Source organism: Oryza glaberrima, chromosome 1 (assembly GCF_000147395.1).
Source record: "Oryza glaberrima chromosome 1, OglaRS2, whole genome shotgun sequence".
NCBI classification, from domain to species: domain Eukaryota; kingdom Viridiplantae; phylum Streptophyta; class Magnoliopsida; order Poales; family Poaceae; genus Oryza; species Oryza glaberrima.
The window spans coordinates 36,997,226-37,139,831 of record NC_068326.1 but is presented as its reverse complement, the minus strand read 5'-3'; the positions used below and the strand labels follow the sequence as shown (position 1 = coordinate 37,139,831).

At 40.6% G+C, this 142,606-nt stretch overlaps 12 protein-coding genes and 1 long non-coding RNA gene across 16 annotated transcripts; 4 read left to right on the top strand and 9 right to left on the bottom strand.

Annotated features, from left to right (window-relative positions):
- The first annotated feature begins 8,385 nt into the window (after window positions 1-8,385).
- Window positions 8,386-13,101, top strand: LOC127760711 (uncharacterized WD repeat-containing protein C17D11.16-like). The gene is made up of 16 exons (XM_052285010.1): window positions 8,386-8,611; window positions 8,686-8,894; window positions 9,022-9,101; window positions 9,215-9,313; window positions 9,558-9,681; window positions 9,808-9,866; window positions 9,967-10,038; window positions 10,675-10,742; window positions 10,828-10,924; window positions 11,004-11,078; window positions 11,533-11,631; window positions 12,092-12,232; window positions 12,328-12,357; window positions 12,433-12,495; window positions 12,590-12,667; window positions 12,759-13,101. The coding sequence occupies exons 1-16, from the start codon at window positions 8,493-8,495 to the stop codon at window positions 12,807-12,809; spliced, it is 1,464 nt and encodes a 487-aa protein (XP_052140970.1). The 5' UTR covers window positions 8,386-8,492; the 3' UTR covers window positions 12,810-13,101.
- Window positions 13,102-14,966: 1,865 nt separating this feature from the next.
- LOC127766927 (uncharacterized) lies at window positions 14,967-16,127 on the bottom strand. The gene has a single exon (XM_052292105.1). It carries the CDS (start codon window positions 15,936-15,938, stop codon window positions 15,369-15,371), a length of 570 nt encoding a protein of 189 aa, XP_052148065.1. The 5' UTR covers window positions 15,939-16,127; the 3' UTR covers window positions 14,967-15,368.
- A 4,511-nt stretch (window positions 16,128-20,638) lies between these two features.
- LOC127759811 (50S ribosomal protein L27, chloroplastic) lies at window positions 20,639-22,279 on the bottom strand. The gene is made up of 3 exons (XM_052284036.1): window positions 21,908-22,279; window positions 21,009-21,110; window positions 20,639-20,923 (listed from the first exon to the last, which is right to left on the bottom strand). The coding sequence occupies exons 1-3, from the start codon at window positions 22,214-22,216 to the stop codon at window positions 20,747-20,749; spliced, it is 588 nt and encodes a 195-aa protein (XP_052139996.1). The 5' UTR covers window positions 22,217-22,279; the 3' UTR covers window positions 20,639-20,746.
- Window positions 22,280-29,573: 7,294 nt separating this feature from the next.
- Window positions 29,574-33,145, top strand: LOC127759985 (F-box only protein 6). Its single transcript, XM_052284193.1, has 2 exons — window positions 29,574-29,892; window positions 31,449-33,145. The coding sequence occupies exons 1-2, from the start codon at window positions 29,804-29,806 to the stop codon at window positions 32,689-32,691; spliced, it is 1,332 nt and encodes a 443-aa protein (XP_052140153.1). The 5' UTR covers window positions 29,574-29,803; the 3' UTR covers window positions 32,692-33,145.
- Window positions 33,146-33,786: 641 nt separating this feature from the next.
- LOC127757038 (uncharacterized) lies at window positions 33,787-37,735 on the bottom strand. Of its 2 annotated transcripts, none has more exons than XM_052282457.1 (2): window positions 37,631-37,735; window positions 33,787-36,277 (listed from the first exon to the last, which is right to left on the bottom strand). In XM_052282457.1, exon 2 carries the CDS (start codon window positions 36,273-36,275, stop codon window positions 34,041-34,043), a length of 2,235 nt encoding a protein of 744 aa, XP_052138417.1. In that variant the 5' UTR covers window positions 36,276-36,277; window positions 37,631-37,735; the 3' UTR covers window positions 33,787-34,040. The 2 variants fall into 2 exon arrangements, with proteins under 2 accessions (XP_052138417.1, XP_052138425.1); XM_052282465.1 differs by having other exon boundaries at window positions 37,638-37,735.
- Window positions 37,736-65,981: 28,246 nt separating this feature from the next.
- On the top strand, window positions 65,982-71,745 carry LOC127754800 (probable histidine kinase 3). The gene is made up of 11 exons (XM_052280391.1): window positions 65,982-66,796; window positions 66,868-67,158; window positions 67,501-67,667; window positions 67,757-67,963; window positions 68,085-68,271; window positions 68,365-68,416; window positions 68,678-68,907; window positions 69,018-69,116; window positions 69,205-70,313; window positions 70,417-70,772; window positions 71,307-71,745. Exons 1-10 carry the CDS (start codon window positions 66,326-66,328, stop codon window positions 70,673-70,675), a joined length of 3,072 nt encoding a protein of 1,023 aa, XP_052136351.1. The 5' UTR covers window positions 65,982-66,325; the 3' UTR covers window positions 70,676-70,772; window positions 71,307-71,745.
- Window positions 71,746-72,426: 681 nt separating this feature from the next.
- Window positions 72,427-78,300, bottom strand: LOC127754807 (calmodulin-binding transcription activator 4-like). Of its 2 annotated transcripts, none has more exons than XM_052280411.1 (11): window positions 78,068-78,300; window positions 77,374-77,499; window positions 77,152-77,267; window positions 76,764-76,852; window positions 76,054-76,099; window positions 75,242-75,710; window positions 75,006-75,133; window positions 74,073-74,776; window positions 73,413-73,953; window positions 73,006-73,305; window positions 72,427-72,838 (listed from the first exon to the last, which is right to left on the bottom strand). In XM_052280411.1, the coding sequence occupies exons 1-11, from the start codon at window positions 78,081-78,083 to the stop codon at window positions 72,821-72,823; spliced, it is 2,553 nt and encodes an 850-aa protein (XP_052136371.1). In that variant the 5' UTR covers window positions 78,084-78,300; the 3' UTR covers window positions 72,427-72,820. The 2 variants fall into 2 exon arrangements, with proteins under 2 accessions (XP_052136371.1, XP_052136363.1); XM_052280403.1 differs by having other exon boundaries at window positions 72,427-72,789.
- A 4,539-nt stretch (window positions 78,301-82,839) lies between these two features.
- LOC127759998 (CBS domain-containing protein CBSCBSPB1-like) lies at window positions 82,840-86,740 on the bottom strand. Its single transcript, XM_052284205.1, has 14 exons — window positions 86,381-86,740; window positions 85,746-85,914; window positions 85,524-85,656; window positions 85,271-85,441; window positions 85,009-85,087; window positions 84,792-84,905; window positions 84,652-84,718; window positions 84,458-84,563; window positions 84,315-84,373; window positions 84,015-84,124; window positions 83,794-83,927; window positions 83,580-83,665; window positions 83,363-83,452; window positions 82,840-83,278 (listed from the first exon to the last, which is right to left on the bottom strand). Exons 1-14 carry the CDS (start codon window positions 86,539-86,541, stop codon window positions 83,099-83,101), a joined length of 1,659 nt encoding a protein of 552 aa, XP_052140165.1. The 5' UTR covers window positions 86,542-86,740; the 3' UTR covers window positions 82,840-83,098.
- Window positions 86,741-91,666: 4,926 nt separating this feature from the next.
- On the bottom strand, window positions 91,667-92,774 carry LOC127767265 (uncharacterized). Its single transcript, XM_052292547.1, has one exon. The coding sequence runs from the start codon at window positions 92,332-92,334 to the stop codon at window positions 92,107-92,109; it is 228 nt and encodes a 75-aa protein (XP_052148507.1). The 5' UTR covers window positions 92,335-92,774; the 3' UTR covers window positions 91,667-92,106.
- A 3,619-nt stretch (window positions 92,775-96,393) lies between these two features.
- LOC127755470 (uncharacterized) lies at window positions 96,394-97,112 on the bottom strand. Its single transcript, XM_052281151.1, has one exon. It carries the CDS (start codon window positions 97,014-97,016, stop codon window positions 96,612-96,614), a length of 405 nt encoding a protein of 134 aa, XP_052137111.1. The 5' UTR covers window positions 97,017-97,112; the 3' UTR covers window positions 96,394-96,611.
- Window positions 97,113-106,904: 9,792 nt separating this feature from the next.
- LOC127772305 (uncharacterized) lies at window positions 106,905-121,439 on the top strand. The gene is made up of 4 exons (XR_008017352.1): window positions 106,905-107,130; window positions 107,497-107,605; window positions 107,726-107,888; window positions 120,051-121,439. It is a non-coding gene; the product is annotated as an uncharacterized LOC127772305 (long non-coding RNA).
- On the bottom strand, window positions 108,239-127,103 carry LOC127772290 (MADS-box transcription factor 51). 2 transcript variants are annotated; one of them, XM_052298321.1, is made up of 7 exons: window positions 126,807-127,103; window positions 110,276-110,366; window positions 109,817-109,863; window positions 109,633-109,729; window positions 109,101-109,172; window positions 108,947-108,997; window positions 108,239-108,725 (listed from the first exon to the last, which is right to left on the bottom strand). In XM_052298321.1, the coding sequence occupies exons 1-7, from the start codon at window positions 126,989-126,991 to the stop codon at window positions 108,642-108,644; spliced, it is 627 nt and encodes a 208-aa protein (XP_052154281.1). In that variant the 5' UTR covers window positions 126,992-127,103; the 3' UTR covers window positions 108,239-108,641. The 2 variants fall into 2 exon arrangements, with proteins under 2 accessions (XP_052154281.1, XP_052154288.1); XM_052298328.1 differs by lacking the exon at window positions 109,101-109,172 and having other exon boundaries at window positions 126,807-127,101.
- Window positions 127,104-135,672: 8,569 nt separating this feature from the next.
- LOC127752597 (squamosa promoter-binding-like protein 2) lies at window positions 135,673-140,508 on the bottom strand. Its single transcript, XM_052278009.1, has 3 exons — window positions 138,960-140,508; window positions 137,644-137,774; window positions 135,673-136,821 (listed from the first exon to the last, which is right to left on the bottom strand). The coding sequence occupies exons 1-3, from the start codon at window positions 139,373-139,375 to the stop codon at window positions 136,136-136,138; spliced, it is 1,233 nt and encodes a 410-aa protein (XP_052133969.1). The 5' UTR covers window positions 139,376-140,508; the 3' UTR covers window positions 135,673-136,135.
- Window positions 140,509-142,606: the final 2,098 nt, after the last annotated feature.

Below are 142,606 nucleotides of genomic sequence, written 5' to 3'. Positions count from 1 at the left end.
CACCAACGGAGGAGAGAGGGGTATTTTCTTACGTCCACTTGGGATGGGCACACAAAACTATTTTTATTTTTAAATTTAAACTAGTATACGTCATGTGATCTTATCATGAATGTACATGATTGAAAAACACCAACTTGTTTTCAGCCTTGGTTCGTAGTAGCATTTCAGATGCTAGTGAACAAGCCTGTGAGCACTCACTTTTTTTAGTTAAAACCGACGTATGTTTATAGACAACTTTGCGGAAATTTCGCATAAGAAAATCACTCGACATGTGTTTACCAAAACAAGAAAAAGAAAATACTCCGCGACCCATTCGGCGATATAAAATACCGCTGGGGGTGCATGGTGAAGGGTGGACATAGCACATATGCATGGGAAATTGTCCCTCATATTGGGGGATGAGGACTGTGTGTAATTTTTCATGTCGTTCTTGACTTTGTGTGTGCGGCTGTCTGCCGGCCGAACTGCCCTGCCGCGTACTATTCACTCCGTCTCATTTTAAGAATAATTGTAGCTTTTTGTATCTATATTTATCTTACAAAAAATTATGATTAATATTTTTGTTGTTACCAGATGATAAAATATGAATAATAATTTATGCATCACTATTTTTAACCTTTTTTATTTTTTTAAAAAATAAAATAGACGAACAAACACGTTGGACACGTACCCGCAATTGTGAGAAGGGAGTAACTTCTACTGTAGCACCTCCCTGCCTCAATTCAAACACAAACAGCTTTGGATCAGAATTGCTGCCGGTACTACGAACTTGCACTCGCAGATGCAACCAGGCATCCAATGCTTATTATTGCTCTAATAAAAATATCATGAAAATAATGAAAGATAGTGTAAGTAATATGGTTATGATCGGTTGAGTTACGACTCATAAGCTGTAGAAAATAAATAAATAAAGACAAAAGAGATATTTGTGCTAAAAACACTGGCAAATAAATCGCAATGAGAAAACCTCGTAATCAACTCTAAACTTTAATTTTAAAATTCAAATTTTGGTCGTTGTTGTCGTAGACAATAAGAGACTAACAATTTGAATTCCTCAGAAAATTTATGTTTTGATTGTTGCGTTGCTTTAAACATTTTCTCCATGGCTGAACAAAGCATTACAATGGAGACATTACTTTCTCTAAAATCAACATACCGCAATTGCGGTCTGCTATTCCGATGATCCGATCATCAGATGGTTAGATAAAAGCTCGTATTTTGCTATGCCTTCGTTTGCTAAAAAGAACAAATGTACACCATTCAAAAACACACCACGGAGACAAACTGTCCCTATAGCACTGTAGCACCAACAGCAGTACGCATTCACTTCATCGATCAGAAAAAAGGAGAGAAGAGAAAAAAGAGAGAGGAGAAAAACATTTCGCATTCACTTGATATATTCCAAGATGCTCTGTCTCGTGGGTAAGTACCAGCAGTACAGTTAGAGATTCTCCTCTCTCTCTCTTCTCTCTCCACTAATTGGCTGCGAAATTCTGGCTCGATTTCTCTCTTTTTTTCTGTATTTCCTCTGTCTCATTTTAAATACAGTTGTGAATTTTCGTATATAACATTTGACAATCCGTATTTTATAAAAGACTTAAAAAATAAATCACACATAAAATATTATTCATAATTTATCGTTTAATAACAATAAAAATACTAACTATAAAAAAATAATATGAACAATCAACTCGTGGATACTAAAATTTATAGCTGCACTTAAAATGAAAAATGGGATGGGGGAGTATCTCTTTCATCTTGAGGTGAGTGAGAGGAGAGGGAATAATTTGCAAGCGTACACAAGTTGGGCAGGTTGAGGTCAAACAGGGACGAACACGATGTCTCTCTCTCTCTCTAACAGGAATTAAGATAAGGAGGAGATTAAGATATCCCGGGCGCCTAACCTGGCCTGTCTATTCCTCACCCGACAGCCAATTTGGCATCTCGTTTACTGTTTTATCTATCACCTGTTCGTTTTAATCAGCTTGTGTCACCTGCTTATCCATTTTTTCTGAACCTTTATTTGTACTCCAGTACGGATAGAGATGATGGGCACAGTGATCTGGGAGAGATTTGTCAAAATTGTAAACATGCGATTCAGACTTGAGCGAGTTTGTCTGAAACCTGGACTAATTTGTCAAACTATTTGGCAGGTTTGGTTGGATTATTCCAAACATTTTTTTCCAGATTTTCTTGTACAGATGGCTAGAGCCTATAGAGACCCAGGTTGTGAATTCGCAGACAGCAGCATGATATTCGGCCACATCTTTTCACTTATACTTATACTTATTAACCAAAATTAAATTTTCAACCCTAAATTTAGAGTTAATTTGGGAGTTTTTATATCGTAGTTTATTTTTCAGCCGTTGCTTTTCGATCATTGAGAACATATATATAAAAGTTTTATTCTTAAATTATTTTTCGTTTGTAAATATGCCGTTTGGCTTATTCATCGATGGGGTTGTAAGTTAAGCATAGCTCTCGGAAATGATTAAGCTCGATTATATCAAGGGCCTCATCTTCTTGCTTGTGCTTTTTCTTATCAGCTAAAATTTAAATTCTCAACTTTAAATTTAGAGCTGATTTTAAGGTATTTTCGTTAAAGTTTATTTTTAAGCATTTGCTTTTAGATCGTTAAGAACACGTATATAAAAATTTTACTCATAAATTTTTTTCGTTTGTAAATATACCGTTTTGCTTATTTGGCTCCGCAAGTTAGTATAGTTGAACACAGATTGGATCATCGTTAATTGAGTGGATAATCTGGATGAGAAGACATGCAGTTGCAGGCACGCCTGATCGGTGGAGTAGCCGACAGAGACAAAGTGATGACGCGCGATCGATCGAACACCGCATCCGCATCTAAAACGAAAACCGCACGATCACATCACACGCGGACGCGGCATCTCCTTCCTTCCTTGTCAGTCTGTTTTTTCCCCCCAAGGACCGATCGGTGTAGCGGCAACATCTTCAGCAGTTATAGCTTATCTTTTGCAGCGGATAGAGATTAGAGAGGAGAAATAATTGGTTCTCCATGGTACAAATAAAATATTTTATCTACAAAATATAGAAAAGTGGTTAAAAAATTATACTGTATTAATTAATTTTCAAGTTTAAAATAATAAATACTTAATTAATAATACACTAATAGCGCATGATTAATTAGGTATAAGAAAAAACTTGAAAATAAATTATTGTGCTTTTCTACAACAACTTTTTACTAGTTTTTTTTTTTCAAAACACACACCATTTAGTAATTCAGAATGTGTGCATGTGAAAAACGAAGGAGTAGTAGTTAGGAAAATGTAGAAAGAACACAACCTAAAAATGCTTATATTTCAATACAAATTTAAAATGCCTCAAGCTGCTTGTACGTTGCTAGGATGAGAAATTTTACGGTACTTAAAAAATTACCTCGAGATACCTAAATTTTACACTAAAATTTATTTACCTCAAAGTATCTAATAATACTAAATTTTGTACTAAAAATATGGTAACTGTCAGAATTTTCTGAAGTATGATAAAATTGTCCTATTAGGATAGAGGGAGTACATAATATTGTTTCATGGTAGGAACAAGATCATGCATCATGAAGTATCATGACTCAACTCAGATTAGTTTTTCTGTGTTTATAATGAAGTATCCTGAATTGACCATGCTGATTAGACAGTCGAATTCCATAACACCGAACGGATGAAAACCAGGTGTCAAGTGAGTATTGGCAGCGCCGGCAGCTAGCTGCCATGGTTGCTCACTTGCTCACCATGACCAAACCCGGTTCACATCAACTCATCATAATTACACTACTTCCTTCGTTTTATATTATAAGGCTTTTTAACATTACTCATATTTATATATATGTTAATGAATCTAGATATATATATATATATATATAACATTGATATAAATATAGACAGTGTTAGAAAGTCTTATAATATGAAACGAAGAAAATACCATTATAAACATTAATATATATGACAATAAGAGAGTGTAACTCATATACCAGTAATTACAGTGGTAGCATGTTATTCTGGCATTTCAGCCGAGTATAATGTAACTGGGACAGTGGAAGAGATGGAATCGAATCGAATGGCAGCAGCAATAGGACTATAGGAGAAAAGAGGCGATCATAACAACCACAAAAGAAAGCAAAAGCATTCGCGAATTAGGGCATTTCAGCCCCAGTTCGTTCGTCGATGGAGACAAGGGGATTGCTGCCTGCACTACTGACCCTCCACATCATCAACTCGATCAAACTGCTTCCAAGTCTGCACTGGAGCATCATCATACATGCATCCCCCTTTTAAGTTTAATGTTTACTCTTGCCTTTCTAGTTAAACTTTCAACGTGTCTACTTCTCCTTACATGTGTGCGTGGCACCAATCAATTATCACGCATCTGATGCCAAGCGGCATATTTGCAAACAAAGAATAATTTGTGATAAAATTATACGTGTTCTTAGCGATTTAAAAACAAAGACTGGAAAATATATTACGATGAAAAAAAAACCCAAAATCAACTTCAAATTTGTAAGGTTGAAAATTTAAATTTTAACTTATAAGCATAAGCATAAGTGAAAATATGAAACTGATATCATGTAATCTCTCGAGAGCTGAGACTATGTTCTTTTTAACTCGCATTCATCGGATTATTGAATAGATTATTTGTTCTATGTTTTGAATAATATACGGATTGTTGAGTATTTGTTTTTCTATACATATTTACTCCTTATCATTATAATCAATTCAATAATACATTCAACAACTATCTCAAACGGAGCCTCAGGGCATATATGGTTTGTTGAAGAGAAAATAGTCAAACTTTGCAATAACCAAATTTTGATTTCTAAACCATGAAATTTTAGTGACTCCCAAAACTTCCCGGTATCCTCGGCTGATGAGATCAGTGTGTCCATCCATACTATACTCAGCACAGACGGAATATCTACCGGTGTATATAAACACTGTGAGGCTGTGACTGATTCCCCAAGTATCAAGCATAATGGAGTAGTAGTAGTGGTGCTAAAAATACGTAGCAATAATGTAATATTATATTATGTTATTATTGATGGAGAAACATGATGGAGACATGCAAATCCGAGCTCATCCACAATGAACAAGGTGACAAGGACACCCTCACTAATATAAACCCATGGGATTCACATGACTCACAGCAACCACTAGTATCACGATGACGAATATTTGTCTAAAGAAAAAGAAATAAAATAGTGGGAATACCGTAATATATATGCTTATCTTGCATTTTCTGTTTTCCATTCCATTTCTTATAAAGAAAAACACATCGAAATGCGGCTAAGATATCTTTTGGGGTATTTTCTTGGTGATTTGGTGACCCAATAGAAACCGACTGGATGAGTGCATCCAACAAACTGTGATGGCATAGCATTTGTAGCTATGTGATATACTTCCATCCATGTTTTTTTTTCTTGAAAGATATTCTCAGTTAGGAATTAGACAACATTGTAGCTATGACAGCATGATAATTTACCAAGAGCAAAGTTCAAAATACCTCATGTTTATTGTTAAAGTTGCATAAAACCACAGATATTATGATATGTGACACCTAACCTTTGGTATTATGATTTTAAAGTTTCAAAGAATTCCACTTTTATTTATTTTGAGCAAAAACATATAGTGCATATAAAATTTTTAATTATTAAGTTCTTGACTAAGGTTGATAGTTTAATTCTTTACTACTTTCAAAAATTTATTAAAAATATGCTGAAATTTATCAAGATTGAAATAAAGATGGGGTTTTATGAAACAATGAGACCATAAACATGTAGTTATATGCCACACGTTATAATACATATGGTTGTCCGTAACATTGATTTTATGAAACTTACTCTTTTTATTAATTTTGTTCGTGAGAGAGAATCTAAGACTAAAAGTTGAGTTTTTTTTTGGTAGAAGAAAACGATATTGGAATGAATAAAAGGAAATGTATATATAGGGGATTATAGTAGAATGCAGAGGCAGGTGGCCACACCAAGGTCGCTAGCAAGGTCCAACACATGACATGGAACTAACTAAAAATTGGCCGCTGAAGAAGAACCCCATCGGTTTGGGTCTTTTTTGGACGTTTTTTTTTTCCATTCCCCGTGCCCTTCCTTATCCCCGTAGCTGCTTCTAGCTGCTACTACTTGTTAGGAGAATTATTATACAAACAGCAACTTGATGCTTGCTTTGCCTCAACTATTTTTTTTTTAACCCTCATGCTGCTGCTAGCTGGTGCGTGCGTGCCCACAAGTTGTTTCAGGATCGATCTTATTTCATCTGTCCAAATTCAGGCGATCGACAACGACTGGAACTTGCATGTTAGGCTCACAGTATCATTTACTCCGGATATATCTATTTCCTCTGTTCCATTTTAAATGTAGTCGTAAGTTAGAAAATATTTTAAATATAGCCGTGAGTTTTTATTCTAAAGTTAAACTATTTTTGGTGGATTAAACACATCTAGTGCTACGTACTTGTACATACATCTATTTATATTCGTAGTACAATAGTATATGTTATAATCTGTTGAAAGCTGCTATAGTTTAAGACAAAGGGAGTTTTTTTTTATAAATTCTATAACTAAAACATCTAAAAATTCGAACGAAAATCTGAATTGTTTATGAGAAGCTTATGATTGTTAGAGATACTACTGCTGCTACCAAGACGAGGACGGGTGTGCACTGGAAGCGGTCGGTCACGGTTGGAGGATGGGGAGATGGGCGTGTGGAATTTGCAGTGCAAGGTTCTTATGGCCCTGATGATGCGATGTGACCTGACCTGACGTGACCGGGGATTAATTTCAGATCAGGGCCGACTTTTTCTTCCAAATTTCAACTTTTCTATCACATCAAAACTTTCCTACACATATAAACTTTTAACTTTTCCGTCACATCGTTCCAATTTCAACCAAACTTCTAATTTTAACGTGAATTAAACACACCCATACAAACATCCAACTTTTTCGTCTCGCGGATTAATTAGGCTTAATAAACGTCTCGCGGTTTTCAGGAAGTTATGAAATTAGTTTTTTTATTCGTGTCCGAAAATCCCTTCCGATATCCGATCAGACAGCAAAATTTTTTTTTTTCCCGAACTAAACACGATTAGTCGTAGTTAAGCGTAGATTGTTTTTTGTCGCAACGCAAGCACGGCGTACGTGGCTACTACGTGCAGGGACTTTTTGTTGGCTTGTGTTGCACCGTACTGTGGCGACACGAGACTGTCCGGGCCGGCGAGCGGTGGCGGGTCCCCCCGCCGCTCGCCGATTGGCCTCCCTCGCCGGAGGTGGACACGAACCGCTTCCCCCCGATCCGATCGGGGTGGCCCCCACCGCCCTTCTTCCTTTGCTTTTTGGTCGACGCCGTTAGCCACTGCGCCGGCCGTATCTCGTTTCCTCTTCGGTCTGTGTTCGAGAAGCTTATGGAAAAATCGGGTTGGTTTGGTTTGAGAACTATATTGGCCTTACCAATATTTGGCAATTTCAATAGTGTTTATTGTCTATTTGGTTTGGAGCCAAATTCTGGCATGCCTAAGAAAATATGCCATTTCAACAGTTAATTTAGGCTATTTTGGCTTCAATCCAAACACAATTTTACCTTTGCTAAAATTAGCCATGCCAAAAGTTGCCAAAATTTGACATTGACAAAAATTGATAAGGCCAATTTAGGCCACAAACCAAACCAACCCAATCATTTCTCACTGCTACAACTCTCTTCGTCTCAAAATAAATATTAGATTTACACCTTAATATGTCCGATGTTTGACTGTTCGTTTTATTTGAAAGCCTTTTATGATTAGTACTTTTATTGTTATTAGATGATAAAACATGAATAGTATTTTACGTGCGACTATTTTTTAATCTTTTTTTTCAAATAAGACGTACGGTCAAACGTTGGACACGGATATCCACGATTGCATTTATTTTGAGACGGGTGTAGTATTATATTTTCTGAATTCTATAACTACTACAACTTTTCACTGTCTGAATAAAAAGTTGAACTGTTTAAATGGACTTCTCATTCTAATTTTGAGAGAAATTACAAATATATTTTCTGGATCAAAAGCTAGTAAACAGACTATTAAGAAGCTGGGTCAAAAGCTCCCCTAAACAAACTTAATCTACAGCTTCATTTTCTGGATTCTCTAATTATATTTTTTTCAGAATTTAGATGAAAAATTAGACCGTTTGAGAAACTTCTGATTATAGAAAAGTTGCAGCTGCGAGAAAATTCTCTTCACCTCGCCTACCGCCGCACGCAACAATCTCGCGGTGGCGCGGCCCAGTTAATCCGCACGGCTCGGCCCAGCCCACTACAAGCCCAATTCAATTGCATTCGCCGCGAACCAACTAAACCCTAGCCCCTCCCCTCTTCTCCTCTTCACAACCTCCTCCCCCTCGCGCCACCGCCCAACCATCTCCCCTCTCGCCGGAGTACTCGCCGCCGCCTTGCTCCAACCACCGAAGCTCCGAGGATGATCTCCGCGATATCGTGGGTGCCCAGGGGCGCCGCCAAGCTCGTCCCCGTCGAGGCGGAGCCGCCCACGCAGGAGGAGATCGACGAGGCCATCAAGGCCATCGCCCAGCACACGGAGTACGCATCCCCTCCCCTCCCTTCCTCGTCCACCGCTGCTGCGCTGGCTCACGGTCACGATCTCCAACGTGCAGAGGTGGGAGCGACGCCGACGAGGACGCCGACGACGGCGAGGAGAATGGCAACATGGAGGTCGATGCCGCCGCCGATGAGGAGGAGGAGGAGGTAGACGAGGTCGCGCAGGCAAAGGCCGCGGCCAAGGCGCTCGCTAAGGGCGCTGTCGATGACGTCGCCGACGAGCTCAAGGAGCTCAACATGGACAACTACGACGAGGAGGAGGAAGGTAGCTACGAATCCGAATCCTCTTTGCACTTTTGCTGTCAGTTTCGATTTGGTCAGTAGTAGCCATTGATGATGATTAAGCTGCAGTAGCTAATCGTAAATGGCAACTTGATATGTATTCACATCAGGTCTCGAGATTTTCAGCTCCGGCCAAGGGGACTTGTACTATGCTAGCAACGACCTGGACCCCTATCTCAAGAACAATGATGTGAGTTATCTCTTACTGTGAAGGGGACTTTGTGTTCATTTCCTTTTCCTTTAAAATGTACTACCACCGGATTGGAGTTCACTGAATCCGTCCCCTCATGTGACGCATATTAGGAGGATGACGATGATGAAGAGATTGAAGACATGACTATCAAACCTACTGATTTGATGGTAGTTTGTGCATATAATGAGGATGATGTCAATTCGCTGCAGGCAAGATTCCATTAGCGCCTTCGTATTTATTTATTTTTTGCTAAATATGATTGCTGTAGTTCAGCTTTGTCTGATTTTGACGAGTTATTTTATAAGATCAATCTAAAGAGGAATATTTATGCAGAGTTACTCTAATACTCATTGGCATATTTTAAAATTGATCTGTGGTCACTGATGTTTCATTGTGCTGAATGCTATTAGTTCATATAATATGAACTCAATCTGTGAATTTCTATCTATGCAGGTAAATTTACTTGAAGAAACAGAAGACGGTGATCTAAATATGTTTGTGCACCATGAGGTGCCTCTAGCTGATTTTCCGTTGTGCACAGCATGGATGGATTTTAACCTTAAGGGTGGCGACAAAGGTAAAAATTTTGGTGCTGTTTGTGTTTTACTAGATAAGCAACTGAGTGCCAATCTATTCCGAGTTCAATGTTTTACTTGCTCATACATCCTATTTTGTGATCCTTTCTTCATTGTTTTTACCTCAGGGAATTTCGTAGCTGTTGGCACCATGGATCCTGCAATTGAAATTTGGGACCTGGATATAGTAATGTTTCTAGAAACATACAACACCGTCTTTCTATACAGCCATCAACTGCTTGACTGCAAAGCAATTAATGATTCTGGAATTTGGTGTTATGTAACAGGTCGATGAAGTTCAACCTCACATGGTGCTAGGAGGACATTCAAAAAAGAAGAAAAAAGTAAAGGGCAAAAAGGTTCTCTCCTGAGTCCTTATTTTTCAATGTTGAGCTAGTTTGAAGATATCGTTGCTTTGCATGGGATATGTTACTGATTGGTCATGCTCAGCTCATCTTGTCTTACTCTTCCTGTTGAGCGTTTGTCGACTCTCCTGGCATTCTGTCAATTCAATGTTGAACATTCTGTTTTAGATGCGCTGATAACACATTTTAGCATTGTAATGATTACCATTGTTCCTTTCCTGTTTATTTGCATTCAGCCTTAGTCTAGATCACCATGTGGGAAACCTGCCATCAGATCCCTTAGCAGCTATGCTCTATGTTTGAATTTAATGAAAAAATGCTGACCTGAAATTGCGCCAGCATTTTTTTTTTTGCCACCGGATGTTGTGAAAGAACTGTTTGAGATTCAGATCCACCCTAATCTTTATTTAAACTGAATTCACATGAACTGATATCACATTTATCCGATTAACTGGTACTGGTAGTACCTGAAGGGTAGATTAAGCAGACTTCTGCATAGGCTCATTGGCACTGCCTTTATTTACTTTATACATATGTATGATTCACATATGCCCATCTTCAGGTGTTTGTTTACTTCTCGTCCCTCATTAGCTGCACTAATGTTCATGCTACATGCCTTCTCATGCACAGGCAAAAAAGTACAAGAAGGGAAGTCATAGAAGTTCTGTGCTTGGTCTTGCATGGAACAAGGAGGTGAGGTGCGTTTAGTTCTCTACTCAAGTGATAATACATCTTCTCTTAATGGCCCCATCATGAACGACTTGCTGTTCTTATGAGCCACAGGAATGTTCTAGCTAGTGCAAGTGCAGACAAAACTGTTAAGATTTGGGATGTATCTGTTGGCAAATGTGCAGTCACATTGGAACATCATGATGACAAGGTAATGGTTTACTACTTTTTGTTTACTTACTGCATTTTTGTTTCTGAGACATTTGATTTTTCCTTACATTGGCATGTAGGTTCAATCTGTTGCTTGGAGCCGACAGTCGCCTGAAGTTCTTCTAAGCGGATCGTTCGATAAATCAGTTGCCATGGTAATGGATCTACTAATCATAATGAGTTCTATTGTTGATTTGTTTCCTGAAATTTGTTCTGCTGCTGTTGTACTTCTTAATTTTAGATGCTATTTAGAAAATTATCTTACATTATTTGTATCATATTGTTTCTGACCAGACTATAAGCAGTGTGATAATTAAAAGGATGTGTAATTAATAATCTTGTTTTGTTCTGTACTTGGATAGAGGCATTTTAGATGATAACTGATAAATCGAGAACTGAATATGCTTGTGCCATGCTAATTGTACAATATATATTTTTTTGGTTCAGAGAAATTTTCTTGTAAGCCCTTATTTTCTTTCTCTCATGGTATATAAAGGACCAAGTTATAGTTTCATTTCGATTATCCTGTTGAAGGCTGTCACATTATTGTGATAACTTATGTATACTTACATCAACTGAAAACTCACAATGGCTACTGCTGTATTACAGAATGACATGAAAGATGGTGGACAGAGTTGTAATAAATGGTCTGTTGAAGCAGATGTAGAAAGCTTAGCTTGGGATCCGCATAATGAGCACTCCTTCATGGTGAGTAAATTGAACTTTCATTCCTTTTCTTTTAAAACATGCTAAAAACCTAAGACTCATACATGTCATATATCAACATGTAAGAAATTGCTGACAAACAATGGTGCCTTCTGCTAACCTTTTCGTCAAGTTTCCTCTGGAGAACAGTTGTCGTAATTTAGATGAACGGAGTTAGTGTATCCCGGATATGACAACATATTTGAGTAGAAAGGTAGATATTTTAGCAGTGGAGGGTGGCAGGGGCAGCCATGGGATGCAAAATTCACTATGTTTGGTCCCTTATGGAAATAGCCTAGTCTTTGAAGGCTAAGTTGAAATTGCTGTTTGTGCCCACAGTTTTGATTTCCTATTTGGTGACCCTTTTCTCCCTGATGCTATGACACTCTGCTTTGATCCACTTTTTTTTGGCTGTTCTGTGTGGTCCTTGTTAAGGTAGTCATTAATCTGTTAACTCTTGCAGGTTAGTCTTGAAAATGGGATGGTTCAAGCATTTGATAAGCGGACAGCCTCATCAAATTCAAATTCTGGTCGTCCCACGTTTACTCTGCACGCACACGAGAAGGCTGTATCTTCCATCTCCTTCAGTCCATCTACCCCAAATGTATGATATGTTCTTTGAGAATCTACGTATGCATTCTGCATGTACCAAAAGATAGATTAATAGAGAGTTACTGAGACTAGCTTTTTCTCTTGCAGTTTCTTGCGACAGGCTCGACTGACAAAATGGTGCGAACTTACCTGAGTTTGATAAACCTTAGATACCAATTCTGCTGATTAATAACACCTTTTTTTTAAACACAGGTGAAGCTATGGGATTTATCAAACAACCAGCCATCGTGCATCGCCTCTCTGAATCCAAAACTCGTACGAACTGAAATGAAACCAGTCTTTTATCTCTGGAAGGAATCACTTTCAAGTTATAATTCTATGTTTCTTATATGCTTCAATGTTGTTCCAGGGAGCTATTTTCTCGGTATCATTTTCGAATGACAGTCCCTTCTTGTTGGCCAGCGGAGGATCAAAAGGGAAATTAAAAGTAAGCAATCATGGCCATGCCTAGAGGCTATTGAAGATTCGTTGCCATGTTTGACTGCCTTCATTGACATTATTTTCTGCATCTTTGACAGGTCTGGAACACACTAACGGAACCGGCTGTAGCTAATAAATTCGGGAAATAGATCTGTAGGAAATTCGACAAGCTTTCCGAGGACCGATACAAGTGATGCTGGAAACATAATAGCAGTCAACATTGCTGGCTCAAGCGGTTTCTGGCTATACATTGCTACACACATGAGGATAGATTTCTAGTTGTGATGTAAGCTTTTCGTTTTGTCCATGTTATCAAGTCCAATTTTGTTGAACGAGTGGAATGCAAACAATCGATTCATGTACCTTTTGGCGCTTGTGCAACAGAAAGTGATGAAAGGGTTTTGCAGTGGATATCTCTTATCGGAAATTTTACTGTGTTAATTTTGTGCGAGATAATGCCATGTTTACAACTATATGCATTTTGTATTACAGTACCTGTTCGTTTTAGGGGAGTGGAAGGCCGTCATGTTTCTGAACTCTTAGATGGTGTGATTTTTACAAAAACTTCCAATATATGAATTTCTTATAATACTGTTTTAAAATCCATTGTTTAACTTTATAATAATAGTTAATTAATCCGTCTGTATCTTAAATAATTATCATAAATCATTCGTCTAATCATCATTCCATCCGCACAAAATAACACTCAACGCATTATCAGCATTAACCTGATTAGGAACTTCATGTAATTATTAATATGCGCGTCTTAATCTCATTTGCTGCGCTGCAGTGTCAAGGCGTCAGGAAGATATTTATTAATGCTTTTTTTTACTAGGATCATCTGCTTTCCACGTTCCAAAGAAGTCCACTTGTAATTATTCTGCGCCACTAAACCTGATCATCATCTCATCGTGATCGTGGACACGATGCATAGGTTGCATGCATATTCATGCATCAACCTTTTTTTCCAGCATAATTTGCCTTTTGCCCCTCTCTAATATAGTACTCCCTCCAATGTATGACGTTGTTGACTTTTCAACTAACATTTGACTATTCGTTTTATTCAAAATTTTTGTGCAAATATGAAAATATTTATTTCATGCTTAAAGAACATTTGATTATGAATCAAATTACAATAAAATAAATGATAATTATATAAATTTTTTGAATAAGACGAATAGTCAAACGTTGGACAAAAAGTTAACGGCGTCATACATTAAACGGTGGTATTTATTTTGGTAGCATGGATTGGTCCCTTTTCTATGTCATATCGTGCAGCTGCGTGTTTAAGATAAAAGGAAAAGGAGAAAAAAAAATAATAATACGTGATCTCATCGCCACTGACGCTGATCTGAATCAGCATCCAAAAAAGGGACGGCCAGAAACATGTGGCTCCGATCACCCCGTGATAATCCAAACGGTTAATGTTATCAAATCCCTTTTTTTGCTTAAACAGGGTGAGACATTGCATATGCAATTATGCACAGATGCAGGCAGAGGACATAGATTATTGTGCCTGAACATTCAGCATTGCGTGTCACTGTGTCATGGATCTTTTTAAACTTTTATCTGGATCAAAAGCATATGGGCCATCTTCATGTGTCCTCTTTGTTTTTGTAGCTGTATGTTTTTTTTCTCTTTTTTATACGTGTACTTGTACGTGCTCTCGTGTTCTGACATATGCGTATTTTGCGTGTATTTTTATATATGATACACCATCCGTTTCAGATTATAAGATGTTTTCACTTTAGTCAAAGTCAAACTGCTTTTAGTTTGACTAATTTTATAGACAAATATAGTGATATTTACATTACCAAATTAGTTTTATTAAATTAATAATTAAATATATTTTTATAATAAATTTATCTTGGGTCGAAAATATTACTATTTTATTCTATAAACTTAGTCAAACTTAAAATAGTTTTATTTTGACCAAAGTCAAAACATCTTATAGCCTGAAACGGAAGCATACTGCATAGATATGAGAGGTTTTATTAAATCTAAGGTTCCTTGAAATAAATTGCAGATCTCAATATTTTGCATTAGGAACGATCCAAAATCTGATGTTTTTTTTAAAAAAAACTATTTGCAATTAATATAAGTTGCAGGAATTTGGAAATCGAATTACTATCAAATTTTGCTAGCTGCCTTCCAAAAAGGAAAAGAAAACTGAGTTGACCGGGCACATATTTATGTGCCAGCTGCTTAAGAAAACGTTTCAGAAAAATCACAAAAATGCTAAGCTTTTGCCTTGCGCTGTTTGTGTTGAGCAACTTTGTTATCCCGACAACTGAGAGGTGATCAGGTTGAGTGTACTTGGCCTCATTGTTCCTCAGGATAAGTGATGTAATAATTGCGACATTACATATGCAATTAGGCTCAAAGCAAAGATCGATAAGAGAAAGACACATGCATCACTTTTCTTTTTCTGCTTTTTCAAAAGATCACACACACATTCCTTGTCTCTCTTTTTTTCTCTGCCTAATTCTTGTGCATGGCTAAACCGGATCAGATCATCAGACACACTCTAATCAAAAGGGTGCATGCATAATCTCCTACAGTGCAGTGAGCCAGTGAAGTGAACTCTTCTTCTTCTTAACTCTGGCCCTAAGATGATAGATGAAAAACTAAAGCATCACAAGAATCCTTAATTTGGATGCAATAATCCCTTCTTTGAATCTTCCAAATCCAAGGTAAAACTCATCAGGTCATCGATCAGTGTCAAACATGCTCTTGTCCTCCATTCTCCTCTGCTTCTTGACCCTTGCAATGAAGTCCTCTACTCTCTGGTGCAGCTCTTCTTCCTCCCCCTCTTCTTCTTCCTCTTCCTCCTCTTCTTCTTCTTCCTCTTCTTCCCCCAATTCTCCAACATGAGCATTCTGATCAATGGCCACAACCGCGGTCACCGCCTTTGCGCTTATCGCGGCGTTCCTCTTAACATGTTCGTCATGTATCTCATTCACCGACGACGATGCCGGCTCCCCCCTCGGGGCGAGCCTAGACTCGCCGACGAGGAAGGCGACGATGAGGTTGCCGACGACGAAGAGGCACTTGGGGCTGAGGAGGAAGGCCATGGCAAGGTCAGGGAGGGTGGTGAGGAAGAAGAAGGCCATGAGTGAGCACAGCCTTGGGACCCAGACAGGGCTGGTCACCAGCAGGAGAAGAACAAAGGTGGCAACCATGGAGAATGCCAGGGCAGGGAGGATCATCTGATGCTGCCTCTTGCAGTTGCTGCACTTGCTCATGGCCCTGATCTTCTCTATGCTGATTGGATCCATTTGGAACACCAGCTGATCAACCAATCAATCAATCAAACTCTTGCAATGGGAAGTTGCAAGAGCTGATGAGACTGTGATATAACTCTAAAAATCTATACAAAATGTGTATATACAAGAGAGGCCTTAGGAGGAGGCTCAGCTCAAGAAGAAGAAGAAGAAAGAAGGCACAATGAGACTGAGATATGAAGAGGAATGGTGAGAGGGTTTTTATATGTGGCTAAGGGTGAACAGTAGGCAGACACAGATCTCCCATTGGTGGCAGAGATGCAAAGCATTGGCAACACACATGCTGCTGCCTTTTGCATTTTGGGATTTTATAATAAACTCTTGTGTTTTGTGTTTGTGTTTGTGTTGTGTGGGTGGGGGCACCCTCTTTGTCAGAAAAGACATGGTGGCTGCCATCTTTTTTCACACACTTTCTTTTCTCCACATCTTCTTTCACTCTCTCCTGCTTTGGCATGGCACCTCTGCTCTTGATCAGGATCATGATCCTTGATTTGATGGTTGCAATTCATTTTGGAATTTGAATTGCCCCCCAAAAGACCATCGATTCCATTGGAGGGTGGCACAGACACATAGTATCCAGTGTTTGGTCGGTAGTCACAACTTATTTATCGCATCTGCGGGATTTTTCTTTTCCGTAATGGTTTTTCGCTAGAAAGTTGAAGGTTTCAAAAAAAAAAAAACAAAAAGTCACCTCTAGTCATGTGGTTGTAGGCTTGTAGCTGGTCTGGAGAAATTAAGAGAGATTCACACCTACAAACCATGCCAAAGCATATATCACTGGGAAATGACCAGTGTTCACCTATCCGATTGAGTATTAGGATTCCGACCCTGAATGTCATGACATTTTTGGGCAAAATTTCGATCAGATTTCAGCCAAATTTTACTTTTCAAATTTGAATTCTCGAAAGCCATTCAAAATTTCACCCAGATCTACTTTTGACCCGCGTCAAAACCTCGAAATTTCGTAGTTCTCGATCGGTTTCTATCGAAAACGTAAACCCTGGAAATGACCTAGCAAACTAATGAGGCTGTTCCTAGTTTTTCTTCTTTTAAGCCCAAGAAAAACTTGTTAGTATTCATCTTTGCAGTATAGAGTATAGACACCTCATGCAATTGTAACCTCTGACAAATAAGGACTTATGGTGGACAGGTGGAGTATCCACCTTCAGAATCCAATTCCGGTAAGACTGTTGACAGTTGCAGATCATGTGATGTGCATTAGTTCTAGTGGCACAGTTGGTGAAAGTGCACCTGAAGTTGGTCTGGATTTTGTTGATTAGGTCTTTTGACCCTGTGTCAGAAGCTGAAGTAGCCATGATCTGCTCACTTCAACAGTACAAAATGATTACTCTCTCCTTATTTTGATGCTATCTCAATTCTCAATCTGGAACTTCAATCCAGCAGGTTGGTGATTACCTTGGGAAATTACAACATAAGATAAGCAGCAGCTGGAACAAAGTTGTAAAGGGTCCAATAAAAGGGTGGTGCCTTTGAATTAAGTAGTAACAGAGAACCTAAGATCAGATAGTTGAGATGCAAGATTAAAACATAATACCACACTAAAGTTTTTCTCATAGAATGTCAGCATTAGGAGCATCAGAATTGTAGGCTTTCAGTTGCAATGTTCCAATTTTCTCCTCTAATAAACTAGTGCAGTATACAAAATAAAGTTGGACTAGATATCTCAGGCTGCTATATCATCTCAAAAAGACAATGGAGAGGTGAGGACCATATATTCTCCGAATTTTGAACAAAGAAATTCTTTGGACTATGAATATATGCACCAGCAAACTGCTCCAACATTCAACACAAGAAAATAACCTCATATCACACCAAAATCTGGCCTAAGCGAATAACTAATGCTACATCAAATCTATCCAATTGCATCTGCAGGATATATCCTCACCGTCCGCTACTTCGCTGTTCATTGAACAAGCCTATATCCTTGAAACTTAAGGACTAAGGAAACAAGAGGTTAAACTGGAACCAGTCCAATCCAACAAACACTAGTGCAGTAGTGTCCATTATCCCCTCACAAGGACCCAGTATCTCTCTTTAGCAAGGCTACTGAAGTGCCTGGCAATCGAGTGCAACGTTAAAATCTGTCCATCTTGAACAAGGCAATACAAAGGTGTTTGGTTGTTCCAGCAATCTACCTGTCATGACAATGTGACATGCATTGCAAGACAAGAAGGGTTATGAATTATGGCTACCACAACGGCGGAATATGCTTTAGGCAAATAATTGAGCAGAAAAAGGAGGACAATTCTTGATAAAAAGGGTTTCATTAGCAGTTGGTGGACAAAACCTTTACTATTATGTAGTGTGGTCTGTGGAGTCTGCATGCAAAGGAAGAATTCGAGATAAGCATGGCTGCATCGGTGAAAGTTGGATGGTTCCATTGGTCCTCTCCTGGTCTGGAACACAATTCTTACTGCTCATTTTTTGGGTGAAGGATGGAAATACTTTTCAGGGTATTAGCTTTGCCCATTCTATTTGAATGAATGAAGCTCTTTTTTCCAACGCAAAGGAATTCCATCAGAAGAGATTCTCTTGTTAGAATATCCTTGTAATCTTTTACAAGCTTCTAACATATGGCTGAAATAAACTCTTTAAAACTTGCATCTAAAAAGGCTAAGACACAGCGACTTCTACAGCATGAAAAGGTGGTCCATTTCATGAGAGCATGTTTCTTTCACAACCATATTTAAAAAGTAGATATTTCATGAGATCTTAGTAATATTCTACCAAACTAAGGCGGTTAACATAAATAAAGCAAAGGGGAACTGATGGCTGTGAATTCCTGCAAAAATTCAGATGCATCATGAAAACAACAATGGGAAGGTTCCTAGAAATGCTGCAAGGGAATATAGATCAGAAACAGCACTCAGTGAATCTGTGATACAACTATTTCAGAGATTGTGAAAAATGCACATGCTTAACCATAAATCTATCATTCCTGTAAAGTTATAGAACTAATGTATGTCCTGAAACCATAATGTTGCTTTACTTTACATAAGGAGGTTAACAGTGCAGTATTTTATCCTGCAAGTTGCACTGTCATCATTGGGACATATAATTGGAGAAATAAACCTCTTCAGAAGGTAGAAAGCAGTGCCTCAAGCAGCCCCAAGTATTACCAATAAACTATTGTCGGTATGATAAATTTTCCAATGTCAAAAATAAACCACTGCACATGATTTTGCTTTTACAGTAGTATAAATGCTAATGCTGATTTTTCCAAGATTCCACGTGCAAGGAGAAAAGATTCTGCTATGGGAACATTGAAAGAGAAAAAGTTATAGTAATTAGCATACTTTGTGCCCTTCTTCATTATTCCACTTGCACAAAGCTTGTGGAAAAACAAGGTGGGCTCTCAATAATGTTTGCCTTGGCACTATCACTCACTAGTGCTGCTAGCTCCCGTGTTATAGGATGAGGTATGGACAGAGAGGAAACAAGGATTATGCTTCTTGATTCCATTTCTTTTTCCTTTTTTTTCTTTGTATTGTGTTTCTTGATGAAGACTTGACACCTTAGAAGTGAGGGGCCAAGAACATGTCCCACCTACCCTATGGCAGGCCACCTTTATTGGACAAAAATCCCACCTGAGGCTCATGCCCCTCTCTGCTTTGTTCCAGCGAAAGCAACACAGCAGATAGACTAGACTATGAAAGAGAAGAGGGGCCAAAAACCACAGTAACACTCCTTTATAATTATTTGATGAACAGATGACGATCAATACCTAATCCACAAGCTTCCTTAAAGAAAGAAAAAGTCTAAACTTTCTCTAATAATCTAAGGATATGGCATATGTTGGTTGTTCCCCTCGTTTGAGTGGAACTAATTACCACCATCTTTTCTTTTGTTCTTGAGTGATAACCGCAGAATATCACGGTACTATTTTTTTTTCTTTGATGAAGTGGTTATCTATCGTCTTCAAGTGCTGACAATCCGATTGATCTTCAACATATTGTGCTGTTTCTACAATACTAGCAGTGCCCAACTGCCCATGACAGCGATGAAATTGATTTTCATAATAGTGAACCTAAATGCATCCTATTTTTCCTGGTAAAAGATGTTCCTTTGAGATGTATGTCAAAGTTGTGAGGGAAAATTGGAGGAAGGATGCAGGCGTAGAACTTACCATCCCAATCACTAACTCACGTACTTTACGTTGTAGAGAGTAGAGATAGTAGGTCCCTCAAGAAGGAATCAAGGAAATGCAGATGACTCATTGCAGTCTTGCGGCAACCAAATCAATTAAGAGGCTGAAACCCCACTACAGCCCTACATGCCAAAAGAAACTACTTTTGCAAGAACCTCTTGTAAAGTAGTTTCAAATACGGCCTGAACCATATATCATATCCCCAGTGATGATGTTGATCCATTGCAAATTGCAATTCCACATGAATACCACTACTTTCAAGCATCAGATCAGCCCACCACAACACCCATAACACAATTACGTGGAACTTGAGGTACCGGAATACTGGAATAGACCCATCCTAGTCCCTAAAGCCTAGCTGCCTGGAAAGGTACATGCATACAACAAGTCGAACAGGACTAACCAATGAGTTGAACATGGGCCTTGTATTCATCTCACTGTTGATGATTCAGTTGGAATAGACCCGCCCTAGTTCCTAAAGCCTAGCTGCCAGAAAAGATACAGCAAGCCGAACATGGCTAAACAAGGAGTTGAAGATGGGCCTTGTATTCATCTCATAGTTGATGATTTACATTCCAAACATTGTTATCAAACATGGATTGCGAAAATGGACAAAAACGGGGCAGAGAACTTATCAGCAGTCTGCATTGACCTCAGGACTTTCATCTGCAGCTGCCAACTCCAATTGCACCTCAACAATTCCCTCTGCTCTTGCCTTTTTGCGTTCACGCTGCATGCGGAAGTACTCTCTCTTTCTTGCTCTGTAACTGTTTGGGTTCTCAGGTTGTTTCTCGTATGGGTAAACACTTACCTGTAAAAGAAAAGGCAACAGAAAACCACTTAGATACAATTATAAGTAGATGCTGACAAGTTATAGCTAGGATGCAGACTTTCACCTTTTTCTTGTCTGGTCCATATTTCTCGAACTTTACGAGGCCATCGATCAAAGAAAAGAGGGTGTGATCCTTGCCCATTCCAACATTATTTCCAGGATAGACCTAAAATGACCAATGAAAATGTATAAGAAAAAGCAAGAATATGTCCGTAAAATGTGAAATTACCGTATGAAACGCAACTGCTCATAACATGTAGAAACATATACTATTGCAGAGGGTGTGTGTGGTGGTTCATGGATAAACTTCAAAGAAGTTGCATATGCATTACTGAAACAGCGGGACAAATGCCAGAACTTGGAAAGTACATCGAAAGGATGCATGCATGCCTTGCAATACGATACAATACATAAGAGGAAGTAGTTTAGCAGCACATGCAACTGTTTTTACAGGATACACACATTTATGTAGCACATTCTTGTGCTATGTTAGTTCATGGATGTGAAGAAAGTAACTATCAGTTGAGTCTTTAGTGCAGAAACAGCACGTCCTAATATCAAAGTGTACTTCCTCCTTTCTCTCTGCATTGCATTAGAGTGCCTGAAACATCTAGTTCCCCTGAAGTCTGAAGAGTGTGTAATTCTTGGCCACATCCCACGATATTGGTAAGAATGTACCACATGCGGCCACGTCTTAGCAAACGGGTGGCGTTGCATAGAATAACAGACTTTCTCTAGGACCAACTTTGGAACACGATCATTGTCATGCCTTTTTGTTAAAGAATATTCAAACCATTCCTGAACTCTGAATTGTGCAGATGTTAGTTAACACAACAACCTCACCTAAATTCACAAATTGTTCAGAGCTGGACGAAGCTATACTATCAGTCAAAATTTTAGGAGAAAAATCGAACAAATGAAACATCCAAGAACCAGTAAGTAAAGGAAGAGGATAGTGATGACCCTGGTGCCGCGCTGGCGGATGATGATGGCGCCGGGCTTGGCGACCTGGTCGCCGTAAATCTTGACGCCGAGGCGCTGCCCGGGGGAGTCCCTCCCGTTCTTGGTGCTCCCGGCCCCCTTCTTGTGCGCCATCTGGATCGTCAGCCGCCGCACCGGCATCGTCATCGGCACCCCCATCCCGACCCCGCCGCCGACGGAGAGCGAGACACGGTCAGCGAGGAGGAAGGAGGCGGAGGAGGAGGAATGGCACGGGGAGGAGAGGGACATCCCCTTGAATGCTCCCACCAGTGTGAACGCCATGGACGCCATTGCGCTCTCGAGCAGCGGCGGAGTCGCGAGGAGAAGAGAAAGAGAAGATAGAGTGTGGGAGCACAGCGGCAAGGTGATAACGTGGGAGTGGAGAGGAAGACGTGGGCTCTTTTTTTTTTTGGGTCGGGATCACCCATTTACGGCCCATCACGCGGTTGGGAATCCCTTTCCGGCCCACGTACTTTGGCCCAGCACACGTAAGCGGGAGGGAATGACGCGCCGGCCCAGCACGTGGGTGGGAATCACGTGCCGGCCTACCGCAAAGCCTTTGTGGTCCCGATGTTGTGGGCTTCGTGGAAACGCGAGGAAAAGGGCCGGCCCATACATCTCTTCTTTTTCTTTTTGCTGGACAAAATTAGATGGAATTACTTTTTTTTTTTCGGTTACATGGCAGACGCACCCACACACACTATTACACAAGCAACACCACACTCATAGCCCTGTGAATGTGTCCCTTAACATGCGCTCTAAGAGAGAGAAACTAGCGGAATATTACTAATTAATCTCACTAAAATCTTGTTGAAAGTCCACTTGCATATGCATAATATTCGTGGGTGCTAGGATTTAAACCATGGAGGATAAAATCATATACCCACAACTCCACCACCACATCACTTGCGCTTCCCAAATTAGATGGAATTATAGTATCGAATTAAACATTACGGAGAAAAAAAAGAGAAATATATTAGCAGAAGGTAACAGGGAGAAAAAAATAGAGAAATATATTAGCAGAAGGTAACAGAAAAGACCAAAAATGAATCATGAATTTCAGAGAGAGAGAGAGAGAGAGAGAGAGAGAGAGAGAGAGAGAGCATAAGTTGTGATTCTTGTGGCGAAAACAACAAATCAACAATATTTCCTGGAGATTGAAGTCACTTTGCGAGAGGGAGGAGAGGAGTGGAGTTAGGGCCACCAGAATTCCAGAAAGCATATGAGATGGAAGCTAGAAGAAGAGGAGTAGGAGGTGTGGATGAAATCTGAATTGAGTGTGTGGATGAAGTGAATCGAAGAGCCCCAATTGTGAGCAGGAATGATGGCGGGCTTGACTGCAAAGGCAAAGTAGGCTGGCTGGGGATTGATTCCTTGTTGTTGTTGTATGGACACACCACCCCCACCGGCCATGCCCATGCATGATTCATCCTTGACAAAGTGTGCCTCGCTATGGAGTGTGGATCTGTGGATCCAATTATAGCTAGCCCTCCTTAACCCCACCATCCGTTTTCCACTGTTCATCTTCAATTCATGATTAAGCCCCCCCCCCCCCCCCCATTTTGATTTAGATTATTACCACAGATTATCTACTTAATTATAGGAATAAATTGTATACTATCTTCATTTTTTAATATATGACGCGTTGACTTTTTCTCACACATTTAACCATTTGTATTATTAAAAAAGAATTACTTAATTATAATTTATTTTGTTGTAAGTTGTTTTATCACTCAAAGTACTTTAAACATGATTTATATCTTATACATTTTCATAATTTTTTTAATAAGACGAATGGTAAACATGTATTTAAAAGTCAAAAGCGAACTTATAGATAGTACTCCCTTCGTCCCAAAATATAAGCATTCATGTCTATGAATCTGGACAACTGTAGCCAAAAGTTATTATATTCTGGGATGGAGGTAGTAGCTTAAAATTGACTGTAACTTCATCGAATATATAATCCTTCATGGTTAATCTGAGAATCATAATTAATGAAATATCTGTTTTTCTCAAAAGAAACGATAATAGCTTAAAAAAAGTGGTCCAAACAAATATAATAAAATAAATGTTTTTTAGAAAACCTATTTTTCGGAACATGGAGCAATAATCAGTCCCAATAATCCAGCAACTTATCTGGAAAGAACATGGCGGAATCTATTTTAGAGGTAGCTGCAGCAGTGCACTGAAGTTCACTGTTCACTATTCATTTGTTACTGATCACTGTTCATGTTCACCATGTTCCGTATCGTTTTTACTGATCACTGTTCATGTTCAGCTCACTGCAGCAGCTAGCTCAGCTAAGCTAAGATTAGCTGTAGCCACAACAGTGCAGCAGCTTGCAATCAATCAGTCAGTCAGCCAGTCGATCAATCCATCGGCGGTCTGACCGTTGGATCCACCGTGCAGGACCTGATGATCTCCATCAACTTTTATCATTAGATGATCTGACCATGACCACGACTGAAAATCAGGACCAACTTCACAACACCGGCTGATCTTTGCCTGCCGACAGCTAGCTACCAGCACGAGCTAAATTCAGTGAGGTTAGTAAATTCTTCAGATCATTGTCACTCATGCAATTAACTGCAACGCAAGTTTTCTTCAGTTTTTTAGGTAGGAATTAATCTGTTACTTAGTATGACAAAAAAGGATCTTTCATTCAATTATGATTCATCATTTTCAGCAACGATCCTCGACAAAATCAAATGATGTGTTGAGGAGAAAATTAGAGACAGTGTCGGCCTGAGTCTTAACGAATATGATGGGCAATGGGAATCAAACCACGGCTGTAAAAAGATGGGTAAACAAAAACACTTGATGTCTCCACCAACCTTTATTTGGCTCCTCTTTCTCTCTTCTTTGGTAGCTTAACTTTGATCATAAGCCATAATGATCAGTCTATGTGAACAGTTCCATCTCACTATACCTAGCTAGTAATTAATTACTTCCAGATCCATTTTTGTAATCACATGTTAATTACTCCTAAAAAGAAATCAGATTCTCTATGGGTAGGTGATTTGTTCTCATTAATGAAATGCTAGTCTCTGTTCAGAATCCAAAAAACAAAAAACATTTCTGCAGCAGCTGCAGTTAGAGAATCGTCTCTGTCCTTTTATGATTCTGCTGCTCACATGTGGAAACCCAAATACCTGAAAATAGTAGCTGCAGTTGGTTGCAGAGGATCTCATCTTGGATTATGTTTCTTGTTTCTTTCTACTAGATGCTGTGTGCAACACAGTGCTATAATTAATTAAGCAAAGCAATTAAAATAAGGAGGAGATGGCAACCAACACCAAATCCACATGACCTACTTATTTACCAAATACCAACCGAGACCACACCTTTGGATCCAGAGTAGTAGTATTGGTTAGAGAAGAGCAGTGCTTTTGTTGCACATCATGATCTGTGGCTTACTAGTTGGAGAATTCTATTTAGAGGCAACCTGTCTGTTAGGAATAACTTCTTTTTGTGTGTGATCCAAAATGTTTACCTAGATGATTAGCTCAAATTTATTTTTGTTATTTTCCCAATTCTTTTTTGTTATTTTCCCGAGAGATACGAGGTGGTACGGCGGTCCCACCAGCTAGGAATTGAGGGGCTGTTCAGATTGTAGTCAAAATAAACCTTATCAAATTTTGGCAATACTAAAATTTTGGAAAGTTGTCAATATTGTCAAATTTTTTGCAGGATTTCTTATGTATTTATCAAATTGACAGCAAACTAAACTTTGCCAAAAAAAGGTATGGTTAAAAATGACATCAATCTGAACAGCCCCTGAACCCTGATGGATAAAAGGTTGTACAGTTCTGTGAAATGGTTAGGTACTGAATTTTACATGCATAAAATTGTAATTGTCAGTGAAATATTTGCCTAAAACCTTCTAGAATTCAAGATAAGAATGCTACTACCACAAGATATCTCCTTAAATTGGGAAAAGCATTGAGTGTTGGGATTAATAATTAATCTAGAAGAGTGTTGCTGTCTGTCTTTTCCATTAGTCATGAAGAGCTATCTACCTTAGTGGTAAAAGAATCATTCTTGCTAATTACTCTAATTATCACCATTCACCACCAGGGGGGGCAAACCTTCAAAGATGCAATGATCCAGGGCATCCAATTAAAGAAGAGATGGCAGAGATCAGAGGGGAGGGGAAAAAAAGATGACATTTACAGGAAATACAGGAGAGAATGATGGCTAGCCATGGTAGGAAGATTCAACACTGCAATGATCCCTTCCATCCAAAGCTGTTAGACCCAGCTTGCAGAGAGGAGGGGAAAAAAAGGAAAAGTCTCTAGGAAAGTAATCTTTGGATCATGCAACCCTCTGTCCCTCTGGTAATTTAACCCATGGTTAAGTAGGCAGAGTTTAGTCAATGTTAAACCATGGTGTGTTTGTGTGATGTGTGTGTGTATACAGTACAGTGTGTGAGAAGAACACACAAAAGCAACGGGAAAAGTGAAGCGTGTGTACTGCTCACAGCTAGCTTCCACACGTGCGAGGCTCATATCATCGCACGAATATATTTATCACTTTTGCTTTATTCCGTGCTTCTTTGCACGATTGCACATCTGCACGCCCTCATCAAATAATCCAGCTGCAAAAAGAAAGTGTCAAATTTTAATTAACCAGCTTGGAGCTTACAATTTCGATATCCAGAAATTAATTTTCCAGGAAACATCAAATATAATTCTTGCTTCGATATGTACTGAATTGTTTAGCGCCTCATCGTTTGCCCTATGGCTTATAAGCCAAAGCCAAATTTTAAATTTTAAAACTTGATTTTGAATTTGATTTTGATTCTTTTTCAACATAGTTTTTTTTTCAACTTTGGTTTTTCAATCACTAAGAACATATATACAAAAGTTTTACTCACATATCATTTTTTTAATCACTAATAAGCCATTTTGGCTTATAATAAGACTAGACCAACCGATGGGGACCTTAGACATTCCAACAAATATCCTTTTTTTTAAAAGAAATAAAAGAAGCTTTATTAAACTTAGCCAATTCATCAAGGTGATCATACTGAGAACACTCTCAGCCTATACAACTAAGATTATTAAATACTCCATCCGTTTCAGCTTATAAGACATTTTGATTTTAATCAAAGTCATACTGTTTTAAGTTTGACTAAATTTGTAAACAAATATAGTAATATTTATAATACTAAATTAGTTTCACCAAACCAATAATTGAATATATTTTCGTAATAAATTTGTCTTAGGTTGAAAATGTTACTACTTTTTTCTACAAACTTGGTCAAACTTAAAGCAGTTTGACTTTGATCAAAATTAAAATGTTTTATAACCTGAAACGGAGAGAGAGTATATATTCTACCAGTTGATTATGAAATATAGGCCTACTGCCTACAGTGCAAGGTTGTTATATTAATTGTGTTTGGCTATGCATGACACGATAGTTCTTCTGAATAAATGGGCCTGATCATGATCGACCTCAACGATCATCATAGCCATAGCTGCAGATATACGTATTCGCGATCGCATCATCATTGCTACGTACAATTATACCTCGTTGCTGCAACTTGCAGGTATAAAAATACATATTCATATTTGATTTTGGTTGCGTTCTGTCTACTCTGAAGCTAACTCTGAAACCCAACCGGTTGTTCGTCGTCGTCGTCGTCGTCGATCGATCGATTGCTCCGATCGATGGTGGCTTTGTCGAGGAAGGAAGTTACCATGGCTGCTTCTTTGATCGATCCGCCATTGATGGCGAATAAATCGATCCATCGAGCGAAGCTACAGCTTTACCTGCACACCGCTTTCATCATCATGCAAAGCTCCCTTGGAAGCCATCAGAAAATTCAGAAGTTGCAACCACCAGCTGTCTATGCATCTATCCATACACCATTATTGTTGTTACTGCTATGAATCTATTTCCCACCAGAAACTGAAATTGACATCCTGTTTCTGTTAATCATCCATTGATCAGGATTTAGTTAGTAGTAGTCGAACTGAAACATGCCTGAATTTTTCTGAGATTTCTTTTGGGGGCAAAAGGAAGTTGGTTGATTCAGTGATGTGAGAGACCACACTGCAGGATATATCGATGGATACATCCAGCCAGTGGTTGCGTCGCATGAAATGTGGTTGCAGGAGGCACTAATCTTTGAGCGAAATTAGGCGAAGAATCCACCTCGATGGAGACATGTTGCCACTCGAATCTAATCGATGCTCATTAAAAGCATTCAAAGCTACGCAACCAAAAATTATAGAGGCTAGAGGCCATTTTTCATAATTGTGTCTATCCATTCCAGCCAAATTAAACAACCTCGACTGCTTATTCAAATGCAAGCTCTTTGTTTTTCAGAAGATTTTTTTTTTGCTTTTAGGGAAGAGCCAATCATTCTGTGCGAAACCAACACATTGACTATAGAAATGTATATGCTGGCCTAAAATATAGAGGCAGCAACATGGATTGTAAATGCTTTTAAGTTTAGTAGTACCGAGTGAAACTACTCTTTTTATGTTGTTTAGGTTCCCATTAATTTATATTGATGTAATCTTAAATCTAATATACTACCTCTGTCTTTAAAGAGAGCGTTTTTTCTAACAAGATAATTTTTTAGAGACGGGTGCAATAGTACTATATGTAAATGTATTGAATTCGGGCCTTATCTTTTCGTTTGTGTTTATGCTTATCAGCCAAATTTTGAATTTTCAATATTAAATTTGAAGTTGATTTTGACGTTTTTTCATCGAAGTTTATTTTCCAGTATTTGCTTTTAAATCGCTAAGAACACATATATAAATTTTCTATTCACAAATTACTTGTCATTTGTAAATATAATGTTTGGCTTATTCCATGAATAAGCTAAATAATGGGGTCGGAAATCGTCTAGATGCATGACTGTCTCCATTCGTGTCAACTGACATGTAAGATAGGTGCTCCTAGGATTAGATGCCTTGAGTTTTGAGGACTTTCTCCAAATAGCATCATGCAATTTGCGTGGGAAAATCAAGCCAAATTCTTCTACGTCAGCTCATAAAATTAAATAATCTTTAACCGCATGTATTTTAAATGTTATAAAATGGGGTTAGTATTGGAAAATTAAGCCAAATTCTTCTACGCCAGCTCATAAAATTAAATAATCTTTAACCGCATGTATTTTAAATGTTATAAAATGGGGTTAGTATTTTTTTTCGAGGAAAGTTATTTAAGGACCCGCCCTTTTCTTATTTAGATTCAAATTTTACCTCGGTTTTATGTTAGCATGTTCTTTGAACCGCTAAACGGTCCATTTCGTGTGAAAACTTTCTAAATAGAATTTATTTAAAATATCATATAAATTCATCTTTTAAGTGCACTAATAGATTTATTGTTTTACTGTTTAATTTTTTTTATCTTAGTGAACTTATTAAACGGGTATTAGTAGTTAAATAAATGCAACCATCTAGTATATAGTGGTGATGATGATGGTGGTACCAAAGAGTTGATTGGTGTAAGTAATAAACCTATTAGCCGCACAAGTGTAGTGTAGTGTAGTGTAGTGGAGTATGTATCTAATAACGCCCCTCAACCCAACCCCAACCGCTGAACTGCAAACGCACGAAACAAACAAACAGCAGCCAAATTCACCCAAAAAAACAATTATGCTTACTTAAACCGCACCACACCCATCCATCCATCCATCCACGCACGCGTCGTCGCGTACCATATATCGCACGCAGCCGCAGCACGCAGCAGCAGCAAACCCACCACTTCTCGCGAGACGCTGCAGCAGCAGCAGCAGCAGAAGAAGAAGAGAAGAAAAGAAAAGAAAAGAAAATATTTTTTGTTGTTGTTCTGGGGGAAGAGGAGGAGGAGGAGGAGGAGGAGAGGGGCGCCGCTGCGGCGGCGGCGGGAGGAGGGAGGATGGGGGAGGTGGCGGCGCTGCGGCAGCTGGTCGGCGAGGTGCAGGAGCTCTGGGACCTCTACGGCGCCAACTCCCACCCCCTCCCAAGGCAAGCAACTCTTCTCCCTCTATCACTTCTTGCTCCTCCAATCGATTCCTCCGCCCGGATCTGTGCCTGCGATTCTCCCCCCGATTCGATTCGATTCGCCTCTCTCTGGGGTTCTTCTTCATCATCTGGCGTCCCCTATGTGTAAAGAAATTTTTTTTTTAGATCTTTCACTAACACGCTCATGCGATTTTGGCTCCCCTTCTTGATTGGTTATTATTATTACTGTATTTCCGTTGCAAAAAATCTTTTATTTTTTTTGGCTTCCTTGTGCTGGTGGATTTGGTAGGGTAGGAAGGATCAATTCGAGGAAACGGTGGCGTGCGTGACAGAAATGGGAGAATTTCGTGCCTATGCTTGTTGTTGTTTGTTAATTAAATTGATTATAATTACCCGTCTCCAAGTTTCAAGCCTTGACATTGCCCGAAGCGATAGGACAAGATTCTTTACGTATATCCATGGTATTAAGCGCAACAAAGTCCACCACTTGGGGGTTGTTTTTGCACCATGCGAGGCTCTCTGCTCATCTTAAGATATCCTAATTAAGTTGACTTCGGGTGTTGCACTGTTTCTACTGCTATGTAAGCAAGGGATCAAGACAAAAATGAAAACACCGATTATTTTGACGCCGGTTTCGATGAAAAGAAATATACTAGTTGCAACGTTTTTTTAACTCGAAATCCAAAGGAAATACACGATTACTCGATTACCAAGGCTAAAGTGTGGTTGCCATACAAAACTAATGTAATTTGTTGAGCAACTGCAATCTATCTTATGTATATGAACGACAGAGTGGTGTTTGTTTCGGTGCATTATCAGGCACTCCGCACACGATGATTATAATATTGATGCTATACTTTTAGTTGGACATTTTAGAAAACAAAGTATACAGTTTTCTGTTGATTTGCGCATATCTTCTGTGATAAAATAATGCAATTCTATTGGCTACAGTTGGTCTCATAATCTCAGCAGTATCGGATCGCTTAATCTGCTTGCAATCCGTTTTGGGCATATTAGGAATTTGCACGCCATTGGAAGCTGAGGGGCATAACTACATACCTCAAACAGCATGATGTTATTAGTGCAGTGCTCTCCTGTTCAGTTATATCGGTCAGAGAGATAGAGCATGTGTTTATGGTGGATACACTTGCACTCAAGGGTTATGTATGAGTAATCTAGTTTCGAAATGTGAAAACCTGCAGCGCACGTGTTTTCCATCTTTGTCATCAAACTTTCCATCCACACATGGAGTGATAGTCCCTAGACTCCATTTGACGCTACTATTGCGTGAAAAGGTCATTTGCGTGACTGATACCCCCCCTCCCCCCCATAAGTCAGGTGCTCTAGTTCATCAACACTTTTGGAGACTTTGAGTAGACTAGTTCATCATATTGATCATTCCAGCGTCTGTAGATAGAATCATGCATTTCCTGCTGTACAAAGCTGTGGATCATCTTATCTCTCTTCACTTTAAAAGTTCTTGTGCAGTTGTGCCTACTCTCCAGAACTTCTTTGCTAGTAAATAAGATGGACTAATTGGTTTTAGTGATATCTTGCAGGTGGTATTTACTGGACTTTGAGCATGGTTCAATCAAAGATGATCATTGTAGAGCAAGGACTGGATACAACTCAGAATTACTAAAGATCATGGAAGCTAACCAATCTCCTCCTCGCAAGCGCTCACGGAGGGACAAAAACCGTGAGAAAGCACCCAACTCAAACTCAACTGAAGAAATGCAACAGGAGATTTGGAGTGAGTTCCCTGGAGACCTTTTTGAAACCGTTGTTGCAAGACTTCCAGTTGCTGCAATTTTCCGATTTCGCACTGTTTGCCGGAATTGGTATTCTATGTTGGGCTCAGAAAGTTTCTCTCAGCAGTACTCAGAAGTTCCACAGAGGCTGCCATGGTTCTATACAATCACCCATGAGAATGCCAGCAACAATGTAGCGATGTATGACCCTTCGCTGAAAAAATGGCACCACCCATCAGTTCCCCTGGCTCCTGCAAAGATAATAATTCCAGTGGCATCTGCAGGTGGCCTTGTCTGTTTATTGGATCTTAGCCACAGGAACTTCTACATATGCAATCCGCTAACACAATCACTCAAGGAAATTCCGCGCAGGTCAGTCCAGGCATGGTCAAGAGTGGCAGTAGGGATGGTGATGAACGGAGGAACCTCTAATGAAGGTTACAAAGTAATGTGGTTAGGAAATGATGGGAATTATGAAGTCTATGATTCTATGAAGAATATGTGGTCTTGTCCAGGCACTTTTCCTCCAAGCTTCAAACTTCCGCTTGCTCTAAATTTTAGGTCACAGCCTGTGGCGGTTGGCAGCATGCTATACTTCATGTGTGCAGAACCAGAGGGTGTTTTGTCGTATGATGTAAGCACTGGGATATGGAGACAATTCGTCATCCCACTGCCACTTCATCTGACTGACCACACACTTGCCGAGTTCCAGGGAAGGGTTATGCTGGTGGGTCTGCTCTGCAAAAATGCAGCGACATGTGTCTGCATTTGGGAGTTGCAGAAGATGACTCTCCTCTGGAAGGAGGTGGACAGAATGCCAAATATCTGGTGCTTAGAATTCTACGGTAAGCACATGAAGATGACATGCCTGGGCAACAGTGGTTTGCTCATGCTCTCCTTGAAGGCGAAGCGGATGAACCGCCTCGTGACATACAACCTTTTGAACAAGGAGTGGCAGAAGGTTCCTGATTGCATGCTCCCATGCAGCCGCAAAAAGCAGTGGATAGCATGTGGCACAGCATTTGGTCCATGCCCCTCTGCCTTGGCCTGACAGTTTTTTTCACTTTCTTCACCAAAGGTGGTTGAGATTTCACACATTCCGGATCATTGGCCTATCCTTAGATATTTCCGTCTTACCGTGAGAAGGTTATCTGTCATGTACAAAATCATGTAACCTGTGGTTGTTTTTGTATCTCGCTGAAGCAATCGATATCGTTTGGTCTATCATCTAGAGGAATTTGGGGTCGGCACTACACCAACTGGTTTAAGTCTTCTTAGAGATATTAAGGTCCTTGCCAGAAGGCTGGACAGAAGACATCTGTTTAGTCTTGGTTTTTTGCTTGTTTTCATTATCATGATATCGTCTCGTCTTCAGTGTGTATTACTTATTTCTGAATCTGCAGTCATCTGCCCAAAAACTATGTACTCTCTATAGTAATAACTGGGGCTGAACTGATGCTCCTGGGTCTTGATGATACTTCTTTATCAAGCACTAGTTGCTTCAATTGTTCTCGGCAGATATGTTAATTCCTGTTGCTAGCAACCATGAAATGATGGCATGTGCCAGGTTGCCTGATACTGAAACTACCAGATATCATTTAGTATGACTTCATGTAGGTTCAAGTTAGGACTTCTGAATCTAGTAGCAGCTCCCATGCCAAGTGGAGCTGTATTCCTCCAAACTGCAATGGAAATTCAGGAGCATTTCTGTATGACCTATTTACATGTGCCTGAACTCCGAAAAGCACACCCATTTTATGCATTTTCACAAATGAAAATACTGCTGGCTGCTGATTATCTACAAAAGGAAATTTTATCCCTAGACATTAAACATAGCAGAAACTAATTCAAGGTGCAACAAGAATTTCGCATTAAAAGTGCCAAAAATTCATGGCTTCCAGACGGTCAGACTCAGACAAGCTCCAGAACTGATATACTTCCATTTCATGAAAAGATTAATCTATTAAGAAAGCAATGCATTTTGTGAACGAGATATACTTCCACATCTCACCCTTTTTTCCTGAACGAGATATTTGACCTCCAAATAGTTAAATATCTCGGCCAACTGTGACGACCATCACCAACTCCATGCACAACAACAGGTCAGCAATATTCTAAAGTTTCTACTGCTCTTGATGAGAAACATCAAGAAATAATAATATGGCTAACTGGCCAGAAATATCTAGGAACTTACACATAGCCATGTTTACTAATACATCAAAACAACATGGGGAGCTTACAGGTCAAAACATACACAGCATTGGGTATGTATTGTAGTATTGTACAGTACTAAAGAAACCGGTATTACCCCAATGATTCCAGGATATAAAAAAGCGAAAAAATAGTTCAGCCACTAAGTACAAGCTAGAGCTAGCATCAGCATCAGCTACGGGACTTATTTTATACGCCGTCAGATTGTGGAACAACTTGAAGAAGTTCCTTCGGAGTAGAACCAGGATCCAATTCATAGCATCCCTTGGGAGAATTCTTAGCTTCTTCTCCAGTAAGGACATGGAATGGCACCTGGTGAGAAAATCGCAGCATCTCCTCCTTCGGAATTGTCCTGCTTTTCGTTGGGTCAAGAAGGGGCGTAAACACTGAAACGAACCCCGGAACCTTCACTATAGGCATGACAGAAATGCCTGCACTTGGGTTGTAGCTATCAAGAACCTGGACCAAGTCATACTTGTATATGGTATCATCAGGTGTACATGTATTCCATTCAGGAGACCAGTTCTGATATAGGGCCCAGATATCACCTTTCCTGGGAAAAATTCTGATGATACCACCTGGGCCTTTCTCCCATGTGACAACATGAGAAAATGTATTCAGTTGGTCAGTATTTTTTGGCGTACCAACTATGAAATCACCACAGGTCTTGGAGTAACCATATGAGATCCAATTTGAAGTTACAAATTCACTGCAGTCCTTTGCTTTGAGGAAAGCCAGTCTAACTTTAAAAGGATGTCTCGAGAGCACCTTCTGAATCAAAGCATAGTAGCGTGGCATACCATCTTCTTCATCATATGCAGCCCATATTTGGCCATTTTGAAAAGAAGTTTCAGGATGATCACCAAAAGTGTAGAAATCTGCTTCGGGGACCGGCATTACACAAGATCCTTCATCAGAAGATGGCACTTGATCCAAGCAACTATATTTGCCATCCAAATGCTTGTGAGAAGAACCAGCACCAATGGCATCCACTCCAGGCTCTTTCCTGTGTTCCTTACGGTTTCTCCTTGTGTATACAAAGAGCGTTGCAGGTTTCTTCCACTTCCATGTCTTCTTTTTTTCTAAACTCACATGCACGTTTCCTTTATTTTCTACGTTGGCCCTTCTACTTTTGAATTCTTCTAGTTTGTCCCGAATTTGAAGTTTCATCTTCTCCATTTTTAAGCCTGGGATCTCTGTCTCCAACTGCAGGAACACTTTTCCAAAGCTAGTCCTAGCATTACCAGAATTATGATCAGAAGGCATTTTGCGCCTCTTTGTTCCTGATGTTCCAATGGAAGAAGCAGATTTTCTTTTTGCTGGATGCATCTGTGGACCTGAATCACCATCAGCGGCAGAACTTGTTGACTTCCCAACAACTTTATTTGTGTTGTTCTTTTGACCAGAAACTTTACTTTTGTTGTTGATGCATCTCCTCTTTTCAGCTTCCATTTCCTTTGTCACTGCTTTTCTTCTGTGGATGACTTTTGCAGCTGAACTTGATGATCCAAGGGAAGAACTTGCTTGTTCATGTTTCCTTTTAGTTGCCTCTTCTCTTCTTGCTACATTAACTTCAGCTACCTCCTCCTTTCTAGCAGGCTTGCATGTCTGTTGAACTGGATATCTAGAGGCATGTGCACCGCCTACAGAACCGAAAACTGGCTGCAGCACAGGATCAAAAATCTTGTTGCTGCTATAAGGTACTCCTGTTCCTTGTGGGTCATCCATATTACTGCTAGTGTCCATTAAATTGGTCACATTATAGTAAACTGGAGCAGTTGGGGGTGGAGTTTCAACAGCAACAAATTCTGTTTGGCAGAAACTACATGCCAGATTTCGGTTGACGTATTCCCTGGAGTACTGAAAACTCATTTGACAAGAATCACAGTATGTCCAAAATGTGTCTGTTGCATAAGAAGGGTGCCTACCAGAATTTTGCCAGAAGAAACCATTCATACTTGACATAGTGGAACCAGGAGTGGCATTAGCATTTTCCGCAAAGCCATTCTGATATACTCTTGAGGAACCACCAAACCTCTTCTGATCATATGATCTCTTCTTGTCCTTATCAGACAGAACATCCCAAGCATCTTGGATGAGCTTGAAGGCACTTTCAGCACCAGAAAATTTATTCTTGTCAGGATGAGTTTGTAAGGCCAACTTCCTGTACTGCTTCTTGATCTTTTCATCGTCATCAGAGGCCGATATATCTAATATTCCATACAAATCATTCTCCCCTTCAATCTTCGTCTGTGCCCTTATGTGGATATCCAAGGCAGAAATCATATTATCAATACCTTCAAGCGAGTCGAAAAGAGTCTTTGCTTTCAAGGCAAACCTCTTCGCACCAGCGATATCATTCTCATTGAACTTCCTTTCAGCAATCTCCTTTGATCGAATTGCATCATCTCTGTTGCACTCCATATCTGTAGAAAAATATATTAGTCTCATTTCATAAAGAAATCATAACTTATAACTCAAAAGAAAACACTCAGCTATGACATTTTCAAACACTTTGTTGATACAGTACACAAAATGTTCGGCACACTTTGTGTGCACTTGTCTCTATGATGCCACATTTAATATTCTTAGTGAAACTACATTTCAGGAATATACTAGAAGTCTTTCGACTACAATTACAAGCTAATACACTTCTATGGAAAACAATGAAATATTATGGTTATTGATCCCACGCATGAGATATTATTGATAGCGCCAAATCCTCTATTCACACAAAACTCATTTAATAATATCAAATGAAAGTTATGAAAACATGAACAAACACGATAGTCTCCAATTACCATCCATGAGGTTATTTTTGAAACATTATGCTTCGCAAGGAAAACAGCCAAACACTATGCCCATTTATGGATTGTATGAAACATTTGGTAGCACAATCTTCTCTATAGCGCAAATTTTAATACTCAACACATTTACTCCGTGTTTATGGCTACCACACTTTCCACCAAAATGCTCAACACACATTCCGAAAGAAGTAGCTATCGCACCAAAGGTGGCAATGAGTTTGTTTAGTGATTGTGTACTCTTTGTGGGGCTAACACATAATCCGAACATATAAATGCACCCCCTAGTACTCATTTTCATTTTCATACATAAATGGCCCCTAGTACCACTATGTCACAATCCATAAGTAGACAGTAATAACATCCAACTACTAGGAAACATGAAAGAACACCCTAGATTACAGTTATCATTAGTAATAATATCCAACCCCTACGAAACATGAAAGAACACCCTAGATTAATTACAATTACCATCCATGAGGCTGTTTGTATCTACCTAAACCCCCCACAGACTACAGTAGTTGATCAAAAATGCCCCCCACCCAACATCAAAATCAAGTATATGCGCGGGCTGGTTAAATGGATCACACAAATGGAACAAGAAAAACTGTAATCCGTGTGTGTATCACACACGGCAGCTCACATCCCCCACACTCCTGACGCAGGTAATTACATGCATATAAGAAAAAAAATATTAGTGACCGCATTTAGATTGAACAACTCGATTGATCCCCTCCTAAACCTGCATATACCAACATTATTTCTCCACTGATCAACGAACGAAACCCCCATCCACCCACCCCCATCTACACACAACCGCCGCCGGCGGCGAAACCTCCGCCGCCGCCCCAAAACGCGAGAGCACCCCCCGGTTTAGCGCGCGCGAAAGAGAGAGCGAGATCGACCTCTTCTCCGGTTTAGCCCCCCGGAATTTGGCGAAATTAGGAAGAGGGGGGGGGGGGGGGGGGAGCTCACCCTTCACCTTGGTGGATTCTCTCCTCCCCCCCCTCCCCCTAGGCCGTAGGGTAGGGTAGGGGTAGGACTAGTAGAGTAGTAGGCTTCCTTCCCCTTCTCTGTGCGGCTGCGCTGTAGGGTCCCCCCGCCCCCGGGCTTCGTTGCCGCCGTGGATTTTGTTGCGGATTTCGCGAAAATGCCGAGCCGAGGAAGGAGACGAGACGAGAGAAGAGAAGAGAAGGTGTCCTGATTATATATAAATCTGATTTTTAGGTGAGTCCCGGATAAATACGCCGCGAGTTTGTGATAGCCCTAGATGGATTCATCTCCTCCCCTTTTTTTTAACCAACGGTTGAAAAAAGAAAAATCATTTTTTGGAATCTTACTCTAGGACCGGTTCACATTGTCAGTGTTCTCTTGCAAGATCGTTTTTCTTTCATGTTTTAGTAGACGTTGGGTCCCACGAAAATTAAAGGGGTTAATTAGATCTATACCATGATAAATATGTCGAATGACAATAATGTTATTACTATTCGATATTGGTTCGGTACTATTAGAAATTTCTATTGGAACCATACTATCATCGTCACGTTTTCTGTCAAGACCCTTTTCTTTTCTTCTCCTCCTTGTTAGCAGGCTCCTAGGAGGCTGGCTCCGGCGCAGATGAGAGGGGGTCGAAGATGATGATGGCGGCGGTTGCTCCTGGGACATTCCGGCCCTAGCCTGCTCGAGCTCGCCGCTGGCCCAAGAAGGAAGGAGGGAGCCGACGCCGCCACCTACTCGAGGTTGCTGCTCTACCACCACCTGCACCACCACTATCTTGATCTCCTCCTCCTCCTCCTTCAGACCTCGAGCTTTTCGGTCCCATCGCCGATGGAAGGCACCGGAGTACTGCGACGACGAGGTTTCTTCGGTCTACATCGCAGGTGTGTAGTCCTTCTCCTTGCTCGCGGTAGCATTCCCATCCTCGGTGCCATGGCTCAGCTTTGCAGCCGCTCTGCTCGACCACCACCTCGACAACGACAAGTTGACCTCCTTCTTCACCCCAAATCACGCCTTCCACATCAATCCCCTCCTCAGTTCCATAGTCCCCAAATCCCTTTGAAATTTGGCTGATTATGCCTTTGGTGAACTACCACCGCTTGAACCCTTCTTCTTCCAACCCGGCCATTGTTGGCAACCCGTCTCGGGTCTTTGCCATGGCTGCCCAGCCACGTGTAGTAGCTGCTTCCCCCCTGCATCGCCAACATACATAGAATTGCGGGCACTGAGCCAAGCCTCCTCAACCTCACCGCTATCAGCCTCTAACCGTCTATGCTACTTTAGCGAGAGAGAGAGAGAGACCGAGGTGAAGACGAAGAAAGAAACAAAAAGGAGAGAATAGACAAAAAAGATGTAACTGACATGTGTGCCTGAGTGAAAAGATATTTTGGCCAATATGATGATAGAAAATGTCAAGACGATGATATATCCTACCCTCGAAAATTTATTAGGAAGGCACAACTACTCCAGCTTTTATCAATTATTACTAGTAAATGCTACTCCCCCCGTTTCACAATGTAAGTTATTCTAGATGTGAGAAATGCTAGAATGATTTACATTATGAAACGGAGGGAGTAGTTGATTTCGTTGCGTACAGTTATTGATGGTGTTGCGGGCACATTCAATAAGGATTATCCTTCTCGTTTTAATACTCTCTTTTCTAATAGAACAGAGGTTTACACTAGCTTTTGATGTCAAATTGAGTTGTGTTTACTTCCATGATTATCAAAAACACTTATATTCCACTCCACCTTGGGTGATTTTTTTTCTAAGGGCACCATTCGATGATTTGTGCAACTCAGTAGGAAAAAAATTGGATCATCTGTTGCCTTAAAAATTGCATAAAAAAAGATTGTGAATTTGGGATCCTATCTGAAAACTCATAGGGGCATAAGAGTAAAACGGTTATTTCTCAAGGACTCATTCAATAAAAACATCTTGAGCCCAACACAGTAGCAGTAGTTAACTGGACGCTCATACTAAACCAGCCCATTTAATTTACCGGCGATGCAAAAACAGACCACAAATGGATCGAATTGATGGGCTTTGATGGAGTCCAGCCCAATAACCTACTTTGCGTCCAGCAAGGCAAGAAAAAAAAAAGCGAAACGGTTCCAGAGTCTCTCGGCCCTCGCTTGGATTGGCCGAAAATTTGGCCCATATACAAGTATGGGCTTACACACGTGGATGGACCGCGATTGAGGCCCATTCAAACGAATCCTGACGCGTCAGCCCATGAAGCATATTATCGTTCATTTACATTTTTCGAAGTAAACTTATAGACCAGTTTTTCTAGTGGAATTTATAGCCTTATTTGAAACTAATCACTTACTCCCTCCGGTTTCATTTTAATTGACGCTTTAGACAATAACACGCTCTACAAAATATACCTTTGACCTTATTTTTCTATTATAATATATATAATAAATAAATGCATGTTTACTTTTATTATAGTGTTTTGAAAGACAAATCTATATATGTTTTTCTAGTTTCTTTAAATTAAATTAAATATTTTTCAAGTTATCGATGATCAAAGTTATAAAATTTTAACCTCAACTTTATCTAAAACGTCAATTAATATAGAACCAGAGGGGTATCTTTTTCATTAAGAGAATTCGTGTGGTACTATGGTATCGTTCATTCACAGCTGACTGTCTGTTATCGCTTCGTTTTTTGCTCCCTTCCATTCTTTTTTTCTCAACGACTCAAGTGCGTAGTGGAAGGGCTAAAAATCATAAAAGCTTAGGACTTAAAGTCTTAAATATGTCTCGGGTAACGGATATTCATTTTCTCACAAAGTTAAATGGTGGTTTAGGGAGAATTTAAAGCATGATTATGAAGGCAAGTCAAGCCCAAGCAGTTTTCGGCTTTACTTCCGCCCTCCGCCCTGCTCAAGTGTGTGCTAGTAAAAAATAACATCACCAATCACACAACCACACCTGCTTCCTCTATGCCAATATATAATTGCTTTCACGCATAAATTTGTTTAAAGTATAGCTACTTCTTAATCTATTTTTTTATTTTAGCTGATCATAACTTCAAAAATGATCATATCATAGCGCGGAGGAAGTTTTCATATGGTTAATTATTAGTGCCATGCATCCACCAACCTTTAATTTTGATACTCGATTCGATCATTCGAGTACTGGTCCCTCATTATCTTTTTTCGCAACACAGATGTTATTTTATGAACCGGACGAGGATCGCGCGCGGGAAAGACAGAGAATTAAAACACGTACTACTAGAGAAGAAGAATTTTAATTTCAAAAAAAAAAAGAAGAAGAAGAAGAAAGAAAGCCGACAGTTCTGCTGCTGGCTGATTCGTGGACATATGCGTACATTAATACGATGCACGTGCATATGCATGCATGTGTACGTATACTAGCGATAAGTGGGCCCAGCTACAGCGGCACACGGACACGGAACGCGCGCGTTATCATTCTCCGTATTTATGACGTATTTTAAGTACGTGTGGCTTACCTGCACGCGTATAGAAATACGGTACACAATATATATATATATACGCGGATCGATTGCTTTTCTTTTTTCTGCTGGTTAGGGTCTCTCTCCTCACGTTGTTGTTCATTTCCCCTTCTTCCCTCCGTCCCTAAAAAACTAATCTAGAACTGGATGTGATATATTTTAATACGATAAATCTGTATATATATATATATATATATATATATATATATATATATATATATTCATAGTATTAGGATGCGTCACATCCGGTACTAGGTTGGTTTTTTTATGGAACGGAGGGAGTAGATACATAGTACAAAAAATTGTGGATGCAGCGTACAATTATACTCGCACATGGCCGGTATGTACATACTCTACTCACCACATTTTTTATATATTATATACGATATTATTGACTTTTAAGTTGAGCATTCGATCATTCGACTTATTCCAAAATTTAGGTCATTCTTAAAGAACTTTTAATGTTAAAATAAATTACAACGTACAAAACAAATGATATTTATCTATTTTTTTAATAAGACGAATGATTAAACGTCATAATCAAAAGTAAATAGTATTACGTAGTAGTAAAGAATTTTATAAATCATAGCGAGCATAAGACTTTTTCTAGTCAAAACCTTTTAAATTTGATCAAGTTTATAGAAAAATGTAGTAACATTATCAACACAAACAAACATACTATAAAAATATATTCAATATTACATTTAACAAAACTTATTTAGTATGATAGATATTGCTAACTTTTTTATAAATTTAGTCATACTTAAAAGAAATTTAAATAGAAAATAAATCAAAATGACTTATAATCTTCTATAGTGAAAGCGGCAAACTTTCTTGCACAAGGATGCGCCACATCATAAAAAAAATATCAATCGTCGAATAAAGAGTTCGGATAAACAATGGCTAAACATATGAAAGTTCCCGGAGCCTTCTGGTCTCCTCCTAGACACATGGTACAAAGAGACTGGAAACAAGGAGAATAAAGAAGAGGCTTCCTATTATAAACATACAGTACAATTTAGTTATATTTATAATTGGTTATATCTAGAGTAATCGATACTTTGTAAACAAATTAACTTATGCCAAAATCTTCTTAAAAGCTAAGCTAAACTAATAAACCATATAGAGAGTTCTTAAATAGGATTAAAAGTCACGCAAAGCGTGACTGTGTGGCTAGTAAGAAACGAAAGAAGTACGTAGTGTCACGCTACCAACAGCCAGCCAGACTGATCCTGAGAGAAGAGGTAGAGAATCGATCGATGGAAGAGGAAGATTCAGATCGAGCTAGCTGCTAGATCAACGGTCAGTACGCCATTGATTCTGATCAGAACTGTTACACACCTGCAAGCTGCAACAGTGCAGAGCTGGCTAGCCGCTGCAGACTGACCGATCGATCAGATATAGATAGACGATGCAATGCAGCTGACCAGGCAGACATGTGCACTTGTATGTTTATATAGGAGTATATATTACTTATCTACGTCTTCAAATGTACTATGATGTTGTCAAATTTTACATATAAGGTTTAATCATTCGTCAACTCATTAAAAAATTAGTATAAATATAAGTTAAGATTGTAGTTTTTTTTATGATAAAACAAGTCAAAATAAATAATATTTATATATTTTTAATAAGACGAAAAATTAACGGCATGTCATATATATAATTTAGGACAGAGAGAGTATTTAGGACAAATAATCATTGATTTTGCTTGGTATACGTTGGGCCATTTTGAATTGATGCCAAAATGTGGTCTACCAATTGTTTGGCTATTTAAATAGTAGTTTGATTAGTTTGGATTAGAGCCAAAGCATTGTCAATTTGGTAGCACTCTAGAACTTTCTTTACTATAAAAAGCATATTGGTAGCAAATTGTAGCAAGCCAAACACATATTATATGAACTCTATCTACCCAAAAAAATTGACAGGGTAGAGAACCAGATAGGCCCGTTATCTCTGCTAGAGAAGTGGCCGGCACATATATATATATATATATATATAATGCATGCATGTATTATATATAGTAAAAAAATATTAGTATTGATGAACATGAATCTCTATGCATGGATCGATCGAGTGATTGCGGCATATACATCGATTGCCTGGAGGGTGCAGAGCCTTGCTGCTGCCGGCCGGCCTGCATGGATAATCCATCCATCCATGCATATATCGATCCAATTCAAGTGTGGTCCGTAGTAAGTATACTTTACTCCAGTGTTCAGACTTGAAGTCAGTACGTACGTACGTCTGCTTATTTTGTGCCACACATACTACTTGGTGTATGTATACAAAATCGCTCAAGAATTACTACTAGTAACTTCAAAAATCAATGAATATATACATGGAGAAATATAATGCTATGTATATTAAGTAGGTATACTGAACTTAATTTATACGTACTGATCCCGTCGTTGCCTGCTTGCAAATTAAATTAAACCCTAGCTACGGTACCACTGCATGCATGTACACGTACTTGAGTACTTAGGATCGAATTCACGTACGTATACGTACACCCGTAGCCGTAATGTACGTATAGATCGACGAGGCAATATTGCAGCGGGTACGATCGAATTGAACTTGAAGCATGTGTACGTACTCTGACCTACGCAGCCTGCCTATAACGTTGGGCCGACAGCGTGTATGGACGCGACATGCATGCGTCGCTGACAGCGTATTTAAGCTAGGTTTTGTTATCATGCATGTTATTAATTAATTAATTAGTACTACGACCTTAATTAGTGTATATATAAAATAATATATAAGTCTTATATATATGTTCATCTGCATGCATGCATATATGTATGGCTAGCTGCACGTACGATCGATCGTCGACAATGAATGAATGAGCGAGAGCATATATATATAAATACGTAAATCCATGCACTTACAAACAAACTCTCTGCAGTGATTATAATGTACATCCATCATCGATCATCACCACGTGACATGTGTCTCATGTCTAGTGTTAATTACACTAGCTAGCGATCAACTTAATTATTATATATATGCAAGAAGATTAGAAGAATACGTACATTATCGTCGACATCATCATATCGATCATCAGCTCCATATATACATACTCCCTCCCCCGTCTAACATATTATAGTGCTATAAATCTACACGCGCGCGCATATATATATATATAATTCGTATAGTATTAGAATGTATCATATTCGGTACTAGGTAAATTTTTTTTATGGATGGTCACTACTCTCATCCATCTGGACCGGCCTAGGCTGATCTCTCTCTCTATATATAACCAATCACCGTACAATTAAACTACGTGGTATCTATATATGGTATACTTGAGTAGTAATTGCTCTCTCTCTCTCTCTTCCATTTGTTCTATATATAGTACGGGCGTGCGTACGTAGCCTACATATCTATATATGCGCAGCCGCAGCTCATCGATCTGTTCATATACCGGCACAATCAAGATTTTTAGTTTTAATCAAAATGCATTCTCTCTATATATATAGATGCATGAATGCACGTACGTACGTAGCTTGTGCTGCTAGCTGAAGATAATCAAATTATGTAAGCCTCAAGAATGTCAACTTCCTCCCCCGCAAAAAAAAAAAAAAGAATGTCAACTTCCTCCGTTTAAAAATAAGTTTATTTTTCGCTTATCCCACACATGCTAATACAAGATCAAAAAGATTATATTATCCTCACTTTATCAAATCTTAATATAATTATTTCTCTCTTTATCTATATTCATGATATATTTGTCCACTATTTTCACAAATTGCAATGCAAGATTACTCAAAAATAAACTTATTTTAAATAAATGAAAGAGATAATCTGTTATTAAGGGATGGATTAAGTTTGCCTTAATCACCTTTTATATATTTACTGCAGTAGCTAGCAGCAGAAGTAGTTAATTACCGCTCTACTACATCTATGCTCTGTACTAGCGCTGTGTTTAGTTTCTGAAATTGGGGAGAAGTTTGAGGAAAGTTGGTAGTTTGGAAAAAAAGTTAGGAGTTTATATGAGTAGAAAAGTTTTGGATGTGAAGTGGTGTGATGAAATGTTAGGAATTTAGAAAAAGTTTGGTGTGGACTAAACAGATCGTAGTAGTGGCTCTTGCAGGGTCGATAGGCTTCTTGCAGAGATCTGCAGACTGCCTCTCATCTTCTTCAAGGCTTCAACCAACATGCATGGATCGAGCATATACTCCAGCCATGGAAAGTACGGTGCACAGTAAATACAGTAGTAATGAATTAATTATTCAAGGTCCTGATCAGGAGCTTAATTTCATTTGGATCCATTGTCCTGCAGCAGCTAGTTTTGGCTGCACGCCCTGCAGCCAATAATAATTATATGCACATTATATTGTTTCCTGTGTCCCGTGGTTAATATGAGTAGCTATCGAGAAACACTTAAGGTCTTATCTCTTCTAATTATTTAATACTAAGTTCTTTCATAATATTTATGTCTTTTTTATATGAGTAGCTATCTGTGCTGGGCCGGATTGGCTTGAAAAGAAAAAAAGAAAAAGAAAATCCGAGTATCAGAGGACTGCAGCCACAAATTCGTAGTATTGTACTAGTTACATGACCTTAATTACATTCCATTCTCTCTGCAGCTGTCGCTTTTTGCAGTGTATTTACCTGCTCTGATTCCCTTTAATTACTGCACCACTCTACTGTTAGCCGTATACTTCTACTCTACTGCTCTGCTAGTCTCAGTAGTCTGCTACTACTGCAAAGACAGGCGCACACTGACACGGAGAGAGAAGCTGCTGGAAAAAAAATCCCGGTCGTTCATTTGCCTCTGCAGGGCCACGATCGATCGATGACGTACTGATCTGATTAACGTGGACCGAGAGACCCGGCCCATCACTAGCTTCACGGCTGGGTGGATCATGATCCATCACGGCCCATCTAGCCAGCCTCTCCGCAAGCATGGGCCCAAAGTAGAAAAAGGCTGGCCGGCCTATTTATCAATTCGCCCTCATCTCCATGCTCAGCTAGCTCCGGCTGCCTTATGTATATATACGCGCGTGAAATACGTGACAGTACGTATTCCCTCCGTATCACAATGTAAGGTTTTCTACCATTACTCACATACATATAGATGTTAATAAATTTAAACACATACATATGTCTAGATTCATTAACATCTAAATAAATGTGGGTAATGCTACAAAGTCTTACAATATGAAACGGAGAAAGTACATTAGGTTGCATAGTTTCTACTGTAATCTTCGGCTCTCTATATATTCCAAAGTCTTATCTAGATTACCCCCAAATTAAAATATTCTACAAGCTAGCTAGGACACTTACCTAGCCTTTTCAGTTTCTCTCCAATTGTTTCTTAAAATCTCGAACTCCTTAGACACGACCATAGATCCGTTGAGTCGTCTGAGATCTCAATGCTGGCAGGCCAGACTGGGGGTACACGTATGTATGTACTGACAGCAACTAGTAAAGGTATCTGCTATAGCATACGTCATATTTCTCCATCCGTCCAAAAATATAAAAATTAAAAATTGGTTGAGACATTTTCTAATACTATAAATCTAGATAGGTTATACCTCATCCGATACTAAATTCTTATATATTGGGACAGAGCGAATATATTATACTAGCATTATATTGGTAAGCATTGGACGCATATGCAGCCGGCAGTGCAGCCAGGAGTGCAACAAATGTGCAGGCCCCGGCTGCTGACTAACTTACTAGCTCCATCCATGATCCATCCATCTCTGCACGAATTCGACAGGTTGTATACACCACTAGCTGTGCCTGTATGTAGTGAGACCCAGCCCATATGTATATATAATATATTTAAACATTCGCATGAACAGTTGCTCGCAGTGCAATGGTACACACCCGGTTTAATTTCCAGCTAATTATATATGTACATACACGTTCCTAAAATATCAACACTAGTACTAGTTTATATGTGCATGTACGCGCATACGATTGATCCATCATATCAGTACATATATGTAATAATCGAAAAAAAAATAATCAAACACATGTTGGATGCATATATAAGCAGATCGGTTGTTTAGTTTGGACCGTTAGATACACTTATGTTGAATTTCCAACAATTAAATTTCCTAAAATTTACGCACACACACTAACCCTATTCTTAATTATGAGCACCTCCGATAGACTATATCAGTATATCTTGAGATTGACGAAGTACAGACATCTCGCTATCGACGAGTACATCGTCTACCACTTAAAAATAATTAGTCGTAAATACGAACATTTAAGTTTGAGACTTTAAATTCAGATGAACTGATTCTACCACAAATTATGAACATGCACTTAATTACGTACTCGCGATCCACATTAAATATTTCACGCAGCCTCACGTTTGCAGCTCGATCGATGGATCGATGCGTACACGCATGGATCCATCTGCACATGAATGCAACAGTAGATGGCTGGAGATGTACGTAGCAGTGGCAGCTTAATTAACTGTAGCTGCTGCTGCTTGCTTAATTAATCAACTGTTGCCCTCCTCTCCAATTCCTTCATTCATGGCGATCCATCGATCCCATCGATCGTTGGTTTGAAACCACAAATGATCGATCAACGTTCTTCCTTCAATCAATTCGATCTGGGCTCGACATTCTGCAGGTTAGCTAGCTAGCTAGCTCTCGCTTTAGTATTCAATTCCAGTACTCTCTCAAATACGATAGTAGTTGAGAAAATAATAATGTGCATGTACCGCTTCAAAGCTTTTGCCTTCTAAAAAAAATCTCTCCGTTTCATATTACAAGTTATTTGATTTTCTTTTTGTTAGTCAAAGTTATTTAAGTTTGGTTAGATTTATAGAAAAAAAATAGTAACATTTACGACTCAAAATTAGTTTCATTAAATTTAACATTGAATATATTTTGATACGATGTTTTTTTATTGAAAACTAGAGAGAATGCCCGTGCGTTGCAACGGGTGAATGCTATTTTAATTTTATTATTTTTATATGGTTTAGTTAAAGTGAAATTCACTATGAGAATTTGCTTGGATATATTTTTTTTTCTAGAAAATTATGAGCTGCAATTAGGAGTCTGATCATCTCAAGTTAACATGTAAGTTTTTTTAAAAAAATATTTCTTATACGACTGCTCCTGTATTTTTAAAAGCGAACAAACTTAAAACCCGACTCAAATACAGATTTGTATTTCCAAAAGCGAACGAACTTGAAAACCGACTCATACATGGATGATGTACCAAAATACCGGCAAAAACATCTTCAATTTTTATAATAGTAGAGATATTAATATATTTTGCTAAAAACTTAATCAAACTTAAAGAAGCTTTACTAAGAAAAAAAATCAAACGACTATATCCGCTAGCGAAAAATACCGTATTATCACCAGCCTTTGGTCTCTCAAGGTGCCGCTAACTGTTTATGAAAACTTATTTTGGCCACCATAAAAAATCGTTTTTATATCATGTACTCCCTCCATCTACTTTTGATAGTCATATTTCATCTTGGCATACAGATCAAGGATAAGTAATTCTACTTATCATTCATTTAAACATGCTACTAGTCATTCCTCGTACAAACGATTCATTAATATTTACATTTCTCGATGTCCATATAGCCAATCTTGTGTGAAAGAATGGAGAGTCACGCATTAAATCTGAGAAAGACATTAAGATAATAGGTTGTTGGATTGAAATATGCCTATCAAAAATAAATTTTTTAGATTTGTAAATATGACTATCAAAAATAGACGGAGAGAGTACTATACTATACAATTGTTATAACTAGTACTCATGTATAGTTCGTAATTAACCGTGTAGTACAATAGTAGTTGAGAGAATGTTCACGTAGTCCTGAAATACTCTTGCCTCGCGTGCTCGTACGAAATAACGGTAATTAATGATCGCTAGTCCAAAGCTGGAGTATAGCTGCCTAGCTTAGCTGCTGGTTTTGTCTCGGATATGGAGGGACCAGAGTTGAGAATTCGACAACAGCAAGGGGCTCCACCGTAAAAAAAATCTCATACTCGTATTTACGTACTACCAATATTTACTGTTTAGGCTGGCCCTGTGTGTGTTGAATGGATTAACCGGCTTCTAAACAGTTCAATTTTGAAAAAAAAAACCCTCCATATGACTTTTAAAAATATTGTTTAAAATCTATCTTTCAGAATTATAATAGTGAATTCCTTCATTTAATTTATATCCTCGAATAATTAATTATCATAAATCATGCCTATTATTCGGAAATTCATCACAAAGGACACACGCCCTTAGCAGTTAGCAACCCAACTTTTATCTAGGATTATTACAGATTCACACGCAGTAATTATATTAATCCTGTTGATTATCTCTCTGAAATAATCTGCAGCTCGAGCGTGGATGGATGCAGCCTGATGCTCGCATGTGCATCTGCATTCTGCAGCGTCCACCAACACATAGTACATACGAAGCCAAGCCGGTTACAATGGGAGAAATCGTACAGTGATTACCATCTCCAGCTCTCTTTTTACTGCTTAATCATTCCTCCAACACAAATTAATTACTCTCGATCTATCCTCAATTTCTTGCAGCAAGCAACATGCAGTGTGTGTGTGTGTGCGCTGGAACACACCTGCAGCTTCTCTGCTTTCTGTCAGGGCAACACGCAGCTGGTCGTTGGTTCGTTTGCGATTCAGAGGTTGCTAGCTAAGCTAAGCTGCAATCAAGCACCAATTGGAACTTGACACAGCTAGAAGATGAAGATAAGATTGTATTCGAGCAGTGATCTATTTGTGATTAGCAAAGAGATCATTAGTAGTAGTATATGTGTAAGCTTGGGCTGTTCCCAATTGTCAGACAAGCTAGCTAGGCTAGGCTAGCATTCTTGTCAGTGGACTCGAGACAGATGCTTATTCAGTTTGATCATGGTTTCTGATTTCCTGATGCTGTTGGATACATGCATGATTGGCTAGTTTATATTGTTTGGTACGAAAACTGCAGATGATAGACGTGGATAAGGAATATTATTCAATCTATCCGGACGCCTGAATTAGGGGAGGCATGAAATTGACCATGCATAATATATCTATCTGTCTAGCTATTATATATATGATCTATCTCTCTCTCGAGCAAACCAAAACCAAACATGTATTTGCTGCTTGTTCTTAATAGATTTATGGTTGACAGCCTACTTAATTAGTAGTAGTAGTAGTAGTAGTAGTTATCTGATCCAAGGAGAGTTCTTTAGCCCAAAGTAACTGAACCAGTCACCAGGAGGGGTGCATATGCATGCATGTCACCATATGACAGTTGCCAAACTCTATGCCTAATCACCATCATAACCTAACCAACCAACCTAGCTGTCCCTGCTGACATTTTTGTCTTGTGTAACATCTGAAAATTCAATAACCTACTCACTTGATCAAAATGGTGGACATATGTGTCATGCATATGCAGAGAGACTGCAGGCAGATGGAAAAGGTCTCCTTCTCTAACCAGTGCTAATTATGAGGTGCACTGCATATGGTTGGAACTGCAGAAATAAAAATGCAGGTCAAGCAGCAACCATTGCTAGCTCCCTCCTTTTAGGTCCAAACCAGCAAGAGTTGCATATGCAAACTGATGCATCTGCTTGAGTAGGTGCACTACACTGCTGCTGCTGCCTAAATATCAGCTTGAGGAGGCCCCCATGGGTAGCTAGTGCCATTTGCCACACATTTCATTTGCAAGGTTGAAGAGGATAGAAAGTGAGAGAGAGAGAGAGAGGGGGTGAGTTGATCCAAGGCTAAACAGAAGCATGTAGGCCAATCAAGGGGAAAGGCAGTAGTGAGATATCTTTGGAGTAGGGTTGAGCTTGTTTGGTCCTTTCCTATCATTGCAACCTTTGGAGTCCAGTGCTGAGACACTAGTGCAGACATATATCTATATGCACATATACACACACATTTGTGCATATGATTAATTTTTTTTCTCTTTGTTCTTGTGTACTATTAGCTACTAGATGTTTATCTTTTGTATCACTCTCTGGCTTTTTGTATCACTCTCTGGGAAGAGAGAGAGAGAGAGAGAGAGAGAGAGAGAGAGGATAGCTGGTGAAAATTCAGAAATGCTGAATGCTTCCTGACCTAAATGGTCCAACCATCCTCCCTCATCTTTAGGTGGCTTGTCTCTGTTCACCACACATGCATGATAAAAAGGCCAATTGCAAGGGTGAGCTAGCAATGCAATGCAATGAGGTGGGTGGAGGGCCCCCTCATCTCATCCCTCATCTCTCTCCAGCTGCTATAACCAAACTTTTCTCTGTCTCCATCTCCATCTCTGCATCTCCATCTCTTTCTTATTATTGTTATCACCACTGCATGACCCTGTGCATGCTTGACTTCAGTTCAGACTTCTCTTGGATTTCATCCATTTTAGGAGCAGGGGAGCAATGAGAGGTGGATAGAGTATAATATCATATTTATTTTACTCTGGAACTAATTAGCTACTCCTTGTGCACTATGCTAATTGACTTCAGTAACTGTAGCCACCACCGGATTAAATTCAGGTGGGGATAGATTTAAACTCTATGATCTTAATTATGCATGCCAATAAGAGATGCTTTGCTTGCTTTTGATTAGACAGCTTTCAGCTAAAAAGGTCCAAGTACATATGTCCATTAATTGATTCACCAATCAGAGATCCATTAATTTTGTTCATGGGGAAATTATGTTTCTGTGTGGCAAAATTTAGCAAGTGTAAACAGGATATGACTCCTGTAATAAGTAAACGTAGCAGCAAAAGTACAGGTCATTACATAAATATTATATACACAAGTTGTGCAACTAATTCCACAGACCCCGGCTACTTTGCTTTGTTAGATGCCATGACCATCACTTTTCCTCTCTGTCCTAATAGTGCTCGATGTTGTCACTCTAATTGCGTCTCTAATTTCATCTTTATTTTATATGTGTTCCTCGAGGATTAGGATTAGCACCAGGTTGAGTTCATGAGTTGAGTTGTGTGGAGTACTACGTACTTCCTCTAATCTTATCCAGCTATATATATATATATGAAAAGTAGAAATGATATGATTTGTCAGTTACGAATTGGACGAGGAAGCTTGCTAGGGAGAGGATTAATTGAAACTAGACTTCTTCCTTGCCTTTTAGTGTCGCCTCATGTTACTTTCACAACTATATAATTATATCATTTCGACATCACATCAAGCATGCCATGAAAGTAATTACAATTAGCCTAACTTGGGGGGCGAAAAAAAACAAGAATTCTTTGCACTAGCAAAGCTATATACTAGTAGTTTATTTGCAAGTTAGGTACTCGAGGGAACATTCTTAATTGTAATTTGCAGTGGAAGAGCAATGCAAATTATGATTAAGCAGCACACGTGTCATATCTGGTGAGGAGTGGCCTGCTTAAAAGTAATGCTCCCACATCGCTATCACTTGGACATTAAGACACGTACTTAACCCAACCTCTCTCTTGACGTCTTGTTAATGCTGGCAATCGAATGGATTCCATCAACGCGACCAATATGAGCATGTTTTTAAATCAGATTGAACACCATCAAGACAAAAGCAAATGCTACCTAGCTGCAAACTAGTACTAGTATATTAATACATGTGTGTATATATATGATCAGTACATTTAGGTTAAATATTTTTTTTTCAAACAATTGCTTTGTGAGCATTGCTAGCTACTCCATGTAGGAGGAGGTTGCATCTATCCAGCTAGATACAGTAGATTTTCAGAGTAAAAACCACAACTAGCTTGGAGCAATTAATTGTACAATACACTCCCTGCAATCAAAGATAATTAAAGTACTCCAGTATTATGTGGTTCTTAGTACAAGGTATAAGATGGGATGGTTTTCAAAAGATGGTAAATTGGGAACAAAAATTTACAGCAGAACCTCATATTGGGCAAAGACATAAACTAGTTAAGCCAAGCCATGCATTGAATTTGTTTCTTCCTCCTCAAACCTTGGTTCCAACATATATGCATGCACCCAACAAATATGGGCCCTACAGAAAGAAAAGGGGCCCAAAACATCTCCACTATGTAATTAAATTAAAAGAAATGACCAGAGAGATCAATGCGTGCTGTTGGGGATACATTAATTAATTCAGTTAGTCTAGTTTAGAGGGGAATAAAGTTCAAAACATTAAAAGAGGCATATATACTCCAAACTATAAGACCACTGTGTAGTCAATAAGTACTCTCATATTATAAGTTGCTGTAGAATTTAGAGGATTTTTTATACTACTCTCCCTCCATTTCATATAAAGCTAGCTAGCTAGCTCTTTACTCTTTCACAATTAATATTCACATAATATTTATAATATACACATGCAAAAAAAAAAGAATTAATGATACTTTCCTCTATGCCTAGAAACACACGTTAACTATATTCTCTTTCTCATTAATGAGACCTTGATATATATATATATATATATATATATATATATATATATATAAACAAATGGTCATTCAAATTTCCACATATACTAATGGAAATATGAGATACGTGTCCGGATATAAATATATATACCACCTTTATATAGTTTAATTTATTTATGGTTCTCTTTTTTTTCATATAATATCTTCACTGGTTAGCTAGCTAGCTAGCTACAACCAAAAGTTCAATGTATTTACTAACCATCATCTAGAAGCAATCAATACATAGCTTAAAGTAAATGATGCTAATGCCTCACACAATGGACATCACTATCAGTGGTAAAGAGGCAAAAAAAAATTAAAGCTAATCAGTGCACAACAGAAGGAAATGAAATTATCCTCTCGCATCACAAGGCACAACAACATCAGCATGCATAGATGCAATTTGGGGGGATTCTTTCAGCATGTGGAACAATTAACGTCATTGGCCTTTCATAATCAAATCCCTTGCAAGGAACTCAATCATCACAACAATTGGCCAGAATGAAATAAATAAAGAAAGAAGAATTAAAGCAAGCAGGGCAACCATGGATGGATGGATGGATATATTGGATGCTGAGCGCATTAAGGCCGGCCATGAGCTAGGGTTCTTTTCTTTCTCTTGTTCTGCTCTCCCCCAATGAAATGCCATCCATATTATTATCCATTCATAGGCTCAGTTAAGAATATATCGATATTCTGAGAAGCAGCTGAAGAGTAATCAACTGGTGAGAATGTGAAAAAACTAAAAGAAAACAACTTCTAATTTCTATGATTTATTTTCTAGATTTTATAACAATAACTGCTTAGAATCCGTGTGAGAATCTGTGATGTTTAGAAAAAAAAAAGGTAGAGATTCTGAAAGAAACTGTAGCCGCTAGAAGCGCTCTTATGGTCTATTTGAGGGAGCTTAAAATTCTGAAAAGCAGTTGATTGGTAGTCAGCTTCTGAGAATCTGGAAAAGCTGGGTTGTCCAATTTCTGGCTTATAGTTCATTTTCTAGATTTTACAACCGTAGCTTCTCAGAATCTGAATCAAAAGCTGGACTGTTTGGAAGAGCTTTTGATTCTGAAAGAAGCTGTAGCAGCTAGAAACTACCAAAGAAGCCCTTAGATAGAGTCGTTGTTTGATTCACATTCCAAGGAACAAAACATAATCGAAACCAAAGTACATATCCCAATTCACTAAGCATCCACCGCTTGGGTCACCAGATAAGCACAGCAAATGCCCCTGTCCTTGTCCATCTCAAAAGGCCACAAGGAGGATCACACGGCTTGGTGACGCAATAGGATCGGTGGATAACTTTGGATCATGCATCCACCTTGCTAGGAGGCGCCACATGTGTCGCTTGACAATGCCTCACATGTGCATACAGACACAAAACGCACACACACATTTCTACCTACACGTGTCATGATCACCTACACCGCCCATATATTCACCCTATTTTATCTTAATAATTTTAAAATAAATATACCATCACTCTCTCACTCTCTCTCTCTCGACTTGTAATCTATAGAATCTGTTTCAAAATATAACTTCTCTAATAATATTCTTTTCACAACTAATTATAACTATCCACCACTCAACTTCTTTATCCACCTTCACTTCTCATCCAATTACAACATTCTCCATTTAATTATATCTACTTTGTTAGTAATAGTGTCTAACCATAAAAATCTTTATATTCTAGATGATGGCAGTGTGCTACTTAATTATTTCATCCTAAAATATAGTAATCTAGTACAGAATTTGATATAATTTAATACTATGAATATGTATAAATGGTTTGTTTAGATTCATAATAATAGATTATATTAAATCCGGTGCTATGTTGTTATATTTAAAACCGAAGGTAGTACAGTGGATGGTATTTTTTATATGTTTATTTATTCACATAAAATTCTTAAGGAAAAAATAATCCAATGAATTAAAAAAATTTAACCGTGTCGTATATTAAAAAAATATTACATCGGTCGCGTTGGTCCGTGATAACCACGTGATATATTGTGATTTTAAAAAATCGAGAAAGTTACCGCATATAATAACCGTGATAACCATACGATAACCACGCGGTATTGTAAACGCCGGTCGTTGTCCGGAGGAAACAATATACAGGTAAGTTGGGAGGTTGAGAGCAAGAAGGAAGATGGGGAGAGCGGTTGGTGATGAGCTAATCATGAAGGAGCTAGGCCCATGAGCTCCAAACATTTATATCAAACCTAAAAAGAGAGGCTTTTTTGGGGGAAAGGGGGGCAGAATTATGCATACAAAGAGGTAGCAAAGGTTGACAGTGATGATCCATCATGTTCCTGCGTTTGCGAGGAACACGTGTGATGATTTCCACGTAGTCTTCTCCCCCTAAATTAAGCAACAGTACTACTAGTACCAGCATCTCTTTTTCTTGGAGACCACATCAATGTTCATGTGCTAGCTCTGGTTTTTCCAATTAGATGGGATCAAATTAATAGACAGGAATAGACAAATTTACTCTTCTTCTCCTCTCTGAAACTCGTGTATGTATCTCTTAGCTCATGCATTGTTTGAAACGAAGACATACGGTACTTAATTAATCCGTCTTAATTAAAATATAGTTGAGGAATGCTCTCTTCTATTCTTAAAACAAATGTTATCATTGATTTGTTTTATACATTTAGCTATTTATCTTATTTAAATTAATACGTAATAATTATTATAAGTTGTGACTTGGTTTACTGTACAACTTACTCTTTTTTTATTTTATTTTTTAAATAAAATGAGTGATTGAATGTACGTCGAAAAATCAACGATCCTACTCTTTTTTTTATTTTGAAACATAACGACTACATCATTTATGTCAAAAATTGCATGAAAAATGTGACATGCCTTTGATCTCGGGGCAAAAACGGCTCCGTTTGGAAAACCAAGAGTTATTACTTGTCCTAGTTATTACGTACCCGATGAAGAATAGGATTCGTGTGTCGAAATTAAATAGGGCCTGGAATCCTTAAAGATTGGTGCATCACCTATCATATTACTCCCTCCATTCTAAATTGATCTACATATTTCATATGTACACCAAGACCAAAAAAAACTAATAACTCTCTCATACTATATTTACTCTAGCAACAAACTAGATGCATGCACCATCCCCACTATCTCCTAGCCAATAGCAAATCAAGATATTGCATGTGGGTTATAAATACTTGTGTGCATGGATGCATGCATCAATATCTATTTACTCCAATGCACAAATAACGAATAGACCTAATGAATGAACACAAATATGTAGATCATTTAATAATAATCTTAAAAAAAATCAATTTGAAACGGAGGGAGTACTACTTCACCGAACAAGCTAAGCTCATCATTTATTCTCATCCACACGGTACGGACCCCAAACGAGAATCCAACCGTGTGCATCGTACATATCCCGATGCTCTGTGCGTGTGCGTGCGCGTACGAATCCATCCATCCATCATCGCCTTTGCACGCGTCGCATCACACGCGTCGCATCAACTTTTAACCTTCGTAATTTATATTAAAAATAAATCAACTTCTATCTTTCAAGGTACCATCGGTAAGCAAAATTCAATTCTATTCATTATTTTATACTGATGTCCTATAACTTGTATTTATGTAAAAAATAGCCGTAAATTCTCCCTTATTACGTGGTATTCTTTAAAACTATAAATTAAAATCTTTCACTAGGAATGACCTACCTGCCGTCTCTGTGAGTCAGGTGGAGCCCTCCAAAAGCTAGCTTACGTACTCCATCCATCCCAGAATATAAAAAATTTTAGGGCTGGACACGGTTATTAAGAAAATAGGTATAAGTGAGTGGTGAAAGGTTGTGATTGATGCGTAGTGGAGGTAGATGGAAAAAGTGAATAGTGCAGGGTTGTGATTGGTTGTGAAGAGAATGTTAGTGCGAAAGTTATTATATTTTAGGACAAATCCTGAAGACTAAAAACTACTACCTACTTCCCTAAATATTTGACGCCGTTGACTTTTTTAAACATGTTTGACCATTGGTCTTATTCAAAAACTTTTATGAAATATGTAAAACTATATGTATACATAAAAGTATATTTAACCATGAATTAAATGGTAGAAAAAGAATTAATAATTGCTTAAATTTTTTGAATAAGACGAACGGACAAATATATTTTAAAAAGTTAATGGTGTCAAATATTTAGGGATGGAGGGAGTATTATATTTTAGGACCAATGGAGTATATATCATCCTGCTGCTGCTGGACTCGTCTAGAAAAATACTCCTAACCAAGAACAGTTGCACGCATGAGCATTGAGCAGTACTACAATGTACGATTGCCTCAGCTCTGCCTTTCTCTGTATCCCACCAAGAACAGTTGCTGACTACTACTACTGTGCTTGCATCACAGTGACTACTCTTATTCGTATGCACACAAATTTATACAATTCGTAGGTTTATCTAAAACGACACAACAACAACTGTGGTACTGTACCTCAACTTCTTTTTTTCAAATCATAGTACAGACGACGTCGCTCTGTGCACCTGTGCACTCATCCCATATAAAAAAAATGTGCCAACTACATATGCAGTGAAAATCTAGAAATTATATTGGAAAAAAAATACCTAAGATTTGTTTGCGTCACCGAGACTTTTAAACTATTCTTAGATTTATCATTGTATAAGTAATTTTTTTTTACTTTTGGTGACGAGGATAAATTTCAGTCGTCCATTTTTTTATCTAACGACTGAAGTTTTCTGTTTCTGCTACATATATGGTTTGCACTATATATTCTTGCCATATAAAAACATGTAAACATCTTATCTCTAAGGACCGTGCTGGTATATTTTAAAGTTGACGAAATCACTACAAACATATGAATTGAATTCGGGTGAGCACCACAATAGTTCGCTAATATCTCAATTTTATACCTGAATGACTTAGAACATTTCTACGAGCATGTTATAAAGCCGAAGAAAAAAAATACGTCATCCATTTTCTCAGTGGGGGTATACACAAGTTATTCTCTCTGTTTTTAATATATATGGCACCATTAATTTTTAGGCAGATGGTTTAATCGTTTATCTTTTAAAAAAATTAGTAAAAATATTGTAAGTCATGTTTAAAGTATAGTACTCCTATTTATCAATAAAACAATTCAAAGAAAAAACAAAATGATAATTGAATTCTTTTCAATAATACAGACGAACGGTTAAACGTTAGTTAAAAATCAATAAAACATTATATATGTTGAGTCAGAATTAATTGAAAAGACGATAAACAGAAAGAGTACCATGTGTTACCTGAGCTGATCGATGTCCAAGTCCAGCTGACTGTGTCCATCTCGCTGGAGCTATCGATCTAATGTGCGGTGACGTGGACGTACGTTGACTTTGAATTTTTCACATTACTCAACTCCAAAGTGATGATACTCCTATCTATCTATCCATGTACAAGTTCATCACCTCACCACGCCATAAAACTCTTCCGATTGGGACCTTTCAATTCTACCTCAACTCCTCAATGGTTTGTTCAACACAACACAACATGTCAAAATTAGATAAGGTGACAGTGATTTTTCATCCGATTAATAATCATACCCTCCTGCTTAATCAATTAAATATATATCCTCCGTTTTTTTTAATCTCGGAGAGGATAGAAATAATTGTACTCTAGTAGTAGTAATGTAGTAGCTCCAAGCCGATGATTAAAAAAAATTGATAGCAGCTAACTTAATTAAGTGTCTGTCTTATGTACTACATGCATGTAATTAAACTATACGCAGTCCGTACGACTGGAAGAATTTGACTTGATTGGTTACAATGGTATTGAACGAACGGTGTCTCGGGTATCCTAAATGTTAAACCAAAATGACGCTGGCGGCCGGCCGGCTTCATACTGTTTGTTTATTTGTTTGCTTATTCACTCCAAAATTTCTTAAATTCAATGTGCCCATCACCGAACTTATACTCCCCCATTAAGAAAAAACTCAATCCAGAATAGTACGTGATCTACTCCCTTCATCCCTAAAATACCAATCTAGTATTGGATGAGACTTCTTGGTTTGTCCAGATTCGTTATATTAGAAAACATCCCATTATTAGATTGATATTTTTGAGATGGGATGTATTTTAAAGGATGAATCTGGACAACCTTGTGTCCTAGGATGTTGGGTTTCTTCTAGAGCTGTTTGATGGGTCCTTCGTGATTTGACATGAGTTAGAAGAAGCAAGAGAAACTACTCCCTCCGTCCCCTAATATAAGAGATTTTGACATTTTGCTTGCAATATTTGACCATTCATCTTATTCAAAAAATTTTGGAATTATTATTTATTTTATTTGTGACTTACTTTATTATCCAAAGTACTTTAGGCACAACTTCTCATTTTTTATATTTGCACAAATTTTTTGAATAAGACGAATGGTCAAATTGTACAAGCAAAATATCAAAATCCCTTGTATTAGGGGACGGAGGGAGTAATTAACTAGTACTACTTTGTACTATTAACTATTTTTTCCGTCCCATAATATAAGAGATTTTGAGTAGATGTGACACATACTAGGACAATGAATTTGGACAGACGGTTTGTCCAGATTCATTATACTAGGATATGTCACATCATTCCCAAATCCCTTATACTATGGGATGGAGGGAGTACTACTATCACCATTCTAAAATATATAGCAATTTATAACTACTCCCTATGTCTCATAAAAATCTAACTTAGTATTCGATAAGACATAATCTAATACAACGAATCTGGACATACTTCCGTCCAGGATTCATTATACTAGATTATATTCCCATTCAATATAAGGTTGGGTCTTTTGGACAGAGAGAGTATATATTTGGACATATTACTCCAACTCTGCATTAATGTCTTTTTTAAACATGCGATAATTAGTTTCTACAGATAAAACTATTTCTTGAAAAAAAAATCGTTACAAGAAACACTCTACACGTGTGCCCAACAAACTTGATTTCAACCGGACATGGGAGTTTATAATTTTATAAAGGGAACACAACGGCATGTGTGGGGATTTTTGTTAAAAAAAATTTATGAGCACAGGCCAGACAATTGGGCTCAAGGCTTCAAATACATACGCGCATGTTTGGTATTTAATTTTGTAGCATGAATGTCCTACATTGAGGTAGTACTACTCTACTATACACGCTAAACAGATCCAGATTTGAGTTAAATTACACAGATTCAATGAAAAGTCAGAGTGGACACACTCCCATAGTGAGAGAGAGAGCCAAAAAAAAACACACTTTTTTTTCTTTCCACTTGTGTGACACTCCAGCAGAAATCTTAGAGCCTGTTTGGTAGAGCTCCAACTTTTAAATTTAACACTAGAAGTTGTGGAGGTGCCTAAACCCAGCTCCATCTTTCTAGTTCATTTTGTGAGAGAGCTTCACTCAGCCCCGCTTCAGCTGAAACTGTTTGGCTGAACTCCAGCTCCAGAAGAGGTGGAGCTGGAGCTGTGCCAAACAGACCCTTAATTAACTCATTTGGGAAGAGCAGACACATGTACAGTGAGATAACCAGCTCAGCAGCCAACACACAGTGCCATTTCCCTTAATCATACACTCTACTTGAACAGTAGCAGCAGTAGATGGTTGTAGTAACAAATACAGTTATTCTCATTCCAAGTGATTCCTGCCCAAAAGGGAGATACCTATCCATCTATCTATATATCTACATACCTATCTAGATGATGCTAGGAAAAAAAAAAATGAAGAGATAGGCTTTAAGAGAAAAGAGCAGAGTATATATCATCAGGAGGCAGAGCTATCAAGCAAATGGATCTTGGTAAGTGAGGTGCAAATGAGCATTACCACTTGTGCAAAGGAGGGAATTAAAAGCAGAGAAGAAGAAGAAACAACAACAGCAGCAGCAACAGCGAAAGGGAGCAAACGGGATAATGTTAAGGTGGCGCATAATTGGAGGGATCGGAGAGAGAGAGGCAACGCAAAGCAAAGCAAAGCGACCACAAACACACACACACACACACACAAAAGTTCGCATGATTCCACTCACATTGCTTTCCCCTATCCATCCATCTGTCCCTTCTCTTTCATTTCTCCCCCCCCCCCCCCCTCCCCCCTTGCCTCGTGTGCCCTTTTGGGCTGCTAAGGAAACTTATTTTGGTATTCTCACAATAATAATTATGCCGCGAGCTAATCTCCGTCGTCGTTGTCGTCATCCTCTGAATCTCTCCTTTTTCTTTGTCTTGTTCTTCAGCCTCATGTTTTCTGAAAAAAAAATGAAAGAAAAACAACTACCATCTAAATACGTTTTACTAGCCAGTAAAGGGTCTGTTCGGTTATCGAGGCTACGCCAATAAGAGAGGCTGCAACAGCCACAACAACAATCGAAGCTTGCCGAGCAGACTCAAAATCGGCTTGTTTCGAATACATGATATATAAACTTGATTTGAAACGATCCAAGTTGATATGTTCTGTTATATGAATGGTTGATATGATTTGGTGTGAGGATTGTTGACATAATTTTTTTTTTGGGCAGAAACAGGTTGAATTCTGAACTTGACCTAAGTGGGGCAATATTGCCATGAGGTTGCAATATTGGTCTTCCTGTCCTTGCTCAACAAGACAGACGGTCGTCACCCATTCCACATGTGCATTGAATTTATATTCAAACGGGCCTCCCTTCCCTTCCAAAGTGTTGTTGTGTTGATCAACAAAATTAATGGCCATTATTTTTACCTCACCCCAGCAGTAATAATTAGCAATCCCAGGATTAGTTTCATTCCCTTTGGGCTGTCAAAATTTTTACCACCCCGGATCTCTAGCAGAGCAGCATCGGGGATCCGTAGTTACAGCGGCAGTAATTTTTACTACTAATTACTAATTAATTACCGGGTCTCACTGGAGCAAACACTGCTACTGCTTCTGGTTAAAATGCAACAGTGCTCCCGTCCTTGCTTGTGCAGTGGCTGTAATTAATTAAGCCTGCAAAAGGCGGAGATCGATCGTGGCCGTCCGTTGGGCGATCGGACGGCGGAGATGGCGTCGTTTTTGTCCCGGCGTGTTTGATGGGTTGCCGGTTGGACGGACGCCGGCGGCGACCATCATCAGCCGCATTGATTGGCGACAAATCTGCGTCCATCTCTCTTAATGGCGTAATGTCAGCTTTAATCTGATGTTGCTAGTCGTCGCCGTAGTGGTGGTGGTAGCTATTTCTGCAGTGCATTTTGCAGGCTGCAGCAACAGTGTTCATGAGATATATGCAGGCGATTCATAACTATTAGGAGGCAAAGATAAATACTCTACTATGCATTATGCAATCAAAGAACGCTGTTGTTCTTCGTTTCTTTTTTAGGCTGTGCACGGTTCACGTCAAAATTAGAAGTTTAGTTTAAATTGGAACGATGTGACAGAAAAATTAGAAGTTTATGCGTATAGAAAAGTTTTGATGCGATGCAAAAGTTGGAAGTTTGAACAAATATTTCGGAACTAAACGCGGCGTTAGGACAGGAAGGAGAAGAACACGTGCTGCCCATGATTGGTGGATGGGGAGGATGGTGGAATAGTGGATAGAGAGAGAATTGTAAAAGGAAAATTTTAGCTGTTGCAACTTCTTTCAGAATTTCTATTATCAGATTGTTCAGATTCGTATCTTAGTTATAGAATCGAATTAAAACAAAAGCTAATAGATTCGCACCAGCTAACTATTGATCGGCTATTTCTCACAATCTCGAGCTCCGTCCGGTGAGCGAGATTAGCAAGGAAGCTGCAGCAACTTGACGAGTTCATCCATCACCCTTTGGTCTCAATCGCATATGCAGGCAGCAGCGGCACACAAGGAAGGAAGCAGACACGGACACGCACAACATTCAACTACATTCTCTCTCATATAATTGGGGAGATGAGATGAGGTGGTGGCGTGGTGCGTTGCTAGCAAGAGTCCAAGGGCAGTGGGCTTAGCTACCATACAAAGGGAAGCAGAGGATGAGTGAGAGAGAAGTCAGAGTGAGGCTGTTTTTTTTTTCCCATTAACATACAAATTTTACCTCGACTTTTATAAACACGCTTTTAAACTACTAAACGGCGTATTTTATATAAAACTTTTTATATACTCCCTCTATCCCTAAATATTTAACGACACCGTTGACTTTTTTAAACATATTTAATCATTCGTTTTATTTAAAAAATTAAGTAATTATTAATTATTTTCATATCATTTGATTTATTGTTAAATATACTACTACTTAAGTTTTTAATAATATTAGAAAAGTTTTTAATAATATTTATAAAATGTTTTAAATAAGACGAACGGACAAACATGTAAAAAAAAGTAAACAGCGTCAACTATTTAGAGACGGAGGGAGTAGTTATTTAAAAAATTATATAAACGCACTTTTAAGTTTGAAATAATTAAAATTCAATTAATCATGTATTAATAGTTTATTATTATTATTTTTAAGGAACACAAACTCAAACCAGGGCCGACAGAGGCCTACCTATTCTATCCAAACATGCATGCTCACATTGTGACAGCCTCAGGTGCGTATGAGAGAGAGTGATCTATAATACAGAGAAGTACGTAAAAATGAAGGTAAGTCATTAGCATACTATAAATTATTTTAAATTTGAATAATTGATTATATGATTTTAAGTAACTTTTTAAATAATTATTTTTTAAAAAAACAGTTTAACCCCTCGAGAAGCGTGTGCACCGAGCATGAGTAAGTTTTCCTCTCAATCTGCAGTTGGCGAACGTGACCTTTAAGGTCACTGTTTCCGTTTGACGGCGGAGAGGAAGCGACTGAAGCGGACGGATGAGGCCGTCGTCACTGTCTCCGTCTTCTAACCCAAATCACAACACCTTATCCCTCTCTAGCGCTTGCTCTTATTGGCATTTGTTGGCCTATCAATTGAAGCTAAATTTTATTTTTATTTTTGGAAGTTGTTTTCATTAATTTTTTGATATTTTATTTTTAAAAATTGGTTTTTAAAGTACTGAGAATATAAATGTAAAACAAATTAAAGGATCAACCAATAGAGCCAGCCACCTCTAAACTAATTAAAGGTTGGGCAGTTTATTCGCTGCATCCATTTTAAAATATAAGGATTTTTAGATTGTTTAACATTATTTTCAAGTCACTTTAGCCAATATTGTTTGAATATCTTAGATTTTCTGTTCGGAATGGCTTTAGAACCATTAAAATGATAAGAATCATTCAAGAATTAGTGCACAGATACCTATACATTATGATATATAATTTAAATCGTATTAAAACTATTTATTTTGGAACAGAGAGGGGACAATAGTAAGCAAACAGACAAGTAATCCATTTTAAATGTCACAAACAGTAACAAACTCAGATTTTTTTTTCCTTTCATGTTTCTTTTTCCCTCGAGGCTGTCTGGCGTGTTTAAAGGGGACATATCGCGAGAGAGACCGGTGCGTTGCATGTGTGATTAAAACCGAACAAAGACACGCGTTTTTGAAGTTTTCTTTTTCTTTTTGGGCGTTCGATTTGCGAGATGACCGAATTTAGCAAACGCATATGGATTTGTCAAACCTTTTTCCTTCCCTTTATGGGATCCGAGCCGTAGCCGCGATTTTAATTTCGTTCCGACACAACCACACACAGGCGCAGCAAAACACAAACAGTGCACTAATCCAAACACAAACACGCACGCCTGTATTAAAATCCGGGTAAGCTTAATTCCTCCGTTTTTAAAATCAGTAATCTTCTAGTAGTACAGGAAGCCAACAACTAATGTCTATATTTATTGATTAGTGTTACACTAGTATTATATTAGGACTATTGGTAGTACGTACTGTATTAATCTAGTCTTTAGTCACCCTAGTAGTATTATGTTTTATATTTACATAGAGAGACTAGACCTTCTTGGCTTGGCTTGGTTTGGTTTTGTTGTCTCCATTTCCTTGTTGCGACCAATAACTAGAGTCTGGTTGAAACGAGCTTAAGACAGTTAGAGTCTTTCATAAAATTAGAAATTTTCTTAAATAGTCCCTTTTTTTTAAAAAAAGTTAAATACAAAAAATAAGTTAGAACATCAATTATGAATAAAAACCTAACTTCCCCATATTCTCACAAACAGTTTACCGAACAAGTTGATTATTAGAATCTTAAGCTCCCTAATCAGATCGTAATAACCTGTTTGAGGAGCTTCTAACCGCCGTATATTCTTTTAGAAGCTGTAGCTGCCAGAAACTCTTCTAAACAATCTAATCTAGATTTTCACTCAAATTTTGAAAAATCGTAATTATAATTGCAGAATCCAGAAAATAAACCAGAAGCTAAAAACTAAACTAAGTTTCTCAGTTTCTCTAACATTCTACTATTTATCAGAATCTTAAACTCCCCGACCAGACGTCTAAAGTGGTGTGGTGAGGTGAGGTGGAGTGAGATTAGCAAGAGAGAGAGAGGAGCTCATGATCAAGGCAAAAGCGTGGGCCCCACAAGCAAGAGACAGATAAGAGAAGAGGAGAAGAGGAGGGGAGAGAGAGAGAGAGAGAGCCACTTGCGTGCTGGCCTCTCTCACTGTTGTGATTGGTGCCACCTCCTCCTCCTCTGCCTCTCTCTCTCTCCTCTCCTCTTCTCCCCCAATCCCTCCTCCTCCTCCTCCACCATCGCTGCTGCTCTGCTGCTACTACTCTCTTCCTCCTCCTCCTCCGCTATCTACTGCTCCCTTCTCCCTTGTTTTTCTTTTCTCTCCTCCTTTTCCACCCACCGCACCACCTCGCTCGCTTTCCTCCTCTCGATCGATCTCCTCCAATCCCGCAGAGTCAAAGATTTGCTCCAAGAACGGCGGATGACAAGGCTTCCGGGGATGTAGCTTCTTGCGGCGGCGGATGGATGAGATGAGCTGCGGCGGCGGAGGTGGTGGAGCGAGGTGGAAGAGGGCGCGGGTGGCGGGGATGGGCGAGGGGAAGGCGGGAGGAGGTGGTGGCGCGGCGTTCTTGGGGCTGGAGAGGGTGGGGATGGTGGTGCGGATGCTGCCGGTGCCGGAGAAGGTGTCGGCGAGGGCGCGGGTGGTGAGGGGGAGCCTGGTGGCGCACTTCCGGGGGTGGAGGGTGGTGCGGGAGACGTGGTGGTGGGTGCTGCTGCTGTGGATCCTCGCCGGCTCCCTCGGCTCCTTCTACCTCTTCCTCTTCATGAACGCCCAGTCCCTCGACAAGCGCCGCGACTCCCTCGCCAGCATGTGCGACGAGCGCGCCCGCATGCTCCAGGACCAGTTCAACGTCAGCATGAACCACCTCCAGGCCCTCGCCATCCTCGTCTCCACCTTCCACCACTCCAAGACCCCCTCCGCCATCGACCAGGTATAGTCATTCATTTCCACAAACACCTTGCCTGCATGCCATGCCATACCTTCTGATGATGGGGAATTCAGATGACGTTCGCGAGGTACGCGGAGAGGACGGCGTTCGAGCGGCCGCTGACGAGCGGGGTGGCGTACGCGGTGCGGGTGACGCACGGCGAGCGGGAGCAGTTCGAGCGGCAGCAAGGGTGGGCGATCAAGAAGATGTACTCCTCCTCCAACAAGAAGCAGTCGTCGCCGGGGCCCGGGCCCGGCGACGCCGCCGTCGCGGAGATCCGGGAGCCCGCCGAGGAGTACGCCCCGGTCATCTTCGCCCAGGACGCCTACAAGCACGTCATCTCCTTCGACATGCTCTCCGGGAATGTGAGGATTTTCACCTCCATCTTTCTTTTTTCCCCCTCATCGCCAAAAAAAAAAAATCGGAAAAAGAAAAAATCTTCTTCTTTCTTTTCCCCTGTCGCTTGATCTTTTTATCCTTAGGCCCGTAAAAAAGCTGCAAACTTTGGTGTGCTCCATGTGGTTTCTTGCCGGTGTTCTCACCTCACCGTGGTTTTTTTATTTTCCTTTTACTTCAGAAAAGTCTTGATTTGGAATTACTGTCGCATCGCGGTGATGTTCTTCTGTAACTTGTGCTGCTGCTTTGGGTTATCATCATCTAAAGGAAGAGCGTCTCTCTCTCTGTGCATTTTGGTTTTTTTATTACAGGAGGATCGGGATAACATATTACGGGCTAGGAAATCTGGCAAGGGTGTCCTGACTGCTCCTTTCAAGCTACTGAATAATCGCCTCGGAGTGATCTTGACGTACACTGTTTATAAGTATGAGCTCCCTGCATATGCGAGGCCACATGAACGCATCCAAGCCGCGATTGGGTAAGGTTTTTAAGTGAGGCCGTGATAGCTGCTATTTCAATGAGAATCATAAACTGATCCCTCCTTTTTGTTCTTTCATGTGCAAACAGCTATTTGGGCGGCATATTTGACATACAAGCACTTGTCGAGAAGTTGCTCAAACAACTCGCGAGCCAGGAATCCATCATGGTGAATGTGTATGATACGACCAACGAGAGCCCGATCAGTATGTACGGTGATGATACTGGGAGTGGCATGTGCCATGTCAGCGTGCTCAACTTTGGTGATCCGTCGAGAAAGCATGAGATGCATTGCAGGTGATTGATTTGTTGCTCCCCCCTTTTATGCGCCCTAATATCGGAAAGTATCCAAACATAATGTTCATGTGATACGTGCTTTGAACTCATCGTGCATGTGATCTGTTTTATCTTTTATCAGGTTTGAAAAAAAGCCACCATGGCCATGGCTGGCGATAACGTCGTCGTTTGGAACTCTTGTGATTGCTTTACTGACTGGTCACATATTTCAAGCTACTGTCCATCGGATTGCTAAAGTTGAAGATGATTTCCACAAGATGAGCGAACTCAAGAAGCGTGCAGAAGATGCAGACGTCGCAAAGTCACAGGTTTTTAGTCTTACATCTCACTTCCTTCTGCTTGCACACATCCTTCTGAGTTAGGATAGACATCTCACTTCATACGTTCTTTTCCGCTTGCAGTTCTTGGCTACTGTTTCACATGAGATCAGAACTCCAATGAATGGTGTTCTAGGTTAGTCCACTGCCTTCGTTTCAAAATAATTGTTGTTTTAGGCTTTGGCATCAACTCTAACTTACTTCTATGAGCATTAATATTTTGGTTTCGCCTTGATGACGGATGTAATTACTTCTATGTGTATTAATTGTCGAGGCTTCTTTTACCAGAATAATCCTAAAATAACATATACTTTTAAATTTTGAAATGGAGGTACTAAAGCATCTTACTAATTGTTATTTTGAGTGCATGGATTCGAATGACTCCCTTCCTTTTCAGGGATGCTCCAAATGCTCATGGATACTGATTTGGACACGACGCAGCAGGACTATGTTAGAACTGCCCAAGCTAGTGGAAAAGCTTTGGTCTCTCTCATCAATGAGGTTCTTGATCAGGCAAAGATTGAGTCTGGTAAACTTGAGCTCGAGACGGTGCCCTTTGATCTTAGAACAGTTTGTGACGACATTTTATCTCTGTTTTGTGGGAAAGCTCAGGAGAAAGGACTGGAGGTAATTAAGAGTATAGTTATGCAGTGCAGTTTTGTTGATTTTTTTTTACAACTCACTAACTTTGTCTCTGCTATTGTTTGTTTTTCCACTGTGATGCTCTACTGGAGCAGTTAGCAGTGTATGTCTCGGATCAAGTTCCACAGATACTTATTGGCGATCCTGGCAGGATAAGACAAATCATTACGAATCTTGTCGGGAACTCCATAAAGGTAAGAAAATCGGTACAATGGACAGCACAAATGGATCTCTTCTATGCATTTGTTTGTTGTCTGACAGCATTTTCTTTCTTTAAAACAGTTCACAGAGAGAGGGCATATATACCTGACAGTTCATGTAGTTGAAGAGGTCATGAGTTGTTTGGAGGTAGAGACAGGAATTCAGAACACAAACACTTTAAGTGGCTATCCAGTAGCCAACAGAAGACGTAGCTGGGAGAGCATTCGGCTTTTCAACAGAGAATTACACTCATCTGAGAAGTCTTTTGCGCCCATCGCATCTGATTCAATAAGCTTGGTTATATCTGTTGAAGATACTGGCGTCGGCATCCCATTTGAAGCCCAATCCCGTGTGTTCACCCCTTTCATGCAGGTAGGTCCATCCATTGCCCGCATCCATGGGGGCACTGGCATTGGATTAAGCATCAGCAAGTGCTTGGTTGGTCTCATGAAGGGAGAAATCGGTTTTGCAAGTAAGCCCCATGTTGGTTCTACTTTCACCTTCACCGCGGTGCTTATGAGGGCACACTGCAAAGGAAATGACATCAAATCATCAGAATTTAAAGGGATCAATGCATTGGTTGTTGATCATAGGCCAGTCCGTGCAAAGGTTACCAAGTATCACTTGCAAAGACTTGGAGTTAAGACCGAACTGACAGCTGAGCTAAATCAGTTCATTTCTAAATTAAACTCTGGATCACTGACTGCAAAGCTAGTGCTAATAGACAAGGAAACCTGGCTTAAGGAATCCCATTGCACGCCTCTTCTGGTTAACAAATTGAGGAATAATGACAAGCCAGACTCTCCTAAGTTATTTCTTTTGGGGAGCTCTGCAAGTTCTCCCAAGGGCGGTTCAGATACATCCAGGGAACATAACTTGAATGTAATAATGAAGCCGCTTCGTGCAAGCATGCTTCAGGTCTCACTACGACGAGCACTAGGTGGGGTCGATAAGGTGCACTGCAGGAATGGAGTAGTTGGCAATTCAACATTGGGCAGCCTTCTTCACAAGAAGCAAATCATTGTTGTCGACGACAATATCGTTAACCTGAAGGTGGCTGCTGGTGCTCTTAAGAAGTATGGTGCCGAAGTTACTTGTGCAGACAGCGGGAAAAAAGCAATCACATTGCTAAAACCCCCGCACAATTTTGATGCTTGTTTCATGGACATACAGATGCCAGAAATGGATGGGTAAGTCTTTTCTGACACTGCTTGTGTTTTACAGTATTGTTTATACTAATTTGGCATTTCTCTTGTGCACGTACGTATCATCTAATGGTTACCTTTTTTTCAGGTTTGAAGCCACTAGAAGGATTAGAGTGATGGAAAGAGATCTAAATGAGCGAATAGAACGTGGAGAGGCGCCACCAGAATGTGCTAGTATTCAGAGGTGGCGAACTCCTATATTGGCGATGACGGCAGATGTTATACAGGCAACACACGAGGAGTGCCTGAAAAGCGAAATGGATGGCTATGTCTCCAAGCCATTTGAAGGGGAGCAGCTGTACAGCGAAGTAGCGCGGTTTTTCCAAAATCATGACCAAGTTGAATAGGAAGGTTTATATGGAATGTAAATTGGTGGAGGATGTTGCCACGCACCGATCACATGCCATGGCACAGAATTTTGTCCAAGATGCTGTGTTCCCAAGAGTAAGCTCTTCTCTGATTACTTATGTTTACCACATCTATCTGTTCTCTTCATGGAAATACTAAATTTGTCTCTAATATCTGATTTTGCTTGGTTCACTTGGCGGTAAAATAAAAATAAGGTGGCAACAACTGTTGGTCCATATCTTGTATACTCACTCTGTTCATTCAGTTTCTAGGCATCTGCTAGATAGGAGGGCATGAAATACGAAAATCTGCCAAGTTGGATTTATTTGAGATATAAAACTGTCTTTAGGTGCATCTTTAGGACACAATTGGATGCTATTCATTTAAGGCACACAACAATTCTCCTCGCCAATTAAAGAAGGGACAATAGTGCTGCTAGACCATTGCTAAGGCCTAGAAAGCTTAAATTTATCTTAGCCACCCTCTTTTTGCTGAAGTTTGTTGGTAGTGGTTCTAAAGAAGTATGATGCTTTCTTAAAGCAAACTCTGATGTTGAGATCTTTAAGATCATTATTATAACTTAATGGGATCGTCCAGGACTAAATTCTATGATTTTTCCTTATTATTCAGGAATGAAGCACAAAAGGTGTCGAGATGGAACCGCCCATGTTCTGATCTGTAGTACACCATCTGACCTAGAGGCAAAATTAACTGCGCAATTACATGAGAACAAGATACATGTGCAGCAAAGGTGCTCAAACAATTTCTTGAAGTCAAGGCGTGTGAAAATGGCAGCTGCATATTCACTAACTGCAGAAGAAGCAGAAGTCGTTCTCGTAGATGCCCTCTGCCTTTGTAATATAAACGTAGGGAGAGAAAATTTTTCCTGTCTTCTTTTTTTTTTCCTCGGGAATTTTACGGTGTACATATTAGGTGTTGGTGATATGTGCAGGCAATTCCTTGGTATATTTGGATGTGTTTTTTTTTTCTGCAAGGTTTGTGGAAGCTGTAAATGACACAATTCAAAGGTGAAGCCTTTGGTTTCTTACATTGACATTTTTGACAAGAATATTGATGCCGTCGGCTCTCGGCTGTTCTTTTGCATGTCCTTATCGCCCTGAAGTTTCTAATTAACTTTCTCCTAATCTCTTATGTAACACCTATCATTATTCCACTGAATGCTGCCTGATGTTCTGGTTTTTTGTGATGTCTTTGTCTGATGAAATGGTTCTTGATGATGTAGTGGATTTGTTTTAATATGTGGCCCGGAGCATTGCGTTGGTACCTAACTGCTGCATTATGTTTTATCATCTCCAAATTGTCCAAAAGTGACGCACTTTCTTGGGGCTAAACTAATGCTAGTGGTTGCAATGGTCTAATCTTTGTTTCTGCCTTGGCATTTCAGTCGTTTTGTGCTTGTCCAGTGCTTACACCATTGGTTCACACCTGCCTAATTTGTTTATGATCCTATGGACAATTACTTATGGCATTCATTTTGTTGTATCCAATGCAATTGGAAGAACCAAATGGATCATCAGAGGCTGAAATAAGCTGCTGGATTGGTACTGCTTTAATTAATGAGGCTACAGGACTACATCAGCATCATATTCTCTTGTGCTTTGATTGGTCTGCATACTGGATCAAACATTAAAGGAGTTCATCCTTCCATGTGCAAAAGATCGGGTACTCTCATTCGCAATAAGCTTCACTTTAAAGATTCACCACACATTCATTACCATATACACAAGGGTAACAAATGCAAAGAGGGTACACCTTTTCTGAATATTGGCCAAGAGTCAGCTTTGCACATGATTTTTCTTATGTACAAAAGGTAAAACACATTTTTTCAGAGCAAGGGCAAGAAGAACCAGTGATGGTACTGGATCATCGATAAATTCCTCTGGTTTTTCAGGATTCGCTACACAGTGAATCGCCAAGGATTTACTGTTCTTCATAAGGCCAACTGCTCGTCAGATCATTTAACAAGGTCGGACATGGCAATACTGGCAAGCTAGTGCATTGCTTTGTTGTTGTGGCTTAGCCAACACATGTGATGACTGCCACTGCCATAAACATGAGATGCTGGAGAAACTTCTACTTTTTCATCATCATCCTGTGATTGGAAAAAGGAACATTTCAGTCTTCTACTTTTCATCATCATCCTGTGATTGGAATAAGGAACATTTCAGTGAGCCAACGTTGAAACTTTGTGTACATTTTACTTGCACAAAATGTTTTCCGTAGAGCGAAGTTTTGCTATAGAACCAAGTATGTTAATTCAAACTTTAATTGAATCATATTGAATGGTTTGCAAGGTTTGTAATCTCACCTTGTTTTGTTTGTGCATTTCGAGCATCCTTCGGTATTGCTGTCTCGCGACAGGACTGTCGATGATCGATGATACCCTTGAAACAGCTTCGTTGAGAGCTGTTTCCACTCTTTGCTTCCGGAAAACCTTGGCTATGTCATCTTCGTCCTCTTCATCGATTGGCATTGCTATTGCCCCAGGATGGAATCCTCGTAAACCAACACCCTTTCGGTACCATCTAAGCATGACCTTCTCAAGGATGCCCACACTTCGAAGTAACTCCTTGTACTTGTTATGTTGTTGATGAGCTCTGACACGCGCCTATCATAAAAGAGGGAGTACTATATCAGCTGTACAAAACCTTCAAAAGACTTCAAACAAATAATGCAACAGAATACATTCTAGCTATTTCTGCAAATGTTACTCACCTGTATCTTGATGACATTTTTGCGTATTTTCAGAAATTCTTTGCGTTTCTTCCAGCACCTGAAGTTCTTCTGGATAGATAACGCGGCTTTCTCAAGCATACCGTGTGAAGCAGCACCTACCTCACGAATGGATATAATGTGGTTACCTCTATTCTGAAGACCTGCTTGTTGTTTCTTCCTGAAGGAAAAAATACGGAAGGCAGTTTGTATGCGCCCAGCAGCTTGAACAGCATATCGCATAGCTCCCAGGGATTCCTTCAGTGCAAGCTGATCATCGCTACCACTTTGTGCATGGGCAGATGTGTCTGATATTCTGCCCACAACTCTTGATATTTGATCTCCAGAAGACCCGTTTTCTTTTGATTCGAGAGAATGAAGATGAGCTATTAGTTCTGCTTCTGAAAGATACGCAGAAAGGCCCTTGAAACCATATGCAGAAGCTACTGAAGCAGGTGTTTTGGCAGCAGGATCTTGTGCTGTTGGGTCTGACAGTGCACCAGCTGCGGCACCTGCATCAAGAAGGAGCACTACCGTCTCTTCCCTGTTGGTTTTTTGTCATGAACAAGACAGGAGAAAATCAGATTAGCAGAAGTTGGCACAAGTAGTCAACTTCTCCAAATTATGCTAGGGTTTACATTTAGCATACAAAGCTTCAAATACCTGCCAAATCGTGCAGCCCAATGTAAAGCAGTCCATCCATTTGCATCACGGTAGTTTACAAGTACACCTGAATTAAGCAGAAGTTTCAAAGCCCAGTTGTACCCCAAGGCAGCAATTGTATGTATAACACCATGGTATTGCCTAGGGAGAAAATGATTCCCTTCACTATTTTGTTCATATTTAGAAAACAGCCACTCTTCAAACTTGTTGTTAAGCAGTACTTCCATGACACAATTTACTGCGGTGTCACGGTTCAGCCGCTCAGATGTCCCCTTCATAATTTCAGATGGGCTAACTTGGAGTCCGCATTCAAGATTTGGGAATGGCAAGCCAAACTTTAAAAATTGCTCAGAAACATGACCATCGAAAAGCAACTGAGCATAGTTAAAAAGCAACAATAGCTCATTGTTGCTTTCAGTAGGCCTCTGATGGAGTTCAGATTCATGTACTTCTCTGCAGGGTTTCCTGTTCTCACAAACCACACTTTTGGTAGGCTTATTATGGAATTCGAATTGTCGTGCTTCACTGCAGGCTTTCTCATTTTCATCAATCAAGTACATTGTCACTTTTCTAGCATCAAGGCATGGAGTATGGCAACGAATGACACCTTGCTGAACAATTTCTGCATGTACCTTAACATCGCCAAATACTATTGCCCATGAACCATGAGAGGGATCACGAAGGAAGTCTCCTGCAATGATAACCTGCATTACATTTTTTATAGATCTCCAATTAATTTCTGTAGCCTGCAATACCACTGGCAGATTGTCTCAAAACAAGATTAACCAAATGGACAAGACTTCTGTCATTGTGGCAATATATGAACTCGAATTTCATGAATGCTCATAATGTATATATAGTCTTAAATGCCACATGAAGAAGGTAAGATGCATAGCTTAATCTAGAATGTTAATGTCTACCATCATATGGTACCTTTGTACTTTCAGAACAATAGGACCATTCTGGGGAAACCTCACGAATATTGAACCATTGGTTTTCAGTCACTATCATAGATGCTGAATGCAGAATTGCTTCAATCTGATCCTCCTCCAACCAAGTGTCTAAGCAAGAAGACATTCATGCAAAAATTTACATATTTAGATAGATGACCACTGTATCTAAAATAGTAATTGTCAATGGAAGAATTGGAATGAGCGGCATTATTGCACCTGAATTTTTCAGCACATCAATAGTGCTGGAAAAAGTGAGTCCGGTTTCTTCAGGATGATTTTCTTTGCTGAACTCCAGTCCACTAAAAACATCTGCAAGATTTCTACAAGTGCCTGGTTCTTCATTCTGAATCCCATACACAGTGATAGGTTCACTGTTTGATGGAATATCTTTGGCATCGACATCATGATCTTCCCTATCTTCCAGACTCAGCTGCACCTTAAGTTTTCGCAGTGCTGCCTGATTACAATGTTGAACCCAATCAGGTTGACTAACGCTATTTGTTTCGTTGTTTATGGCCATAATCTGGGAACTAACTTCTTCCGCAGATCCTGGACTGCATGAATTAAGACATGGGGCAAATAGCTCGCTAGTCAATCCGGGTGAACTTTGAGCCTCAGCTCTGCTACCACTGCCATTCTGATTGGATGTTGATGAATCATTCAGTGCTGATACTGAAATGCTGCCCTGATAAGCAATCAACAAATAAAGGTGTGGCCCATGAGATGCCAAAATTTAATTGGGGTGCCTCCAATCACAACAACAACATTACATGTGCTAGCCTGGTACGCGACTAATTGAGTTAATTGGTGAGAGAGTACACACTGTCAAATTCAAATCACAGGTGCTTGGTGCTGGTGATTAAATAATCTGATATGTTCAAAGATATATCCAAGTCCAGTTTTGGCCTGTCAAATTGCTGACAGCTGAAGTGGATACATATCTGTGCCTAGTAAAGCGAAGTAATTGGTGATCCACCATGAATTGCAGATGCACATTAATAAAAGGAATGCAAAACAAGGAGGCTGACCTCTTGAACATCTCTGTAGTGGACAAAAACTATGTGATCATAAGCCCTGCAAAGACAAATTGCTCATTATGGTGTAAGTTCAGCCTGGCGAAAAATTATGGTGTAAGTTGGTTTAAGTATTATCCAACAGTATTTAATAAAACAAAAATGTCATAGAACATAACGAACAGCAGAAATATTTTTTCATTTTTGTTAGAACTCATCGTTTAGGACAAGGAACAAGACCAACAGTGTATCAAATTCATTAGTTTAGGAAATGCAGCGCCAGGAATGGAACGCAAAGATGATTTCTTACAGCATTTTGCAACATCAGAAAATGTCTACAATCCTTGCAGAATACCGAATAGTACAAATTATAATATATCTAGAAGAAAATGTTTTTTTAGAGAATCCATAGGAAAGGGTGCAGTCTCTCAAGAATGTGATTCAAGTAACACAAATACATGGAGATCTCAACATAGATAGCTTGTAAACAAGACTTGCTCCAAAAAAAAAAAAGCGCTATGCGTAGCGTGATATAAGTTCCTCCATGAGTAACATGCGCATGGCCAACAAATTTTTGTTATTGGTTGTGCTCTAAGAAAAAAACAGCTATATTTTACAAAAAGTATGGAACATGACAGAATTCCATGTAAAACCTTTTGAAAATTGTAAAAGGATGGCATAGTATGTATAAAATACTTTCTTGCGCAAATAAAAATAGTTCTTACGGATCAAGCATCCAATATATACGCCTCTGAAATGTAGAGTTTTTGTCTGCGTGTGCATAGTAGCAATTCAGTGCATCAACATTATCAACCTGAAATTTCCAGTGTTAAATGAGAAAAACATATTAATTATATGCCATAATGCTGATTGCCGGTTGCTATCCACTTTATCTGGTTCAGTCCTAACAGCAAACAGTCATAATAGACATTGACCTATTGTCTTGCCACAGAGACGATCCCTTTGACTTTGAGCATACTATGAATTAGAAACATTTTTTTTTCTTTTGACTACTTGTTGGCTTAAATACCAATTTGATTACTTCAGAAAAATCTTTTACCTACATCATAACATGACTGACTGTTCAACAAAACATGAGTGTGCAAAGCAAACCTTAAGGCGCTCATGGGCTTCAGCAATAGTCTTCCCGTTCTTCTTTTTTCGCCATTCATACCCATCATTTCTGAAGTACCGAAGAACTCTACGGTTGAAAAGAAACCAAGCACCACCTGCAGTTCCAGAATCGACTCGGTAAAGGGGTATTCAGGGCTAAAACGAAGTAAGTGCAAGCTTGAAACAAGTATCTCAGAAGCTAAACCCAAAGAACTTTATTACTCGGTGGCTTATGAGGAGTCTTATGTGTGATGATGAACCGATCATGATTCTGCAATATCTGCAGAACCTCTTTAGGCTTTAACCACCGCGATTTTACTTCCTGGTGTAGCCTGTGTGTATCAAATCCTGAGAAGGTAAAACAAAGAGCAACAATCTTTACTACTCGGAGATATCGAAGGCATTCACAGCATATGACAATGACTCAAGGATCATAATATAAAGCATTCACTGAATCATCGACCATACCCAAAAAAAAAAAACAAACATTAAATATGAACTGATTCCCTATGCAGCACCAACAAATTGATGCACCTACAACTACTCTACAGCGACTGAGTACCTAACAAGAAATTCACAGTCATCTCCCGCTATAGAAATCAAGCAATTTGACGAATTTCATCGACCTTAAACCCCCTGTCCTCCCCCTTTCCAAGTCTCCCCTTGAATCAAATCGTTCATTCAACAGTAATCGCACTAACTTGTAAGAACATGAACTACGAAAGCAGCAGTACATTCCAAACTAATAGTCCTAACAATTTACCAAGAAAATATGGACCATTTGCGCCTTCTTGATTTTCCCCCAAACCCTAACCCACCAGCCCGGTTACTCAGAACCAAACTTAGCTGCAAGAATCACATATAAGCAACGAAAGATTGCAAGTATGGATCGAGGCACCCAAGAACCAGCCCTTACCTTGCTGCTGCTGCATCTCGCTCGCCCGGTTAGCTCGCTCCCCGGAAGAACGGATCCAAATAAGCAAGAACCCGTGCGACTATCGCTGTCAATGGCCGAGTCGCCGAATGGTGAGTCGCTGACGATTGATCCAAAGCGGCGGGGGAGAGACGTCGAGCTTGGAGGAGTGACGAACGCGTGTGGGGAAAGTGAGTGGCATTTTCGTCAGAAAACCGCAGCGACACAGTAGAGAGCAGTTAGTTGAACTTCTTTTTTAGTACTAGTACTAAATACACACAATTTTTTAGTACTAATTTAAGCCGACATCATTAGTAGAGAATACTCACACATGTTCCTCTCATAACAATAAAATAGTGGAGTAAAGCAGAACAATAATGTATAGTGGATGCAGAGTGCTCCAGGCCAAAAAGGGCAGTGTTGATGGTAATGCAGATGCTTTAATAAACGGGACATTAACTTTATACTACTTCTAATATGTACAACTAATTATTTATCACTCAGTGTCTATAACACATAGAATCTCACGTGTCTATAATACATAGCTCCAGTGGTAAATAATTTATCACCACTTATAAGAGTGGTAAATAGTTAATTATTTCTCAATAAACTTCCAAGTGTGTACTCGATTAGGATACGACCATTCTCTATCTGAGAAGGGAGGAAGAGCATGTGTGTTTCCTGCACTCCTCCTGCTATAAATTAATTATATTATTGGGAAAATTTGAACCATACCATTATAATTTTGCAAAATTTGAGATATATCATCCTGACCCACATGTCATTGACTTATGTGGGTCCTACATGTCATTGAGATACCGATGTTATATCTCAAACTTTGTAAAATTGTTGCAGTTCTTGAGCCAAGTAATGAAATACAGTTTATATAAACCATGATAGTGTATACCATCTCTTAATTGTAATATATACTTATAAGAGTTCTCGTATAAAAATGTAAGGCTTATTTTTAAGGCTACTTATGATGCGTATGTTTTTTTTTAATTACTATTTTATGGCTTGTTTGACAAATGGATTACGTGAGGTAGGATTAGAAAATAATAGAAACGAATAGATGGTTAGGATTAAATGAGGTGAAATGAATATATGGCTAGCATTAAATCTTGCCCTTATGTAGTTAGGATATCTTTCCTCAAACTCATTTGCCAACAAACATTCAATACCCCTACCTTTTATAGGTTACAAATATATGCGAGCATTGAAACATTAATTATTGGTATGTTAGTAATACCTATATGCCTTACATTTTTATATAAACAATTTTGATTCAGGTACTGAGGTCTTGTTTAGTTGGGAAAAAATTTTAGGTTTGGTCGTCACATCAGATATATGGACACACATTAAAAGTATACTCTCTCCATCCACAAAAGTTACACATATTACTTTTGACACCAAGACTAAAAAGAAATTAAATCACCTTGGATGTTACAAAATCAAGGAGTAAATGCAAGCATGCAACCAATGAGTATTTAGATGACTTCTTGGGTTCTAATAAAACATTTAATTTATCTCTTCATTCAAGTCTTGAACGTATAAAGACTACAAATAGAAACAACTTATTTGGAAAAACTCAAATGTGAAATAGGTGTAACTTTTGTGGATGGAGAGAGTATTAAACGTAGTCTAATAACAAAACAAATTACATATTCCACCAGGAAACTGCGAGACAGATTTATTAAGCCTAATTAATCCGTCATTAGCAAATATTTACTGTAGCACCATATTATCAAATCATGGTACAATTAGGCTTAAAAGATTCGTCTCGCAATTTATACGCAAACTGTATAGTTGGTTTTTTTTCATATTTAATACTCTATACATGTGTCTTAACATTCGATATGATGGGTTAAAAGTTTTTATTTTGGAAACTAAACAAGGTCTGAAAACATAGTCGAGCAAGCACAAGTTCACACATGTCATGATGTTGTGGTTCCACATGCACGTGTGAGCGCCCTCCCTGACAAGGCATCATCGGAAGAATTTCTAGCCGTAATCACTCTTTTCAATAATTTAGCCCTTGAAAAGGACTAGCCTTTTGTTTTTGCCTCCTTTAATTTGTTACGTATATTAAGTGTAACCTACCACATCCTTTGGATTCGTTTGGACAAAAAGAGGGGGCACTAGAATCATATCCATTCAAAAAAAAACATAATGTTTTTGGGACAATCTAATTTGGACTTGTATTTGGTGTTGTTTGACGCTGTCGGTGTGTGAGTGATGGTATACTTTTTTTTATTTTCCTGGTTATAGTGTCATAGGGTTGTAATCTTTTTTTATGCTCTATCCATATAAGCTTCGTAAAAAAAAGAAGAGGATTTTCGTGTTTCTTATACTGATATATTTTCTAGAACTTCTTAAGAAACTAAAACATATGTTGATTATGTTCCACGAGAAAAACAATTGGTTATACAACTACGCGCATTTTTGTTCTTCGAACAAACTGGCTAATGAATCTTCATAAGCTTTTACTGGCATCTCTCTCTCTCTCTCTATCTCTCTAGCGAATATTGGTATCAGGCAGTTAATGACCATGCATCATCGTCCTCGTTGTTGTCGTTGTCACAGTGTCTGAACTTCAGAGTTGCAGTGGTCCAACAATAATAAATCCATGATGACCAAAAAAAAACTGGAGCTTTGCAGCATATTCATTCTGCTACAAACAAAAATTATGAAAATTCAAAGCAGACCAGCAGTAATGCTTGACAGCCTCTGTCTGAATCCGTGAATCGTACTACGGAGTAGAACACGAGCTATTCCAATTCAAACGGTTCTTATATGATTAGTGCTCGCTCAGGACTGTAAAAATACTCCGATCGATTGGTTTTCAGAACTTCAGAAGGCAGCCATCTCGGTGCTGAATTACCAAGCAGGTTACATTACTCCTAGTACTAATTAACTTTGCATGCCTCTGAAGTCTGAAGCAGATTAATTTTACTGTTAATTACCAGCTTCGTTTTTGTCTTCCAGTATGGTACGGTATTAACTTTGTTTTGTCTTCGTTTTGCAGATTAACTTTGTAAGCCTCTGAGGCCATTCCCAACCCAATAACTAAGATGGTGTCTATAGCATTAAATAAGCTGCTGTCACATAGAATAAAAAATGATGTGGCAAGTAAATAAATGAGGAATGAGAAGGAAACCATGTCTTTACACAACATCCAAGATATCATGTGAGATAAGTAGTATTAAATTTAAGTATGGAATAATGGTGTTTGTATTGAAAGAGTAGTGTCTAGTACTAGTTTCTTGATGATGTGGAGTTTATAGAAATTATGTCTATTACTCTAGTGTCTTGGGTTGGAAATGGCCTTGGGTTGGAAATGGCCTGAAGCAGATTAACTTTGCATGCCTCTGAAGCCGACTAACTTTGCATGCCTCTGCGCTGCTTACAATTACAGGTCAGCAGCTATAAGTTGGTACACTTGACTGGGAGCAATCATGCATATATAATCAAACAGTGAGAGACCACAATATACATATGTATAGTAATGGTAGTACGGTTGGTAGGAGGACAGATTAAAAACCTAGTACTCCTACCTGCAAAGTGTATCAGTATATATATGCAATGTCGGAGCCAAAAATTACTAAAGCCCACGGTTAAAATAGTAGAGTGTTGGTTTTCCATAAAAATTACATGGTGTTTTAACAAAATTTAAACATGATTTTAGAGGCAAAGCCTACAGCGATAAAGCCACCGCCCAACTACCACGGGCAGCTGCCCGGGCTCATTGTCAAACGTTCTCACTGTACCTGTAGTTGTTGAAAGGTTGACCACAGAAATTTTAGCTGTTGAGTTTTCTCCGGGCTTAAAAATCTTTCTGGCTCCGCTACTGCTCCAGCTCCTGAGTCATATGTACAGTTGGCAGTACAGCCATCGCTACGGACACTAGATCTCTGACAGGCAGCAAGCATGTCTGTTCGATCCATTCATGATATACCCACCCATGCACACACGCTTAACGCATCATTCAGAACTCACGTACCGAGTGTGTCTGGAGAAGACCTCGGATTGGTCGATCTCGATCGGACCCCGCATTTAGGGCGTTTGTGAAAAGAAAATTTGGTGTCACATTGAATGTATGACCGGACGTCGAAAGAGTTTTTCGAACACGAATAAAAAAACTAATTTCATAACTCGCCTGTAAACCGCGAGACAAATCTTTTAAGCCTAATTAATCTATCATTAGCACATATGGCTAATCATAGACTAATTAGGCTTAAAAGATTCGTCTCACGATTTCTCTCTAATTGTGCAATTAGTTTTTTTAATCTACATTTAATGCTCTATGCATGTGTCTAAAGATTCGATGTGATGTTTTTGGGGAAAAAAATTTAGAGAAGTAAACCAGGCCTTAATTACGCACGGCATTAAACTCTCCATCCTGCCATGTCGACAATTATTCGACGAGATCCATGGCCGCGCCGGCGTCGAACTCGCCGGACGACGACGACCAGCCAGCTCCGATCTGCATATGCATGATGCGCCCAATGAATGAATGAATCATGAATGCCACCGGCGGCAATGGCGCCGGTCACACAACTTAACGCCTTTCCAACGAATCGATCAGATCAATCATATACATTTCTGTGCATTTACATGAAACATCTGTACTTGAATAGCTGCTGCAAATTGTTACTACCAACACCAGTTATTATAGGCCTCGTTCCATTGTTTTTGCCAGAAGGGCTTTGAATTTGCAGACGGACACATGGTGTGTTGTCAAACGAGCAAACAGCAAAAGAATTCACACTGTCCCAACACATAGTACAGAGCATTTGCTTCATTGTACAGTGGCGATACAAGCTGAATACCAGACATTTTTTTAGCCACCGGAAAATTTCGTCATTATATGTAGGCGGCCATCCGCTGCCGTGAGATTATTACAGATTTTTTTCCCCACAAGAATTAATTTACACACCAATCTGCTCAAATTTGATTCTGTAACATTTCGTATCATCATCATCACAAGATGAAAGCCTCATCTGCATCTGCATCTGCAACTGCAAAGCTGCAAGCCTAGCCTGCTCTCTTCAGGTAAGCCATCACGCCAAGGCCTGCAACAAGAGCTGCTCCTGCAGCCACAGCGCTGTAGGCTGAAGCCCACGCATCCTTTCCAGCGTACTCGAAGTCTGAAGTGCCACCACCGCCTCTCTTCCGGCGACCAACACCGGCGTAATCCAAGTGCAACTTCAAGCTCTGAAAGATGGGCTCAGAGATGAGCACCGTTTGGCTGGCAGGGGAGGGGAAAAGAACTACTATCTTAAACTGAAAGAGAATTACCTTCCAACCGATTTGCCTTGCATGGTCCACAGCAGCTACAAGGTCACTGTCCGATGAAAGTATGACCTTATCATGATCCTCATCTTCATACTGCCACATGGTGTAACGAAAGAAAAGGAAGCCTTAGAGAATTATCATACTTTCTTTTCGAGGAAGGGAGTTATCATACTGGTACTGCCTGTGTGGGTACATGTTGAGGAGGGAGCTGAGTCCTTACCAAAATTTGTGGTAGGTTTTTTCTATCGATGTCATCGCCAAGCCTCTGTATAATGCTGGTTATCAACTCTGTCAAGCTGCTCGTTTCTGAAGTTTGAAGCATATCACACATGAAACCAAGGATACAATATAAATAATTAGAAATACAACAAAAGGAAGGGCAGAAAGAACATTGATAACACAATTCCCTGTTGGCATGAAACTAAGATGCATACCGCAGTTAAATCTGTGCATCCTGCCTTGTTTGTCTTGAATCTTGAACCCGAATGTGTTGGACAAACCAGAAGCCGGATAAAAAGCTGATCTTCCTACATCTGTTGCCTCAGACGCCACTTTAGTTGATCCTTCACTGATAATATGCCAAGTGAATTATAAATCATGACAGAACCATGCCATCAGATTATCAAAATGATAAGATATAAGCAAAGATACTAACCTTCTGGAGTCATCATCATCATCAAGAGGTCCAATGGACATTGCTGAATCCCAAAATCTCTGCATCATAGCTGATGTCGCCTCAGATCCAGATCCCGCGCTGTTTCCAACCTGCATACAGCATGATACTCAATCCATCTTAATAGAATGAAAGCAAAAGACATGTAATAATGACAGGTTCCACATCGTGATGCATTCTCTCAGCATTTTACAATGCATGCTGACAAAGTGAGTATTGTGTAAGACTCTATGCACAAGGACACAGAGAAAATATATCAAGCAGCTGGAACTTTTCACTTACAGTTGCAATTGCAGCATGGGTTATGTGAAGGACATCAACTACAGTTACAACATTTCCATCTGGATATAGACAACACATGTCAACAACTTAGTAGACCTCCAATAAATAAATTAGATATAATCCATTGCACTACATGGACATACCCTTGTCTAAGACAGGCAAATGTAAAAACTTTCCGTCGTGCATTGTATGGAGGGCATCAAGGATTGGAGTGTCAACCGTGGCACATTCAGGAGTCTGGGTCATGACCTGTAGAAAGGAGTTTCAAGCATGATGCCATGATAGTTAAAGAGATTAAGAAAAACATAGCAGACATTCCATGTTAAGACTTCCTTACCTTCTCAACAGTAGTAGATTCAGGTGGGAGATTCTGGGCTATAACACGCATCAAAATATCTCTAGAGCTGATGTAAGAAAGATAGCAGATGTTAGTTCAACAGTCAAAATGGTATAATTAAACTGAGAAGAGATACTCACGTCAGAATCCCCCCAGGCTTGTTTTCAATTGCTACAACCGCTGAACTTACTTTAACTTCAAGCATCTTTTTTGATGCCGTCAACACTGTGTCAGTTGGTGCAACAGTCACCACTCTAAGAAGTTCGTCAGCAATAAGTCAGTTGTTCAACAATGGCACTTAAATTCCTGAAATGCTGGAAAAGCCTAAAACTTGAAAAAGGAATGGATATTACCTACTTTGAATTCTCAGAAATAATGGTAGATAGTGATGGCCTAAACATCCGCTCTCGAAGAGTCTCAATAAAAGTATTAGGACCTGCAAAGTAAATGGAGAAAGTGTTAATAATGCATGCTAGAAAAAGCCTAAAACTTCAGGCAGTAAAATTTATCATAGAAGTAACCAATACATGACAATATAAGAAGCAGGTGGAACATAACAGAATGTCTTTTTAAAACAGGCAGAATCAGGAGGAAAAGGACAATGTGATCAAGTACAGACCAGACACAGAAGCTCCCCAGTGCTTCTCTACACCCTCAACAGCAGCAGCAATGGCTTTTCCTTTCTCGGCTGCCCTTTCCATTCGCGCAATAGCATCATACAGGCACTTGGCTATGTCGAGCAGTGCAATGACTTCACCGTTCTCCACGACAGGTAAATGTCTGAACTTACCTGGAATGAAGTGATACATTCTCAGGAAAATCAAGAGAAGTGCAAACAAGGGACCAGAGATAGTGTTTGGGACTTCACCCACCTTGCACCATCTTCTGCAATGCCTCGACCGCGAGTGTGTCAGACAGAACAAAGAGAGGATTTCTTGTCATGACCTTTGAAACAGGTGTCTCTTCTAGCTTCAATTCGCGAGCAATTACTCTTGTGGTTATGTCCTGATTGGAGGTTAGCAAAAGAGTGAGAAATGAATAATTTTCCAATTCAACACCTATTGAGGACATACATCAAAGAAAATCCTCATCACCTTGTCAGTAAGGATCCCGCACAGCAAAGCATTGGAGTCGGTTAGCAACACAGCGTCCACCCTGCGTGCAGCCATCCTCCGACAAGCCTCGTAGACGGTTGTGTGATCCGGAATCGTCAGTGCCTTGGACAATCTTAACCTCTTCACGGTCCTCTCCCCGGTCATCGACCTGAGGCAAATACTCTTCAGTTGCAATGCTGCCCGCTAGCATTTCGGTTTTACTCACTTCGCATCAATGCACTATTAACCGGTTATGCATGTCATATTGAAGACAAGCTTGCTTGTAAATTGTAAATGAAGTTATCTGCGTTACCGAATTAAAATTCAACAAACTACTAGTAGCATTCATACATCATTATAACAGATTAATTGGATTTGTATTCTTCAGTTTTCTAGTTCGTAGTGCTACTGTGTCGTAATCTTTTTTGTTATTCCATCAGATCAAATCTAGCCTAGGTTACAAACAAAGCGACACCAAATAAAAGTATCCCCCCTAAAAGGCCTAACTATCAACCCCAAGGCAACGCCTGAATCCCACGCTTCTCCGCCACCTACAGCATCTCCCAATCCAAGAGAAGTAATACTACCAAAAGAAAAAAAAGAAAAACAGAAAGGGCGAGGCGGGGAGTCCGTACTGCTGCGAGGCGCGGGAGATGGAAGCGGAGGACCTCCTGCCGGCGGCGGCAGCGGCGGCGTCGTGGTGGCCGTTCTCCGTGGGCCCGGCCCTCCTCCTGGATCCGGTCGACGAGGACACGCTCCTCCGCGAGCTGTGCGCGCCTCCCACGCCGCCATCCATCTCCCACCCGCCGAAGGCAATCGACCGACCTCCGATCGATCGGCCCCCGCCGCCGTGATCCGGCGAGGTCGCTGCGGCGGCGGCGAGCGCTCCCCTCGATCCGGGAGCTCCGAGTAGATGGCGGAGGAGGCGACCGGAGGCTGCGGGCTCGCGGCTGAATTTTTTTTTTCCTTTTAGCCAATGGGGAATTTCCCTTTTTCTTTTCTTTTTTTTTTCAGCTCGCTTTTTTGGATGAAAAAAGATGAATTAATTTGGAGCTTCCGTTTCGATGCGCGCAAAAAACAATCGGATTCGGAGGCATCCGCTACGTGCACCCGAGGAAACGTACACGTGGGGTTCTGCCGGTGGGCCCCGATGGAGATGTGAGGTGGACAAGCAATGGGCGGGTGCCACGTGGCAGATGGGTAGTTTTGGACGGTATCCCCCTCTGCTAGTACACTGTTGGGTTCCTTTGCTTGTGTCGGAATCTTTTGGCGGTTGCCGTTGCTTTATTGCTCTGAGCAAGAATATTCCCTTACGTGCAGTTTAGCAAGATTTATTAGGATTGTTTTTTAGCCCTTGGAAATTTTTAGACGAATTTTACTAAATTTTTCAAAGTTGTCGTTAATTTATTGTGCAATAGTACATGTTAAAAAAGCAAGAGTTTTGTTTTTATTTTGTACTAGAATTTTTTGAAGAATTCTTCCGATTTTTCTCGTATGCCTAATGAGACTCGACCTCTCTATTCAGATAAGTAAGAGGGTTACAATCAATTTATTTTGGAATAAATTTTGAACTTAGAAATCGATGGAGGATGTATTATTCTATGTATAATGCTCGAGGTGGTGCCGGTCTAACTCAAACATAAGACGACAATAAATTCTACGGAGTACATAATACGGAATAAATTTGTCTAGCTTTAATTTGTTGCACTTGAAATATAGATGTTTACCAAAAGATATTGGCACCGTGCCGTGTAATTAGACTTTTGTTGCATACAGTCAGGGCCAGCCCTGAGAGGGGGGGGGGGGGGGGCGAGCGGTGCGGCCGCTCTGGCCCCCAACTCGGAGGGGCCCCACCCCGCCCCCTGCCCTGCAGGCCTGCGTCTAGCGTGAACAGATCACAAAATAGAAACCGCCGCGTCGCTAGCCAGCGAGATTACGTCGCCGCCCATGTCTCCTCTAACCTCTCCTCACACGGGCGTGATCAATAGGCAATTCTAGGGCAGCCTGCATCAGCGAATCGTTGGCAGCAGGGGCGGAACTGGGCCTAGGGCAACTTGGGCCTGGGCCCTACTCATGGAAAAAAAATTAGTACCTATACCTTATGATTTTTCCATACATTCTTGGCCCAACCCCACTCGTATGTAGGCCGGCCCTACACTCGGCCTTCCAAAAAAGGACGGCGTGCCTCCACTCTTCTTCTCCACCGAACAGCCCACGAAGCTAATTAGCCCACTAACCAGTGAAAACCCTAGCCATTGAATCGTTTCTTGGTCTCTCAGACTCTCTCCGACTCTCCCTGACTCCCTGCAAGCGGCGCGGGCACGGCGGCGCTGGGCGCTCGATAGGGTGGCGGCCGCGGGGCGGGGCGGCGCGAGGCGGCGTGCGGTGCGGCGGCGCGAGGCGGTGGCGACGGCTTGCGGGTGTGCAGCGCAGCGGCGGGGTCACAGGGGTGCGGCTGCGCGAGGCGGCGGCGGTGGGCAGGCGTGCGGGCCGTGCGGCGGCGACGAACGGCGTGCGGCGTCGGCTTGCGGTTGTGCGGGAGTCAGGGAGTGGAAGGTCAGTATTTTTTTTGTTGTCTTTCTTCTTCCTTTCTCACTTCTCAAATCTCAAACCTAGCTTTTGTACATCACATTACTCGGTTAGATTTGGTTTGAATTTGTAGACAAAGAGAAGTAGGACAAAAAAAATCATTCTATGCGTCCGAAGAAAATCATTCAAAAAGCATGGTTCAAAAACATGGCAAGTTTTAGCCTTTAATTTGGGCCCTAGGCGTCCGAAGATCCTGGTTCCGCCACTGGTTGGCGGCAAGCTGCCGTGCCATCGTCAACGCAATTCCGGCGCCAACCGCTGTTCCGCAGGACCACACGAGGTGCAGGCTGCAGCCGCTGCTTTCTTCTTGCTTCTGCTTGCCACCGTTCAGGTGAGTCCGTGAGTGCAATATGCCAACACCATTGCTAATTTGCTTGAAAAGATGAAAATTTGTAACAGTATGTCTCCATATGTAATCTCATAGGTTGGCTTTCAACGAAGCTGCATTAGTACGTGTTTTCGACTCAGTTACCGTCGTAGGATCGAGATGTCGACTAGAGGAGGGGTGAATAGGCGATTTAAAACTAAAGGACACATAATCAAAACTAACCTAAGTTGCTAGGCTTGGTGAGGGGCAACTCTAACTAAGCAACTAAGTTATGTTTTGCAAACCTAGGGTGATAGTGGCTCAATTATATCTCTAGGAAAGTAAATCACACTCCTATGTCAATATTTAGTAATCCTAGGGTGATATGATCTCAAGTTTGTCTCTAGAAATGTAAATTGCACAAATATAAATGCGACAATCAAATGAGACAAGAAGACAAGAGATTTTTCACCGAGGTTCGGAAACTCGCCGATTTCCTACTCCCCATTGAGGCGAGCCCAACTCCACCGCTCAACCACGAAGCCACCGCACGCCCCCTTCGTCAAGGGGTGGGCAAGGCGGGAGCCGGCCCACGAAAAGGACTACCCAAGCCTCGATCACTAGGGTAGTTTTTCCTTCACTCTGAAGGTGGTGAACTCCAAACCACTCACAAACCGGCGCCGGGCCTCCTCCACAATCTTCTCGGAGAGGTCACCGGGCAACTCCTCCACAAGCCGTCTAGGAGGCGGCAACCTCCAAGAGTAACAAGCAATGACCCGGCGTGGAGATGATCAATCAAGTGCCACACTAGCTCTACAAATGGAAGCAATGCACTTGACTCTTGGCTAATCAACTCTCTAACACACTAGATGGATGAACACAAAGCTCAAGTGGGTGTGAGAGAGGTGCAAGGGGTGTATGCAATTGAATTGGGTGCCAAGTGAGCCCCCTTGCTGCTAGAGGGGGAGTATTTATACTCCCACCAATCAAAACTAGCCGTTGGGGGCGAAATCCCCCAACTCTGTGCTCTGCCGGTCTGACCGGAGGTTTGTGGCCGGTCAGACCGTGCTACTCTGCAACGGCTAGAAAACTAGCCGTTGTAGTGCTGTCAGATGGCCCCATCGGCCTGGCCGGTCAGACCGGAGTTGAGTGGGCGGTCAGACCGGCATCGGCTCGGTCAGACCACCATCGGCTCGGTCTGACCGAATACGGCTCCGTCGGCTCTGTATCAGCCACCCCGAGCAGCACCATCCAGGCCTTCAGGGGGCCGGTCTGACCGCGCATGTGCCGCCGGTCAGACCGCCGTTGTGGTGCCGGTCAGACCGGCCAGGGCACGCCGGTCAGACCACTACTGTGGCGCCGGTCTGACCGCCCCTGGTCAGGCCGAGCCCAGTGAAAGGCAAAATGATTTTGTGCGTGTGTGATGAAAAAGTGAGTACAAGTGAAAATGCAATGACCTAATGTGGCAATTTAATCATCTCTTTGCTAGGTCATTACCCCCCTTGATAGTACGGCGAAACTAACAAATAAACTAGCAAATTTGATCGCCCTTTACCTCGATCAATTTTAAAATTAAAACACTAGTTTTACCGTTTTCTTTTCTTCGCTTCGCGCCATCAAATTTTAATCCATCGATAGTCATTCATGCGCACACATGACGTGGACCTAACTTAGAATATTATCTCAATAGCAACGGTTAGTCCACAATTAGCGCTTATTAATTACCAAAATTAACAACGGGGGCCTAGATGCTTCAACCGTGCGCATCTAGATGCTTGTGATCAACTAATTGGTAAGAATTTAAATTTAAATTTGTAATATTGTAGTGAAATTCATAAGTTAAACCTTTTATTTTTTCAATTATCAGGCCATTTCGTGGAGAAGAAATTGTTGGATGAAATTGATATTAATACTATTATCAATGACTTCGCATCTAGAAATGGCAGAAGAAAGTTTTAAGGTAATATGTACAATGTTTTCTACCTAAATATTATTTCTAAATTTTCTATGAAAATTACTCGTATATATAAAGCATACGTTTGTATTGATTATTATTATATAGTACGTTAAGGGCCCCTATATTTAGTTTTGCACCGGGACCCTGAAAAGTCAGGACCGGCCCTGCATACTGTAGGTTGTTAGGCTATTAAGTGTAAATTGTCACGGAAACGTATTTATTGCGGTTGTGGAATCATGCACAAGTGTGCTAATCAAAATTTAAAATGTTGGAATAATACATCCATATTTATGCTTCAACATGAAACAATGATGTTACGTGGACTAATTTCTGGTCTCTATGTGTTGAACATGTATCAAGAATACACACTCGAGAATCCGTTATCACTTCCATAATCTGCAAATATAAGCATTCGAAGCATTTAAAGTTTGTGGATAAATATAATAATTCCTAGAGAACCACAAGCCCCACCTCTCATTTATTTTTTCCCCATCTTATCCTTAAACAGCCCTCATTTAATGAGAAGCATCAAAGTCCTCTATCCTTAAGGATTTTAAGCATTCAAACATATTTTATAAATTTAAGTTAGAAAATTATTTTAAAAATCAAGGTTCAAATGAAATGACCAGACTCTCCAGACGGTGGGTGTGAATTAGTTGCCTACTTGCGAAAATATGTTCTTAGACAAAGCATTTTTTTTTTAAAAAAAAAGCTTAATTCTTGAAAATGGATTGCCAAATCGAAATGTTTCTTATTATCAAAATCCTCCTGAAGCCAGCGTGGAGCTGCTTTTGTGGATTGACAGATGTTTGAGATATGATGTTTTAAAACTTCATGTAATAGTTCTATATAAATTTTATATTTCATTTGTATATCAAGATCCAAACACACAATCCGCTCTAAATATCTAACTCTTCGAAAGAAACAGGATTGTGAAAAAAAAAAAGCGCATTGCGCAATTTCTACAAGGCCTGGGCCTGTTGGGCTTCAAAAGTGCGGAGTCTGCTGGGTGTACTACTGTGTGTATGGGCCGAATATTTTGAAGTTCACAAATAAAATTTCGAAGCGTGTGTGCAACAAACTTTCATCATCTTTTGGCAACACACAAAAAGGAAAAGGTAAAATGCCAGCAGCATCGAACTCCGAAATTAACCAGCAGCCAGATTCGCGTGAATTGAGATCCATTGCAGTTGCTATTGTGACTGTATAATAGCAACTGCACACAATCTCAGCCCTCTATTTGTTGATCCAATGGTCCAAACTGCATACAATTTCAGCCCTCTTATCGAGTGAACAAATCGTTCTCCGTCCCATCTATATTTTAAAGTTGCGTCTGCCGCTGTTATGTAAATACACACAGACTGAAACAAACGGTAATTTTAATTTCTCTTCACCAAGAACTATACAATATACGCATGCACATCCTGTTCCTGCTTAATGCTACTCGCAAGAACTGACCAAACAAGCAGGCAGAACGGGAAGAAGAAGAAGTTCAAGTAATTAAGTAATTAGGCGGCGTAAACGTGGACGCCGATGGCGACGACGAAGATGGTGAGGAGGCAGAAGAAGATGACGGCGTGGACGAGGATGGCGATGGCGCTGGTTGCCATGTTGCCGAACTCCACCACCCTCGCCCTCGCCGGCAGCTGGAACAGCAGCCCCGGCGACAGCACCACGAACAGGATCACCGCCACGATGATCGGCCCCCAGTCCGTGCTCGCCGCCGGCGGCGCCATAGACGATGCTCAGCCTCAATCGATCTCAACTAAAACCTACTCGATCTCGACCTCTGCTGGTGTATGTACAATCTATGCCTCGCTATAGCTGATCTCTGTATGATTATATCGCATGTACATTGGAATTGGGTATGCAGTATATGTGTGCAAGTTGATGCTGCATATGTAGGGGGGGAGTGAGGTTGGAGCTTGCTTGGCCATGGCTGCATATGGCGGTGGAGAAGGAAGGAATGCATGCCATGCTTGTGTGCTAAGCAACGGAATATTGCCACCGGGCCAGACCGCCAGATGTTCGTGTGTCTCTTTTCTCCTTTTTTTTTTTCTTTTCATCGTTTGCTTTACAGATTTAAAAGTGTTCAAGCTTCATTTTTCATTTTTTTTCTTCTTTGGTTGGAAAAAGAGAAAATCCTGGTATACTATATGATGATACTACCTTCGTTCACAAATACTTGCGGTTTCGGTACCGAGTGTATAGATGATTTTAACTTTTGTTTATTTGAGCAACAACATGAGTTAACAATGTACTCTTGATTAAATTAAATGATACAACTTTAATGCTAAATAATTAGTTTGTTCAATCAATAATTCTTAGTCAGTCTATAAATCCGACAATCATTTTCAAGCAGAGTGAGTAACAGTTTCGAGTATAATCTTTTTATTTGCATAATAATTGAGAGGAGCTTTAGCTTCACCATTTTTTCTTTTATATTCATAGGTAGAAAAGCTACTGATTGTTATAACTGTTTAGGGTAGAAAAGGCACTACAAGGTATTCAACTCGGTGCTCTCCTTGGTGTCCGTGGTTTTTGTTGATGAAAAAATCGAACACACCGGCCTGAGAGATCTGCTTAGCTCCTGTGCAGGTCCTAAGATTAATGAGATGCGGGCGTGCCAGTCGGTTTAATCCTGCAACTAACAAGATTTGCAAATAATAGATCAAACAGCCGATCAGCTGACAAGCCGATGGAGTAGTTACAGCCGATAGTCGATAATAGCCGATGCCGATACCAGCCGATAGCGATAGTGTTTAAGCAATTGGCTATATGTCCAATGTAGATAATGATATAAAGGCAATCGACTGATGATAATATAATATAGCAATATAATTCAGTAGAAACCTATCGGCTAACAATATGAAATAGTAGAACAAATATTGATCCGAAGGTTAAAGCACACATCGGCTGGAGGTCCGATGTCATAAGATCCACAAGATTAGATTAAACAGTGAAACCTTTGTTGTCATCGGCTAAATCCAACTTATATGTATATGCAATCCCTACAAGCCGATGCAACGTCCAGGTAACTTATCGGCTAGCATCCCAATAAAACATTAGCATGAACCTATCGGCTTAACAAGACTTATATTATCAATAACAATCTAGTAGATCGAACCTAACCGATGCAGCACGAGATTGTATATGATAATCTAATACTCGATGAGCCGATAGATCTGTCTAATGTGATTGATATAACAAATCTATTTAGAACAGCATTATGATTGTAGAGATATATCGGCTAAGACAGGAGATCAGACCTAACCGAGACAGTCCCAACTAAACCGATGCGTCTCTAAACACAATAAAATTAGAGATAGAATTGAGATATCAGGTAGGCAAATATATCAACCAAACCAGAGCGATCCAAGAGATCGAATCGATGCAGCCTTGAACAACACCAACGTAGCCGACAGATTCAGCAGGGCCCAACAGAACGTAGGACTTACCCCTTCGCTGGAGATCGAAAGCCGATGCAGCCCTGCGTCAGGTGCCCAAGTTCCGCCGGAAGACAAGTAAAAACCTCAGGGAAGAGGGTAGCGATGCGCCGAGAGTATTATTGATCGATAGATTGATAGATTACAATGATCCTGGGTATACATATTTATACCCATAGGGAGATACTAGTCCTTGTCGGACAAGAAAGAAACTAAAAAGGAAAAGATAAAGTCCTTATCGGACACTAAACACACTTTCCTAAAGATAACAGGAAACTAACAAACTATGCCTAATTAATAGATAACTGTCATGTCGCATCCTTCTTGAACTCAAACTCTTCTAGATAAGCTTCTTTTGATTGATCCGACTCCACCAAGAACATGACATCGTGGCGACTTGACTCCCATCGGCTGATTCTAGAATTTTGAAGCCGATACTGACTCTAAACCGATGGTAACTTTGGGCTTACCAAATTTAATTGTTAACAGTTTTAGAGTTCATTAACTCGGAAGGTCGTCTGTGGTTTTCCGCGGGCATTGCTGCTTTTGGGGGTTCTTTGGGAGTGTAGTGTGGCTCTGGCTCCACCACTCCACCCTCCCACTGTTTGGAGTAGCTTTTTTTCCGCAGTAGCTTTCTCCTTCTTTAACCTAGCTACAGCTTTGGTTTTTCCTTTTTCTCCCTGTTAGAGTATATGGATAAGATCATATTGTATCTAGTTTGTTATGGTAGGTTAGGATTAGTTTCCATCCCTATCTATCTAGGTTTACTTAAGATCCAATCAATGTACTCCTGTATATATCGGCTCCTGAGGCTCAATACAATATAACCAACGAACGTTACGCAGTATATCTCTCATCCTATGCTATCCAACTCTTTCCCTCTCTGGTATAGACGTGTCTGGCCGATTACATTGCGTTCGCGAAAAAAGAGTAGAATAGGCTAAAAGGCAACGCGTTTAGGGGCGGCCGTTTTGCCTTTTGCCAGATGCTGCCTTTGCGTGCGAGCTCTCTGCAGGCAGGCAGACAGAAACCAGAGCTCAATGCTGCAAAGAAGAATCTGAGATTTACTTTGCCGTTTAGGTCACACGGCAAACATCGAAAACAAACCAGACAAAATTTACTAAAAAATTAAACTTCTGTTCAATTTTATTGAACATAGTTGCAGGGTCATTATCGTTACCGCGCCTAGCAATAAGCTTTGGTTACCGTAGTTAGTTCGATAATATGCAATTAGCTAGTGGCCATTGAACATAATAGCCGTGTCCTATGGAGAAAAAGAAACAAAGAAGAAAACAAATACTAGTAGCAGTTGTAAATTTGTACAGTGCTATCTAGTACACGTCACCTGATACGGATATACTACACTTGCATTGACAATTCATTCAATAGGACTACTAAAAAAAAGAGTGAGACATCATGTACAATAGCAAAGCTATCAGCTAGCCATAGACATGTAATAGAGGAGAGAGAAGCAGGCTACAGATTTATAGCCAGCTGTAACACGAACTCTAAGACACAATGATTGTGTATGACAAATAGGACCAGATATTAAGTGTAGTATGTAATTATTGTATAATTTAACTATTAAATTGACTATAGAAGATTTAGAGCTAATAGTTAGCTATAGTATTAAACTTGCTCTCACAGAAACGAAGGTCTCCCGTCAATCGAAAACGACCAATTAAACTATCTCCCGATCGCTTTTGACACGCAAGCACCACTCCTTGCGCCACATGCTGGTTGCTCAAATCCAGTGAACAAGCTCAATCACTTGCATCGCTTTCAGGCACAAACGCGCAGGATTGTCGTGCGGATCGATCGGTGTCTCGCCACTAGCAGACACGCGCGAGTAGTCACCGTAGCAAAGTCGCATCGCAGTGCTACTGCTCATGACGCCAACGTCTCACCGTGCAGCCTCGCGATCATCATACTTATCAAGAAAAATTGGAGATTCAGAGTCAAGAGATTGAGGCCATTGGAGAGGAGAAACTCGCAAATCTACACTCCTTTTAAATATCTTAATTGTGATGATGAGCGATAAATCTGTCAGCACCTATCACTAGTGTCAAAAAATGAGGTAGGTAAACTTTTATACCTTCTCTAATCGTAAGCTGACAGGCATGAAAATTTTCTTTTCAAGTGAGGTATAAAATAAATAATATGATCTACTTCGATTCATTAACATTAATATAAATATGGAAAAATGCTACAATGAATTGCATTGTGAAACCGAGGAAGTACGAGGATAATTTTATTTTAATTTTTACGGTTTTAAAGTATAAAAAGTAACAGATGCTGTATAATGTTTGACGTTAACAAAGTGAACATTTTTTCCTTACGATTTGCGGATCAAGAAGCAAAACGTGGTGTGATTAATACATGAACGTGTTTGTGAGAAACTATCCGGATGAAAGAACAATTCTCTTTTTTTTCATCCTTTTGGACGCATCATGCAACGAACAAAGAAGCAGAGCATCTCAATAATTCAGAGGACAACAACAAAAAGAGGATGCGTTTTTCTTTTTACAAAGGGATCACCAACCAATTAAAGGCTAATGATCAATCTCCTAAGCTACCACTAATACAGGCTTATTATCCGAAGAAGCGTGGCTCGCCGGAGAAGAGGCGGCGGCGGCGGCCTTGCCGAAGACGCCGGAGGAGAGGGTGGAGACGGCGGCGGAGAGGCCGAACAGCAGCGCGACGCCGGCGACCCACGGCATGAGGAGGAGCCCGATCGCGAACGTCACCGACCCGCACAGCATCAGCGCCACCGACGCGCCGAGCAGCATCGTCGCCGCCGCCGCGGGCGACATCCCCGGAGACCTCGCCGCCGCCGCCGCCGCCGCGGTGGAGGAGGAGGAGGAGGGGGAGATGATGGCGGCGAGCAGCGCGCACAGCTCCCGGATCAGCCGCGAGTAGTGCTCCCCGTCGCCGCAAGTGGCGGCCGCCTCCTTGTACATCGTGGACACCATGGTCAACCTCTGAATCGAATCCTTGAGCTCTCGAGCAGCGAAGCGAGGAGGAGGAGGAATCAATGGCGGGGTGGAAGGGGAAGAAGAACGGGTCGTCGTCGACGATTTATAGGGCCCACGGTGCAGTGACCGACGCGCGGGCCCCACCACGACACGCACCGATTTTGTCACGTCAAACCACGCAGACGTGTGGGGCGCACCGTGCTCTGGGACCCACTTGTCAGTGGCGGCTGTAGGTCGCCGTTACGTACGGTTAGGTGGACGGGGTGAGGCGTTTCTGTTCCGGATAGGGCAAGGAAGAGAGAGAACGAAACGAATTTATATCTCTATTATAAAAATCGAAGGTGTTTTTACGGTATTTTAGTACATCATCTATATTTGAGTTATTTATTAAATTCGTTTGTTTTTAAAAATATAAAAAAAGTTGTATAAGAAATTTTTTTAAAAAAACTCACATACTAACTTGAAATAAAAGTCGGACTTCTAATTGTAGATTATGATTTTCTAAAAAAGAAATATCTAAGCGAATTCTTAAAGTCGTATAACAATAATATGATTAAAATATCATTATGATGTAGCGCACGGTTTTTTTAGTTTATATAAAAATTGAAAAAAAAATAGGAATTAAAAAAAATGGGGAAAAGGTGATACACGCGACGCGTCTCGGTCTCTCGGATTAGTGTTAGACCGATCGCTATCCTGCGCCGAGTCATGGCCGCATCGTATTCGTTGATGGGTGTTATCCCTTTTCCGACATGTGGGGCCCGCGGGTCAGGGGGAGGTTTTGTGGCTGGGACGATTCAGGGTGGGGGTGACGTGGCGGCACGGGAGTGGTGGGGCCGGCGCGGCGGTCGTTGTGGCTGTGGTGGCCGCCATCACCGCCGTGCGGGACCAAGAAAAGGATAGCGCGAAAAGAGGAAAGAAGGGAGAAAAGCGTAGAGCGAGGTGACGTGGGGGTGACGGCGAAGGTACGGGGAGGTGGACCGGGCCCCACGCCCCTGCGCTTTTCTAGTCTCTTCATTTTAATTTTTGAGAAGAATAAGGGCATCAATTTGCTATGGTAATTTTTTGGCAAAAGTTTTGGTGGTAAAAGATTTGGCATTAAAGTTTTGCTAGTTGGTGTTTACCAGTAAAGACAGAGAGAGCACGGCACCTAACGCATTTTTTGACAAAATCTGCTACTTTAGACTCCTAAATGACAAATGCTAAATTGCCAATTTTTACTACTAATGTTTAGATCCATTTTGGTGAAAAGTGCTACAAAACAACAAAATTTTTGCTATTTTAGAGGAACTAAACAGGGCCTAAGTTTGCTGGTGATATGGGACCGGGGATATCAGGTTTAGAGGGAGGAGGCTGCCCCCCGATGCCACGTGGCCCTTCCCCGAGGAGAGTCAGGCCCGAGGTGGGGTGGCGGCCACTCCTTCCCCAAAGACTAGTCGGAGGAGGCTGCCCCCCGATGCCACGTGGCCCTCCCCCAAGGAGAGTCAGGCCCGAGGTAGGACGGCGGCCACTCCTTCCCAGAGACTGGATGGAGGAGGCTGCCCTCCAATGCCACGTGGCCCTCCTCCGAGGGGGGTCGGGCCCGAGGTAGAGCGGCGGCCACTCCCTGGCCGAGACTAGAGGGTCTGTGACCGGTCGAATGACCGATGGGACTGGCTAGTGCGCCTGTGCACTGCTCGTGTGTCAGGCGGCGTGCAGCCTGACATGTCCCATCAAATAGTGATGGTGAGAGGTTCTCATCCTCTTATCCCAGCCGGAGTCGGTCCTCCCGCTCTGGTCAAAGCAAGGCTCCCGTTTTCCGGTGTAATAGGAGCCCAGAAGTCTTCACCCATTAAATGGTGACTGACAGGGTCACCCCCCGTGTCAGGCGGCAAGATTTGATAGGCCTCATCATCAAGACGACGTGTGCTTGGCTTCCCAAGTCAAGAGACAAGACATGCATTTAATGCAAAGATTATAATACTTCTCCACCGGAGCTAGGTTAGGTTGTTGGGCCCATGTGGTAACCCCTTGAGGTATAAAAGGAGGTCCAAGCCTAGTGGTGCGGGGGGGGGGGGGGGGGGGGGGGACTTCCGAGCGGACGGGCGCTTGAGTCACGCAACCCCAAACATTTGTGTTCTCCACTCAATCAATCAAGCACAGGAGTAGGGTATTACGCTTCTCAGCGGCCCGAACCTGTATAAATCCCTTTTGTCCCATCGTCTTTGGGGGATTGAACCCCCTCAAGATCACACAGCTCCGCTCACCAAACCCTCGAATCTCACCCGCTGCCCCCGGCCGAACTCACAAAGGGGGGTTTCACGGTTCCCTGGTGGAGGAGTTCATTCCCCGACATCTGGCGCGCCAGGTAGGGGGCGCGTTCGTGATTTTTGAGGTTCTTTCGAGCGCCGGCGTGGTGAGTGTCGCGCCGCCGCTACGGGGGAAGGCGCTGCATCCTCGGGAGTGTCGCGCCACCCCAGGCAGGGGGCAAGGCCCCCCACATCCCCACCAGGTAAGCTTGGCTACCAGGTCTTTGTGGCGAGTCTTCGGAATGTCCGAGGGCCCCCAAAGCTCCAGCCCTGCCTCACCGAGAAGTACGACGATGGCGCCGACTCCTCCGAGTCCCTCCAGATCTGCACGGCGATCATAGAGGCGGCGGGGGGTAGCGACCGGGTCATGGCGAACGTCTTCCCCATGGCCCTTAGGGGCCAAGCGCGGGGTTGGCCCATGAACCTGCTGCTGCCTCAGTTCACTCCTGGGAGGACTCTTGCAGTTTTGAGCTCCGGGTGCCATCGAAGCCCGGGACCCCCTGTGCTGGCTCTTCTGTAGCGGCTGGCTATGGTGCCCGGCCCGGCTCAACTGATCGTCCTTTCAAGCTTCAAGTATTTTCAATTTTTCAATTCATTAGCTTGAAATCTTATATTTATTTCCCCCCATTGTATTCTCATGGCCCTGCGACGCCCGCGTGTTTCGCATTTGTTTGCTCCCTCGGTGGTAAGAGCCCAACCTCTCTCCCATCTACATGAACAATTCTTCGCTAAGTGTGGGGGCTAAGTTTGCTAGCCTTATCCTATCCTTAAGTTGAGCCCCGGGTGCCGTCGACGCCCGGGACCCCCTGTGCTGGCTCTTCCGTAGCGGCTGGCTTTGGTTCCGCCGGTTGGCTACTGTACCCGGCCTGGCTCAACTGTGGACGGGGATTGCTGGCTCTAGAGTTTTCGGCTCTCACACTCATGCGAAAGTAATCGTCCATGTAGAAGGAAAAGAGATTGGAAGGAGGCCACCGAAAGGAAAGAGCAAACAAAATGCGTAGCGTGGGGACACAGGTTCGTGGGAACCTGACCTCGTTTGCTAAGTGGTCACAGGCTTCCCAAGATGGTTCGGAACCCATGGTGGGGGGCCCTCTTCGAGCTAAAGGTTTGTGTTTGCTTCATTCATACAAGCAATTCTTTGCTATAAGTGTGGGGGCTACGATTTCTAGCTCTATCCTAGCCCTGCGTCGAGCTCTGGGTACCGTCGACGCCCGGGGCCCCCTGTGCTAGCTCTTCCGTAGCGGCTGGCTTTGGCCCCGTCGGCTGGTTACGATGCTTAGCTTCGCTTGATCGCAGGCGAAGATTGCTGGCTATAGAAAGTTCAGTCCTCACACTCGCGCGAAGATAATCGTTTGCATAAAATTATTGTTGCTTATATTTATCTCTCCCCCATCTCTTCCTCGCGGTCCCGCGGTACCTATGTGTCGCGCGCCGGCTTGCCTCCTTTGGTAACAAAAAGTTTGTATTCGCTTCATCCATTCAAACGATTCTTTGCTAAAAGTGTGGGGGCTACGATTCCTAGCTCTATCCTAGCCCTGCGTCGAGCTTTGGTCGCCGTCGACACCCGGGGCCCCCTGTGCTGGCTCTTCCATAGCAGCTAGCTTTGGCCCCGCCGGCTGGTACGGTGCCCAGCCTGGCTTGATCGCGGGTAAAGATTGCTGGCTATGGAAAGTTCAGTCCTCACACTCACGTGAAAGTAATCGTTTGGGTAGATGAAGTAGAACGCAAACAGAGGTTAACAAAATGCAGGGGCAAGCAAGGTACGCGGCGTAAGGTCACCGGCCCGAGAGAATCTAACAACGTTTACTGAGTATATATAGGAAATAAGTTCACAACCTAAGGTACGGGCTAGCGAGTCGCCCTAATGCTGGGGCGAAAAAGGCGCATGGGTCCTAGTGCCAGCAAAGAAAGAATAAGAGATCGGGCCCACATATCATCAGACTAGGAAAGTGGCGTCAACCCTGACCACCTGGGGAAGGTTTTGGTCAGGGCTAACACAGGGGGCTACTGTCGGTGATATGGGCCCGGGGGTATTAGGTTTAAAGGGAGGAGGCTGCCCCCCGATGCCACGTGGCCCTCCCCCGAGGGGAGTCAGGCCCGAGGTGGGGTGGAGGCCACTCCTTCCCCAAAGACTAGTCGGAGGAGGCTGCCCCCCAATGCCACGTGGCCCTCCCCCGAGGGGAGTCAGGCCCGAGGTAGGACGGCGGCCACTCCTTCCTAGAGACTGGATGGAGGAGGCTGCCCTCCAATGCCACGTGGCCCTCCCCCGAGCGGGGTCGCTCCCGAGATAGGGCGGCGGCCACTCCCTGGCCGAGACTAGAGGGAGAAGGCCGCCCCAGGCGCCACGTGGCTCCCCCCCGAGAGGGGATCGGGCCCGAGGTCGGGCGGCGGCCGCCCCCTACCGTGGCTAGGGGTCGGGCTCCCCCGACCCCCTCTCTAGGTCACCACGTACGGTGGGTTAGGTGTCCGCCTCTAGGTGCCCACCTACCCGCATTTATGGCGTCCTGAGCGGTCGCGCCACGCCGCATTTAATGTGGCGTGCAGTGCACTCAACCTGTCTGTGACCGGTCGAATGACCGATGGGACTGGCTAGTGCGCCTGTGCGCTGCTCGTGTGTCAGGCGGCGTGCAGCCTGACATGTCCCATCAAATAGTGATGGTGAGAGGTTCTCATCCTCTTGTCCCAGCCGGAGTCGGTCCTCCCGCTCTGGTCAAAGCAAGGCTCCCGTTTCCCGGTGTAATAGGAGCCCAGAAGTCTTCACCCATTAAATGGTGACTGACAGGGGCGCCCCCCGTGTCAGGCGGCAAGATTTGACAGGCCCCATCATCAAGACGACGTGTGCTTGGCTTCCCAAGTCAAGAGACAAGACATGCATTTAATGCAAAGATTATAATACTTCTCCACCGGAGCTAGGTTAGGTTGTTGGGCCCATGTGGTAACCCCTTGAGGTATAAAAGGAGGTCCAGGCCTAGTGGTGGAGGGGGGGACTTCCGAGCGAACGGGCGCTTGAGTCTCGTAACCCTAAACACTTGTGTTCTCCACTCAATCAATCAAGCACAGGAGTAGGGTATTACGCTTCTCAGCGGCCCGAACCTGTATAAATCCCTTTTGTCCCATCGTCTTTGGGGGATTGAACCCCCTCAAGATCACACAGCTCCGCTCACCAAGCCCTCGAATCTCACCCGCTGCCCCCGGCCGAACTCACAAAGGGGGGCCTCACGGTTCCCTGGTGGAGGAGTTCATTCTCCGACAAAGTTAATTAACTTTAAGTTTACATGATCTAACCACGGTATCAAAAATGTTGAGCCCTTATGTTTTATAAAGCCGAGTTAAATATGATCATACAATATGAATGTTTGTCTTGGGTGATGTTACATCCTAGTTAGCAAATAAACAAATAACATGCGGAGTTCATACATAAACGGCTTCCACCTCTCCTCACTCTTCCCCCATCTCCACCTCTCTAATCTCTTCCCAAGAGCTCGCCGACGAGGAGAGTGGTGGCAGTTAATTAGCAAGCCTATCTATGGAAGACGGTAGCCGCAGTGGCTAGTGGGAGATCGACAAAGAGGGAACGTCGGTGGTTTGCGGTGACAGGAGAAGAAGAGGTAGGCAAGGGGAGCGACGCACTATGCAACAAGCTATGCCGCCTCCAGATCGCACACGAGGTGTCCAAGACGTTGCTCCACCCCGCGTGACTCACGTTGCCATGCAAGCCGCGCTGGTCCGTCTCCTCGGCCCTGCTGTTGATGTAAAAACACGGGGCCTGGGAGATCTGCTTAACTCCAGTGCAGGTCCAAAACTTGTCTTTGGGTGTGTGAGCATGCCAGTTGATTTGATCATGCAATCAATAAGAAACAAAGATAAAGAAACCGTGGTTAAATCCATAAACGATAGCCGATCGGCTAGTCGCCGATGACATATCATTTATCTTTGAGCCGATGTCATGTATGTATCGATCGACAGCCATTAATAAGTAAGAACTAAATCTACTCGATCAGCTGTAGATATTAACAATATATGATCCTTATATCGATATATACTTAAATCAAGTGATTGGGATATATCGGTCGCCATGCAGAGACAATATAAATCACTTAGATCGAAATATATACTAATAATGAGACTATGTATGTTCATAGCATAGCTGATCAAATAGATCTAGCATGTATCGGCTAGTACTCCGATACCACTCTATATTAAGATATTAAAGCAAGTATAATATACCAAACAGAAGCCTAATATACTTAAATGCAACAAGATCTTAACATAAAGGGGAGATTTAACATGTCAACTAAGCACATAAGATAAATATAGTCAAATCAGGTAAGATCGGCTGAAACCCCGATGCTACCCTAATCGGCAACCAAAGGCAGGCTAGAGATTAAGATTCTAATCACGATTCATAAGATCAAACTCAACTGATGCAGCTATAAGTATGAAAAGGACAATATCAAGACAATCAAGTCGTTGGATGTTTCATAGGGTGGTGGATATCGTATATAATCTAAGTCAACATCGGTATTTAACCTAATCGGCTGCCTTCTACTGACAGATGTTAGCCGATTGTAGGGTAGATAGCGATATTGCCGGAGATTATATAAGATATATGATAACTGGACAAATTACGTAAACAAGATTAGAGTATCATGGAGATGGAAGCACTAATCCCGAGAACGCAAGCCGCCATAACAAGTTTTACCTCTTGTTGAAGATCAAAACCGATACAGCTCAACCCGAAAGCAAGAACTCGTCGATACAAAACGAAAGTAAAAAAAGGGTGGCGATGCGCCGAGATTGTATTGAACGTGTGTTAATTTGATTACATGGGGCTCGGGGTCTATTTATACCCGAGAATTACAAAATACGTCCATATCGGACACGACTCTTATCTCTAACAAACTCTAAGATACCACAAGTCTTTGCGGCAGACTTTTGCGCAAACATATCTCTAAGGAAATTACATAAAATATCCTAATTAATAGATACAATTGCCTTCTAAGGACTCTATTCATGCGTGGCAATCATCATGAAGTACGTCAACCTAACCCGACAACGTATGCCATGTCATATTGTCGGATTCGGCTCAATTGGCTAACCCTGTCCGACTCGAACTCTGCCGATCCTAATCGCAGCCGATTCGGACTTCAGCCGATCTATACTCTGTTTCCGGGACGATCTCTATCTCGAACTCCGTCTCGATTCCTTCTTCATCTCCAATCCTTGGATTACCAAATTCGGTCGTTAACACCTGCCTGCCATCTCCACGTGTAGTTGGCATCCATAGACCACCGTGCCCAACCCCGTGCATGTGGCCACCACCATCATCGCCAATTTGCACGGATGCCCACGGGAACTCACAGCGGGAGTCCAAGTCCCGCGGCGCCAAATCTCCGCGGAGCACTAGGGCAATGCGGCGCGCTGCTACCTCGCCATAGCCGAGAGGCCCCGACAGTGGATTAATGGGACTGGCTCATCACCATTGCGCAGGCGCTAGTGCGTCTGCTCCCTCTGATGCAGTCTTTGGTAAGGAAGAGTTAGGAAGTTGAATTGCGCCGTCCTCCGCCTGTGCAGTGGTGACACATAGGACACCGCACTTCTAGGCAGCCCCATGGACGGGAGCTCAAGCTGTTCACCGCTCCATCATCAATCCTAGTCTTCTCTATCGACACTATGCTGGCACCAATCCTATGTGTTGCCGTCACCTCCGAGCCTGGACTTATAGATGGATGAGCAGATTCGATAATGTTGTGGTCTCGCTTCCGCCGCTCCTCTTTCACCTAGCCTCCCGCTGCTCCTACTCCACGCCCACCTTCGCTCTCCCCTCCGCCCGACCTCTTCCTCCTAGCCTTGCTCCCACCGCTTCTCCTCTGACTAGCTTTGCTCCTGCCGCTCCTTCTCACGATGCTCCTCGCTCACCTCCCCCTCCTCGCCCTTCTCACGGACGCAGTCGACAGAGGGATAAGAAGGACGTGTTGTTTCACTTATATGTGGGCCCCATATAGTTTTTTATTTTTGCTTTGGTACCACGTTAGCACCAGTTCAGCCAAAACCACTTCTAATACCGTCTTGGGACTACATTACACCGGTTTTAAAAGATAAGGGACACGATATATATGGTATTGCGGTTGAAGGACACTTTTCGAACCGACGACAAGATAAGGGAATTAAAGTGAACTTATTTCTTTTGAGATAGGATCTCTGGTTCTGCAAGGGAAAGTGGGCTGGGCTGAGTCGAGGCCCATCTTTCAAAAAAGCCTTATTTTGAAAGGGCCGAATTCTCGTCCCACTGTTGTTTCTGGGCTGGTATCGTAGTTTAGTTTTTCAAGCACATGGACGTATATGGGCGGACTCGAAAGCTGGAAACGAAACCTTATGAAAGAAAATGTGTCAGAGAAATATATCTTTAGAAATCCCATCAAAAGGTTTATTCCAGCAAATTACAAAACCAGCTTTTTGAGCAAATACACCAAAAATATATAGCGATGTGGTCATGTGAACATGGTTTAAAACGGCACAACATGATCTATACAGAAAGGCAAATGAATAAATAAAAAAGAACTAGTAATTAGATACCGCTTACAATAAAAAATAAAAGGAAACATACAATGTCTTATCTCTATGATATGTATCCCTGTACAAACCAAACCATCACATATTACCTTGGTATGCTCACACCAAATTTAATTGCAAATTTATATCAATAGTACTAGTAAAGAGTGGTCGGGGCGGCTGCCATAGCGGAAGCAAGGTATTCCCCGCTACTGCGACGATGTTGCGCTTTCAGATACCATGTGCAAGACATGGTCATGGACGAATTGCCCACCATTTGGTACGTAAAAAGGTACTCCATCCGTTCTAAAATATAGCAATCTTGTCCAGATTCGTTGTACTGAGATATAACCAATCATAATCACTCACCATTCAACTTTCTTACCTATCTGCACTTCTTAATTAAGCATAACTTTTTTCAGTTTAGTTCTATCTACGTTCTTCACAATCATGTTTAACTCTAGAACATTTTGTATTCATGAACGGGGGTAATACTACTCCACATTTTATTTTTGTTTGTGTCAACATGAGTAGTCGTGTGGCGACTGGCGAGTCGGCAGGGAAGAACCAACCGGAGTAGTAGTAGTAGTAGTGGTACCGCGGTTTGCCGCTTGGGTTGCGACAGGTGTCGACGCGGGCGCGTGGCGTGCCAGCTGTCGCGTGCCACGCCCGACGCGTCCCCTCCCCCACACCGCCAAAAGCCGCGGCCCCGCGCCACCCGTCGCACCCCGGCCGCGACACTCCATTCCGATCTCTTTCTCCTCGCGCCCTCCTCCTCTTCTTCAATCGATCGATTGATCTGCGTCTTCTTCCATTCCCCTCTCCCTCTGCCCCCCTCATCGTTGAGCTTCTTCTTCTTCTTCTTGCTGCATTTTTGTTGGATTTTTTGTGGAGGGAGGGAGAGGGAATGCGGCGGCGGGTTGGGCTGCATGGTCGTCCAACGTGTCGACGGGTGGCGGCCGCGTGTCCGCGCGTGGGGTGATGCGTCAACACGTCGTGGGGCGAGGACAGGTCAACCCAGCAATGCCGCATTGCCACCTAGACCGACGCCGTACGGCCGCTCGATCCGCCTCCGCTCTTTGTTTAACGCGGCTCTCCACGGAGACGAGGCGGCAGAGGGAGGGCGATGCGCGCCGCCATTGCCGCCGGAGAAAGGTCGCCGCCGCCTGCCGTTTTATCTTCTCCGAGCGGCTCGCCGGCCATCCGTGGGGGGAGCGGATGGGAGGGGACGGCCGCAATGCTGGCTCGGATCTCCACGCGCCGCCTATAAGGTAAGCGAACCTACCCGCCTAGCTAGCGCTGCCAATATAAACCATCAAGCTAGGCGACCACATTTGCTGTCTCTCAGTTTTTCTCTCCCTCACCAACTGCTGCTCCCTTCATCTTTGCCTAGCAACTACTCCCTTCATCTTAATTTTTTCCCGCTCATAGAACATCGCACTGTCTCGTGCGAGACGTCCAACAAAAAAAACGTTGCTACGATAGGATTTGATCCACCCCATGATTCGTTGTTCTAGCATACCATCCTAGGTTTCCCATCCTACTTTGTCTGTCTAAAAAAACAATTTAGGATGAAATAAAATACAATATATAGTACAACGAATCTCACCGTACTTTCTCTGTAAAAAACAATTTAGGATGAGATGAGATACAATCTAGTACAACGAATCTGAGGTTATAACATTGTGGAACGGAGGAAGCACTAGTGTGTCGCCGACATTGCTCTTCATCGAGTCCATTTCCAAGGTCAGGAACAAGAACAACCATCCATACAAAACCACCCCTCTTCTACTATGTGCTAATCATATGCGACGCACATTCGTGCATCAAATTCATATTTGTTTTCTCCATCCTGCACATGCACAGGAAGAGGGGATATGGATGCAGCTCTTCTACTTTGTTATTGTTACCTCCCTTATGGGCCAGGCCCTCGCATATACGCAGATTCGTTCACCAGGCGGCCGGCCCCGGCCCAACAATCACTTTTACCTGATCCAACAAATCAGGACATGGGGAAACATCAGCACAGGTATCACTTGTACTCCAGTTTGTACTAGTACTGCTATCTTTATATTACACATAATAAAAGAAGCTTTATGGATCTTACACAATTACACCAACATGATATAATTACGATTATGAATACTCCCGACGCAGGCACAACTTATAATTATTTAAAAATAAGATTGTATAAGCATCCACTCACTCACACTTACAGATACAGCAACGTAACCATCTATCAGTTATTTTCAGTTCCTCGTCAGATTGTTCACTGCCAGATTCGAATAAACAACACACATAGACATAAGGGTCCCTAGACATAATAAGGACAGATTGTATCACGCGTAATAATCAGATCTGGCAAACAGCAAACCACAGTTCCTACAGAATCAAACAGATTCATACCAATAGGTTGAAACAAACTCCATACACAAGTCAGTGCAATTATCAGGCTTTCAGTATCATGGTCAGATGACTCACATCAAGCAACACAACCAGTCAAACACAGGTAGCACACACATCAAACATTGCTAAAACACCACAGCATAGGTCTTCATTACAAGAACCTGAATACTTTCCCATCCTTTTATTCCATCTCCCGCCCTTGATCTAACAAGCAGAGCCAGAGGCCATGGCAACTCTTTTCTCTACCTGGGATCAATCAGTGGGAGAAACTGGCAGCAAACAGAGCATGCACCATTTTCTCTTTTTTTTATTAGCTTTTTAATTTGGGAGGTGCATGCACTGCCAAACTTATGCACAGGACACCTGTGCTTCCTGCTCATGCACTTCCTTCCTCCTGCCCCCTAGAGCCACTGGAGTTTGCTCTGCTCCTACTCCCTTCACCATTTTGTTTTGCCAACATCTGCAATCCAAAACAAGGAAAGGTAAACGGACAAATAACAGGGACAAAAAAAAAACCACATTTAGGAATTATCAACATCTTCAGGTAACTGACAGACATGTTCTGTTAGCATGAACTGAACATTTTAGTTGTCATTTCAGGTAGCTGACAATATTGCAATACTATCAGGACTGAATCCATGGGTGCCAATCATTATATCCCTGTTCTGTTACTAGGCTTACTAAAACGGCAGAACGGAGAGGTGGGCCGGTTTCACGGCCTTCAGTTGAAGTCTTCAAAAAAGAAAAACATCACAAGAAGCTTGATTAGAGTACAACCAGAAAATATCAGTTATTTTTGACATCAACAGTTTATGCAATAGTATTGCCCGCATACAGAGTTTTCTCGCAGCGCTTTTGAATGAAGCACACCAATCTCAGCATCGATGATAGATCTCCCAGTTGTCCCCTCAAAAAAAAGAGAGATCTCCCAGTTCATTTCAATTGATTATATGATATCCACGAATATAGTTATCTGTGCTTAAGGACGACTACATAGTAGTTATATAATATATCCTGGTGTGTCACACTGAAAAATCTGAAATTATCAAGACAGCCACATGCAAGGAGAGATGCTGCCACTTTTTGAGCACCCATTTTCTCAAGACAGCCACATTGGTATTTCTTTGAATCCCTTTTCTCTGGCTGACTAAAAATATGCTACATGAACTCCACACCACTGGTCCACTGGATATTTGCAATATAATACCAATAGGAAAAACAGAATCTGTAAACCATCAGAACTAATGTGTAGCTCCAGGAAAAATGTGATGCTGAACCAGCTACCAAAATAATCACATCTTCTACTCCTAGCCTTTTTTCTAAACCAGGTTGAAATATTTGGTGGAAACAGTGACATTACAATGTACCTTCTTTGATTTCGTATCCCTCAAAGCATTTGTCAGCAGTTTCTCCAGTTTCTCTAGCTGATTAGCATCCGACTCGTCAGCATTGTTTTGGAGAGACCTGCAGGTTGGCTAGAATGCTCAGATTTCTGTTGAGCAAAGTCAATAAAGATTTGGGACGTGTAGTCAAAACTCATATGAGTGTTACCAGGCCGTTATGTCCCTAAGCCTGGAGTGTATACTTGCATTTTCATCCTGGTACAGAATCAAAATACCTGTCAGGGGTATATATACGAGAGCAGGCAAAGCCATACAATTTGGTCATCTTGGATGCAAAATGTACCCCTAGTCTAATTTAGATGGTTCTCCAGATATAAACATAAGCATTTCTTTGTATGTAACACCTCTCCTTTCCCCGCAAAAAAAAAAAACCTCTCCTTTAATTTAATATATTAACTGCGGGGCCTTCCTGAAGTAGTTTTAGTTCAAAAAAAAAAAACACTCTTGCTTTAATTTTACCAATCCTGTGCAACATGCAGCCACACATTCAATCCTTATAATAATGGGATGTTGAAGTTGGTTGCAAAAACAACAAAAAGATCAAACCTGGCGGCAACACGCTATAAATCTATGGACAGATTAAAAAAAGGTTTCACGGGGATTTTACACTGTTGATGCTTGTACTTCCTTCGTTCAGGTCTCTCCTGGCTCCAGCGAATTGCTGATAGCGATCATAGCGATCATAGGTACCTTCAATGCTGAAAAAGAAAACAAGGCAGTTAAGAGTTAGATAAAATATCCTCCTACGCAGTCGATATGATTCAACTTCAAGGCTTTGGCTAAATACCAAAAGGAACTATAAACAATGGGGACAATAAAAATGCTGAGTTCATGCCGTCTTCTCCTATAATTCACTAAGAGTTAGATTTATGATCAAAATAAAATATTTACAAAGAGCTCTATTGTGTTAAATGCTCAATCTTTTGAATCTCTGATTTAAACTGCATGTTTATGGTTATTCCAGAAACAAAAAGCTCTAAATTAGTAATAGAACGCCTTAAATCCTTTAGTGCACTTATTTTTGGTGCCAAAATTCAGAAATCAAGACAATGCATATTTTTATGAACTAGTTTCACCTATAGTACACTGAACTAATATAAAATTGTCAGAACTTTTGTTCTGGCAACGACAAACTAGACCAATGATTTTTCATATTAAAAAAAAACATACTAATGGTTTTCATTTCAAGAAATCACCATTTTAGGTTTCCACTGTAGGATCATTTTCTATGTAAAAGGTGATAGATTTCACCTTCTATACAAAACTATGATACTAGTGTTGGATCAACTCCTACGCAAACACTTGATCAACATGTTGGCCATATGATTGCCAATAAGTATGTTGACATATTGAGACTTTATAAGTAGGGCAGTTAATAAGGCCATAGTCAAGAGGAATTGAGATAATTCATTGGATGCCCCTCATATGGATGAATATTGTGGTCTTAGGGAGATAAATGCATAGCAACCAAGATATAGTGGCCCCTCTAGGGTAGAGGATATATGTGTTACCAATATAAATCACCTTTTTTTTGTTACTTTTTTTTTAAAAAATAAAATTTGTTAAAATCAAGTTTAGATGCATGTCCTCATATATACATGATTGGGAACATGATTTGTTGACTACGAGATACATGGTCTTTACAATCTTATATTTTTAGGTGTACAAATAGTATCTATGATTTGGTATGAATAATTTTCTTTTGTCCCGTTAGAGTATATAGAGAATTAATAATTCACAATGATTTACATTTGGGAATTATAAACTCCAGTAATGTTTCTTTAACCGAATTTCTACAAGGAATGTGGTACCAACTAACCAAGTACCACAACTAACCAAGTAAGATCATCAAGGCCACTAACCACGATCCTAGGATGACTAGAACCATGACTCCAATGACAATAAATATATAGCTAAGTCCAAGATGAGCCAAATTACCAAGATGTCAACTAAGCCTAGAGCAATGAGACATCGAAGGAAATGGCAAACAACCCAAATGATAACTCCAACCATATCCTTCCTACATAAGTTTAGAGCAAAATGTGGTGAATGAAATGGCAAACCACTCGAACAATAACTTTACCCTTTGTTCATGCAAGGTCTTGCAATGATATGCCAAAGGAAATTTCAAACAACTCGAAACAATAACTTTACCCATCCTTCCTACAAAGTTTAGAGCAAAATACGTTAAAGGAAATGGCAAACAACTCAAATATAAACTTTACGCATTCTTCATGCAAGGTCTAGAGTAATGATATGCCAAAGGAAATTTCAAACAACTCAATCAATAACTTTACCCATATCCTTCATAAAGTGCATACTTTTGATCCACTAGAGGAATATAATTATTGAACACTTCAACACCATGAGTCCTTGATGCATCTTGATAGCATGTTTTAGTTATTATTGATGATTATCACTCAAGTAGGGCAAATAGTAATGAAAATACTTCTAAGAACCATTATGTTACTAGAATTGTAGCTTATTCTTTTTATTTTATTTTAGCTAAATTTGAGTGCTACTTGCATCTCACTACTATTTGTGAATAGCATATTGTGAAGTTCAACAAGTAGTCATAGTAGTATGTTTTGCTTTGTTGTGTTGAACTTCTATACGATATGTATTAACTCTTTCGATTTTGAATTTATAGATTAAACATGCACTTAATTCAATTTTCTTTTCAATGTTCCTTATGTTTTCAAAAGCCTAGTAATACTAAAAATGGAAATAATATCCTGACATATTCCTTTTATGCACTTTTTTTAAAGGAACACAACATGGGAGGCCCCCCGCTGTTAAAAAACTATATTGATAATAAAAAGAAACATAAATGATTACAACAACCTAATCCAGTTTAACAACCTAATCCAGTTTAAGACTACATCTTTATCACCCTCACTCAATCTAAACAACAAAAGGAGATCACCCTTAAGGGATTGTCTCCAAGAAACCAAGGAAGGAAGAATATTTTCAAAGATGAAACCATTCCTTTGCTTTTAAATATTCCAAGCCCCAATAAAAAATTTCTCCATAAAACACCGGTCATGATATGTGCGCTCAGCCTCCACCATCGTATTATCAAAAGCCACCTTTTATGCACTTTTAATTCCTAGATTACGCTATTATGTTCTAACTTGATTTTGTATATTTTCATGACTAGTATAACCTATTTTTTTTGTTGTGAGACCAACTATGACACATTTGAATCGGTTTCCGTAATGGAGAAGGTTTTAACCATTAAATATGTGTCATATTTGTTCCATGTACCCTCTATTAGTATAATAAATATGAACTAGTTTTACATAACAAATCTAAAACATAATTTGAAGGTGATGAGGTTAAGCATGTTAAATATGACCCAATTTCTTAGAAGTACCAACATGAACCTCTATTAATATAACAAATATAAACATCTAGTATGTAAATAGCTCAAAGTAATATCAATAGTGTGATTGAAACTTTGATTTGAATGAGGCTATGTAGGAGTTGCTATTTTAAAATATTCTGAAGGCACTAGTTGAGAGCAGTTTGCATAGGAAGCTTCGAAGTGCTTTAAGAACTTTTTTTTCTACATTTTTCATGATATTAGAACATATATATATATAATTTGTTTTGACCAATAATGTGAACACAAGTGAGTTTTCAATTTGGATTTTATGGCACAAATGATTTAGCATGTCAATTCTTGACAGCGAAATATCGGTCCTTAGTCTAATTTCATATCATTGTCATCGACCTTTTTCATAAAACCTAAAGGTAAATTACATACATGTCATAGAAATTTAAGAACTATCATGAAGATAAACATGCAAAATGTAAGTAGTACAATGTATAAGATTAGGAGATGTTGACTAATTTAGAAAATAACAACTACTATATAGAATTGAAAGCTATGTTGATCATGGGAACTTATCCATCTTAATTCAAAGTCAGAGTTTTTGCAAAATTTAAGAAACGCCAGTTAAAAAAGGTTCTTGGATGAGACTTCCATGATAATGAATTGTGAATATGTTGTTTTGGAACATGAGGTACAATCTTTATTTCTTTTCATTAAATGAGTACCTCATCATGAGTATGCATAAGAGCACCAATCCTAGGACAAATATATCTAGAAATGTAAACAAAACAATAAGGCACCAACTCCGCAAAAAAGATCAAACACAACTATTAATAAAACATAGCTAAAACAATACAAGGACGGATATTCAATAAGTCAACTTAAAAAGTTAAGAACTAATGATTATATTGTTAACCAAGTTTCATCTAAGTACCAATGATAATATTGTTGCAAAATACAAGTTTACAAAAGAGAGTAGGGTTTGAATGAATCCAAATAGTTATGTATAAGACAATCACATGAATATAATAATGATGAAACATAAGTTTTTATATAAATTATTTTCAGTATGATGGCCACCCCATGTAGTAAATTTCCTGCAAAATCTTGTCGATGCACCAAGTTGCACTTGTTCAAAAGCTAAATCAGTCAGCAGATCCTTCTCTATTTCCACGAAGATCAAAGCATGAAGTCAATATGATGAAATATTTACCCAAGTTGAATTTTCCGATGAACATCTTTTGACCCAATTTAGCTTGAAACTGTCAAATTGTATCAAACCATAACATGATGATAATAAAATGTGAGCACCGAATTCAGCATAGTTGGTAACAAACTAAAGTATGTATTGTGGAAATAGGATATATGAGTATACTTCAATTCATGCACATTTAAATAATAGAACATGATAAATATCAAAACACGCATATTTAGCAACACAGGGAAATCAATGCAAAACATGATGTTTATGTTTAAAACACAGCAAAGGAGATAAGCACAAGAATGACATTGCTATAAGAAATACAAAAGAACCCAAAAAATAAAGTACTAGTGTAAAGCAAACCAACAAGTTACACAGTGAAAAAAAAGGTATTTTAATAGATTCCTTAGTCAACCATTCTTTATCTTCATACCAATTTGAGATAACATCTATTTCCTCGTGAGCATTTATTTGTCCAATGAAAAAATTGTTTTGGATGTTAATAAAGTTTTAACTAACATCATTATAACGTGAATGTTATGTTAAAAGTGTTACATATTTCACAGTATTGTTAATTAGAATTCACGAATCCTATGGATACTCACATCCAGGTTATAATAAATGATCTAATGCAAGTATAAAATAATTCCCAACCATATTAGCATTTCTTTGAATGGTAAAATGTCTGCATTACAACGGAGTTTCAGTTCTTAAAAAAATATATGATGGAATAAGGTTTTAGAAAAAAAAAAAGGTATTGTTGGACAATCTAAATTTATTTCTTCTATATAAAATGACTAGTGGTGGCTCTAGTGTGCCACCTCTTTAATGAATGATTTGTATATCTTGTCACATAGTTTGGCTATTTTTAAATTGTGGTTTGTTTAGAATTTAAATAGACTTCAAAATTACTGTGCACCTTTTGAGATTCATTGCAATGCATGGATGTTCTCTTATTTGCACATTTAAATATTTATTTCAATTAATATATGAGTAGCGAAAGTATAAACAATTTGGACTAACATGTCTCTATTAACAATCTTTCATGTTATCATTTAGATTTCGTGTCCCAAGTGGACTTTTGAGATTCCATATATTTATGATAGTCATTTGTAAATTAATCATGTAATTATCATGTCTACCTAGTGAGGATATGTTTCATTGATAATATGCCCCCAAACACCTCAAACCTACAATTCAAAAAGTGTAATTCGAGGGTCATTGTATAAGTTTGCATGCCCCAAAATTCAACCAATATGTTGATAACAATGTGGCTAAAAGCACAGTATGGAACTACGCAAGGGATTACTCAAAAACTCATTAGGAAGTTGGCATATGACTTTTTCTTATGTGAAAGTTCTATCGAATTAAGATTATCTTTGTTTGCATTTAAAATTTGATAATGAAATAGTTCATTTCATCATTGGACAAGAAAATGGGCAAGTTTTATATTTGTTAGGAGCTTTCTAATATTATCGTAATCATGGCAAACCAAACATTGTATAGGTTAACACATGTAATTACAATGTTGTTCTAGTGAAAAATAACATACGTTTTTATTGTCATTGTTATACCAGTTTTTGGCACCAATTAAAACTTGTATACAATTAACTTATTGAACATGTGTTATAATAACTTAAAAAAACTATTTAGGCTGAGTTCTTATCTCTACTTTCCCAATTCATCTCTCTCGTTTTTCGCGCACACGCTTTTCAAACTGCTAAACAGCACTTATTGAACATGTGTTATAATAACTCAAAGAAACTATTTAGGCTGAGTTCTTATCTCTACTTTCCCAATTCATCTCTCTCGTTTTTCGCGCACACGCTTTTCAAACTGCTAAACAGCGTGTTTTTTTGCAAAAAATTTCTATATAAAAGTTACTTTAAAAATCATATTAATCCATTTTTAAAATTTATTTTAGCTAATACTTAATTAATCATGTGCTAAACGCTGCTTCGTTTTGCATGCTAGGGACTCACTCCCGAACACAACCTCAGTATCTTCGTAATATTATTAATGCCTCTGCAAACAAGATTTAACCTTTGTAACAACAAGAGCAATGTTGGACATGCTAAAAAGTTCATGCAAAATTCTTAAAAACAAATTTCTTAACTGTTTGATCTAATTAGTCCAAAGTTATAGAAAATCAATATTAAATCACAATATCTTACATCATCGTTTGTAAAACATTTGTAAGAATTTTTGTTTTGGAAGTGTAGCACTTCTCTAATGGCAACATAGTTACATTAAAAAATGTTTAATGTATTTGTTTGTCCTACTTAAATAAGGAGTGATTACACTCTGGATAATAAAAAAATCACAGGTGGGTACATTGATTGCAAAAACTTGAAAGTTTACTATGTCGGTGTGGTAATTTGGTAGCGGGTTTAATTCATTCATTTCAACAACTAGCTAAATGTGACTTGGCTATGTGTGTGTTCTTGAACAAACCAGGTGCCATGTGCGTTTTTGGCTAAATCAAGGGGCAAAATGTAACTTCCATACTTTTTTTTTTGTGGAAAACTACTAATCTTTTTTGTCCTTGATGTTTTGGACGATATCATCTATATCTATTTATGTGTTGTTACTTTTTTTCAATGTAACTACAATTTCAGTTTAATAATGGTATTCCGTGCCAAACAATGTCCTTAATATGGCTAGATCATGACCTCCAGTACAATAATAATGCATACTCCCTCCGTATTCATAAAGGAAGTCGTTTAGAACAATGTTTAAGTTAAATCTTGAAAATATATATCATGAATAACTCTCAAGTTGTTGAGTTTGAAAATATAAAAATTACATGAATAGATTTGTCTTGAAAAATACTTTCATAAAATTATACATATATCACTCTTCAATAAATATTTTTATAGAAATAAGAAGTCAAAGTTGCGTTTTGTAGACCGTGTCGCTGTCCAAAATGACTTCCTTTACGAGTGCGGAGGGAGTATAATACAAATTAACTCAAAGCACTTCTTGAAACTTTTACTTTAAATTACTTTTTGCAAAATTTGTAAGGAAGTTTCACGCAATCAATGTGTCTAATGGAAAAAAAAAAGATCATGTCCAAGAATGCACCTACGAACTAAGTAATCAATCAGATCAATACACGTATTTTTAAAGTTGTTATACTCAAGTGCATCCTCATTGGCATCGTTGTCTAGTTTTTTACACCAACAGCGCAATACACTCCAATATCTTTTTGACAATTATTTCTAAGAAATTTTGGTCAAAATTTTTTTTTTTAAGATAATCTCATTTGCGATACTTGTAATATTTGCTTTTTTTTTGTATTACTCCATATAGCATTTCATGGAAATTCAAACTAAACAAGGACATAATGGCATTATATGGATAGTATGATAGGCACTTAATGTTGAGTGCTCGCGAAATAGATATACATTATACCAAAATAGTTCTAGGACAAATGACATATAGGTATTTGATCGACGTGATCGTACACTAAGGTGCTCCTCGTCAGTTGTTGGAATGACGTGAACCGGGTCGGGCCAAACCTCGATTCCTTTCATAAAGACTTTCATAGAGATGAAGAGATAAAGGTGACTAGTTCCCCATCTCATTTGGGACGGAAAACAAATCGACATTTGATGTGATACAACCCTTTCCATTTTTGTTGGGAAAGAACGACGAAGTTTATCCAAAACCTCCAATGAAGAAATAAGAGATCAAAGTGCCAACGACATACGAAGCGCATGCGGAAGGGCACAGAGAAATAAAGAAGTGTAAAAGAGAAGCAGTTGAGCTCATTCCCTTCGCTTCATGGGCCCAAAGCGATGATAGAATAAGGCTAGAATAAGTGGTAGAAAGAAAAAAATAATATGTTTATCTCTAATGATCCGCGTGGGGCAATTGATAAATAAATCTTACATCCAAGAACCATAGCACCACACGTTGGTCCACGATGTAAGTGAAGGTGTGGACACATGTTTGGCCTAGGGATGGCAATTGTGCCCGTTTGCCCGTTTACTCGTGGGTAAAAACCCTATTAGGGTTGGGTTTGTTCTCCATTTTATACCCATGGGTTTCTTATTAGGTCAAAAGCTATGTCGAAGGGTAAATGGGCATGGTATGGGTAATCACTACCCATGCCCGCTTTACCCATTTACCTGTGAAATCTAACTTACATGTAGGCTAGGAGTAAAATCCACTAGAATACATAAGCCACTTTCTTTGTTTTCTACGGTTTCCGTTTTATTTCCCTTATTATTTCTCTCCCCCTTCCTCTATCGCCGTCTAAGGAGTGACACCACACCGAGGCAGATAATATTTGATGTTTTAAGTTCGATTCGAACTTAGAAGCTTGTAGACTTTTTGTTCCACTGATTTTGCTGTGGCGGGTAAACGGGCACGCCCGCAGGCATAAGGCGCCTGCGGGCGATGGGCATGGGCAACAATCCTTGACCGTCATGTAGTAACAGGCATACCCACGGGCACAAATAATCTCACGGGCACGGGTATGGGTAGGCACTACCCGTGCCCGTCGCGCCCGATTGCCATCCCTAGTTTGGCCGATAGTGTGGTGATGGTAGAATAAGTCTGGGTGGAGTCTTAACAGGTAGGTATCAACATATAAAATACATGCGTTCTAACCATAGAATTTTTGGGTTAACCATTTTACATATCGTGTGGATTAAAGTGTATGTAGAATTTTGAATGTACAGGAGTTTGCTTTTCCTAAAATTTAGAATAATGCGGGTATTAAAGCTAGGGTATAACATGGTATTAGAGTACAAACATTCATTACATGACACTTTTTTATTATTTAGACCTTTTTTAAAAATAATTTTAATAATAGACCATGCCAAAACTTATCTTCAAAAATAAACCTTTTGGCCACGCCACGTATATGGCATGGCAAAGAATACTGCCACGTCACCGGTCCTGGCGTGGCAACATGTTCCACCGTGGCGGTCGTCGTTCGGACTTGGTGGAGAGGTAGCCCACGTGGTAACTGCCATGCCAGGCTCGGCGATGTATAGAATTTGAGTTATACATGAGATAGAATGGACATGATATTTGTAGGGTATTTTGATTATGTAGGGATGATAGGTTTGTGCACGCAGTGCTTATTTCCTTATAGAAGTCGTTTGCTTGCTCGGTCACGTGGTTCTATAATGAGTATTTGATTTGCATGTGAATATTATGCATGTAGATAGATCCTGGGGTGCGTGTATATTTTGGTTGAACCATTAGTGCAAATAGAAAGTTTGATGGTATGGAAGTAGACATGTTAGTGTTTACGACCAATCCTATATGGGTAGAATCATGTGATCGGGTCTGATCTAAAGTGCAACATGTCGAACCTATGGACATGCCAAGAATGGAAGGTTGCAGGGATTGGATCAAGGAAATACTTTGTGGCGATGCTCATATCATGTGAGTTGAAGTGGTCGACGTATGTTGCATTCGTTTCAAGATCACAAGTTTGTTCTATGGATGTGGTTGTTACAACGTGTGCTAGAAATTTCTCTTCCTACGACACCAACCGATGGTTGCTTACGAGGGATTTAGTCATTTCCACCCATCTAAATTGTATTAAAGACAAAAACAACAATGCTTGAACCATTCATATCTTTAACACATAAATCAAGTCCATCAAAACACTTCTAAAATGGACCATCCAAACCATTCGTTATTGTGGAATTTTCTAACAATACCTCACAAATACCGCTAATACTTCATCTGATCTTTACTCGTTATGTGCCAAATTTGTAACTATAAACTTGTCATGTTCATCTATAAACCACAATGGCCAAGAAAATAATAAAAATACATCCTAACAATATCGATCTCCCAATGAAAATTACTTTCTCACAGGATGGGAGGAAGAATTGAGAGAGGACACTGCCATGCCATCGAGCCAGGCGTGGCAATTGGCAGCTGCAACACTAATGAGCCTGGCGTGACAGGAAGTGGTACGTCGGCGTTCACTTAATCAACACGGTGACAGCTACGAGGTAGCAGGTGCCACGCTGGGACCAACGGTGCGGCAAAAGAGTTTGGCCACGCCAGTTCCAACGGCATAGCCAAAAGGCTCATTTTTGGAAATAAGTTTCGACGAGGTCTATTATTAAAATTATTTATTAAAAAGGTCTAAATAAAAAAATTCTACTCAAACATGTGCATTTGGGACGATGGATATTATATAGCCTAATAGTGTACCATGGACCATGGGCTGGTTTTGGTCTTCTGGACATTCAGGTGCATATGTTCTTGGGAGAGAGATGGTCTCAGGCAGTAGATTTACTTTGGAATGGATAAATATGGGTTGCTCTTAGGCAACTAGAGACTAGACTCTATTCCGGTTAATCTAGTCAACTCTTTTTATTGTATCAGCACCTAGTTCATTACTCTTAATGAAGGTGGAGGATCCATCTTTTTAGATTATTTTTCTATTTATTTTTCCATCTAAGATTAGAACAATATACTTGGTATATAGTAGGAAGAACACATTATGGTAAAAAAAAGTTTGATTCAGATAGACAAAAGGTGTGAGCTCACTGGGTGTGAATGTGATACCCAGCTTGGTAGTAGAGACCCATATGGCCTCTGGTGTTTGTGTGATTAATTTCACATTGAGAGTCTAGATAGATAGCGGCCTACATAAATCCACATGTTCTTATAGTACTTTTGACTTAAACACTTTCACATGGAGAAATGACAAAAGTATAAGTCAGATGTTATGCATATTTGGTCCCTCAAAAGAGTTTGGTGATGCAGATTTTTTGAAACATAGGAATTTCCGCGAGATAGCTAATAAGGACAATTATATAATTAATAATCATAATTTACAAAATTTATTTGGTTAGTATTAATCCATCATTAGGCCGTATGAAAAATACTTCATGTGTGGCATATCAGTTATGCTTATCAATCATAATAGCATAATGCACATGCCTTTTAAGAAAAAATGGCTCCTTGTATATATTTTCAAGTCCCTAAAAATGTTATTTGTATTGACTAATATATTATTATCATGTTACTTTTGTTGTGCCAATTGAGCTAGAGGTCTTAGGGTCTATGGCTTGTAGGGGTTGGGGAATATGGAAAGACTCACTGTTTGCGGGTCTAACATCGTAGTTGGGTGGTGGTGATGATAGATTCCACCGCTAGCATCTTTTATATTAGTATAGATGAATGATCAAGATACATATAAAAACAAATGCATGGATCTTCATCAACGTCTGACAATTGTTGTCTTCCACAATCCCCTTAAGTTCATCTAAGAGTTCGTCATCTATTTGTGCCCATAATTATTTTGAAAATATTATCAGCCTTGCTCTAGTTGATTAGCAGATCTATGGTGATGTTGACATTAAAGTGTACTTCCATGAAGCAAGACTAATAATACCTAAATCATACTACTAGTACGCACCAAATCCCTAAAGAAGATTTAATGGTCATCATCATCATCCATATCATGGTTGCCTTCATGTGCTCCATGAACCTTATATGGCATGGTTTTTTTTTCTACTATAGACGTGATTTGCGATAGTCCTCACATCATACCTTCTGGCATGCTTGATAGTGGTATGTGCAGTTGTAGACTAAGAGTTTGTGGTCCAAAGGTAGAGATGCAAATTAGGTAAGAAATATGCGACAAATGGTAGTGCAAATATCTTATGGCAATGCAAATTGCATATTTGCATGGTTAAGTGTGATTGGCGATCCCATAGAATAACAGCGCTTTTTTGGCCAAAAAAAGGTTATATTTTAAAACATCTTGCATATGTCTTCTCTTTATATCTAAACTTTGAAAGTTGCCTCAATACTATTTACTTTTTGTGTGAACTACAGGTACGCTATGAACTAAAATAGTGAAACCCATATTTTTCTAGGTTAATAATAATCTAAGCACATGTTTTCATGATATCTACAATCATAATGTAAAAAATTAACCCGTCAGGGTAATTATAAATTTGGCATGCCTTAGGAGTAATATAGGATCCAAACTAATGAGATAATTGGGATCATTTCAGATAAGTGTGACCTTTTTAAAAAGAAACTTTAAAGCTTGTCAACATCCTTGCTTGCATATTTGACATAAGTTGATTATAAATTTTTGAGATAATATTTTGTATATGCTTGCATGTTTATATTATAAGACTGAAGATAAGAAAAGCAAACCTAATTTTGTATAATATTGTGTAAAAGTGTATGCATGTACTTTCATCCGTACGATATCTTTTCGAAATAAGAAAATGCACAATATTATTTGCCTGTAAGTTGCAATGAATATCCATCACACCCATGGGAAAACCAATATCAGAATTATTGGTTACTAACTAGATAAACATCTCTTTCATAGACGCTAGATTATGTGGACTTGTTTTCTCCCTGGGAGCACCTTTGCACTTCACATTGTTAATGTCGTAAGACAAATCAAGGATCCGACTATGGAGAGGCATAAGGAAACTAGATGAAACTATGTGCATTGTTGAAACATTATAATAGATGTTCTAACATATTTAGAATTGATTTGTTAAAATATTTAGGAAGAATTTTAAAAACAATGGCATATGCTATGTTCTAATAATTATGTAATACTATAGATTGGCAGGAGGCAAAAAGGTTGTGGACTCGCATGATGTATTATTAGGTTGTGCATAGAGATAACTGATAAACATTACTGCTCGATGTAAGTTACTCATAGGAAGCAGTCTAGCAAGGAATGATTTGTGCCTTTTGAGGGAATGATATGATGGTTAGAGCTTTTGAGATGATTTTGTTCAACCTTGGACAAGCTTTGTAGTAATGATGCTAGTTAGTTTGTTTGTAATATACTCCATCCGCTCTAATATATATATATATATATATATATATATATATATATATATATATATATATATATATATATATATATATATAAAAGACATCGTTGTTTTCTGTAAAATCACCATTTTAAAATTTTGACTGATAATTAAACAAAAATATGTTGTTAATGCTACACATGTAGTATCATTAGATTCAAATTTTAAAAATACTCTCATATGATATTGTTTTTGTAGTTGATAATATATAGCAAAAGAAATTAATGTTCAAAGTTGGAGATTGTGTAAAATCATAATACACCCTCTAGTTTTAAACGAAGGGAGTATAAAAGATATAAGATCATTCATAATTTATCACATATATGGTCAGCATATTATGTGTGTCTTACGTGCGTATAAAATACATATTAGTATTCATAAAACAAGTTTAAAAACGATTGTTAATGATTCTAGTATGTGTGCATAATTCACTTCTTTGGGTGCATTTCAAAATGCAACACTTTAATTAGTATGGCAACAAACTAGATAAGAAATCAAACTTGACCAAGTTGTAGTGATAGCCATAACTTCATGAAGTACTAAACACAACTAAATCTTCTAAGCCAACAAAGAAGAGATACCTAGTCAAATTATATTCAAGGGGATTTTTAACCCCCACCCCCTCGTGTGCCGGGAATTGTGGGGATTTTTTAACACTTTGACACTTTTTTTTTGCTATCTTAGTTGAATGCAAGTCCGAAGCATTGCAAACATAGCTAATAAGTAATAACCATAGACATTGTGGTTAGAATGTGATATGGAATAGCAGGAGGTAGTGCGTGTATAGCCTCTAGGCTTTGAGTGTTAGTAACCATGGACAACTTCAATATTGAGATAACGAGAAAAGGTAAGAAGAGGTAGGGCACATGTTAACCATTAAGATACGCGTCAAATAAATCCAATGGCCTGAACTTTGATTGAAATCCTCAACATTTTGCCTGGATGTATTCAAGGACAAACCCTTGAATAAAATGTTAAGGTTTGCTGGAGATCTATATGCCCCAATTTCTAATAGTGGGTTGTCATAGAGACTTTTGTCGTACATTAGATGTTCAATAGATTTATTAGCGAAATTTTTTATCCCAAATGTTAGGACAAATTCCTAGATGATTTAACACATGAAGGGGACGACCCAACAAATATTAAATAATCTATGACATACATGTACGAGTTATTTTATCAATTTTGTGTTATTTTGTTGTCTACAATCATGGTCATTACTTAAACATCGCCGCATTGATTTCCTAGTTTTATGTTAATTTGGGTCTATTGTCCCATCCTAGTTCAAAATTTAGAGGAGTTTATTCATTGTTAGTGAAAGATCAACCTCACATTTAGTAAGGAAAATCATACACTAGTATGGCTTTGGATCGATTTGGTCAGATTGAGGGGGAATAAAATTCTCCTTCCGTTCTAGTTTACTTGTCACTCGTGTGCAAGGCAAGCTAAAATGCCTCTAGTCTATTTCATTAGCAAAATAGCAAAATAACGGTTACTACAAGATACTTCTATATGTTGTGGTGGAACTTGATGGTAGTTAAATTCAAAAACATATGCTACAAGAAGCATCTACTCCATCCGTCCCAGAATAAGATCATTTTTAGCCTCTCCCATTTATCCCAAAATAAGTTCATATTTTAGCAATTATTGCAACAGAGTTTGTAAAAGTAGGGGGAAAATACATTAGGAGTAGATAAAGTGAGGAACAACTGCATTGGAATTTGATGAAGTGAAGGTATTCTAGTTTTTTTTCCTTAGATATTGGTACGCGTGAGATGCGTGAAAAATAAACTTATTTTGGGACGGACAGGATATAATGAGTTTTAGAGTTGGTCACGGTTATTAAGAAAGTAAGTAGAATTAAATGGTGGAAGATTGTGATTGGTTGAGAAATGAATGTAGGTGGAGAAATTGAATGGTGGAGGGTTGTGATTGGTTGAGAAGAGAATGTTGGTGGAGAAGTTGTAATATTTTGGAACAAATTCTAAAGGCTAAAAGTCGTTATATTTTGGGACATATGGAGTATTAAAGATAGGAAATGCCCTATTTAAGAAAGCTACAGATCCTAAAAAGCAATTGGTGAGTATCTAGCTGAAGCTTACGTTATCCAACTTCTGGCTTCCAGTTCATTGATTATTGATTATGCACCTTCCGACTCGTAGAATCTGAAATAAGAATCTAGACCATTTGGACAAGCTAAGGGCCTGTTTGGCACAGCTCCAGCTCTAGCTCCACTTCTCTTGGAGCTGGAGCTCAGCCAAACAATTACAGCTCCATCAAAATTGGGAGTGAAGCTGGGTGAAGCTCTCACAAAATAAACTAGAGTTGTGGAACTGGGTTTAGGCAACTCCACTCCAGACCTAACTCCTGGAGCTAAATTTTGGAGTTGGAGTTGTACCATATTGGTGGTGGAGGGGGTGCAAAACTAGAAAAATGTGGGTTGGAAAATGTGTAGGGCGTACATTACCAAGAAATAAGAAAAGTTGCCATTTGTTCATAAGTGAATGCGAATATATGGAATATGTGATTTCATCATTTGTTCGTGGATTTATCGGCCAAAGCCAAACGCGGTTCTCCTTGAGAGTTGATTTTAGGGGGCATTTTTTTTATTGAGGTCTATTTTTCAATCTTGGTTTTTAAACCACTTAATATATATAAAAAATATTATACCTATGAATTATTCTGGGTTGTCGCTCAAACAATCAGAGCGCGCGATTTTTAGCATCATGGTATGAAATGGACTATTGTGCACAATTGGGCTAACTTTGTGAGTGATGTGCTTGTTTTTCAATCAAGTTGCTTGACATATATAAATATATTATCAATGTTCTTTATAGTATATCATTAATAAAGGTTAATTAGATAAATATGTTATCCCACTACTATATCACTAAGAATAGTCCTGTTCGATGTGTACACTAAAATACAAGAAATAAGCCATTACAAAAAAATCTTTAAGCAGTTGTATCAAATAATATTATTTAACATATGCCACTCAATACCATAACAAAAGACTATTTATGGGAATAGGCCGGTCGCTACAGAGCAAGCCGACTTCGTCCCTGTCGCTGAAATAAATTAAAGAAAACACACACAGCTGTACTCCTTCATCACTCCCTCTCAGAGAAAAAAAAAACAAGATGCCGAAAAAAAAGTTGGGAGAAAATGATAAACTCCTCACTCGCCGTAGGCCGTACACTGCGGTGGCTCTCAGGGTGATGCGCGTATTGCTGCTCGCCTCCGCCTCTACGAAGGCTGGTGTCTCCTCATGCGAAACACGTGTAAAAGCACAACAGGGGAGGAAAAACAACGCGGCCCACGCCGTCGGGGAGACGAAGCGCGGAACAGTACAAGGTGTCAAAGCTTCATATATTAGATACAAGCTGCTGGCCGCTGCTACTGTACAGGCTAAGAGAACAAGATCCTACTAATCAGAAATCACAGGGCTGTCATGCAGCGCAACGCCGGTGGGTGGCGGTGGGGGGTTTTTTTGGGGGGGGGGGGGGGGGGGGGGGGGGGGGTGGCCTCTGCGAGATAGTCTCGAGCACATGGCGTGCACTAGGCTTACCCATTACGATACAGTATAGCAGGGAGAATCATCGATCGATCCGGGATAGCAGAACGAAATGGGATCGGAACCAATCGGCAGATCCTGCCGCGGCGGGGGGTCTCGATTCGGCCGCGGCTGGGTTTTGATCGTAACTAACAAACTAACAACAGGAGGAGGCGGGGGGAGGGAGGGGGATGGAATCAGAGAGCGAACCTGGAGGAGGAGTACTCGTAGAGCTTGCCGGCGGGGGAGAAGACGAGGAGCGCCACCTCCGCGTCGCAGAGCAGGGCGAGCTCGAACGCCTTCTTGAACAGACCCGCCCTCCTCTTGGAGAACCGCACCTGCCGGCTCGCCTTGTCCTCGATCCGCCTCAGCTGCACTCTCCCCCTCCGCGCCATCCCCGCCCCGCAAAACCCTAGCTCCCCTCCCTCTCCGCCTCTCGTCGGTGGGGGAAAACGGAGGCGTGCGTGCGTGCGTGTGTGGTGGTGTGGTGGTGGGGAGAAGTGGGGGAGGAGGAGGAGGGGATCGATGGGCGCGCGTGGGGGGCCCCCATTTGACGAGGCGGATGTACACCTCAGACGCCGCGTTTCCGGGGCTATTTATCGGGGGCTCCCAAGCCAAACCGTCTTTTACACCCCCGCTGATAGGTCGGTTTCCCAGACCTTTATTTTGCTCTGCGCACGCAAGCGCAAAAGCCTCACAATCTTGTCAGTGTTTTTGTCCTTTTCTAAAACTAGTAACGCTTCCCCTTTCCCTTATTGAGCACTCTGGGTGTCCGTAGGGAGATGCTTTCTCCCAGCTAAACACACATCTACACTACCACCACAAATGTCGGTTTAAACTAGCAATGGTAGCTAGCAGTAGTAAAACGTTGGCATCATTTCGGTGTCATACTAGTACTTTTTTCTGTTTACGCAAGTTGGTCTTTTGGCAACAATTGCTAAATTTTATAGTGGTAAATAATTAATTTGCTAAGAGCACTCTGGGACTCTGGGTGTTCATGGACTGCCTCTGACTCTCATAATTATTTTCTCAAGTACTTCAGTTTTATTATTGCTTGAAAAAGGAAAAGTATGCGAATTACTCCTCCGTCTTAAAATAAATTCATTTTTCACCTATTCCACACATACCAATACAAAACCAAAATTACTAAAATACCCCCCCCAAAAAATGTATCAAATCCCCAAAGCAACTATTTTTTCTATTTCATCTACTCTCAATATAATTATTTCATACTTTCATAAACTCGGATGCAATAATTACTTTAAAAATAAATTTATTTTAGAACAAATAAAAGAAGCTAAAAATAAACTTATTATAAAACACAGGGAGTACGTATATCATACTCCTCCGCCCAAAACATAATAACTTGACACGTCTAGATTTATACTATTAGGATATGTCCCTCACTATCCTGTGTTGTTATATTTTACTTTTTTTGTTTTATATTATAAGTTGTTTTAATTTTTTTTAATTAAATTTATTTAAGTTTGTTTTATAGAAATATATAGTTTGAATGGCATGGCAGGTCAAATGAAAAATCAAATTCTAAAATCAGAGAAGAGCATTACCCTTAAATTGCTCCGTTTGCACATCAGCAGATGGCAACTTGCACAGGTCGGTTCCCCAACTTTTTTCCCCCCTACTTAGGAATAAATGCTTTGCGCACACCATGCAAACGATTCGCTCTCATGTTAATGTTTTGTCCCTTTCTAAAACTAGTAACGCTTGCTCTTTCCCTTATGAGAAATTTGGGTGCGCATAAAAGTAGTATTATATTTACAAATAAACAGATATCATACCTTTAGTTTGATGAAAAGGACGCATTCATGTGCATATGTGTCGATTTAAAATTGTAAATGTCAGTGGCATCTGAAAGACTTAAAAGATATTGAAACGAGTTACTAAAAAATGTTTGTGTTTGTGATTTTTAACGATCCACATTAGAATTAGGCTTTTTTTTCTATTTCCCTCATTCCAGATCTATGCACATCTAATTTTCTTTTACCCGAAACTTCTTCCCGCCAACAATCATAGCTGAATTTTCATACTCTTACCGTTTGCATTTATTTGGCAATCTTGAGTTTTATTACTTCGATTTTAACTACAGATAATTTTAAAAATGGCTGGCTACAATTACCAAAAGTAATTTTAAAATGGTTGGATGCAATTAACGAAAGTATTTTAGTTATGTTTAGCATGTAACCAAATTTGATAATACGGTACTTTTTTTAATACTTATATTTTGTTTCAAAAAGAGACAAGCTGTGCACCAGCATAATTTTTTTTAGTACTCCGTGCTTGGTTGATTACCTAAAGTGGATATTATTAGAATTTATTTTAATAAGATAAAGAGACACATGCACTTGAAACGTCTCTTTCAGTAACATTTGCAGTGATATGTATACATGCATGGCTAATGCAGACAATTTTCGTCTTTTCTTAAATTTTTATCACCGTGCTATGAGTAAATTTTTTTAGAGTAAATTTAATTTGGGCTAGTTTTTATTGCCGGTGTTTTCCTTTCAACAACCCTTTAATCAGTGTTTTTATCTTGGTCTTGGTAATTTTATCTTTGTGGCACTTTGCATCACTTAACTCTTTTATCCATATGCTTTCAATTTATCATATGTAAAAAAGAAAGATCTACATATAGCTAAGTGTGTTTATTGATAAGTATAAGCCACCGTACTTGAAGTCGTTCGTAGCTTGAGAAAATAGTTGGGATGGTTTATAGTGAAAATATTGATTTAAAGGGTGATCCAGAGTAAAAAAGGTGATCAAAATGAAATTTAGTCAAAACTTCAAGAGAGTGATTAAGATAAAGCTGTAGTACCATACTCCTACCTCTTTGTACCTTACTAATTAAATATTACGTCACCCAACGTTGTAGACTGATTAAGATAAAGAGGGCCGACGCTGTCCGGTCCGTGAATCTGTAAACAGTTTTATAAACCAATCAATAAGTGCCATATAATCACTCGCAGAGTAGTATAGTGCATTCTTTGTACTACGGTCAAATATTTAATTATAAATCATTGCAACTAACCAGATGGACAACCTATCAGTAATCACGAACAGTTTAATGCATCAGAGCGACTATCTTAATGGTGGGTTGTTCTCCGATTTGTCCATCACAACAGTTTAGAATTCCAACTCTAGTCAGGCAGGAACAGTATAGTACTCGTCTAATTTAAAATATTTGACCGTAGTTTGGAAATAGTGGGCCCAGAATTCGCTGTAGCTGTGTACACGTAACAAAAGTAAAGAAAAGACAAGGCCCGAAATGAAGAAGGCTGTGAGACCTGACCTGACCGACCCCCGCTTTGGCTCGGGGAGGTAAACGTAGTAATTTTCCCGATTAGGGAAGCGCGGAGGCGTTGCTTGCACCTGTCCCTCGGAGGTTTGAGGTGGACCTGACAAGGCGCGACGGCGGCGACGTGGACTGCACGGCCTGGACGCGTGTCATCACCCCACCGCTCCTCTCCTCTCACCTCCCCGTGTTTCAAACCTTGTCAGGCGTGGGCCCCACACCCGACGTGTGCAACCTCGTCCACAACCTCCGGGTACACGTCCCGCTTCCGCTTTAAAAAATTAGTTTCTTCAATCCTTTTGGGGGCATGGTGGAGTATATGTGGTGCGGCGGCGACGAACGGACCAGGCTCGGGTCGGGCGGTGTGGGGCCCGCGGATCAGCTTGCGTGGTGGGGGTGGGCTCCAGCTAGGACGCCGCGCCTTTGGTGCAAAATATCTCCGCCTGCCGCTCCGGCCAAAGGCCGCGAGAGATAAGCTCTCTTTCTTTATCTTTCTTCCGTATGGAGAGATAAGCATTGCTAGTGCTACTGATACTGCGGGTAGTAAGGTCTCATCGGTTGACGGTTGTCCATAGTCTCATTTTAAACCGTCACGGTTTTATTAATAACAAGAAGTAATTTGGGTATAAAAATATTATAGCGACTTCAAAACTAATGTTAGATAAACAGTGCGGTCAAAATATCTTAAAATGAACTTCCAGATTAGATTTTAAAATTTAAATTTGAGTAAAGTATATGGGCGGTCTCTAAACTTGTGTGGGTGTCACCTAGGTCCCTACCCTCTCAAAATGAATTTTTGGGTACCTCAACTTGTCTCGAGTATCGTATAGGTCCAAACGGGTTTCAATCCGCTCAATGTGCTGACGTGGCATGCCATAGTGGCGTCTACGTGTCAATAGAACCCATGTACTAGCACATATAGAAAAAATTAAGAACATATTTTTTCTCCTCTCTTTTTTCATTTGTTTTTTCAAAATTAAAAACATCATTATCTCCTCTCTCTCCCCCCTCTATTTTTAAATTTTATTTTTTCTATATAACTGACATGTGGATCTCACTAATATGTAAGCGTCACCGTGGCATGCCACGTCATCTCACGGAGTAGGTTGGAGCCCGTTTGGATTTATATGACACTCATAACAAGTTAGGGATCGAAAAATGCATTTTGAGAGTTTATGGATATAGATGACACATTCATACAAAATTAAGGACCGCCCGTACACTTTACACTTTAAATTTTGACTTTGCTTTTAGCTTTTTTGGGATAACTGATGGAGCTCGTAGTACTAGAGGAGTACTACTACTCCTAGCTTAGATGCATCTCTTTCTTCCGCATGGAGAGATAAGCATCGCTACCGCTATTCCTACTCCTACTGCAACAGCAGGGACTCATCGGTTGTCCATAATCTTATTTTAGATCTTAACGACTTATTAATGATAAAAAATAATTTATTTAACTTTTATATGTATGTTCACACCGACTTAAAAAACTAATGCTGAAAAAATACGTTTAAAATATCCTAAAATCTATTTTAAAATTATTTTAAAATTTAAATTTTGGTTTTAATTTTAGCATTTTAGGTAACCGATAGGCGGTGGGGCTCGTAGTACTACTCCTAGCTCGAGATGCATCTCTCCTGGCCCCCTTTTGGAAATGACGCTGCTTTTGTTGCTCCTCTAGTACTTTGCGGCTGTACGAAACGATTCCCAGCTGCAGTAGTGTTTTTTTTTTCACACCAAAACTTTACGGTAATCAGTAATCACAAAAGCAAAGCTCGAACCGCCATTGAGCAAGTTGCAGTATAGACGACGACTTTGTTACAGGAAGACGTACAATTATTATTCCTACCCACGTAAAGATGTATGCATCCGATGCTACTAACGTACAGATACAGTACAATTCTGGAGTACCCTTTTTTGTACATCATTTTTTTTTTTGGGTGTTGAGACAAAGCCTTTTTGTCGCAGCGTGTGTACCAGCAACAAATGGGCCTACGCAGGCTCGGCCCATACTTCTCCCCCACCAAGCCCAAGCGCCCCCACCGGAAAGGAATGACAGCTCAGCCCGGCCCATTCTGCAACCGACGACGAACCGACTTTTATTCTCTTGTGGGCCATCGGCCCGGTAGCAGTTTACGCGGGCCCATCATATGGCTCTCGCGTCCCAAACAGCAGCAGCAACCAGCAAGGCGGATTCGGCGAGCCGCCAGCGACGATGCCTTCGCGGCGGCCGGAGAAGCTGTATGCGCCCGCGACGTCGCCGGAGCGACCGACCGCCGAGGTTCCCACCGCCGCGGATCCCGCCGGAGAGCACCAAAGGTTCATCGCCACAACCATCCTCACCATATTGGCATATTCCTCTTCCCTTTTCCCTATTTTATTCTTACATCCAATTCCTCTTTTGTGGAACAATCGATCCTAACATCGAATGAATGCGCGGTTCATCTTAGTAATTGATTAGGATAAATCCAGAGGCATAGAGGAACCTCCTACGAAGTAGCTACTAGATCGGCTTCATGGCAGCAGTAATCTGATGCGGCCGGTGCTTGCTTAGTCATCCGATTCTGATAAGAGATTCTTCAGTGAGTCAGTCACCCGGCCGGCCACCCAAAGCATCTGCAAAAGTACCCCATTGGCTAATTTCCACCAAGAGAGCTGCTACAAAACAGGATCCCGGGTAACCTGTATCAGAGGTATCGGGTACCATGCAACTGGTACCACAACAGGTATCAGGTATCAGGTACTATCTCTCATAGAAGGGTATCCCGTTAACGGGATACCGTTGTCTAGGTTTTAGGTTTTCTGTTCCACCAAATTATTTAGCAAAAGTAACTGCACTTTCCCTGCATCTGCGTGCATGCTTCAATCGGTCAAGTCGTCACGGAACATCCCAGAAAGAAAGGAGAGATCAGACGCGGAGATGGTTGGAAGAGATAGTTTCAGAGTGGATGTAAGCGAAGCTCGATCGATTCTGACCTGGCCAGTGGTAGCTGAATTTGCCGCATCATCGTCCAGCACAGGCGATCGAATCCGGCACCCAGTGGCTGTTACTTGCTAGCGATTGATTTGGTTGCATCGATCTGATATTTTTGTTTGCACACATCACACATCTGTTTGTGCGATTGATTTGGTTGCACCGATCTGATATTTTTGTTTCCACACATCACACATCTGTTTGTTTTGGACATATGTGCAAGTGTGCAGCTAGTGGTTGCTTCTGTTCATCCATAGGCTTCTCTTTTCATATGCTACTATAATACAGTACTCCATATTTCCGTCAGAAATGAGAAAATATCAAAGGAGAAGAGACCATGCATTGGCTGCTCAAAAGTGGAAAACTACATCTGCCAATTTGCCAAAGCAACTTTTATGTGGCCAGATCCTTCTGGCTCTTTTATCTGTTCTTCTCTTGAGACTCTCAAGAATTGGAGGTTGATCACCTGGGCCCTTGGAAATCTGATGCTGTCACTTGTACAGGAGGAGATCTCTACACACAAACCTACAGCATACAGGTGAAGGAAGAGCGATGGGTACTTCGCAAGCAGATAGAGAGGAATCTGTCGAACAATCTCCTTTTAAATTTGCAGCAAAGGCACAGGAATAGAATATCCAAAGGGAATCCTTTATGATCTGGAAAAGATCAAAAGAGCTAGAAAAAGTGAGCCAAAGAACCAAACCTTGCAATGGAGGTGCACACCTGGATATTTGCAACAGTATATCTGAAGATTTGTGATGCTCCATTGCTGAAACTACAGGACCTCTCTGAGCTCTTCTGCCACTCACTTGTCAATGGGCCCTTCATAGCATACTGGGCTCACTTGTCAGTGACTGTCCTTAGGCGCATCATGCGTTCAGCCCTGCACAACAGCTGATGGATGATTCTTCTTCTGGTCGGATGCATGTTATCCATTGGCATCAGAAATAATTCTTCTTGTTTACATGCAATGTTATCCGTTGGCATCACAGAGAATTTCTTCTTGCTCCATGCATGTTATCTACTGGCACCACAAAGAAGCAGAGATGTGACCTCCAGAGTCTACTCTGATCATCTCATTCACAGAGTTTGCCACACACCCAACCTGCATATATATATAGGGGTTATCTCCTGCTGCATTTCACAGCAACCACAGCCAAAGCAAATCTTTGAGCAAGCTAGGCAAAACTTAGACCCCAAAAGAAAAAAATGGAGGCAAATCTCAAGAACAGTGCTAGAGGAGGGGCCAAGGGGAAGGTGGTGACAGTATACTCCAAGTATGTCAAACCCCAGAGTAGCCCTTCTGTAAGTGTCACACAGGCCTACTCCTACCAGCCAAACTACTCTTCCTCCATTGATGTAGCTGCAGCTGCAAACGGCTCCTATGGTGGCGGCAACGTCGACGAGAGGGCGACGGCTTACATCTTGGCCGTCAGAGAGCGTTTCAAGAAAGAATGGATGTAGGAAGATTGTGTCAGGATCCATTCCAGAAGAGGTTTATATTTGCAAGAATGTCTTCTGGGTAGCCATGCCTATGCTTGCATGGATGTAGGTAGTAGCTCCTTACTATGTCATGCTTTCCCATGTTCTTCCTTCTCTTTTTCTGTCAAACTAGAGTTTGATTGGATGAGTGTAAGGGATGAATAACAGCTTCTGTTTCTGAAACCTGGTTGTCGTTTTGACTCTCCAGAATATTTACCTTGCTGGTTTGAAGAGCTATTTTAAGTAGAACCCGAGCTTAAGAAAAAACCTATGGTTTGAGAGCATGACAAATATGACTATGTATTCTCGATCATGCCTTGAGCATGAAGGGGAGCATAATATGAAAATAGCTAACACAAATTGGAGGAATTTTGTTGACATAAACATCCAAATAGCGGAAATTCGTACGTTCTCTGTCACATATTCTTCACCTATGTAGCTTTGTTTTTTCTGTCCCTTTTAAAGAATACCACTTTACAGAAACTGATACAATTGCTTTTCTGAATGATCTGTTTCTTTTCACTTCAAATAATGCAACTTTAAAGCATGAAATTACGCCTCTGCTAAAGATCAGCAATTTCCCATGCATGTTTCTTCTGTGTTTTTTTTTTATAAAAAAAATATCAAGAACCAACCAGTTTGCACTGGAAGTTAGTATATAACATTTTTTTCCTGTAGCATCTCAGTACTTGATCTTGATCTTTGCTTCCACTGAGCTGTCCTCCTTGACTTCTTTAGCCAACGAGGGTTAAACATCAAATAAAAAACAACCAATTGTATTATAGAAAGCATAGTCATCTGAATTCAGAACTTGTCCTCCTAGTTAATATCGCTAAAAAAACAGAAAACTTGATCTCCTAGAATAACGGCTACAGAAGTGGTCCAAAACCTTAATTTAGTCACTGTCTTCCAACAAGATCTCTGTTGATGAACAGCATGTGAAAAGCAAGCAGCTCTACACATGTCATCATTTCATCTTGGCATATGCCACAAATGCAATGATTTTGTTTTCAAGAATACACAGGAACATGTGTAATGCAGTAATTTTGTACTAGCATCTTCTCTCTCTTATTTTCAGAAATACCAGTACATATAAACCACAGTTCTCCTCCATGGCATCTTTTCAGCTAGCTAGAGAAAAGTCTTAGCTCAAGAGGGGTGAACATCAAACAAGGAAGCTAGAAGGGCAGACAAGCAACAGAAAGAAGACCTATCTGAAATCTGAAACTTGTGTTCCTAGAACAACGGCACCAGAAGTGGTCCAAAACCCTTAATTTAGTCCCTGTCTTCCAACAAGGTCTCTGTTGATGTACAGCATGTGAAAAACAAGCAGAGCCACACGATTAGAAATAATCAGTAATCCTCCAGCTTTTGAGGCTAATTTGACTATTCAAGTACAGTTAACTTATGTCTAGTTCCTGCTGAACTAGCCCCTACACCAATCAAGTGGATAGCCAAATGTACACACAACAAAAGCTGTACCACTACAGTACAAGTCAATAACCCTCCAAAAATAATATCACTAGTTCTAATAATGCAATTGTGAATCATAAGCTGGCTTGGGGGTATTTCCCATAAACTGGAAATACCAGGCAAAGTTGGAAAATGTGCATATCATGGTGAATATTTTTCAGTATCACCAAGATAATTACAACTATTATCACTGACATATTTTGTTGAACAACATTACCATCTCCCTAGCATCTGATCTATCAGGAATTCAGCTCAAGAACAGGGCCTCGCCGAGATCAAAATCGGAACCCGGAATCTCCACTACCACGATGAGAAAGGAAGAGCCTGGATTGCAGCATCGGAGCTACCCTGATCGGCGCTGACATGGTGGTGGTAGTAGCCATGGTATTGCAGCTGTGCACTTGTGGTAGTAGGAGTAGTAGCAGTAGTAGCAGTGGTAGTGGCAGATTTTGCCAAGATGGACGTGTCCTTGCCGGCCATTCTGACGTAGGACAGGCCGGTGAGCGACACGTCGCCGCCGCCGCCGTACTGCCCGCCGCCGGCGACGAGAGGCTGTGGGATGGTGATCTGCGCCGTGGGTGTGGGGTTGTCTGACAGAAGAGAGAGAGCACAGTTGTCCAGACCCCCGTCGTGGGCGAACATCTTGCCGTTGCTGTGCCGGCTGCTGCTGCTGCTCCTGCTCTCCGAGGAAGGCGTGATGGTGAACGGCTGGCACCCGAACAACGGCGACGCCGCGGCGGCGCCGCCGCCGTGGTCGGCCGTCAGGAAAGGGAAGTGGTGCTTCCTCGCCTTGTTGCCGCCGTGGTGGAAGATGGAGGCGGCCGTGGCGGCGCCGGCGCCGTTGAGGTGGAGGGCGTGGTAGTACGGCTCTTGGAACACGTCGGCGGCCTCCGTCTTGACCACGTTCGCCGGCCACTTCGTCTCCTGCGGCGACATGGACGCCGCCGTCGAGAAGATCTGCGGGTACGAGGTGAATCTTGCCGCTCCTGCACACAGAAAGCGATGGACACCAACAGTGAGGCCGACGTCTCATGAGCCAAAACATTGTCACTCAACTATTTGCTTTTCTTGGCAGAATTCAGGTACAGCTCCTGTTCTTGGAAGATATTCTCTGATGATAAATTTGTTACTGCTAACTTCCAACGCTATGATATGATTTTTTTTTTATAATATTGTTTTTCAGATATGCAGCGGCGAGTCAATGCTCTAGTTTATGAACGATTCCTCAGGGAATTGTTGAAAATGACCTGTCCTAGATGATCCAAGATGCAAGGTCCAAAAACTACGGTGGATTTTCCATGATGACATGATATATCACACGACTCCAATTCAGGTCAACTTTGCGCTTTCAGACAGCTACAGTAGTTTTACTTGTATCATGTAATGCAAACGTTTACTACTGCCAGTCAACAGGAAGGAGATAAGAAATGTCAGGTTTAGTAGGTCGCACTAAAATAGTTCGATCAAACCGAACGGGGATGAAAAATGTCAAAATTTTCTGCTTCGCTTTCAAGTGCTATTTCAGCTGTCAGCTATGAAAACGAAAACTTTATTCACGTCCTTTCCAAACTGTAGGCTGATGCATGCGGCTTGCCAATTATGGAGAGCTTTTCTACGGTCCCTCAGGTACAGTATCAGTGTATCATACTGTATTTTTCTAACTTAATTCATATTACACCTTAATCTTAGGAGATATCACAAATAGTATTACTACTTAACGACAATAAAAAAAAAAGGATTGTTGTGGATAATTTTCGTGCTGTCAAGAACAGAACAATCTCAAGAACATATGGTTTGCAATTGCATACCGTGGTGATTGGCGAAAAGGTTGCCGGGGTTGAGAGGATCAGGCTGCGGCTTCCGACGCCGCTTGTTGTGCCCGTCGAGCCGCTTCCTGCAGCTCCTCTTCTCCTCATCGAACTCCCCGAGCAAATGAAACCTGTCAAAGAAAACAACAACATCAAACAATCAATTCATCCATCCGGTCACAGGGGCTTCCCTGAATCTCTGAATCTGAATCCATTGTTATGTACTTATGTGTGATGCAAATCTCAAATGAATGATCATTCAGAAGTATCCAAATGAGAGCTAGATCTACTGGTTGGTGCTAGTAATTGCCGGAGTGAAACTGTGAAAGAATTAAGCTGAGCATATGGATGGGACTGGAATATCGTTTGTCGTGGCCAGGTGAGCATCTGGAACGAGGAGCAGCAGCAGCAGCAGATGCAGGGTGGAAGGTGCCAAAATCGTTGGTGTTGCGCGAGTGAGCCACGAATGCGACCGGGAAAAGCATTGGCATGGCCCTGCAAGTGGTGCCAGTTCCATTGTATCTTGCCTATTCTGCTGCTGCTGCCATGGTGGTGCGCTGCTGCGTCGTCGTGGGGACAGAAAGACAGTGTCCCTCCCGAGGAAGAAGAGGAAGCACGGTGGCCAATGCAAATGCTTTGTCTGGTTCAGATTCTTCAGGCTCCAGGGACCAGATCACCACCCAGAAATCAAAATTGATCTCCACCAAAGGTTAGTTGGTCATTCTAGCCTAATCAAAAACTCGAGTTTTTTTTTAACCAAAAACATTGAACTTTGAGTTGCTATGTCTAAATAAGTTAGTTTCTCTTTTTTTTTTCAAAAGGAATTGAACTTTGAGTTGCTCTGTTTGGATAGGCTAGCTGGTGATTCTAGCCTAATTAAACTTCATAGTTTTTTTTTAAAAAAAATAAAAAGGATAAGAATTGAACTTTGAGTTGCTCTGTTTGTATAAAGATTCAAGTATTCAACCTTTGGGGCTGCGTACGTAAAAGGATTGAACTGGTCTGAAATTCTGAATTACTGTGGGGTTGGAAACAGATGGATACCAGAAGTTTCGGGGTGTGGTGGTGGCTGCACGTCGGCTTGTTAATTGCAAACGCCAAAAAAGCGTCATGATAGCAAACGGACAGAAACTAAAACAGCGCCAAAAATCAAATCCACCCGTAATAACCACAAAAAAAAATTTACACCAACTAAATCTGCATGCAAATTCTCGTTTTCTGAAAAGGAAATGAAACATGTATATTTTGTTTTTCAAAGAAATGAAATGGAAATTGAGGAGGAAGTAGAGAAATGCATGGGGGGTGACGTCACGTACCTGCTGCACTGTTGGCAGAAGCGCTGCTGCTGGCCGGCGACGGTGACGACGGCCGTCTTGGAGTGCGCCTCGCACACCTTGTGCCGCCGGTGGTAGTCGCGGACGCACTTGGACAGGTCGGCGGCGCACCCCTCCACCGAGCACGCCGGCACCGCCGCCTGCTGCCCCTGCCCCGCCCGCGCCCGCTTCCCCGCCGCCGCCGCGGAAGACGACGACGACGCCGGCGGCGGCGGCGGTGGCGCCACCGCCGCCGGAGCAGCCGACGCAGCAGACACCGTCGTCGTCGTCTTCCAGCTCGTCGGCGCGCCGAGCTTGAGGTCAAGCGCGCCGCCTCCTCCTCCGCCACCGCCACCGCCACCGCTCGGGCCGACCACCGTGCCGAGGTCCCAGGAAGGCATCTTGGCGTCCCAATCCATGGCGAAAAAAAGATCGAGCAACGAAACGTAAGTACTATCACGAGATCTCTTGTTATCCTCTCGATCTTGCTGCTGCTGATGCCTCTATCTGTTCTTGAGCTGAGCTTTTGCGCTCGTACAGCAGCAGCTGAAGCTCAGCTCCTCGTCTCACCACAAAAAGGAGTGTTGATTGGAAGCAAAAGCTCACAGATGACAGGGAAGAAAAGGAGAAGAGATCACAGCAGCAGCAGCTGCATGCAATTAAGAGTCCAAGAACAGGTGAGGCCAACCACCTCTCGTCTCCTCTCTTCTCCCAGCAGCTGCAGTTTAATGCAAGAAGAAGATGAATGGATGGATGGAGGTAGGAAGCTGCAGCTAGCTAGCAGCAACCCCAAGAAAGACCAGCCTTGGAGATGAGATGAGAGGAGAGGGGAGACACAGTGGTTGCAGGCACAGGGGGGAGCTGGACTCCTATTGGAGGACTACAAACTCCAAAGGTGGCAATAATTGCCAAGAAGAGGAGAGGGGGGGTCACCCCTCTGCTACACTGTTCACTCACTTTAATTGCCAATGCCTCAAGACATAGAGAGACAAGTGTGTGGTAGGAGAGAGTAGGTGGGAAGGAGAGAAACAAAACCACCACCACTACACCATTACCATGGACCAAGGAAGAAGAAGAAGATGCAGAAGAAGAAGAAGAAGAAAAGAGTTGCAAACCAAAACCAATCAAGAACAAGAGGATTCCCTCTCCTTTGGAGAGCTAGTAGCTGCAGCTGCTGCCTTCACTCTCTCTTCTAGCCTTTGCCTCTTTGGGTGTTGGATTGTTCCTTTTAGGGTGGAAGCTGTAGTATTCTGTAGTACCAAGGAAAGAGAAGAGGATGAGGAGGAGCTGCACTACTTCACTTGAAATAACAGGACATGTGAGGGCTGAGAAGGACTAAGTGCAGGGATTGCCTCCCCCCCTCCCTTCACCTTTTGTAGGGGGGTGCAGTGTGGAGGCAAGAGAGATGAGAGCAAAAAAAAAAAAAGTACAAAAGTTAGGAAAGGGATGGATGCATGGAGAGGAAAGGAAAGGAAAGAAAGAAAGAAAGAAATGAGAGGAGGAAGTGCTGCTGTGCTGCCTGCTAGCTACTGGTGGTGCTTGCTGGAGGAGAGAGAGGCTTTTCTGTGTGTTCTTTTGCTGTGTTGGTGTTGCCTCATCTCAGCTGACATGATATTCACAAATCATATATAAAAACCCCCCATGTAATCATCCACTCCCCTCATCATTATTGCTTGTTGCACTTCTAGATGAACACCCAAGTTCACATCCTGAAATGCACTACTAGGTGGTACTAGCCTTTTGTACCCCCTCAGATGGTCTTTTATTAGACTAGGCGGTTTTAGAACATACATGTACTTCTACGCATGATTTATAGAATCGGACTTGAAGCAAAAGACTAAATAGTTTTAAGTTTTACGTAGCAGACAAAGAATTATCGGGAAAGACGACGACAATGAAAACAATGCAGGGAATCGCAATAAGATACTAGTAGTATTAAGATATTTATGTGAAAGTAGTTTATTGTAATTTTAGCTTCTCAACGATAAAAGTACACCGTCTATGACTAAAATACGCACCTAACGAATCAGCTTCCATGGAACTAGAACAAACTAATAATTTATTCGCAACTTGACGACAACTTTTTTATACAAGTATTATCAGAAGTATTATTAAAATTATAAAGTTCTGGCTTAGGGGTTAGGTTTTCTTTTTTCTGAGCATATGAATGTGCTGTGTGCCCATGATGTGGTCCCTCTAGCAAAGGTATTTTCCCCAAACCTTGTGCATTGTTATGCTCCTAATGAGATTATTTAGCACAATGGCCAATGAAGCTATGTGAGGTCCAAGTTCCAACTCTTAATTAACGAGCTAGTATTCCTAGTTCTCACACGTTGACCAATGGTCAAGAAGGCATATGGTTACTTCTGAATAAAAGAAAAAAAATAAACATGTGTCATTGCTTCATCAGTATCTAGAATTACCTTTTCTTTACTGCCACCTTGTTGACAAGATGGCAAGAGAAGTCTTGAATCGATCGGAGAGCTGGATGTGGGTCAAAGCTATGGTCATATACGAGATTAATTGAGTAGTAGTTCCATGAGTAAAATAAAAATGGAATAGTTTCAGTCTTGTTAGTAATGTTTTATTTTCTTCAAGGTAATTATGCAATGAGACTTTGATTTATATTCCTTGGAACGTAGTATACCCACCTGACAAGCTACATTAAGGGAATTCAAGTTGTATCCCTGATCCTGAATTATGGGGAAAAAGCATGGTCTGTATTACTTCTATTATGAAAGAAAATCAGTTTTCAAATGAACACAGAACCTTTTAAAACCAAGGGTGTGTTTAGTTCACATAAAAATTAAAATTTTAATTAAAATTGGAACGATGTGACGGAAAAGTTGAAAGTTTGTGTGTGTAGGAAAGTTTTGATGTGATGAAAAAGTTAGAAGTTTAAAGAAAAAGCTAGAAACTAAACTAGGTCCAAGTTGAAAACGTTTCCAAGGGGTCTGATGAATGCTGAGAAAGCTAAGCCATACAATTCAACATTTGGGGTTTCTTTGGGGGAGTTTTTGTCCGCTACAATTTAGTTTAACTTTTTGTCTAGACTAAGAATTATAGTTGCAGAATCTAAAAATACGAACAAACAAAAATAAATAGGTCCTGATTGGGCAGCTTAAGTCAAAGCTGTTGTTTGGTAACCAACTTCTAATTTATTTTTCTGCATTCTAGTATAACTATATCTTCCTAGAATATAAATTAAAAACTAAATTATTTTAAAAAGCTTTTACTAGTTCTGAAAGAAACTAGAGCTGAATTCTGACCGATACTTCTCATAATTAAAGCTCCTTCAAACTGGCCGTTGAGATCGCAACATTGCAACATTGCAGGAAGGCCAACACAGTGCACGCACTTTGTAGTTTATACACTTGTACTACGGTCCTACTGGCACGCAGATCCAAACTGCTACAGTTTAGCCATGCATCAGCGCACAGTACATATATGTCAGGGATGTACTACGTACTACACCATCTTGTACTCCCCCCATTGCACTCCTTGCGATTATTTATGAGGGAAAAAAACAAAAAACAAGTTGACACTTTCAAATTTGCAATTCATGCTGCCTCCAAGTTTCATTGAAACTGTCCAGTTTAAACTTTAGAATGGTTCCCTGATGACTTATTTTTAGGATATATAAACCCTTT

What these genes read in the sequence shown, in the direction of transcription:
- LOC127766927 (XM_052292105.1), bottom strand. Translation starts at nt 15,938, where the DNA reads ATGGATCCAATCAGCATAGAGAAGATCAGGGCCATGAGCAAGTGCAGC.
- LOC127767265 (XM_052292547.1), bottom strand. Translation starts at nt 92,334, where the DNA reads ATGGCGCCGCCGGCGGCGAGCACGGACTGGGGGCCGATCATCGTGGCG.
- LOC127755470 (XM_052281151.1), bottom strand. Translation starts at nt 97,016, where the DNA reads ATGGTGTCCACGATGTACAAGGAGGCGGCCGCCACTTGCGGCGACGGG.
- LOC127757038 (XM_052282457.1), bottom strand. Translation starts at nt 36,275, where the DNA reads ATGGAGTGCAACAGAGATGATGCAATTCGATCAAAGGAGATTGCTGAA.
- LOC127752597 (XM_052278009.1), bottom strand. Translation starts at nt 139,375, where the DNA reads ATGGATTGGGACGCCAAGATGCCTTCCTGGGACCTCGGCACGGTGGTC. An exon ending in TTCTGCCAACAGTGCAGCAG is followed by an intron (nt 137,775 to 138,959) that starts GTACGTGACGTC and finishes TTTCTTTGACAG; the next exon opens with GTTTCATTTGCTCGGGGAGT. An exon ending in CCTTTTCGCCAATCACCACG is followed by an intron (nt 136,822 to 137,643) that starts GTATGCAATTGC and finishes TTCTGTGTGCAG; the next exon opens with GAGCGGCAAGATTCACCTCG.
- LOC127772290 (XM_052298321.1), bottom strand. Translation starts at nt 126,991, where the DNA reads ATGGCGCGGAGGGGGAGAGTGCAGCTGAGGCGGATCGAGGACAAGGCG. An exon ending in GAAGTACAAGCATCAACAGT is followed by an intron (nt 109,864 to 110,275) that starts GTAAAATCCCCG and finishes ATTCTGTACCAG; the next exon opens with GATGAAAATGCAAGTATACA. An exon ending in AAGCGCTGCGAGAAAACTCT is followed by an intron (nt 108,998 to 109,100) that starts GTATGCGGGCAA and finishes TCTTTTTTGAAG; the next exon opens with ACTTCAACTGAAGGCCGTGA.
- LOC127759998 (XM_052284205.1), bottom strand. Translation starts at nt 86,541, where the DNA reads ATGGATGGCGGCGTGGGAGGCGCGCACAGCTCGCGGAGGAGCGTGTCC. An exon ending in AAAACCTACCACAAATTTTG is followed by an intron (nt 83,453 to 83,579) that starts GTAAGGACTCAG and finishes ACCATGTGGCAG; the next exon opens with TATGAAGATGAGGATCATGA. An exon ending in CAAGGCAAATCGGTTGGAAG is followed by an intron (nt 83,279 to 83,362) that starts GTAATTCTCTTT and finishes CCCATCTTTCAG; the next exon opens with AGCTTGAAGTTGCACTTGGA.
- LOC127754800 (XM_052280391.1), top strand. Translation starts at nt 66,326, where the DNA reads ATGGATGAGATGAGCTGCGGCGGCGGAGGTGGTGGAGCGAGGTGGAAG. An exon ending in CCCCCTCCGCCATCGACCAG is followed by an intron (nt 66,797 to 66,867) that starts GTATAGTCATTC and finishes TGGGGAATTCAG; the next exon opens with ATGACGTTCGCGAGGTACGC. An exon ending in AAGCATGAGATGCATTGCAG is followed by an intron (nt 67,964 to 68,084) that starts GTGATTGATTTG and finishes ATCTTTTATCAG; the next exon opens with GTTTGAAAAAAAGCCACCAT.
- LOC127759811 (XM_052284036.1), bottom strand. Translation starts at nt 22,216, where the DNA reads ATGGCGTCCATGGCGTTCACACTGGTGGGAGCATTCAAGGGGATGTCC. An exon ending in TCCGCCAGCGCGGCACCAGG is followed by an intron (nt 21,111 to 21,907) that starts GTCATCACTATC and finishes TGGTCATTTTAG; the next exon opens with GTCTATCCTGGAAATAATGT. An exon ending in ATGGACCAGACAAGAAAAAG is followed by an intron (nt 20,924 to 21,008) that starts GTGAAAGTCTGC and finishes TTTCTTTTACAG; the next exon opens with GTAAGTGTTTACCCATACGA.
- LOC127754807 (XM_052280403.1), bottom strand. An exon ending in TGATGTGCTGAAAAATTCAG is followed by an intron (nt 75,134 to 75,241) that starts GTGCAATAATGC and finishes CTTCTTGCTTAG; the next exon opens with ACACTTGGTTGGAGGAGGAT. An exon ending in ATTGTTCTGAAAGTACAAAG is followed by an intron (nt 74,777 to 75,005) that starts GTACCATATGAT and finishes AATGTAATGCAG; the next exon opens with GTTATCATTGCAGGAGACTT.
- LOC127759985 (XM_052284193.1), top strand. Translation starts at nt 29,804, where the DNA reads ATGGGGGAGGTGGCGGCGCTGCGGCAGCTGGTCGGCGAGGTGCAGGAG. An exon ending in AACTCCCACCCCCTCCCAAG is followed by an intron (nt 29,893 to 31,448) that starts GCAAGCAACTCT and finishes GATATCTTGCAG; the next exon opens with GTGGTATTTACTGGACTTTG.
- LOC127760711 (XM_052285010.1), top strand. Translation starts at nt 8,493, where the DNA reads ATGATCTCCGCGATATCGTGGGTGCCCAGGGGCGCCGCCAAGCTCGTC. An exon ending in CAGGCTCGACTGACAAAATG is followed by an intron (nt 12,358 to 12,432) that starts GTGCGAACTTAC and finishes TTTTAAACACAG; the next exon opens with GTGAAGCTATGGGATTTATC. An exon ending in GATCAAAAGGGAAATTAAAA is followed by an intron (nt 12,668 to 12,758) that starts GTAAGCAATCAT and finishes CATCTTTGACAG; the next exon opens with GTCTGGAACACACTAACGGA.